At 40.8% G+C, this 144,179-nt stretch overlaps 5 protein-coding genes and 1 pseudogene across 12 annotated transcripts; 3 read left to right on the top strand and 3 right to left on the bottom strand.

Moving 5' to 3' along the window:
- Positions 1 to 34,288: 34,288 nt before the first annotated feature.
- Positions 34,289 to 74,097, bottom strand: LOC119516907 (solute carrier family 4 member 1 adaptor protein). The gene is made up of 14 exons (XM_037813429.1): positions 73,281 to 74,097; positions 72,890 to 73,085; positions 71,298 to 71,420; positions 70,242 to 70,302; positions 69,746 to 69,885; positions 57,705 to 57,865; positions 56,869 to 56,938; positions 56,229 to 56,415; positions 51,817 to 51,928; positions 49,826 to 50,072; positions 42,959 to 43,045; positions 42,187 to 42,254; positions 39,108 to 39,177; positions 34,289 to 34,637 (listed from the first exon to the last, which is right to left on the bottom strand). Exons 1-14 carry the CDS (start codon positions 73,941 to 73,943, stop codon positions 34,588 to 34,590), a joined length of 2,235 nt encoding a protein of 744 aa, XP_037669357.1. The 5' UTR covers positions 73,944 to 74,097; the 3' UTR covers positions 34,289 to 34,587.
- LOC119516913 lies at positions 45,804 to 46,851 on the top strand (annotated as a pseudogene).
- Position 74,098: 1 nt separating the features above from the next.
- SUPT7L (SPT7 like, STAGA complex subunit gamma) lies at positions 74,099 to 83,902 on the top strand. Of its 2 annotated transcripts, XM_037813438.1 has the most exons (6): positions 74,099 to 74,530; positions 75,264 to 75,363; positions 75,996 to 76,608; positions 80,396 to 80,720; positions 81,715 to 81,952; positions 83,213 to 83,902. In XM_037813438.1, the coding sequence occupies exons 3-6, from the start codon at positions 76,196 to 76,198 to the stop codon at positions 83,473 to 83,475; spliced, it is 1,239 nt and encodes a 412-aa protein (XP_037669366.1). In that variant the 5' UTR covers positions 74,099 to 74,530; positions 75,264 to 75,363; positions 75,996 to 76,195; the 3' UTR covers positions 83,476 to 83,902. The 2 variants fall into 2 exon arrangements, with proteins under 2 accessions (XP_037669366.1, XP_037669367.1); XM_037813439.1 differs by lacking the exon at positions 74,099 to 74,530 and having other exon boundaries at positions 74,608 to 75,363.
- A 2,475-nt stretch (positions 83,903 to 86,377) lies between these two features.
- On the bottom strand, positions 86,378 to 105,358 carry GPN1 (GPN-loop GTPase 1). Of its 2 annotated transcripts, none has more exons than XM_037813440.1 (14): positions 105,202 to 105,358; positions 104,442 to 104,535; positions 103,019 to 103,058; positions 101,668 to 101,734; positions 100,924 to 100,961; positions 97,349 to 97,427; positions 97,045 to 97,139; positions 96,054 to 96,099; positions 95,249 to 95,395; positions 93,227 to 93,309; positions 91,960 to 91,999; positions 91,216 to 91,306; positions 88,338 to 88,460; positions 86,378 to 87,089 (listed from the first exon to the last, which is right to left on the bottom strand). In XM_037813440.1, the coding sequence occupies exons 1-14, from the start codon at positions 105,310 to 105,312 to the stop codon at positions 87,004 to 87,006; spliced, it is 1,140 nt and encodes a 379-aa protein (XP_037669368.1). In that variant the 5' UTR covers positions 105,313 to 105,358; the 3' UTR covers positions 86,378 to 87,003. The 2 variants fall into 2 exon arrangements, with proteins under 2 accessions (XP_037669368.1, XP_037669369.1); XM_037813441.1 differs by having other exon boundaries at positions 88,338 to 88,445.
- On the top strand, positions 98,661 to 108,978 carry CCDC121 (coiled-coil domain containing 121). 2 transcript variants are annotated; one of them, XM_037813437.1, is made up of 2 exons: positions 98,661 to 98,670; positions 106,373 to 108,978. In XM_037813437.1, exon 2 carries the CDS (start codon positions 106,464 to 106,466, stop codon positions 107,292 to 107,294), a length of 831 nt encoding a protein of 276 aa, XP_037669365.1. In that variant the 5' UTR covers positions 98,661 to 98,670; positions 106,373 to 106,463; the 3' UTR covers positions 107,295 to 108,978. The 2 variants fall into 2 exon arrangements, with proteins under 2 accessions (XP_037669365.1, XP_037669364.1); XM_037813436.1 differs by lacking the exon at positions 98,661 to 98,670 and adding an exon at positions 105,390 to 105,948.
- A 2,060-nt stretch (positions 108,979 to 111,038) lies between these two features.
- On the bottom strand, positions 111,039 to 142,105 carry ZNF512 (zinc finger protein 512). Of its 5 annotated transcripts, none has more exons than XM_037813430.1 (14): positions 141,953 to 142,105; positions 141,353 to 141,411; positions 132,280 to 132,467; positions 131,493 to 131,588; positions 131,113 to 131,208; positions 130,366 to 130,490; positions 129,768 to 129,854; positions 128,745 to 128,843; positions 127,966 to 128,133; positions 124,776 to 124,967; positions 120,516 to 120,617; positions 116,995 to 117,057; positions 115,777 to 115,875; positions 111,039 to 112,996 (listed from the first exon to the last, which is right to left on the bottom strand). In XM_037813430.1, the coding sequence occupies exons 1-14, from the start codon at positions 141,980 to 141,982 to the stop codon at positions 112,688 to 112,690; spliced, it is 1,713 nt and encodes a 570-aa protein (XP_037669358.1). In that variant the 5' UTR covers positions 141,983 to 142,105; the 3' UTR covers positions 111,039 to 112,687. The 5 variants fall into 5 exon arrangements, with proteins under 5 accessions (XP_037669358.1, XP_037669359.1, XP_037669360.1 ...); XM_037813431.1 differs by having other exon boundaries at positions 132,280 to 132,464; XM_037813432.1 differs by lacking the exon at positions 116,995 to 117,057.
- Positions 142,106 to 144,179: the final 2,074 nt, after the last annotated feature.

The raw sequence follows: 144,179 nt of genomic DNA, 5'->3' as shown, positions 1-144,179 counted from the left end.
TGAAATGCATCTGTCCAGACGTCAGATAAACCTAAACCGAGGAGCATTTTACAAGGGAAAGACAAAAAGGGCTGAGGATCTGTTCTAGTCTGCAGCAGCCTGCATGGACATGATAACTAAATGTGGCACCTGATCCCAGATTGGATCTGAGATCAGGGGAAGAATTGCCATAAAGGATACTATTGGCAAAATTAGAATAAGGCAAAAATTTGCATTAGATAATAATATTGTACCAATGTTAAATTTCCTGAATTTGTTCATTGAAATGTTGTTATGAAAAAGCATGTCCTGGATTTGTTTTCTCTGAAGCATTTAGGGATAAGTTGGGATGAGGTCTGCAATTTACTCTCACTCAAATGGTTTGGAAATAATAAGAATATGTGTACGTGGACAGAGAGAGTGAGGGAAAGTGAGTGATAAAGCAAATGTGGCAAAATGTTAAGGACTGTTGGATCTGAAAGAAAGAAGTACATTGTATTATTCTTGCTTCTCTTCTCTAAGTTTGACATTATTTCAAAATAAAAAGCTGATTTTTTAAAAAAGAGAGAAATTCCATCTACCCTTCTATCTGGAGGCAGGCTGCAGAGAGGTACAGTACAGGCTCCGGGGTCCGACAACCTGGACCCCAAGCTCCATTCCACTATTTGCTAACACTCACCTTGGGCCAGTTACTTGACTTCTCTGGGCCTCAGTTTCCTCATCTGTAAAATGGAGATGTTGCTAATAGTCCTTACCACGTAGGATTGGTGGGAGGATTAGAGATAGTGCAAACAAAGTTCTGAGTTGTTTCATGTGGCCGGTCTTCAGTAAATATTAACTATTACTATTCATTCCAAAGCAATTTTAAAATAATTTATTGGTCCCTTTCTTATTTAAAACTAATACATGTTCATTATGGAAATTTAGGAAAAGGCAGATATAGGAGCAAGGAAATTAGAATCACCTGTAACCCTCAAATTCTGCAAAAATCACTGTTAACGTTTCAGGATGTATCCTCTGGACTGTGATATATTTACAGTATGCGTAAAGCATTATTTAGCATCTGTACATATTATTTTGTAATATGCTTCATTCCCTTTACATAATAGATATCTGCTGAGTATTTACCATTTATCAGGTGCTGTGGTCAGTGCTGGAGATTTTGAAATGAACAAGACAGACACCCAACCCTTAAGAGTGAAATCTAGTAGTGAGAGAGACTTATCAGCATTAAACTAGAAGAGAACTTGATGATGCCAAACCCAGCTCAGGGATGTTGGGAGAGCTCAGCAGATAAAGAGATGTTTCAGGTGAGAAATGGACATGTGCTAGCTGGGCAGACCAGCTGGGCATGTTCATGGACTGTTTGGATGGGTGGTTTGTGGTAGAGGGCAGTGGGAGAAAGGGACAGCAGTGTGACTGGGACCAGATCGTAAGAGGTCTTAAATGTCTGGATTACAGCACTGTCTTCAGAGGTTAGAATAGGCTCTTTGGAGCCTGACTGGCTGGGTTCAAATCCTGGTTGTGCCACTTCCCAGCTGCGTGACTTGGGCAAGTTACTAACCTGTCTGTTCCTTGGTTTCTTGTATGGAAAATGGAAATAATAATAGAACCTGTCTCCCTGGTTGTTGTGAGGATTAGATGAAATTATAGTACATGGCAAGTGCTTACGGCAATGTCTGGCATGTGGGAAGCCCTAAGTTTTTGCTGTTATTTTTCACCTACCATCAGATCCTCAACCTTCTCTTCTAGCAGCTGAATCTTCAGCAGTTTAACTCCAAGGAATTATAATCAAGAGCACGGGGGAGAGATTCTGACAGCCCAAGGGATTTCAGGCACAGGCTGTTTGCTAGAGCTGGAGCTGGAAGCCCCCTCAACCAAGTCCTGAGTGGAAAGAGGTCAAGAAAGGAGCCTCCTATCTTTGGGAACTTGTGTTAGACATTATACCCAAAGCACAAGTAACAAAAGAAAATATAGATAAATGGGACCTTGTCAACATTTAAAATTTTGTGCATCAAAAAGGACTTTATCATGAAAGTGAAAAGACAACCTACTCAATGGGAGAAAATTTTTGGAAACCACATATCCGATATGGATTTAATATCAAGACTATGTAAAGAAATCCTAAAACTCAACAATAAAAAGACAACCCACTTTAAAATGGGCAAAATACTTGAATAGACATCTCTCCTATATGCAATGGATATACAAATGGCCAAAAAGCACATGAAAAGATGCTCAACATCACTAGCTATTAGGGAAATGCAAATCAAAACTGCAATGAGATACCATTTCACACCTGCTAGAATGGTTATATTTAAAAAATGGAAAATTACAAGTGCTGGAGAGGATATGGAGAAATAGGAATACTTGTTCATTTGCTGGTGGGAAGATAAAATGGTGCAAAACAGTTTGGCAGTTCCTCAGAAAGTTTGGTATAGAAAATATGATCCAGCAATCCCACTTCTAAGTATATACCCAAAAGATTTGAAAGCAGACTTGAACAGATATTTGCACACCAATGTTCATAGCAGCATTATTCACAATTGCCAAAAGGTGGAAGCAACCCAGTATCCATCAACCAATGAACGGATAAATAAAATGTGGTATTTATACCCAATGGAATATTATTCAGCAGTAAAAAAGAATGAAGTTCTGATTCATGCAACAACATGGATGAACCTTGAAGACAACATGTTGAGTGAAATAAGCCAAACACCAAAGGATCAATATTGTATGACCTCACTGATATGAAATAATTAGAATAAGCAAATTCATAGAGTCAGAATTCAGAATACAGGTTACCAGGGAATGGGGTAGGGGTAGGAAATGGGGAGTTAATGCTTACATTGTACAGAGTTTCTATTTGGGCTGATCGTAAAGTTTTAGTGATGGATGGTGGTGGTGATAGCACCACATTGTGGATATGGTTAACAGCACTGAATTCTGTGTTTGAATGTGGTTGGAAGAGGAAATTTTGGTTTGTATATATGTGACTAAAATTAAAAAATAATAGAACCATACAACCCTATTGTATACAATGGACTATAGTTAATAATGCAATTCTAAAAATGTTCTTTCATGAGTTGTAGCAAATGTACCACACTAAGGGGGGTATATGGGAACTCTGTATTTTATGCAAAATTTTTCTGTAAACTTTCAACAAGAAAGAATAAAGGAGGGAGGGAAGGAAGGAAGGGAGGGAGGGAGGAAAGAAGGAGGGAAGAAAGGAAGGGAGAAAGAAGCCCCCTTACTGACTACTTCCCTGGAGCCTTGCTGACATCTGGGGAAGCCCCAGACAGTTCTGTCCTCCCTGTGATGGGAACACTTTTCTCAAGGGAGGAAATGGGCAGGGAATGCCATTTGTATCCCCACCAGTATGCAAATAATCTTTTGAGACAAGTGATTTCGCAGGAAAACACATCCTGTTTCCTCCAGAACATTTCCCTTGACGTCTGGGGGGAACCAGCTGGGGAAGGCAGGGTCAGGACAACTGTTGAGGGAGGTCCCAACCACAGGCCCATCCCCAAGGAGCCAAAGATGGAGAAGGAAGGCCTGTGGGCTTGGCAGCCCTAGCAGGTCCACTGAAAAGGGAGCTGGCCTCAACCACTCACCCTCCCCAGCAAACTTCTCCCAGGCCCCGAGGGAGGGAGCAGAGGCCAGGTAGAGCACCATCGGGGAGCCAGGAGTCCTGGCTTCCGGGGCTAGCTCAGCCCTTCCCTCACTGTGTGACTTCAGACAAGTCACTTCTGTCTCTAGGTCTGATGTTTCCTGATCCATGGTATGAGAGGGTTCAATGAGATCAAGTGTTTGCAACTTGGGGTACAAAGACTCCTAAGTCATAAATGGTCTTTAGGGGATGATGCAACCTCTCAATTGTCTGCAAAATTCTGTGCATATGTGTACTTTTCTGGGAATGTATGCAAAGCCGCCATCAGTTCACAGAAGGGTCTACTAACCCAGACAAAGGGGAGGTGGTCTCTGGTTGCTTGAGCTAGTGTTGGGTGGATGGAAGCTTCTGGAGGGAAAGAATGTGTTTCATACCATCAGTATAGCAGTGTCTGGCTCACAGTAAGCTCAACAACTGTTTGTTGAGTGAATGAATTACACTGTTCAGTGCTGATCAATGACCACAGCAAGGGGTGGAAGTGCATACTGGCTGCAAGAGCTCAGCTGTGGGGGTGAAGTGGGTGGGTGAGGGTCAGAGGGGTGGGGAGAGGAAGAACATCTGAGAATGCATCCTGGAACCTGCTCAGATCGAGGGCTGTCTGGCTTGGGTTTCTCCTCTCTGGCAGGTACACACACACCCTGGCTCTCCTTGGTTCCTTTCTGGCATGGAAGACTTGGCCAAGCCAAGTCAAGCCCCAGGATTCTGCAAGTGAATCCATTTGGTTGCAGCAATTAAAATGCTTGATTTTTTTCCAACTAGAAAATCCATCAAACCTGAAGAATGTGGACTCACTGCCTGGTCTCTGGTTGGGGAGGGGGCTCCACGGAGCTGGTGCAGGAGGGAGAGTCAAACGCAGGGGCAGTCTGCCTCCTGGTCCAGGACACTCGCCACCCCACCCCCCCCCACCCATGAGGGGTCCTTTCTGGCTCTGGCTCTGCCTGGCCTCTGGGCTGAGCCCTATCACCCTCTAGCATCTTTGAGCTCCTTGTCTTCATTCATACCTTCTTTACTTACAAATATACACTGGTGTCTACACTGGTCTCTCCGGTTCTTAGGGGAAAATGCTTGTGATTTGGTTGATCTGGTGTTCTGTGAAAAACAAAAAAGGAGGGGGATACAAAGTTATATAACTATGGTATAGCCTCAATTCCCAAGCACACATCATATAGAATGATACAAATATTTATATGTATTAATAGATAATATTTTAATGTTTGCACTGTCTTAAGACCCTTCTATTTTTCTCCTCTGCAAGGAAGGAAGTTTGCTCAGGTGAGGGCATTCTGGGAACTCAACAGCAGAGGAGCCTGGCTGGGGTGGCACAGGGACTGGGGGTGTCTGCATGCAGGGGCATAACCGCTTGGTCCAAGACACAGAGGCCTTGGGGCAGGCACACTCTGGATCTGGCCAGAGGAAGCTCACCTGCTACCAGTGCCCTGGGAAGGCCATGCTTGGGAAGGAAGTTTCCAGCATGTTAGGGCCCTTCCAGGTGGGACCTCAGCCCCTGGGAGGTGCTGGACCCAGCAGGATCCAGTTCCCAAGAAGAAGAGGTGTCAGGAGCTGGGGTCAGGCCTGGGAAATCTGACAACCTTCCATGCCTGGAGAGCTGTGTCCCCAGACAGAGGCCAGCACATGGGAGGGGGGTGGGAAAGAGGGTGAGGATTGTCCCAGTCAGTCTTCCCAGGGCTCCCCCAGTGGGCTGGATACAGCTGGGGAAGTCAAGGATGGGGGAACTGCCTTCTCTCACTTCTCAAGGGCTACAGGCTGTCCTCTAGCCTCCCGTTTTCTGGGACCACTGTCTCTCCAAAGCTCCCAGGGCCTCCTCTCAGTCTACACCCAAAAGCTTCTCTCCATCTGCTTCCTTCATGATGGCTGTTCCCCTGCCTCCTGGGACCCTCTGCTCACTTGACTTTCCTGGCCTTGAGCTCCTGTGGTTCTCCTTCCTCCTTCACTGTCCCCTTCACAAGCCCTTCCTTCCCGAGGTGCAGTCCTGGGGAATCAGCTCCTTTCTCCATGCTGGGCTCCCTCAGAATAATTAGCCTCTCAGGGTTCTGACTGATGCCTCTCTGCCTACAACATAATGGATAGTAAAACGATGTGCTCATTGCCAGGTGGTGGAGAGATTTTTATTATATTATCCTCACTTAGCAGTCCAGGAAAGGATTCAGATGAGCTAGGTGGTTCACCCCAGGGCCACACAGCAAGGAAGGGGCAAGGACAGTTCTCCCTACCTTGGACCATCCGGCCCCATCCACCAGTTTCTCTTCCACGTGGTCTCGCCTCCCACAGCTGATCTGTGTGCCTGTCACCTGGGGTTGGCAGCATTTGCAAACTCACAATGTCCAGGAAAGGAAGTGCCTTATCCATGAGAGGATGCGAGTGTCCAGGCTGGAGGACTCCTCTGCCCACCCCCAGGCCTTGTCCAGGACACTGTCAAGCTGCCCCAGGGACATGTTACTCCCTGACCTGGCTGGAGCACTGCCAGGAAGGCCTTGGGAGGGGCACTGAGCCAACCGGGGTTTGACTTCCCCCCCTTTCTCCCCTCTGTCCCTGCTGAGAGCACTGAGGGAGAAGTTGCCTTTCTCAGCTCTGACCATTTGCATGTCAGTATTACAATAACCAGGAACTATGTAGTAAGTGAATACTGAGTGTCTCCATTCACTAATCACTACTATGCTGAGCAGCTATGATTAACAAGGAATGTCCCTGGGTTGTAGAGATATAGCAGTGAACAGAAGAAAATCCTTGCTCTATATTGTAATAGAAATATAATGAATATAGTATTTCAGCCTTGGATGACACATATGTAAAACCCATGAAGACAGTGCAGGCCCAAATGCTTTCACTGTAGAGAAGGTTTATTATTTTGTCTGCCCAGAACAGCACCACCTCCCTCCTTGGCGGGAACTGTTCTTCCAAACTCCCGCAGGTGAGGACGGAAGGAGCTGCCAATCCCGTACATTGCTCCAGTGTTTACAGGACACGGAACCCCGGGGTGGGCCAACCATAGAACCCCGATCCCTGACCGCAGTGATTGGTTGAGGAATAGGCACATGATCCAAGCTGAACCAATCAGAATCCTTCTGTAACTTTTTCCTTTGAACTTTAAAAATTAATTTGAAATACATAAATGATATGTGAATCCATTAGTATTGAAAAAATTTTCAAACCTGACAGTCTCCCTCAATCTCTACCTCCAATCCTCGAGTCCCTCACCAGGGGTAACCAAGGTAATTTAGTGTGAATCCAGACTTTTCTATGTATTTGCATATATTTAGAAATATATGTTACAAACATACACATAGAAGTATCTATTATTATTTCAAGGTTTTGTTTTTGTTTTTGTTTATGCTTGAATGATACCATATTGGATGTATGATACTGCAAATTACTTTTTTCATTTACCAAGATGTCATAAGGATTCATGTCAGTACCTATTTAATAGTTGTTAACAATTCCCACATTTTCAAGATATAAATGTACCGTGTTTTAAAGATGGACATTTAAGTTATTCCTAGTTCTGTGCCACAAGTGATGCTACAAATAACATCCTTGTTATTTGTATCCTTATGCACAAATAAATGCACAAATGAGGGCTAATGGTCTGGATTTTGACAAGTAGTATGATTAGATCAATAATTTCCACATTTAAAATCATAACAGAAAAAAGAAAAGGGAAAACATGCAAAAAACAAAATAGCAGAAAAGCATAAAAAATGAAAAAAACTAAAAAAAAATATTTAATAAGTAAAATCATAATAGATTGTGCCAAATCTCTCTCCAAAGTGCTTGAGCCAATTTATACTCTCTCTAGTAGTCTATCAGAACATCTAAGGGTACCCATTTTCCCATTCCTTCACCAATACTTAACAGTATCGATGTTTAACATTTTTGAAATCTGAGGACTAGAAAACGGTATGTTGCTATTTGCTGGAATCTTCTAACTGGAGCTGGTGGTGTCGGCTGCTCTCCCCCTGGGCCGGGGGGCTGTGAGGATAGGAGCAGGGGGCCAACACGCCTGCTCTCAACACTGTCAGCTTTTATGAGCCAGCATGTTCCTCTTTGGGGCTCAAACTAATTAGAGTTGTGTTTCTGTTACTTTCAACCAAAAGATTGAACTCCTGATTAAAACTTGCAAATGACTTACACCATTATTTCCATCAGCCTTGTGCCTGAGTTCACAAAATTTACACTGATTATCTAGTGTCCCTCATTGTTCTTTACTCTCTCTCACATCTCTTTCCTTACTCTCCACTTTCACACTTTCCTCAGCCCGGCACTGAGGCCTGGCATCCTATGCCGGGAGGGAAGGGGACCGATGGAAGGAGCATTTGCCTGGCTCCCTGGTGGGGTCTTCACCGAGTGAGCACAGACGCTCTTAGAACCCACTTTCTCTGCCTTGGCCATGTCAGAGACGGCCTTAGGTGAACTTTGTTTCAAGGGACAGACACACACACACACACACACACACACACACACACAAGAAAGAAAGAAAGAAAAGGAAGAGGAAGACAACAAGAATGAAAAGACACAGCAAGAGACCTCCCTCCCTTTTTGCTTTCAATCATCGTAACCCCCAACACTGCGTAAAAACTTTTGTTAAAAATCAGCAGTGCATTTACAGCTTCATAGAGAGACACAACATAAACATGTAAACACAGGCTGCCAAAGTTCTTTTGATGGTAGTGTGTGTTGTTTCATTTTATTAACAAGAGTGAGAACAAGGTGCTAAATTATATCCCATCCAGAATAAAAGGGGAGCAGTTCAATGTTTATTCCTCTAGTGACATTTTCTCCCCCTTTGGAGAACACTGGGGCCCGGTCTTGCCCAGTTGCTGGAATGCTGAGAGCAAGAGGCTGGCGAGCGATGTCTCTGGTTGACGTGAGACATGGTGCTAGGAGTTCTGAGAATAACCCTTTTCCAGATTCGCTCTCATTTCTCCCTGGAATAATTCTGACAAGTAGATACAGGATAAGGACAACCTTGTCATCAGAGAAAGAGGCTGTGTCCTTCGAGGCCAAACAGTGAGACAGAAAGAAGCTATGTCTTCCCTCCCAGGACTGGATGTCTGAAAGAAAGTTGCTGGGAAAGGGCAGAGGGAGGAGATAGGCTGGCGGCTGGGGGGAGGTGCGGCCCCAGGATTGCCGCCTGGCCAGAGGGGGGCTTGGCCAAGGGACTTGTGCAGGGAGGATTTAGAGTGAGAGGCTGTGAGATGAGCGACACGACCTCCTGTGACCCAGTGAACCTTCAGTAAAATTAATGTAAATGTTTGGTGGGAATGGTTTTTTTTCCAGAAGCTGGTAAAGGGGCTGAATTTTGTGGTACATTTGCTGGGGTCAAAACAGTCAGCTCATATCAGTGAGCTCATACAACATTTGTCCTATTGTGTCTCGTATGAAATAATTAGAATAAGCAAATTCATAGAGTCAAACACCAGAAAACAGGCTACCAGGGCCGGGTGGGGGTAGGGAATGGTGAGTTAATGCTTAAATTATAGTTTCTCCTTGGGGTGATGGAAGAGTTTTGGTCATGGATATTGGTGATGTTTGCACAACATTGTGAACATAATTAGCACCACTGAATTATATATTCAAATGTGGTTAGAAGGGGTAATTTTAGGTTGTATATATGTTAGTAGAATAAAAAAATAAAAAAAAACACATAGGATTATACAACACAAACAGGGATCCTTAATATAAACAACAGACTATAGTTAAAAGTTAAATTATAATAATATTCTCTCATCAACGGTATAACAAATGTACCACACTAATGTAAGGTGTTAACAATGGGAGGTGGTGGGGGCTCTGTATTTTCTGCATGATTTTTCTGTTAACCTACAACTTCTGTAACAAAAAAAAAGTCAACTCACAAGCAAGAGAGTCTTTGAGACTGTCCCATGAGGCATCTATATGTGTGCATCTGTTTTATTCATGCTATATTCCCAGTATCTAGAATCGGGCATATAAGAGATGTTGGGCATACAGGAGATGCTCTGAAAATATTTATGAAATAAATATATACCATTCTGCACACATGAAGTTTCTGCCATTCTCATCTCTGTGTCGTTCTCCTTCAAAGTCTGGTCCGACATTCACAGAAACACTGCTGTGGTTGACCTACTCGCATTCCCGCACCAACACCCTTGGCTCCCACTGCAGGCCGGGAGGTCCCCTGACATTTCGGAGCCTTCCTCTGGGTTCCCACAGGTTCCCTCCCCAAGGCACCCTGTTCTCATTACAGCTCCTGGTCCGGGAAGGGCTGGAGCTAAGATGCATCCTGCCAGAGCCCTAAAGCCAGCCCTTTGGCTTTGGCCTAGAGCCCATGCAAGGCTGTGGACTTTTCTGCCTGATTCTAAAAGCAATGCCTCAGGCCTGCCCCTGCTACTGCTGGAGTAGAGAAATTCACTGGGCACATTAAACCCCTGCATCCTTGGACTTACAGCGTCACTGATCCCTTTTCAAACCTCTGTCTCCTTGGAGCTGGCACCAAGAGGCAAGGCCTGGAGCCCCAGCTCGCAAGTTTGTTAGGATATGCGACTGTGGTCATCAGATGAGCTCAGGCAGGTGAAAGCTGCCCAGGCAATGTGTGGTGTCACTGGTTTCTACGAGAGGGCCTTTGATAATTCAAACACTGCTGCCTTCCTTCTCTAGGCCCAGAACAGGCCCTCTAGCCGGGGCCCCTCAGTGCAAGCTGCTGGCTGACTGCTCGAGGCCTGCAGGGTCCTGGGCCAGCTAACAGGCCTGGGCACCACTGACCAGAGGCGGAGAGCCACGGTCCCTCATTTGTTGAGTCACACGCTCAGAGGCAGCAGGACACCCCCCCAGGTGGGGAGCCATTGCATGCTGGAGGGCTGAGCCGGAAGCAGGAAGGCCATCAGGGACAGGGTTTGTCTCCCCATGAGACACTGAGCCCCCTGTGACATCCCAGGGCAGGCCCTGGGATGCAGACGCTGGTCCTCACCGTGGTCTCAGACTAAGGAAAATCCCCAAGGCCCAGGTATGCAGGGATGGGAAGGCGTGTCCCCTCTGGGTTGCTAAACGAAGCAAATAAAGATGCAAGACAGGACATCCTATTAAATTTGAATTTCCAATAAGCATCAAAACCTTTTTAGTAGAAGTATGTCCCATGAATGTTTTGGGACATAGTTCTCTTAGAAAGTTATTTGTTGTTTATCTGAAATGCAAATTTAACTGGGCATCCTGTATTTTATCTGGCAACCCTTCCCCCTCCCCAACCCTCCCCAGAGCCAGCAACCACACCCCACTGGAGGTTCCCGGAACTCTCCCGGGATGCCACTTCTCGGCTGCCTGCCTGGGCTGGGTCCTCAGTTTCCTGGGGAAGGGATTATGACAGAGGGAAGGGCCAGGGGACCCCACAGGCCGTTCACCCTCAAGCTTCTGGGAGGAGAGAGGGCCTTGTCTGGATCAAGGGAGGGCGTGGTGGGAAGGTGCTCCAATGTTACAAAACGCCCTCCCCTGTGAAGGGTTGTCGCAGGGGCCTCACTGCCTGTGCCCAGCTTTTCTGTGTCCCTCATCTTCCCCTTCTCTCCCGAATCACCTCACCCTCTGCCGGACTCCAACCCCCGACTATAGTGAATGGCGTCCCAGGAGGAGCTCCGGCCTCCTTACTGTGGAATAAGACATACAAGCCACTTAGGGATTACAGTCGCAGACCCACTGCCACCCACTGCCCACGTTCCAGGGGCCTTCCTGGATGTCTCTGGGCACTGCCCCTTCCTCTGCCGCCCTCACAGTGAGACCAGCTCTTACCTGGTCCAGCCCGCGCCCCACGGTTGCCCTGCCCGGCTCGGCCCTCTCCGCAGGCCCGTGCCCCCACGCGCCCCTCACTAATGCCCTTGCTACTTCCTTCCCTCTTTGAGCTTCCGTGTCCTTCCTGGTAGAACAGCTAGTGTCCCTGCCCTGCAGGCTTCCTCATCAGAGAAAATCGAATGATGAACGGGATGTGAAACTATTCTGTAAACCGGACAGTTCTGTGAGAGCGAAGGAGAATGAGGCAGGCAGCCCGGGAGCTGTTTAGCCTCCTGCTAAGGCCACGCTGACCTGGGAAACCCCCAGGAAGAACAGGGGACACGAGGCGAAGGCTCAGTTTGCACAGGTGGGAGGAGGACGGAGGTGCGGGTAGGGGCCGCAGTGAAGGGAGGTCTGTTCTACACGGGAAGCCCGGGGAGGCAGGCGGCCATGCTGGTGCAGGACAGTGGGCCTCGGGCCCCTTCCTTCCAGCTCTGCCTCGTGAGTCATCCGGAGGTGCCGACTCCTCCACTCGAGGCTGAGCCGAAATGGTCCAGAGGATGGAGGCAGCCAGGCAGTGGTGAGTCACAGGGCTGAGTCAGAGCCCACTCACCCCATTAGGGCTCTGAGGAAGGCTGTGCCAGCAGAGGCGTTCTTCAGCCACACCCCTTCCTTACCAACCCCACGACACCCCTCCTGATCAATGCATGCTTCCCCTGACTGCTAGCCTCATAGGTTCAGTGAAACCCCACTGCATCTTCCGTGTGGCCAGGCTTTCTTCATGCTCACATGCATCATTCATTCATTCAGTCAGTGGTACTGGGGATGAAAAACCCAGTCCTTCTACTAATTTAGAAGGCCGAGCCCTCGATCTTGGGGCTTGCCCTTATGAAGCTTGTGGTTGCAAAGGAGAGGCTAAGCCTACTTAGGATTGTGCCTAAGCGTCTCCCCCAAAGAAACTCTTTCGTTGCTCAGATGTGGCCTCTCTCTCTCTAAGCCCACTCGGCAGGTGGGCTCACTGTCCTCCCCTCTATGTGAGACATGACTCCCAGGGGTGTAAGTCCCCCTGGTAACGTGGGACATGACTCCTGGGGATGAGCCTGGACCCGGCATTGTGGGATTGAGAAAGCCTTCTTGACCAAATGAGGGAAGAGAAATAAAACAAAATAAAGTTTCAGTAGCTGAGAGATTTCAAATGGAGTCAAGAGTTCATTCTGGAGGTTATTCTTAGGCACTATATGGCTATCCCTTTTTAGTTTTTAGTGTATTGGAACAGCTAGAAGGAAATACCCAAAACTGTTGAACTGCAACAGTTCAACAGTTCAAGCCTTGATTCTTGATGACGATTATATAACTATGTAGCTTAGATGGTGTGACTGTGTGATTGTGAAAACCTTGTGGCTCACACTCTCTTTATCCTGTGTATGGACAGATGAGTAGAAAAATGGGGACAAAAATTAAATGGACAATGGGGCGATGAGGGAGATGGGATGTTTCGGGTGTTCTTTTTTACTTTTATTCTTACTTTTATTTTTATTTTTTGGAGTAATGAAAATGTTCAAAAATTGATGGTGGGGATGAATGCACAACTATAAGATGGTACTGTGAACAACTGATTGTATACTGTGGATGACTATATGGTATGTGAATGTATCTCAGTAAAACTGAGTATAAAACAAAACAGAACAAAAACCCAGTCCCGGCCTTCAAGGAGCTCTCCACCCAACTTCCACTCATGCCCGGCCTCTGCCGAGGAGTGGGCCAGACCCCGCCTTGGGAGAGCCTCACACACCCACACTGTCCCAGCGCCTGGGGAGGGCGATGAGGAGGCTGGCCCGGGACAGGGCCCCTCCAAGCTGGATGAGCTGAGTAGTCTCTGCTCCAAACTCCCAGCCTGGAATTCTCTACTTCCAGGGGAAGACTGAGCCTAAAGGTTGTGTCTACAAAGATTCAAACAACATTCTTTTCTTCCTTCTTCTCCTCCTCCTCTTCTTCCTCCTCCTCCTTCTTCTTCAAATGAAGGTGGGTACTTTGACACATGGAGGCATAGCCTGAATAAAGACTTCAGGACAAGTTCTAGTCCGATTGCTCCATTTTCAGTGTGAGGAATGAATTTCGGCTCTGAACCAACAACTGAAAGAGCCACCTAAGTCAGAGAACAGACAAAGGCAGCACGGGAGGGACTTAGAAGTCATCTTATTCTAGAAAAACTGTTCATTTTATAGAAGTAGAAACTCAAATCCAGAGAGGGGAAAGGAAGCAGAGTCCTTTGAAAATTCTCATCTATTTCTCAGTTCTTACACAAAAATAATTTTTACTAAAAAGTAAACCACATTAAAGAAAGGATGAAAAAGGAAAAAAACACCCTAAACCCAACTCTCTAACATATCATTGATAGCATTTTGCTACTATTTCTTTTGGTTTTTCTACCCAATTATAATCACACAGTATAATTTTGTATTTCACTTTTTTCACTTGACTCCATGTTCTAAGTATTTCCCCCAAGTCATGACAGTCTTCATAGCCATCATTTTAAATGACTGCATAGTACTTCAAGGAGAGAGTCATTTTTTTTCATGACTTACTTAACCATTCCCTTATTAAAAGACATTTAAATCATGCCCAAATTTTGGCTATTATAAACAATGCTAAATGTTGATTTTTCATTTATTTATTTCCTTGGGAAATGGACTCCCATAAGTGGAATTGCTAATGGGTGTGAATATTTTGAAAGTTCTTGATATATGTTAACAAACTGCTTTCTTAACATTGTACTACTTCATCCTTACCTATCATTATATACCACAGCCTAATAACATATCCATTTTAACATGTGACCAAATGTAAATGTCTCTACCGTCTGATCATCAAGGCCACTCCAGCATCCAAGGATACCCACTGAAGGCTGTGATTGCTTGATGCCAGGTATCATAAAGAATGTGTGTGTGTTTTGAAGTCCTATAAGAGGGGATTATGGGAACAATTTCTATGTTCTACTTGAAACCCTACTGGGTTGTTTAAATTCTACTGTAATTCTTACTTTTATAATTAGCAAAACAACAAAGATACTTCCATTAAAAGACAAACAAAACAAAACACTTGCAAAAACCAGCACCCCTTTTCATTTGTAGTTGGCATGTAAGTTATGTCATTAGAATCCCGGCCTGAGCCTGACATGTCCTGGGGTTTTCTCATCTGTCAAATGGCGATGATAGTATTAATGCCATCGGGTTATTCTGTCACTTAAATGAGATAATTCCTGTAAAACACTGAGCATGGAGTCTTGCATTTAATAAGTGTTAATAAATATTAACCACATTGTTATTTTATTCTCACTGACATTTCTTTTAGCCTGTAGACATCCCTACTCCCCTACCAGCAGCCTCAGCCATTATTTCTCATCACTTATTCCAATAAACCCCAGCCCCCAAGGAACAAAGCCGGTGCCTCCCCCCCACCACAAACTATTAACCCCAGAGAAAGGGAGGTGGGAGGCGGGGGAGGGGGCAGGGGGTGGGGGGCTCAGAGCACATATGTGTGTGGGCAGAGTGCTTCGGCACCAACGAATGCCCATTCCCTTCCAGATGGTAAAGAGGACGCACAGCATTTCAAACTGGCAAAACGAGAGGGCGTGTTTTCCGTAGAGCAACAGCTGGGGAAAAACATCCAGAGAAGTAAAAATAAGACTATCTGATTTCTTAAAAACTGAAATCTCCAAGCACCCATAATGCTCAGTATTGCATGCTTATTTTCAGATATAGGAAAAAAAAAAAAGTTTTTTTTAAATTACTTTTCAAAAAGAAAAGCTGAATGGAAGGGCACCGAGCTGAGAGGCAGCGCATGTTAAGCTTGGTTATGGGCAGAGGTTTGTAATCAGAGCCTGGGGACTCAGTCCTGCCTCCTCCAGGGAAAGCAGACTAGCTCCGTGATCAAGGTCAAGCTAATGAATCTTTTTGTCTCAGTTTCATCGTCTGTAAAATGAGGCTAGTAAAGTACCTACCTTAAGGGATGGCTGTGAGGATTAAATGAGTTAGTAGTATTTGCAGGTAAATGAGATGCTCTGTAAATGCCATTGGCCCTTAGGGTGCTGGTGTTCCTGGTCTGAACGTCACAGCCAGTCAGGGCTCCCCTGGGAGGGCTCCCCTGCGGCATGGCCAGGCAGGAGGACCAGTCCAGGGCCACAGGCAAAGCTTTGCTCATTGCAACCCCTTTGCTCAGGCAGCAGGCTCTGGCGGGTTGGCAAAGGTACTCTAGGCCCGGCCTAGGCCAGCAAGCGGTGGGGAAGGGGCGGAGGTCCGGGGTGGTGGAGGGGTTACTGCAGTCGGGCAGAGGGAGGCCGGCCTTGGGTGGTTTCTGCTTCCAGAATGGCCTTGACTGGATTGCCTGCCAGGCACCAAGGGCGGCCTGGCAGCGTCCTGTCCGGAGGCCAAGGCCATTGCAATCGGAGGGAGGCTCAAGGCAGAGGGGGGCAGGGCTGGTGAAGGAGAAGCTGGCGGGGGGGGGGGGGGGCCGTCAGGGACGAGGTGGGGGGGCGTGGGGGGCGGGAGGGGGAGGGGCGGGCTGTGGATGGGGGAGGGAGGAGGCCTGGGGAGGGGAGGGCAGGGGCAAGGTGGAGGTGGGGGGGGCGGGCAGGGGAGGGGGAGGGAGGAGGCCTGGGGAGGGGAGGGCAGGGGCAAGGTGGAGGTGGGGGGGGCGGGCAGTGGAGGGGGAGGGAGGAGGCCTGGGGAGGGGAGGGCAGGGGCAAGGTGGAGGTGGGGGGGGCGGGCAGTGGAGGGGGAGAGAGGAGGCCTGGGGAGGGGAGGGCAGGGGCAAGGTGGAGGTGTGGGGGGGGCAGTGGAGGGGGAGAGAGGAGGCCTGGGGAGGGGAGGGCAGGGGCAAGGTGGAGGTGTGGGGGGGGGCGGGCAGTGGAGGGGGAGGGTCTGGGCGGGGAGGAGGCTGCGGCCGACGGCCCGCGAGGCTGGGAGGGCCCCTGGGCGGTCGCCCCCGGGTGCTGGCGGGACACGGGCACCCCCTTTCCCCTCCGAGCAGAGACGCGGCCCGGCCTCCCGGGCCTTCGCTGGCCGGGGTGACACCCCCACGCCCCCGACGCGCTCGTCAGGCCGCCGCGGGGCGGACTCTGCAGAAGCCTAGACCCCGCCGCCTCCCGGCCTCTTTCCCGGCCGAGGCTTCTATTTTAGGCACCACATTATTTCCTGCTGTGATTTTTTCAGCCTTCTAATTCGGGCTCTGAGGTAAGCTATGACATCCGCTCCCGCCGCCCGCACCCGGGCGCAGGCACCCCCTGAGACGCTCACGCTGCACCCCTGGGACTTCAAGGATCCACTCAGCGAGGCACGCCTAAGAATAGTCTGTTAGGAGGAGGGATTTTTCTCTCCCTGTGTTGGGTGACTGAGTAGCTAGAATTTGTTTCTCGCAAGAATTTAGAAAAAAACGTCAGGGACCGGATATAAAATTATACCATTGTGTTCCGGATCCAGAAAGGGGACTGCAGATGCTTGCAAATCAGTGGTTCTCAACGGTCATTTGGGACCAGGGCCCCTTTGAGAATCCGATGAATCCTATGCACCCTCTCCCCAGAAAGTGGCCGCGTGCAAACCCACGTAAGATACTGCAGTTCCGCTTACAATTGGGGGGTAGGGGGGCAGCATGCACCTCCTGAAGTGTCCGTGGAAGCTTGGGGGCCTGGGGACCCCAGATTAAAACTTCAGCTTAAAGGTCTTGAGGATTGGGTAGATAGATCTGTCTCCTCTTGTCACTTTCATCCCAATCACACACACCACCCCGCACCCCCCAGGGGTGGACCTTGTTACATTTAAGCAATTTCTTTGTATGTGCAAGGATTTCACTCCCAGCTGGTGGTTGCATTGTAAACTGCTTCCTGGGGGTAGTGGTGGAGCCTCTAGTTCCCCTCAAGCATCTGGCAACGGGAAGACACTGGATTCAGAGGGACTTGAGTTCTGATCAATGCCAAGTAGCTTTGACACCTTGACAACACCCCCCACCCAGAGCCTCCACTTCCTCATTTGTACAATGGGAACTCTATTTAATACTCAAGTTTTCCTCACAGGGCTACAAGAGGCAGTGCAAGCAGCTTTCAAAGGTTCTTCTCTGCCAATGGGGTGGGGGGTGGGGGGGCTAGTTGACATCTTCTGAATCACTCAGACCTTCTCTGTTGTCCTTTAGAGTGGGCAACATCCAATGAAGTTTTGTTTGTTTGTTTGTTTTTACTGTAGATAACTGAGTCCAGAATAAGGAAGTGATGTGAGATGAGACATCTCTAGAATCATGATTGAGAAATCAAGAGTCCCACCCCAGGCAAATACAGAGCAGCTAACACTGGAAATCAGCCTTTGAAATCTAATCCTTGAGTCAGGATCTCCCCTTTTTCTGCAGTCATTAAAAGGGGATTCTCAATCTCTTCCCCTCCGTTGACTCTTTCCCTACCACGTACAAATGTGCCTCCCTCCATCTTTATAAGAGCTTTTCTTTTCTCTAGGGTGCCCTCTGGCTATTGTCCTAATTTTCTCTCCTGGCCCTGTGAGATGTCTCTATCATGGGGAGTTACCTCAACTTCCTAAATATGCATTTTGATCCAGTTTGCTTGCCCCTCTTCCCAAACTGGTACTCAGCATGATGACCTCCTCATTGTCCAGTTCGGGGACCTTTTCTCAGCCCTCACTCTCCCTGACTCCGCGGACACACTTTCTGGCCTTCATGGAGGGCTCTCCTTTTCAAATCCCTTCTCATCTGTTCCTACAGTAGTGCCCCAACTTGGTTCTCTTCCTACCTCTCTGATCCCTGCTTCTCTGTTGTTGCCTCCTCTTCCTCTTCTGCGCTTCTTCAAGGGTGGCTGCTGTCCCAAGGTTCATCATCCTGCCCTCAGTTTCCCTCCTCTGCCCTTTGGGAGAGGGGTCTCATTGATTTTATGGCTTCAGTTATCTTTTTTATGTCAACAGCTCTGACCTCTTTTGAGATGCAGTCAAAATTTCACTTGCCCACTGGACAACTCTCCACGTAACCTCTATTGTAATCTCAGACTCAACATACCTAAAAATGAAATCCTCACCTTCCCCCAACCCAGCTTTCCTTCTAGACTTCTCCTTCCTGTCTGAGGCCTGACCAGTCCCCTGGTCACCGAGACACAAAGTCCATCAACTTTGACTCTTCTCTTTCCCTCTTCTCCTACATTCCTGCAGGCACCAAATCCTGCCCCTCTCTCCTTTGGGATCTGTTATGGATTGAGTGATGTCCCCCCAAAAGATATGTTGAAGTCCTAACCCCTGGTACCTTGACTGTGCCCTTATTAGTGTCTTTGCAGATGTAGTCAAGTTAAGGTGAGGTTGTACCAAATTAGGATGGGCCTGAATCCAATGTGACTATGTCCTTATAAGAAGAGGACACCCAGGAGGGGGACACCATGTGGCGACTGAGGCAGAGACTGCAGCCTTGCAGCTGCAAGTGAAGGAATGTCAAGGATTGCTGGCAAACCACCAAAAGCTAGAAGAGGCAAGGAAAGTTTCTCCTCTCAGGTTTCTGAGGGAGAATAGCCCTGCCGAGACCTTGACTTCAGATTTCTAGCCTTCAGAACTGTGATCCTATAAATACCTTGTTAGAAGCCCCCTTGTTTGTGGTACTTTATTACAGCAACTGTGGGAAATAATACCGGATCTCTCTCTGGCATCCATCTCTTCCTTCCCTTTCCTACCTCCACTCATCCAATCCTTCCCCTCAGGTCATAGCTGCAGTTGCTTCCTGGCTGGTTTTTCTGCTTTGGTCTCTCCATCCTTTAAACTGGGTTGACTCCCAAGTCCAGATCCACCTCCATTTTAAATTCCCCCAACTACCTGAACTGCTTTACCACATCTCGTCAGTTCCTCCTGTCTGACCCAGTGACATCTCTCCCACCGTTATTTACTTTTCACATTTTCCACAGGTGTTGTGCTCTTTCCCAGCCCCCGATCTCAGCTTGCCCAAGGCCAGAGGGACCCCTGGCACTGCACCCTGGCATGTAACGCAGGTGCTTCTGATTGCTCTGTCTCCCCTATTTTTCAGTCTGGCTCACTTTAGCCCTCTTTCTTTTTTAACTGAGGATTGCACTGCACCAGAAAGCGGAGGGCCTTGACGCCATGGCCTAGACGTCCCAGGCAGGTAGAGATGGGTGAGGCAGGCCAGGTGTGTGGCGGCAGGTCACATGGGATTGGGCATCTAGATCCCATGCAGGAGCCCAGGCTAGGGGGGTTGATTGCTATGGGCCCAGAGTGGCCACATTTTTCAGTTTTTCAAAATAAACACCATATTTGAATTTTTACATGAAATTTCTCAATTTTTTTAAGCACTGTGCAATCCAAACAAAATACAGCTGCAGGCTAAGTTCAGCCACAGGCAGCCCTGGCCATAAAGGTTTCCTGCTTTGCAGTCATTCTTGATGCAGTGGAAAGCATTTTGGACTGGGAGTTTTCCAGTTCCCATTATGTCAAAATGAGCTGTGTAACCTTGGGAAAGTTACAGTCTCTCTCTGGGCCTCAGTTTCCTCACCTGTACAATGAAGGATCCAGTTAAATGACCCAATAGCCTTTTCAGTTTGGCAATACTGTGGCTTGATGGCTTATCCTAAATGATGGTGGGGACATCCTGTTTAACTGAATCAGCTGGCTGATGAGGCTTCCTGTGCACACACACTGTACATGGATGACCACATTGCAAAGAACTGAAGACAGTAAGCCTTTGGTTAATTGAAATTCTCCTGCATTAACTGGAAAAGCCCCTTTTACCAAGCTTATTGTTGAAACAATCTCTGAAATGCCAGCATTCTGTTTCCTGCCTTTCTAAGCACCAGAGATACTGGGCAACGGGAACTGACGGTGATGTCGGGGGCTCCACCGCTGGGGCTGAAGGGGGCAGCAGAAGGCAGGGATGGGAGATCCTTGCAGGCCACTCCAGCTGGGGGCTCTTCATAGAGCAGAGCTTTCTCCAAGCCCAGGACCACCTGGCTGGGGCCGTAAGATAACTACACTGGGGCCTTATCAGACTCTTGGCAGGACTCTGACCCCCCCCCCCCCCCCCCCCCGTGTTTAACATCCACTTTTGGAGCATACCTCATTCCCAAGCAAACGGGCATGGCCTGGAATGTGTATCCAGGCTGGCAGCCAGGACACACCCAAGTTCCTTTCCCTGAAAGGCTCTGGAGCCCCACAGATCTTGGTTTGAAGCCAGACTCTTCCTAACTTCCAAGTGTCCTAAACTTTCTGAGTCTCAGTTTACTCATCTGCAAATTAGAGATAACAATGCACCCTCACAGAGCTGTTATGAGGCCCAAATGAGATGATGCCTGCTAAATGGCTCTTATGGTGTTTGGGATTTAATAAGTGCTGGATAAATGGAAATCTCGTTATTCCATTAGGAATGAACATCTTTTATCATTTAAAGTCCAGTCTGATTCTCCAGCCGTAAGTTAGTAGGGTTAGAAAGTCAACACCAGCCACCTTCCACCTCAATAGACATTTGTGAAGCCAACTGTCTGTGGAGTGACAGGTCTCCTGCTGCTCCCCAGCCTATAATCCTAGAGTAGAGAGACCAGCCTTAAAATCAGAACAAGGATCTCGATTTTGCAACCTTCATATTAATATGATTGTCAAGAATCATCAGTGGATGCAGAAGTTTGATGAGGACAAGATATTCACAGGCTCAGAGTATCACTCCCCCCAAATTACTTATTACAAAGAGAAAAAGAGTACCTTTGAGTGGCCAAACCTGGCAGACACCACCTTAATCAAGTTAACATCAACTAATCCTGGGACACCCCGACACGGTGTGCCTCCTGAAATGACACCCTGAGAACACAGCAACCCCTCTGGGGGATTCCTGACCTGAGTAACTGTGAGCACACATCAGGCTAGCCCAAAGTGAGGGACATTCTACAAAACAACTGGCATGCACTCTTGGAAAATATCAGTGTCATAACAGACAAAGAAAGGCTGAGGAACTGTTCTAAATTTAAAACTAAAGACCTGTGACAAGTAAGTGGAATGTGTGATTCTGGATTTGCTCCTAGACCAAAGGAAAACATTACCATAAAGGACATTATTGGGACAATTGGACATATTTTGATATGGATTCTAGATTAAATAATAGTATTATATCAACATTAAATTTCTGATTTTTTATATTATGTAAAAGGATGTCCTTGTTCTTGAGAAATTCACCCTGAAGTAGTTATAGTATAATGCTTGCAACTTACTCCCAGAGGGTTCAAAAAATAAAACAATAAGTATAAATATGTATATACATACTCCGAAGGGGGAGGGGATGACAAATACAGTGAAATATTAACATTTGGTGAACCCAAGTGAAAACTACAGGCATATCTCAGAGACATTGCAAGTTCAGTTCCAGATCATCACAATAAAGCACATATTGCAATAAAGCAAGTCAGCAAAAAATTTTTTGGTTTCCCAGTGCATATAAAAGTTATGTTTGCTCTATACTGTAGTCTATTAAATGTGCAATAGCATTATGTCTAAAAAAAACAGTGTATATACCTTAATTAAAAGATACTTTATTGCTACAAAATGTTAACCATCATCGGAGCCTTGGGCAAGTTGTAATCTTTGTGCTGGTGCAGGGTCTTGCCTCGATGTGGACGGCTGCTGACTGATCAGGGTGGTGGTTCTGAAGGTTGGGGTGGCTGTGGTGATTTCTTAAAACAAGACAACAAAAAAGTTTGCCTCATCAGCTGACTCTTCTTTAACAAGAGATTTCTCTGTAGCATGTGATGCTGTTGGATAGCATTTTACCCACAGGAGAACTTCCAAAATCAGAGTCAATCCTCTCAAACCCTGCTGCTGCATCAACTAAGTTTATGTAATATTCTAAATCCTTTGCTGTCATTTCAAAACTTTTCACATCATCTTCACCAGGAATAAATTCCATCTCAAGAAACCACTCTCAAGCACCTCCTCATGCGTTCAAGTTTTATGATGTGATTGCAGCAATTCAGCCACATCATCAGGCTTGACGCAGGGTTGCCACAAACCTTCAATTTGTAAAAAACCCAGTATCTGCAGAGCGCAATATTGCAAAACACAATAAAACAAGGTATTCCTGTATATGGGAATTCTTGGTATTGGTCTTACAGCTTTTCTATAACTTGAATTTATTTCAAAATTTAAAAAAATATGTATATACAAAAAATTAGAGCCAGGGGTGCTACATGACAGAGCCTCGGGTCACCTGCCCTGGCACCGTGAAGTAGAAAGGACCCTTGCCTTGAGACAGTGCTTAAACTGCAAGATACTTGACATCCCCAGGCTTGTCTCCTCACTCTAAAATAGAGATGAGAATAATGCCTCTCTCTTCGACTTGTTAAGAAGACTAAATGAGGGTCATCCATGTAAAAACACCTGGCACCTAGACACAGGCCCAAATAGTAGTCACAAATTCTGCAGGTACATGCTAAGGATCCAGAAGTGATCAATGCAACGCCAGTTCTTGCCCTAGTCAGAAAGATAGAAACCAGATGAATAAACAAACAGGCAGATCTATAATTCTATGAGGGTAATCGGGTGTGGCAGTAGAGGTGGGGAGAGATGGGGAACCCTACATTATACAGGGTGGTCAGGAAGAGCCTTATTGGGAAATGACATTTAGGATGAGACTGAAGAATGAGAAGATGACAACTACTGGAGTGGGGGTGAAGGGAGGGAGGGGTCAGCAACTGAGGGGGTGAGAGCAGGGGGGCCAAGGCTCCCAGTGGACAAATGCTTGGTGTGTGCAAGGAGCTGTCACCTTCTCTCGGACACGAGACCGCTTTATTGCTCCTTGTATGCTCCCTGAGGGAAGGGGCAGCACAGTGCCCATCACAGGTTAGACACTAAGTGTTTGATGAGTGAACCAACAGGTGTCCTTTGGTTTCCATGTTTGCCCACAAGGAGCTCTACCCTCTCTCAGTCCTCAGCTTCATGATATAGGGAGAAGGAAGGAGGCTTCTGAACTGGCAGCTCTAGTTTTCCCCCTTTAAATATGATTTGGTCTGTGGGCAACTTTCTTTGGTCACAGAGCTGGAAGTGACCCCAAAAATCCCATGGTCCCACCCCTGCCTGCTAGAGAGGAAGATGCGCAGGCCCAGATTCAGGACAGACTTGCCAAAACCCATGGACCTGGTTGGGGGGCCCATGTCTGGTTCCTTCCCCAGCCCTGCAGCCTGCCTTGTTTATTTGTTCAGCAGGTTTGTTTCAGCCATGGCACAGCTTGTTCTGACTCTGGAACATTTCTGATATGAGCCAATTTTTTGAAATCATAGAAAATAAGTGGCTTACTCTTGGAGCTAAGGGGTGGGGCAGCCAGGGTCGGAAACAGGTTTCACGCCAGCTTTGGGGCAGAGTTTTGGCTTATCCTTTGCTGTCTTCTTTTCCCCTCCTGCCCTTGGGAACCAAAGACGGACTCCATCCAACAGGATATCCTGCCTCAGTTTCTCCAGGACCAGGATGTGGAAAGACTGGAATATGCAACCATAAGATTTCTGGTTCTCATCTCCACCCTCAGCAGCTTCATTCCACTCCTCCTAGTTTCCACCCATCCAAGATCAAGCCCCAGCTTGGTCCAGTTGGCCAGCCTGGGGTGGGGGTGTTGGGAGTAGCGCCTGGCTATTCTGTCCCCTCTGCCTGCAGTGTCCTCTCTGCTCTCTGCCTACAAACTCTTACTTATCCTTCAGAACCCAAGATTTTTTACCTCTAAAATCTTTAACTGACTCCCAGGGTGTCTACCAGCTACTTCTTAAATTTTAAAAAATCCAAGCAGGATAAATAGGGCAGCTAAAGTATTGAATTTCTTTGTTTTTGACATACTGGGTACTAAGTCAATGCAGTAATGCTAGTTATTATCTCATGTTGCTCCAAAGCACTTATTTGCAGTTATGTAACTATTTGATTAATAAAAACTTGGAAATGAATAATTAATAAATGCACTGTTTGGCTGAGAAAATAATTTATTTAATGCAATAAGTCTAGGGTGGTAGCGGGGGTGAAATGAGGATGACAAAAGGAATCCTGATGGTGAAAAGACTGTGATTCTGCATTCCTGTCTAGCCTGTTGATACACATGGCTTCCTCATTCCCCCACAAGGCCTGATACACAGTAGGAGCTCAGCAAGTATTCACTGCATGTATGAGTGAGTGAGGGGGAGGACCACTCTCTGGCTCTGGGGTCACTGAAGCCTCTGTCAACCCCAATTGGCTGTCCCATGGGGACCAGCCTAAGAACGTATTCAGGAGCTGTCCTAGCCTTGGGCTCCTTCCTAGCTGGGCAAGATGCCCTATTCTTAGCACTCACCCCTGGTAGCACTAAGGCTGGTAACCTGGGGATAGGGCCCTCTGTTCTGAAACCCCTTCTGCCCCTTTGCACGAGGCAGCTCCCCAAGAAGCAGAGTCTGGCCGGCTGTGGGAGGTGCTGTTCTTCACTTCCAAGATTAGCTCAGACCTTAAAAATCACCGCCTGGCACCCGCTCCTCTTGTGCCAAGGAAAACAGTAGATGTCAGAATCCTCCTTAGGTATCTGGAAGAGAACAGCTCCTTCTGCTCCCTCCCTAATATGAGGTCATTGGATCAGGATGACAAAGCAAACAGTGACATGTGTTGGGACTTGTTCCCAGACTGATTCCAGGATTTCTCCACGCCTCCCTCCTCCCCACCCTCAGAGTGGCAGACCCAGGTGTGGAGAGCAGTCTGAACTGGATTTAGTGATGGGGTGATAGAATCAGGATTCTGGGAAACGGCAGCCTTTTGGGAGGCCCCCTGTGTGACCGGGAAGGAGGAGGTCCTGGAGAGAGTACCTTGGTAAAAGAGGGAAGCAGGGAATTAGCACCCCTGGACATTTGCACAGAGCTTTCCAGCCTTCACAGCATGTTCACATATTCTAAATTGAGATAAGGAGGGCAGGAATTCTTTTTCCCACTTCATAGATGAGGCAGCTGAGGCTCATTTAAGGTCAGCAACTTAATTAGGGTTACATGGCTTAAACATGACAGAGCCAGACTTGAAGGGAGTTTTGGGACTCTAGTTACATCATCCCACCACGTCACTGTGGCTGACTTCAGACATTGGTACACCTGCTTCATGGTTTTTGCCTTGTCACATACCACCCTTAGTATTATTTACTTAATGCCTTTCTTTAAATAAAATCCTTTAAAAAATTGACCTCGTTCTAAGCAACAATGTATGTATGTAGTGAATGTTTTTATATGTGTAGTAATTAAAATTGAAGTTTCATCCTCGTGCCCTGAAGTCAACTCTCGTGACTAGTGAGATACTAATGGCACACTTTTAGGAACTGTCCTACTCACACTTCGTGTTACTAAGGATGTTGAAATGCACAGCTCAGGCTGTGCCTCAGAATCACAGAATTATTGAATCATGGATGATAGGAGATAGGTCATGGAATCCAGCTCCTAAGGGGCAGGACCCCATGTAACATGCCAGTAACATCCTAAAGATGAATGGGGCACCGTTCAGAGATACAAAGATGAATCAGCCACAGTCCTTGCTCTTCAAAGCTCACAAAGCTCACAAACAACTGAAAGCCAGAGGAATAAGCAAAAGATCTGGAATCAGAGCAACTCAGATCTAGACTTGGATTCCCACACTCTGTCTGAGCAAATCACTTCATGTATCTAAGCCTTGGTTTCCTTATTTCTGAAACTTATATCTCCTCTTTCTACCTTTTAAGATGGATAGGAGATACAGATTTAAAATGGGTGTGAACAATCTTCTAATCTATAAAGCTATAAAAAGTGTGTAAATAACAGACAAACCAAACTTCTCCATAAAGTATTGACACAAAGTATTGACTCCATAAAGAATGACTGTCTCAAGGTCACCAGAACCTATTGGTAAGAGATTTGAGGAGCACTATTTTGGGCCTTACCAGTTCCTACCTTGCTGCTTCGGGGTCTTGGGCCCAGGAAGATGTTGGTTAGCTGAATGGGCTTAACCCTTAACCCTTTTGTCATCCTGCTGTTCTCTGATTGTTTCTTTCTTTTGCTTTAAAACCTTTCTGTTCTAACCTTCCGCCCCATGCGCAGGTTGGCTGCATGATGGTGTGTCTCTACTGCCCCCTTGTGGTCATTCCTTGCCACTGTCGCACTGAGTTCGGCAGGGGTGTGCATGACAAAGGAGAAACCCAGGCCAGCCCTCAGGATGTTCCAGAGCCAGCAGAGGACTTAAACCCAAATTAAAGCCAGCTGCTGGAATTCAGAGCTCCTTGACGGGAAGGGGTAGTTTCTGCCTGGGTTTACCCCAAGTAAGGCAGGAATCCAGACCTCTGTCTGGAGCAAGGGCCTGGAAATGAAGGCAGCTGTGAGGTGCCTCTTCTCTGCCAGGAAGACCCAAGGGTAGGAAGGGCCAGGGCTAGAACCTGCCCTCCGATCCCCCACCCATTTAAATCAAGTTAACTGAGCACCTATTTCTGTGAAGTGGTAGGTGTCAAAGAGAGGACGGGGGAGGTACAAAAATAAATATGTAGTTACTGTCCTCAAGAATTCACAAAGCTTACAACATAAATTAACCCAGGAAACACATAGAATGAGTTGACACCAGGCCACTGGAGTCAGGGCTATGACGGAAGTAGAAGTAAAGTGCTGGGACTGGTGGGGAGGGGGGGTTAGGGCCAACCCTGAGGATCAGGGAGGCTTGTCCAAGGTCATGTGACTCGACCTTTAGAAACGAACAGGGCCTGCCCTGGAGGACATGAGTGAGGACGACCACAACGATACCAGGATAATTATATTTTTTGGTGCCAATTATGTGTCACGCATGGCTAAGGGTTTTATAGATATCTCAGTTATTTAATCTCCACAGCAATACTATGAGGTGGGTATTATTTTCTCTACTTAAAAAAACAAGGAAACAGGCTCAAAAGCAAAGCTTGATAGAAAATATAGGGAGATGAAAAAGCCAAGGATGTGTTTGGGGGGAAGTAATTCGTTGTCACTACAGTATCAGGCACATGTGGTTGGGCGGCAGGAAGGGAGGGTCAAGGGCATTTGGTGGGGGAGGTCATGGTGATCAAAAACTATAGGAACCCTACAATGAGGAATTTTAAAACCTCAAACTTGTGCCTTACCCTAGAAATAGTGGAAAACCTTTTGAGATTTCAGAGCAAGGAATTCTGCTCAGGGTTGTGTTTTAGGATAATTCAGGAGATATGGGGAGGACGAGGCAGACACAAGGAGACCTGTGTGGGGTCATGAGGTGAGGGAGCAGGGGTTAGGGCAGGGGCAGTGGGCAATGCAAAGGGATGAATCCAAAAATCTCAATGTGGAGAAATTGTTAAGATAGACCAGCGGGTGGAGAAGGCAGAGCTACCTTTAGGGGGGAACCACTGTCTGTCCCCCCAAGTGCCGTGTTTCCCCACCTGCCCCTCAGGGCCATGTACTATGTAGGGGGAGAAAAACCTGTGGTCTCCTTTGGAACAGAAGTCTCAGTACCCCTGGATTATGGTTGTGGCAAACCTCTAAAACCAAGGCAGAGATTGTATGGTGGGTGAATAAAGCTGCTTTATTAAAAAAACAAGCAAACAAAAAACCGAAGCAGAGCAGGATCTGCTCTTAGGCTGGAGAAGAAATCTTGAAAACTGCCCTTGATGCCCACATCAAGGGATGAATCTGAGGATCAGAAAGTGGCCTGTCACCAGGAAAGACCACATCAGTTTGATGTCATGACCCACACCCCAGAGGTCAAGGAGAGTTTTATGTCATTTCCCAGCAGTCTAGCATCTGGTTGTACCAAATCCTGTAGAGGAACTCAGCACCACCACCCCCAACGCCCCCACCCCTGCCCCCGTGGGCTTTGACTCCTGCTGATTGCCACAGGGCTGGCAGGCTTCCCGCTGGCTCCCTCTCTCAGGAAGCTGTGCACAGCTGCTGGCCTCTTGTCACACCCTATCCGGGAGGTGGCAGCATTTCAATGGTAGAGCAACAGATTCCCAGACTGTGGCTAATGGCTTCAAAGTTTGTTGGGAAGTATATCATCTTTCTCAACAGGGCTAATTCCAGCCAGTTCCACTGAAGTAGTGATGGGTAGGCTGTGGTTCTGGCTACAAGGAGAAACTTGGGCTTCATGTCTCCTATCCTGCATTGGGACAATTCTAGGGGAAGTATTTATAAAGCACTCAACAAACATTTACTGAATGTGCCAGGCATTACACAAAATCATGGCAAGAGTGGTTCCTGTTCTCGAATTCTGAGGTGGTGCCTGCCCACCTCAACATTTTGTTTTGTTTTGTTTTATGCCATTAGACAATCTTGCCCGGAAGTCACCCAAAGCCACTTCTACCTGTTGAGCTCTGTGTCCAAGGAAACAAAACAGCTTGGAATCCTAAAACGATGCACCAAATAGTAACCCTTTTTAGGGAACTTAGATATTTCTAAAAGAATGCCACATAAGAAGTCTCTTCTTAGATCTCTTTAGAACAACAACAATAAAACAACCGTTGGAAGTGTGATCTAATCAAGAGCCAAACCACACACTGGAACCTGGGAGACCTCAGGATACCTGCAGTAACCCTGAATCCACACCTGGAGGAGAGGGGAGAGAAGGTACTCGGAAAATTACTTCAGCCCCACAGGGGAAGGGACATAAAGTAAGATAAGGTAGGGAAAGAAAACAAACAAACAGCAAAGGGAATAGACAACACCTCAATAACTGTATAGCAAATAATGGGGACAAAGTTACCCTTCCTGAGTTACTCAGCTGGTTAAGTGGCAGAGCCACGCAATGCAGGTCCCTGATTTGGAGTCAATGTTCTTTCCTTTACAACATGACAAAGTCTGTGCTTATGATACAGTGATCAGATTTTTTAGCTGACGCACATCCAGAATGCAGTCCCAACTTTCAACTGAAATAAACAGAAAACTAACAGTTGTGTTATGGTGATGGTAAGATTTTTAGGTACTTAATTTTTTTTAGCCATGCTTCATTTCTTCCCTCTTCTGTATCCTAAAAATGATTACACTGCTTCAAATAATATTTTCCTTTTCTCTATCCTTAATGTGACTAAAATAGGATAATCAGTTTCACAGGCTACCATGTGGTCTTGAACAAGAGTTTTAATCTCCAAGTCCTCAGTTTTCTAAACCAGATACCTAAAGGAAAAGCTAGGACCTACCTCATTGAGTTTATCCTCAAGATTAAATGAGAATCCATGCAAAGCACTTAGCACAGTGCCTGGCACACTGGAGGCTCTAAATAAATTTTAGCTATATTAATTATTGGAAATTTTAAATAAAAAAGTGGTTAAGACTGTTAAGAAAGCTGAAGAGTCCAGACTTTAACTAGAGATATGAACAAAGCAGATATGGTTAGGACTAGGGCAAACTGGGCCAAAGGCTAAAGGACGATACTGACTGCATTTTAAAACTTCAAATTCCATGTGAAACCAAGGGAAGAGATGTTCAGTTGCTACAAGATCTGTATTTCCTAAACAATTTAACTCATACAGTTTGTTCAAATACCATAATTACACGGATCTTTTAATAGGAAGTGAGAATTGGTAGGTTTGCATAGGTTAGTGTGAAATAGTGACACATCCCAAAGTAATTTGGACAGAGAATAAAAATATATATGCAGGGCCCCCCTGAGCAGCTGGGGGAAAATGCAGAGATGTTGGGCTTCCTCACCTGGATTGTTGCTGATGTTCTCAGAAACACTGAGGACTGATGGGTTTCATGTGCCAAGCCCTCTATCACAGGACTTGCCCTTATGAAGCGCATTACTGCAAAGGAGAGGCTAAACCTGCTTATAATTGTGCCTAAGAGTCTCCCCCTGAGTGCCTCTTTGTTGCTCAGATGTGGCCCTCTCTCCATAGCTAAGCCAACTCGGCAGGTGAACTCACTGCCTAACCCCCTACAAGGGACCTGACTCCCAGGGGTGTACATCTCCCTGGCAACACAGGATATGACTCCCGGGGATGAATCTGAACCCAGCATTGTGGGATTGAGAGTATCTTCTTGACCAAAAGGGGATGCGAAATGGAATGAAATAAAGTTTCAAGGGCTGAGGGATTCCAAATGGAGTCAAGAGTTCACCTGATGGGCATTCTTATGCACTATATAGATAACCCTTTTTAGGTTTTAATGCGTTGGAATAGCTAGAAATAAATACCTGAAACTATCAAACTCCAACCCAGTAGCCTTGACTCTTGAAGATGATTGTATAACAATGTAGATTACAAGGGGTGACAGTGTGATGTGAAAACCTTGTGGATGACACTCCGTTTATCCAGTGTATGGATGGATGAGTAGAAAAAGGGGGACAAAAAGCTAAATGAAAAATAGGGTGGGGAGGGATGATTTGGGTGTTCTTTTTTACCCGTTTCTCCTAATAAATGAGTAGTCATAGCCAGAAAAAAATTTGTTCCTGGTAACAAAAATAGGGAGATCAGCTAACCAAGACTGGGCCACCTGCAAAATTCCTGCCACCTGGTCTTGAACCTGGCCTTTTGGTACCCCCTGATCTTAATTAGGTTCATTTGGTGGAAGACTGCAATTGTTCTCCAGTTCTCTCTTCTAACAATAAGACTTAGGTACCCTACTGCTTACTTGATATATTTACTTTGATGTAAGGGACCTCAACTTGTCCAAAATTGGACTTATGTTCTCCTCCAGCTTTCCCCTTATCTCTATGAACAACTGTATCACCCAGATGTACAAGCCAGCAATCTAGAAATCCTCTTCCACCCTTCCCACCTAGACAATCCAACACCTCATCTTAGCCATTCTACTTTTTAAAATATTGCTAGGATCCACTGACCTCTTCCCATCTTGACCTCCAGTTAGTTCAAGCCACCATGATCCTCACCTGAACTTCTGCAGACTTCTAACTGCTCCTCCTACATGCCCTCTTCCATCCTTCCTCCATACCGCAGCTTGAGTGTTCTTTTAAAAGCCCAGATCTGATCATTTCACTGTCACTAGTACTCCAAAGGCTTCCCATTGTTCTTTAAATACAGAGGCAGATGATGGCACAGAACTCCTGGGAAGGCCAGGACAGCTGACCAGGGACACCAGGTTAGAGTTACCCCACTGTATTCCTTCTGTAACAAAATTTCTTTTTCATGAAACTTAACTTGTGTTTCAGTGAAAAGGAGGTTGGATTACCCTGATTTCTGGCAACAATAAAACTGCAACCCATAGAGTCAGGAGGGGATAATGAGCCTTTTGAATATTTAAACAGAAACTTTTTGAATGTTTAAAGAACTGGGGACAAGCATTGACTCTTAAAGATGCTGTAAGGAACATCTTGAGAGAGATGAGACATTGAAGTTCAACAAGTCCAGAGCAAGGGTTGGCCAACCACAGCCCAGGAGCCAAACCTGGCCTGCCCCTTGTTTTTATAAGTAAATAGTTACTAGAACACAGCCAAACACATTCATTTATGGATTGTCTGTGGCTACTTTCATGCTACAGGGCAGAGTTGAGTAGTTGTGCCTGAGACTGCATGGCCGGCATACTGGCTCTTAGAAGAAAAAGTTTGCCTGCCAATTCTCTAGAGGTTCTCCAAGGGATGCACATTAGGGTCACCTGAGGTGATTTGAAGGGCACTGCCTCAGAGACTCTGATTTAAATGATCTGGAGTGGAACCCAGGTGATTTTAACATGCAACCAGGGCTGAGAACCACTGATGTAATCCAGGCTCTTTCACAGAGGAAGAAAGTCAGGCCCAGATGTTATGATTTGTCCTCTTTTTGCAGTTTTGAATAACTACTACTAACATCCACATAGTCCTGTAAAGCACACCCACCCACATGATCTCATATCTCATACCTTATAACAAGTCTAAGGTTCCAAGAGCAAGAAGCACCACTCTCTTTGCTTCAAGGTTCAAGGAATTTATATAGTGTGCTCAAAGTCTCCTATTTGGTAAAAGGGAGCTAAGACTTTTGTGCAGGTCTTTTGAGTCAAGTCTACTGACCACTGATATAAACTGTACAAGTTACATATTTGTATTTTGACACAGAGTCTTATTTGCCCCAGACATGGGACAATACCATCCGTTTTCAGAATGTTTAGAAATCTGCTTTCCTAAAGCAGTGGCTTGTTGTTGTTCTTTGAGGGAAGGAGGAGCACCTTGTTTTGATGCCAGCCAGGGGTATCTTTCTTTTTTCTTTTTTAATTTTTATTCTAGTACCATATATACAACCTAAAATTTCCCCTTTTAACTGCATCAAATATATTATTCAGTGCTGTTAATTATGTTCACAATGCTGTGCTGCTATTACCAAAACTTGCCATCACTCAAACAAGAAATTCTGTGCCAATTAAGCATTAACTCTCCATTCCCTACCCCCATCATGGTCCCTGGTAACCTGTAATCCAGTTTCTGATTCTATGAATTTGCTTTTTCTAATTGTTTCTTATCAGTGAGATCATACAATATTTGTCCTTTTGTGCCTATTTTGCTCACCATGATGTCTTCAAGGTTCACCCATATTGTCACACGTATCAGAACTTCAGTCTTTCTATGTCCAAATAATATTCCATTGTATGTAAATACCACATTTTATTTATCCACTCATCAGCTGATGGACACTTGGGTTGCTTCCACCTTTGGCAATTGTGAATAATGCTGCTATGAACATCATTGTGCAAATATCTGTTTGAGTCCCTGCTTTCAACCCTTTTGTGTATATCCCTAGAAGTGGGATTGCCAGGCCATATGGTACTTCTATACTTAACTGTCTGAGGAACCACCAGACTGTCTTCCACCGCGGCTAAAGCAGTGGTTTTCAAACTATGCTCTGTGGAGCCCATATGGTTCCTCGGCAGTGGTGAAGGTAGTGAATAAGGTGTGTGTGTGTGTGTGCGCGCACGCATGTGTATGTGCGTGGCTCTAATCCCCATGCCCTCATTTTACCCAGAGCATTTCTATTTTTCCCTCTTCTAAATATTAAGAAGCCCGACATACCGTTTTGTTTGAATGACGAGTTTCACCTTTGAAGACCACTGACCTGGCTCAGACCTTTGTTCTGATCTCCCCTCTTGATCCAAGATGGCCTGGGCACTCCGCCCCCAAGTTCTCATCACTTCTCACATCAACCAGTTCTTCCTTGTTGGTTTGAATGATGTCCAAAATAATAGTTTCTCATAATACCTATCTATGTTCCGTTTTGAGAGATGAAGGACTTACCGCTTTTAGCAGACCAGACTTCCTGCCTCTGCAGGGGTAACTGAAGCTTCTCGTTAGTGCTTCCTGCCGCCCTCTGTGCAGACCGTGTTCTCTGCATTAGGAAAGCCTCAGCCTCATCCGCTCTCCAGATGGGCCACAACTTCTTTCCTCCCTGCAGCCTAATCCAAGTGTTCTTCACCTTGCTCCCGCTCTTAGGCTTCCCTGTCCTGTAAAAGTGAGGCAGTGATGAGGAGCGGAGTGGCAAGAGTAGGACACTTTCTTCGTGTTTCCAGAGAGGCAGGAACTTTTATTCCCCTCTCCACAAAGGGGAGAAGCCCCAGGCGGGTAGAACACATCCAGCTTTTCTTTCCTTTAGGCTCATCTGCCCCCTCCCACATGAGGAGGAAAGACTCATCCGACTGGTTGGAGTGGGGGCCATTCCACAGGCTGTTCTGAGCAGAACTGGTGCCCGAGTGCATGAGGTGCTGTGGCCTCAACTGTGTTAGGGTCAGTTCTCAAATCTGGCGAGAGGATTGCAATGGGAGGCAGAAGGAATTTTTAGTTCCAAGAACGAACAGGGATACCTCAGGTCACACCATGGTATGACTTCATGTTTCAACACTTATTTGAGGTAATAACATCAGCGAATTCTAGAGCCTAATGGCCAGAAGCCCCCTACTGCTTGGGAAAAGCACAGTCTCTAAGGCTTAAGGAAAGAGGCTGTGACCATCAATCGATATTAGAGACATCTTTGCCTTCTCATTTTAATAGTCACCTCTCTCATTAGAGTGATTCTCAAAATACATGGTTCCCTTTTTACATACACACACAAACACTTTTAAACATAAATACCAAACTCAGGAGAATAAAATGAGTGGGTAGATTTAGGAAGCCAAGAGCACAGAAGAAAAGACCAGTCACAAGACTTCACAAATGATCTTCTGAACTCCTCTGGCCATTCAGCTTGATAATGTGTGCCCAAATATCCCCATCACATGGTCCATGAGGTCTTCCTTTGGGATTCTGCAGTGATCAATAGCCATACTTGTCATTAAGATGGGTTCTGCCATCACCACTTTGGCCTAGATAAAAAAAAAAAAAAAAGCACATTCACTTTTCCCAAGTCAGGGAGGAAAAAAAGATACCCAGATATCAGTAGGCAAAAAGTAAAACAGATGAAGAGGTTTTTTTCCTATGATAGAAATTTTCCTTTTTGTATACAATTTCAAAATAGTCTTCTTTTCACTTCTTAGTGCTCACCGGCAAGAGAAAAAGCAAACATTTCTAGTAGCTAAATTTCTGTTCATTCATTACAAATATATTAGAAACATAATCCATAGAAAAAGCAACCTGTGATGGGCATATGGAGAAACAAGCATCTCAAACATTGTTTAAGACCATATGTATCAGTGTAACTGGTCCAATCTCTCTAGAATGCAATTTGACAATATTTTTTTAAAGTTCATAGCCTTTGTTCCAGCAAGTTAACACTTATGAACTGTTCTACAAATGCACTTCTACAATTGCAAAATTGTATCTTAGAGGTTTTATTGCAGAGTTGTTTGTAATGGCAAAAGATCGGAAATACAGGGAATATCCATCCAGGGAACTGGTTAAATAAAGGTATATCCATACAATAAAAAACAATGATGCTGCCATAAAAAAAGAACAAGAAATACATAAACAGCTAGGGAAGGATCTCCAAGATATAGTGTTATGTGCACCAAAGTAAGGTGCAGAACATGCTCCCGTTTGTATAAAAAAGGGGGAGTGAAAATATTACATATTTAATTACCTATAAGGTCATTTTATATAACACATAAATTTTTTGAATATTTGGTTGCCTTCAGAGAAAAAAACTTGATAGCAGAGGCGCAGCCAGAAAAAAACATTTTTTTAAATGTATAAAGACTACTTAAAAATATGCAAGAGTAAAGAGAAAAATATAATCACCCTACCCCACCCTACCCTGTGAATGCATCACTCAGTTTTAACAATAAGAGGTGGAGACGGTTTGGATGTATTATGTCCCCCGAAATGCCATGTTCTTTAATGCAATTTTGTAAGGGCAGATATATTAGTTTAGTTTTGATTAGCTTGGAATCCTTTGATTGTTTCCATGGAGGTGTGACTCAATCAAATGTGGGCAGGACCTTTGGATAACTTCCGTGGAGCTGTTACCCCTCCCATTCAGGGTGGGTGTTAAATAAGTCACTGGAGTCATATGAAAGAGTTCACAAACAAGGACTTCAGAGCAGCTAAAAGTGACATTTTGGAGCTGCAGCACAAGAGAGACATTTTGGAGATGGCCGCCGAAAGCAGACTTTTGCTGACACCTTGGGGATGCTAGCCCAGTGTTTGCTCTGGAGAAGCTAAGAGAGGACAAAACGCCCCAAGAGCAATATTTTGAAGCACAGGAGCTGAGAGAGGAGGTGGAATACAACCTGGGATCAGCAGGCTCCAGCGACATGCCCCCACAGCTAACAGAGGTTTTCTGGATGCCATTGGCCCTCCTTCACTGAAGGTATACTCATGGTGATACCTTAATCTGGACACTTTATGGCCTTAAGACTGTAACTTCGTAACAAAATAACCTCCCTTTATAAAAGCCAACCCATTGCTAACATGACCACAGACACAGGGGACTGGTGGTTTGATGGGTTCAGCCCTCTACCACAGGTTTTACCATTGGGAAGACGGTTGCTGCAAAGGAGAGGCTAGGCCTCCCTATGGTTGTGCCTAAGAGCCTCCTCCCGAATGCCTCTTTGTTGCTCAGATGTGGCCCTGTCTCTCTAGCTAAGCCAACTTGAAAGGTGAAATCACTGCCCTCCCCTCTACGTGGGATCAGACACCCAGGGGAGTGAATCTCCCTGGCAACGTGGAATATGACTCCCGGGGAGGAATGTAGACCCGGCATCGTGGGACGGAGAATATCTTCTTGACCAAAAGGGGGATGTGAAAGGAAATGAAATAAGCTTCAGTGGCAGAGAGAATCCAAAAGGAGCCGAGAGGTCACTCTGGTGGGCACTCTTACGCACACTTTAGACAACCCTTTTTAGGTTCTAAAGAATTGGGGTAGCTGGTGGTGGATACCTGAAACTATCAAACTACAACCCAGAACCCATGAATCTCGAAGACAGTTGTATAAAAATGTAGCTTATGAGGGGTGACAAGGGGATTGGGAAAGCCATAAGGACCACACTCCACTTTGTCTAGTTTATGGATGGATGAGTAGAAAAATAGGGGAAGGAAACAAACAGACAAAGGTACCCAGTGTTCTTTTTTACTTCAATTGCTCTTTTTCACTCTAATTATTATTCTTGTTATTCTTGTGTGTGTGCTAATGAAGGTGTCAGGGATTGATTTGGGTGATGAATGTACAACTATGTAATGGTACTGTGAACAATCAAAAGTACGATTTGTTTTGTATGACTGCGTGGTATACGAATATATCTCAATAAAATGAAGATTAAAAAAAAAAAAAAAAAAAAAGACATAATGCTGAGCAAAATAAGCCAGGCACAAAAAGAGAGATATTGTATGTTACCACTAATGTGAATTCTGTGAAAAATGTACAATGTTTTATACTGTAGAATGTAGGGGACCTAGAGATACCAATTAGTGGAGGGGGAATGATAATCTAATAAGAACAGATAAACTATGGAGGGTAATCTCAATGTTATGGGAATGCTCAGGAATGATTATGGTTTGTAAACTTTCTTGGATATAGTAAGATCAAGTTGGAAGCAATAGAGTTATTTTAGGTTTTTTTTTCTCTTATTCCTTTGTTTTCTTAGGGGTTGTTAATTTTCTTGGGGTATGGAAGGAACATGTTGGAAGCAATGTAGTTATTTTAGATTATTTGTTTTTCTTACTCCTCTGTTTGGACATGGTTTATTAATTTTCTTGGGGTATGGTAGGAACATATTGGAAGCAAAGTAGTTATTTTAGGTTATTTGTTTTCCTTAATCCATTGCTTTGTTTGAAATGTTGTGGGGTTTTTTTGGTTGTTGTTTGCCTGTTTGTTTTTAATTTTTTGATAAACAAAGTTAAAAAATTGAAAAAAAATCAGTAGAAAAATGGGAGTAAAAACTAAATGACAAATAGGGTGGGATGGGGGGATGGTTTGGGTATTCTTTTTTCACTTTTATTTTTTATTCTTATTCTGATTCTTTCTGATGTAAGGAAAATGTTCAGAAATAGATTGTGGTGATGAACGCATAACTATATGATCATACTGTGAACAGTTGATTGTATACCATGGATGACTGTATGGTTTGTGAATATATTTCAATAAAACTGAATTACAAAAAAAAAAAAAAAAAAGCCAACCCATTGTGACAGTGTGACTGTGAAAACCTTGTGGATCACACTCCCTTTATCTAGTGTATGGATGGATGAGTAGAAAAATGGGGATAAAAACTAAATGACAAATAGGGTGGGATGGGGGGGATGGTTTGGGTGTTCTTTTTTCCCTTTTATTTTTTATTCTTATGCTGATTCTTTCTGATGTAAGGAAAATGTTCAGAAATAGATTGTAGTGCTGAACGCATAACTATATGATCGTACTGTGAACAGTTGATTGTATACCATGGATGACTGTATGGTATGTGAATATATTTCAATAAAACTGAATTTTAAAAAAAAAATGATATAGTTGAATAATTCTTTTTTATCCAGCTTGACAATTTCGGCCTTATATTTGGAGTGTTTAGATTATGGTATTTAATATAATTTTGATATATTTCAGTTTATATCCCCAATCATTGTATGCATGTCTCATTTACTCTTTTTTTTTATTTTTGTAAATTCTTTTGGATAAATTTTAATATTTTTGTTTTTATTGTTTGTTTTCTACCTTATTTGCACTATTGTTCTATTAGATAAAACTCTGTTTTACATTATCAGTTGTTGCTTTAGGATTATAAAATGTATGTTTTCCTTATAACCTATTGTATCTACCTTCAAATTTGTGTATTTCACTTCATGTACTAAGAATCTTATAATAATAAATTTCTTTGCCCTCCTCCAAAAAAAAAAAAAAAAGCCAACCCATTTCTGGTGTTTTGCAAAATGGCAGCATTAGCAAACCAGAACATGGTCAATCCTGTTTTAATCTATCCCCTCGCTCTACCAATGAATTATTTTAAGATAAATCTCAGCTATCATTCCATCTGTGAATATTTCTGTACATATTTCTAGAAGATAAGGGCTTTTTTTAAAGAACATCAACCAAAAAACCAACATCATTATCGCACTTTAAAATAACTAATAATAATTTCTTAGTATCATCAAATATCCATCCAGTATTCATATATATCAGACTAGCTCCTGACATTTGTTTAAAATAGTTGCTTGTTTGAATAAGTATCCAAACAGGGTCCATGAATGACATTTGGTTGTTATATCTCTAAGGTCTTTTAATCTACCTGGTCCCTAGGAAGGAGACTTTTCACTACTGTTGTACCTTTATTTTGAACCTTAAATATGTATCACCTATACAAAAATATAAATAAAGAAAACAAAGGAAAAGAAAAATGAAAACAATTTACCTTCAGGTGGGACCCACACACAGTAGTCTGGGTCATCTTCTGGATATCTGGAGGAAAGTGTTGGTAGAAGCTGCAGAGAAAAGATGGGTTATTGTATTCAAAATAATTTTAACTCTAAGCATTATTATCTCTATGGCTGTCGGCAAACAAAAACCAAAAGAGAAGTTTCCATTAAAGATCCTGACATAAGTAATATACGGGGGGAGCATTCTTTCTCTGAACCTTGATTTTTTCCCTGAAGCCTCAACAAGCTGATTTTCAGCCATGGAGAATGATGTGGTACCTTTACCGGGATAACACACTGCTGCCATGAGTGTTAAATGGACTGCATAGAGGGCAATTCAGCATAGGCCTTTCCACCTACCAGTCCCACTTCTGGAAATTTACTATACATACAAAATGATGAATACACAAGGTTATTCATTATAGCACTATTGTAATAAAAAGACTGGAAACAACTCAAATATTCATCTATAGGGAACTGATTAACTAGGATACATCCATACGATAAGAAGGTCTTGATGTTCTGATACAGAATGATTTCCATGGTAGGTGAAAACGCAAGACAAGCTTCAACAAACGGTGCTGAGAAAAACTGGATATCCACAAGCAAAAGAATGAAAGTGAAGCCCTATCTCACACTATATACAAAAATTAACTCAAAACAAATCAAAGCCCTAAATATAAAGACTAAAATTATAAAACTCCTAGAAAAAACCATAGGGGAACATCATTGTGCCGGATTGGATGTATTATGTCCCCCAAGCTCCATGTTCTTCAATGCAGTCTTGTGGGGGCAGATGTATTAGTGTTGATTAGGTTGGAATCTTTGGATTAGGTTGTTTCCACGGAGATGTGACCCAACCAACTGTGGGTAATATCTTTGATTAGATTATTTCCATGGAGGTGTGGCCCCACACATTCAGTATGGGTCTTAATTAAATCACTGGAGTCCTATAAGAGCACACAGACAGAAGGAGCTTGCTGCTGCAGCCAAGAGAGACATTTTGGAGACAGCCATTGAAAGCAGACCTTTGCTGACACTTTGCTCCAGAGAAGCTAAGAGAGGACAAAACGCCCCAAGAGCAACATTTTGAAGAACGCACAGGAGCTAAGAGAGGAGCTGGAACACAAACCGGGATCAGCAGACACCAGCCATGTGCCTTCCTAGCTAACAAAGGTTTTCCAGTCACCATTGACCTTCCTTCAGTAAAGGAATACTTGTGTTGATGCCTTAATTTGGACATTTTCATGGCCTTCAGACTGTAAATTTGTAACCAAATAAACCCCCTTTTAAAAAGCCAATCCATTTCTGGTATTTTGCATAATGGCAGCATCAGCAAACCGGAATAATCATCAAGACCTTGTATTGGGCAATGGATTCTTAGACTTTATACCAAAAGCACAAGCAAAAAAGAAAAAATACATAAATTTGGCTTTACCAAAATTAAAAACTTGTGCAGCAAAGGACATTATCAAGAAAATGAAAAGACAACCTACAGAACGTGAAAAATATTTGGAAACCATATATCTGATAAGGATTTAATAAGGAGAATATATAAAGAACTCCTACAATTCCCAAACAAAAAGACAAACAGCCCAAAGAATGGGCAAAGGACTAGAACAGACATTTCTTCAAAGAAGATATACAAATGACCAATAAGCATATGAAAAGATACTCAATTATCATAGCCATCAAGTAAATGCAAATCAAAACCACAATGAAATATAACTTCACTTCCATTTTAAAAAATGGAAAATAAGGGTTGGTGAGGGTGTGGAGAAATAAGAATCATCATACATTGTTGGTGGGAATGTAAAATAGTACAGCCACTGTGGAAGACAGTTTCGTGGTTCCTCATAAAGTTAAACATAGAACTACCATATGACCTGGCAATCCCACTTGTAGGTATACACCCTAAGGAATTGAAAGCAGGGACTTGAACAGATATTTGCACACTGATGTTCATGGCGGCAATATTCACAATAGCCTAAAGGTGGAAGCAACCCAAGTATTCATCAACAGAGTAATAAACAAAATGTGGTATATACACACAATGGAATATTATTCAGCCATAAAAGGAATGACAGGCTGATATATGCTACAACATGAATGAACCTTGAAGAGATCATTTTGAGTGGAATAAGCCACACACAAAAGGACAAATGTTGTATGATCTCACTTACATGAAAAAACTGGGATATGCAAATTCACCCCATAAATTAGAACAGGGTGGAGAATGGGGAGTTAATGCTTAATTAGCAGAGTTGTGTTTGGGAGTAACAGAAAAGTTTTGGTAATGGAGAGTGGGGACAGCAACACAACATTATGAATGTAATTAATACCATTGAATTGTATACTTGAAAGTGATTAAAATGGGGAATTTAATGTTTGACATATGTTAACAGAAAAAAAATTGTTTAAAAATCATAGAACTCTACAACCATAATGTATATCATATTAACTATGGACTATAGTTAACACTATAATTCTAATATTAGTTCATCAAATGTATCAAAGGTACCACACTAATGCAAAGTGTTACTAATAGGGAAAATTGCCTGTGTGTTGGGAGGTTGTATAACTGTATTCACTACATGATTTTTCCATAAACCTACAACTGCTCTAAAATAAAAAATAAAAGGGGGGGGGGGGCTGGTTTTTTGATACCACTGGGGCCAATTTAAAAACAACAGCAACAACAAGATGTAGAATGGAGTACATTACATTCTATCTTTTGTGTACTAAAAGGAGGAGAATAAGAATATATTATTCAGATGCCCTTGTATAGCATACTATGATATGAAGGAAGACACACAAAGTAATAAAAGAGGTACCTTCCACATGAGGGGTTTATAGGAAACAGGACGGATGGGAGCTAGGGTTAACAGCAGAAATAGAGAATCCAAAGACTAAAAATTCAAAAACAAAAGAGCCTACATATCTAGGAGGGATGAAATAATGCAGTTGGCAATTCTGTTACAATCAATCTACAAAGAGTCACTCTTCTGATGCGGTCCATGACAAGGCAATTGGTTTTCACTTTCAGAGAAGGGAAAATTATGATTAAGTACTTACTTTGTTTGGAACTGGAACTTTCTTTTTTCTCAATTCATCTCTATTTTTCTCATATTCGTTCTTTGATGCTAATTAAGGAAAAAAAAAAAAGAGAGAAGCAGTAGCTATTTTCAGAATACGTAATACAGAAAGGAAAAAACCCCTCATAAGAGAACATTATAACTACTGAACAAAACATATCAGTGACAATGCGATTCTCAAAAACTCCTTCTACTACAGTAAAAACTCTATGAAGAAAAGAGAATTTTCCCTCAATAATATCCCTCATTTTCAAATCCTAAACTATTCTACAAACTTAAATATAACCACACTGTCTGAAAAAGTAAAGGAAAATGAGACAGATTTTGGTATTCTACAGTTTAACTATTACAGGTAAAACCAAAGAAAAGTAGTCCTTTTGGTCAGCTAACCTTTCAACTATTTTAATCATTTTGGAATCACTCCCATGGTAGCATGTATTTAACTTTAGGGGATGTAAAACTGTGGAGGGCTTTGCTCAACCAGAGAAAAGCAATGAAGGCATCAGGTCCTTTCTGGGTCAGGGACAGGGAGTCCCAGGAAGCAGAAGAGTCGTAAATAAAGGCAAAAGGGGATTACACCAAGCAGAAACCTCTCAAATATTCCAATTTTATCCAGGGCCTTGGCAGCAGCACCTACCCAGAGTCTATTTGGTCACTCTCTGTGCTGCCTTTAAGTCAGTTCCAACCCTTTCTCTAGAAAACTAGTTGGCTGCATGTGTGCACAGCGGCGTGAAGTTTGCTGTACTACTTGCCTGAGGGTTCCTTGAGTGAAGCAACTGTTTCTCTAATCTCTTGATAATCTTCATTCTGTTTCATCTGGCTGAGTTGAGACATGTTTTCTAAAAAAAGTACCAAAACATTGTTATTACCTAAGTCATGGGAGATAGCCAAGAAAACAAAAAATAGGTAAGCATGTACATATTCATCTAGTTTTACTACCATCAGCATCTACCAACCTTAATTAGGTTTTTAATAAATGTGCTTCCTGGTGTCTAACAGAGAATCATCAATTTTCCACTTTAAAAACTTGTAAATTCAAGTAAAATGTTTTGACAACTTACCAAAAGCCTTAAAAAGGTCTACTCTCTTTAGCCTACAAATTCTAGGTCCAAGAACACAATTCAAAGAAAACAGAGTTGACACCAACACTTATTATATATATGTTTATATTTTTTTACAACAAAAAATTTAAAAATAACCCAGATATCTAACAATAGGGAGTTCATTAAATAAATTATGGCATGTTCATGTGAGAGGCCACCAAACCCCTTATTAAAATCTACATTTTAGAAGAATATTTTAAAACATAAGAAAAACATTACAAAACAGCATGTATACTATAATCTCAATGTTAAAAAAAAAAGGATAAACAGGAAAAAAAGGACTGGAGTAATCCCTTATCAGTTGCACATCTGCTAATTATTTTGCCTCGCAAATTGAATTTTTAAAAATATGTTACTTTTACACATGCATATTTGTTTCAGTCCTCTTAAACAAAAAATACACAACAATTATTGCTCCCATGCCTGCTTTTCACTTGGGTGACGGTAAGAAATCTGTTTATATAACACCTTCTCAATGTGTGGTTCAAAGACTAGACTCAGAAAAAAGTATATACAAGTTCCTCAATATTTTTTAAAAGGCCAGGCATTCTGCCAATAATTAAACAAAGGAGAATGCAAATACAAAAGGTTTACCTCACACAGATGAAGAAACAGTATCTTTCATGTTTCCCAAACAATCAACAGTGGGCTACACACCAGGCCTGGTGTTTTTACATAGCCAGGCCTGGTTTGCTTTGGAAATAAACAGGCATGCACTCCCAGACAATTTAATGCCAAGTTTTATTGTTTCTCTTCATGTTCCCTATTTTCTCTGAGACTTAATCTTGCTGACAAGTTTGGCCAACCTTGGTATTTCTCAGGAAAATAAGCCCTGCAATTGACAAGGGATAAGAGTTGACTGAAAAGATAAACAATGATCTCTGGGAGTAGGATTATGGGAGATTTCTCTTTTTTTCTTTGGACTTTTATGTATTATCTAAAATGAGCATATATATTCCTTTAATAATCAGAAAAAAACCTGTATTTAAAAATCAGTGTCCCTGCTGATCCCTTAATGTATAACCTGATTGGTCTCTGGAACATTGGGTATCTGTGTGACACTCGAAACTCAGAGCTAGAGCTCGGCAGATATGAATGTCAGTATTAACACATACAGCAACTGTTAAAAAAAAAAAAAAAAAAAGCTGAAAAAGAGCCCAGACTTCAATTAGTGATATGAATGAAGCAGATCTGGTTAACTAGGGCAAATGAAACAGATCTGGTTAACTACGGCAAACGGGGCCAAAGCGTAAAGGTCAAAACTGCCTGTGTTTTAACACTCAACTTCCATGTGAGACCAAGGCAAGAGATGTCTATTTGGTGCAGAATCTATATTCTCTAAACAGTATAACTCTATAGTCAGTTTGTTCAAACACCACAATTACATGGTACTTTGAATAGGAAGTGAGATATGGTAGGTTTGTATAGGTTAGAGTGAAATAGTGACATCCCAAAGTAATTTGGGCAGAGAATAAAAATATATTTGCAGGGCCCCCCTGAGGAGCTGGGGGAAAATGTGGAAGTGTTGGACTTCCTCACCTGTACTGATGCTGATGTTATCACGAGCATTGGGGACTGGCGGTTTGATGTGCCGAGCCCTCTATCATGGGACTTGCCCTTATGAAGCTCGTTACTGCAAAGGAGAGACTAAACTTGTATATAATTGTGCCTAAGAGTCTCCCCCTGAGTACCTCTTTGTTGCTCAGATGTGGCCCTCTCTCTCTCTAACTAAGCCACCTTGGCAGGTGAACTCACTGCCCTCCCCCCCTACATGGGGCCTGACTCTCAGGGGTGTAAATCTCCCTGGCAACACAGGATATGACTTCCAGGGATGAATCTGGACCCAGTATCATGGGATTGAGAACATCTTCTTGACCAAAAGGGGGATGCAAAATGGAACAAAATAAAGTTTCACTGGCTGAGAGATTCTAAATGGAGTGGAGAGGTCACTCTGGTGGACATTCTTACACACTATATAGATAACTCTTCTTAGGTTTTAATGTATTAGAATTGCTAGAAGTAAATACCTGAAACTATCAAACCCCAACCCAGTAGTCTGGACTTTTGAAGACGATTGTATAACAATGTAGCTTACAAGGGGTGACAGTGTGATCGTGAAAACCTTGTGGATCACACTCCCTTTATCTAGTGTATGGATGGATGAGTAATAAAATGGAGACAAAAACTAAATGAAAATTAGGGTGGGATGGGGGGATGATTTGGGTGTTCTTTTTTACTTTTATTTTGTATTCTTATTCTGAGTCTTTCTGATGTAAGGAAAATGTTCAAAAATAGATTGGGATGATGAATGCATAACTATATGATGGTACCATGAACATCTGATTGTACACAATGGATGACTGTATGGTTTGTGAATATATTTCAATAAAACTGAAATTAATTAAAAAAACAAAAACAAAAACAATGTCCTAGGTCTCAGCCTAGGTCGAGAGAGGAACCAGTGCCGAATCACAGACAGGCCTAGGTAGGGAAAATGATCCACGGTTGATTTCTCATAAACTGTTCTGGTAACATATTTCTAGAAAAGCAGTGGAAGAGTGCTGTAAGCCAGTCTGTCTGTGATTATTTCTTTGAAGCTTGGGAGAAAGCTGCTGATGTTGAAAATATACCACCCATAATTCCAACACATCTGTATCTACCGGGACAAGCTCTTCTTTGTTTCTGTCATACAGCCTAAAGTGCCACCTCTCTTTGTAACTGAGTTCCTACATCGAATTGCTGACACTTTTCAGGACTACTTTGGTGAGTGTTCAGAGGCTGCAATTAAGGATAATGTGGTCATAGTATATGAGCTCTCAGAGGAAATGTCAGACAATGGATTTTCACTGGCTACTGAATCTAACATTTTGAAAGAACTGGTTAAACCACCAACAATTCTACGTTCTGTTGTCAACTCTATTACAGGCAGTAGTAATGCTGGGGACACACTCCCCACTGGGCAACTATCCAACATCCCATGGCACCAGGTAAGGGTAAAACAAAACAACGAAGACTATTTTGATGTCATTGAAGAAACAGAAGCAATTATAGATAAATCAGGATCTACAGTCTTTGCAGAAATTCAGGGGGTCACTGAAGCTTGCATTAAACTGTCTGGAATGCCTGATCTTTCCCTTTCTTTCATGAACCCAAGGCTTCTGGATGATGTCAGCTTCCACCCCTCCATCAGGATTAAGCGTTGGGAGTCTGAAAGAGTTTTGTCATCTATTCCTCTAGAAGGAAATTTCCGACTCATATCGTACCGTGTCAGCTCACAAAATCTAGTGGCAATTCCAGTGTATGTGAAACAAAGCATCAGATTTAAGGAGAACAGTTCTTGTGGCAGATTTGATATTACCATTGGTCTAAAGCAGAATATGGGAAAAACTATTGAAGGAATCAACAGTGATAGTTCACATGCCAAAAGTTGTACTGAATATGAACCTGACACCAACACAAGGCAGATATACATTTGATCTAGTCACCAAGGTACCAACATGGGATGTGGGGAAAATTACTCCACAGAGGCTCCCAAGTCTTAAAGGACTGGTCAATTTACAGTCTGGAGCACCCAAGCCAGAAAATAATCCAAGCCTCAACAAACAGCTCAAGATCCAGCAACTTGCTATTTCAGGTTTGAAAGTAAACCACTTGGACATGTATGGGGAGCAATATAAGCCATTTAAAGGAGTCAAATATGTCACAAAAGCTGGAAAGTTCCAAGTGAGATCAGTTTGTTTTCCAAGTATCATTACAGTTTATTACTATTGGGTACCAAGTGGGTGGGAATACATATTCTAGTTAAAGCATCTGTCGAGCTACACACCCCTCACAAAGTAGCTTAGTAATCCATGTAGGATTCTTAAGAAGCTTTAAGCTAAGGAAACTTTTCTGTTGACTTAGCTTATTTTGTATTTTTTCACTAAGAAACATTTTGGAGGTGATTTCCTCGATGAGGGGTAGAAGCTGGGACATTGCACATTGTAAAAGCAAAGGCAGAAGGCTACAGTGATAACCTCTCTCCTAAAAACAAGTGAACTGCTATCAGCCAGCAGGAGCTGTCCCAATCTGTGATGTGACATGTCAGGTGCAGCCAAATGTCAGACCTTCTGATCTTCCCCATCCCAAATCAGCATCTGTCCTAACAGAGGAAGTCTCCCACCCCAAGAAGTTTACAGAAAACTGCCTCTTAAAGTGTTTGCCTTATTCAGCTTTTCACTTGTGCCATTAAGCAAGCACTGTGGAAAAGCGACCTCCACATGGCCCTGCCAGGGAGCACTGCTGCTTCATGCTCCATTCTCACTGTACTTGGTACTGTACTTTTTATAAATAAGATTTTTATGTAAAGCTCAGATTTTGATTTACAAGGACCTTGCTGCACTAAACACCATCTCAACTTTGTGCCACTTGCTCAGCTGTTAGATAACACATAAAAATTATTTGTTTCAAAGGGGCAAATTGTTTGTTAAGGTAATAAAAGGGAACACTACTTCTGCTTTTAGACAGTTTTGCAAGCACAAGAATTTGAGGTCTTAAGTAAATTACAGAGTAAAAGAGAAACAAGCTGAAACCTTTGCCATCTTCATATTTTTTTTTAAAGCTAATCAACACTACTTAACCCAGTAAGCCTAAATACCTTGCACCCCAGTTCAGCAAAAGAAGGAATATGTGCCTGCCTCACTATTATAATTTTTTTTAATCTCCTATCTTTTTCTTTGTTCTTAAGGGCTTGAATTTGCCTCCATCCCTTATCTGTAGGAGGGACTTCCTTTTCATATTGTGCTTCCCAAGGTTATAGTCAGTAGACTCCTGAAACTACTGTCATAATTGTCACTAGAGTACTAGAATGTCTTTTCTATACTGACCAAGTATGTGGAAGTCCATCATATTGAGGCATAAACAAAATCCTCAGTAACACTGATGATAGCACACTAATCATCGTGGTGGGCAAGTCAGTCTACATTTCACTCCACTTCAGTGGCTTGGAAGTCTTTGCCCGGTTATTTTTGCCTCATTAGACATGAAGAAATGGAGAAAAGCTGAAAGTCAAGAGATAAGTGCTGTTTCTTCATGTTTCCTTCTTGTTCTTATGTTATTAGCTTTCTTCTCATGGCTCCATTCTTTCCTTTTTTCACTCTTCTCAATTTTTAACTTCCTTTTCCTTAGGAAAGGGATAGTCCTTGTTATACTCATCTCATTTCTGCTGCAAAGGCTAGTGGTTGGTGCTGGGACAGGGAACCCACTCTACAGCATCATTCTTACCTTGGCCTGCCTAGGACACCCAACCCATCTTTCTTCTAGTAAGAAAGGGCCTTTTTTTGCAACTTCTAAATTTTCAGGGTACCCAATCTCAGATTGGCAGCTAAAATCAAGATGTTGTTAAGTATTCTCTTTGCCTAAGATTGGTTACCCAGTTCAACTGCGTCTTCATTTTTAATAAAGTTCTTACCTTGCTCTTCAGAGTTCTCACCTCAAAAGAGCAATCCAGAACATTTGCTTTTCTTTCTGCAGAATCCCTAATCTCAACCAGTTTTCCTCCTCTGCCATCTTTTATATACAAACAGATTGTATGCCAAGAGTCCCTTGCCTCTAGAAATTTCTGCTAAAACTTCCCAACTGTTTCCTTTTACATTTAAAGTATTGTATTTATTAAGTTGATAGACTCCAGCAAATCCTTTCTCTAGCTCTGGTCAGACTGTCATTAAAAAGATGAATACAACAACAACAACAACAAAATCAATGTCCTAGATAAGCAGAAAAATGGGAACAAAAATTAAATGAATAATACAGGGGATGGGATGTTTTGGGTGTTATTCTTTATGTGTATTTTTATTCTTTCTTTTTGGTGTAACGAAAATGTTCAAAAATTGATTTTGGAAATGAATGCACAACTATATGATGGCACTGGGAACAACTGACTGTACACTGTGGATGACTGTAGGATATGTGACTATATGTCAATAAAACTGAATTGGGAAAAAAAAAATCAATGTCCTCTTTCAACATTTTCCGTCACATTTGCTGAGGCAGGCGAATACAATGTGCCAGGTTCTCTGCTAGGTATGAGAGACAAAAAGATGAATAAGGCATGATGCTTCTCCTTGAGAAGCTTAGTCCAGTGAGTATAATTATGCTTATCTTCTGTTTTAGGGAGGAAAAAAAACGAGTAAGGGCAGGCTTATCGTAGACCACCTGGTCAGGTTCTAACACCCATCCTCTAACTCACAATGACATCTATCCTGCATCAGCTGTTGGTTCAGATTCCACAGCTTTAAATTTTCTCTCATTCTAGAATAGACTGGAAATACATGCCCTTAATTTGCAATAAGGGTAAATAATGACTGGCAATCAGAGGAAGAAGACCAATAAAATATATCTCCTTACTACAGAATCAATTTTATCACATATACAAGGTAAAAATGCACAAGCCAAGAACTTGCTTTCCTTTTTCAAATCTATCTATAATTAATGCAATTGAGCCAGTGAATAGCATAGGATGAAAAGGACAAATATTACCATGATTTTTTGTTTCTTTAGAACACATGAGATCCGTGGGGGCACTTGTTTCGTGCCCTGCTTCTTCTGGCTCTATCTCCTTCTGTAGTCTGTAGCTTCCATCCTCCACTTTTTCCTTCTCATGCTCCTCCTTTTTGTTCTCCTCCTCCTCTTCTTCCTCCTCTTCCTCTTCCTCCTCTTCTACTTCAGGCTCATCCTTCATTCTCATTAGAGTTGGAGAGAGTTCTGGACGCTTGGGGGGTAACTTCTATGAGGGAAACAAAACCATGAATGAGAAGTTCTACATAATGATAAAGAGAGACAAATCTCTTCAAGGAGGTTAAGCTAAGTGTAGAATGTCTAACTTTCTAGGTTGACAAACCCTGCAGAAATCTGCTGAAGTAGGGCTGTTGAAGAAATTTTACCCATCTATTATTACCATTAGCAAGTATCTATTAGTCCCTAGGGTCAAAAAAATATTAATTACAAAACACTTGAGCAGCTTTCAGAACTGTCGAGACAATAACTTTCTGTTGCCTTAAGCCAAAAAACAAAACAAAAAACAACAACAAAACACTTGGGCAGCTTGGAGGGAAGGAAAACATTTATCCCAGGTGAGTGCCAGTTGCAGGAATTCTGTCCTATTACCTCTCAGAGATTAAGGATCCTAATTTATTGCAAAATCTTCTAGGGAGTAAATCAGACAGCGTTCATAAGAAATTAATCATTTGTGCAGCTTTTTTTTTTTTTACCTGTTTTGTTTCCTTGAAATTGTGTTAAATACAATTTATCATAAAACTCCAGAGGCAGAAAACCTGGATTTGACTCCCAGCCTAGTTACTGATGGCGTGCTCTTATTTTTAACCTCTCAAACTCTGTTTCTCATCTGTGAGAGGTAATAATTCCCACACTTCATAAGGATGTAGGAAGGATTAAATGGTGTAAGGACAATCACATGGCAGAGCAGATGCATAGACTATGTTACATGTTAGTTGAATCTGAATATTACAACATCCATCCACCAGGAAAGAAGTATTTAACACAATTTCAAGGAAACAAAACAGGTAAATCGGTAAAACAGATCTTGAAGAAAAGGAAGACATTTCTTGAAGAATAAGATCATATATTCTAAACAAGGCCTTTCAATAATAGTAGTTATTAGAAAAAGCTGATGAAGTTAAGGAATGGCAAGAAGGTGCCAAGTTATACCCTAGATACATCACCTTTTAAATATGGGATTAGGAGAGAGTTTTTCTTCTGTTTAAAAACTACACACACAGGAAGCCTCCATCTCAGGCAAACCACACTCAAGTCAGGTCTAATGGCTGTGACTACAGATCTCTGCCACTAGAGGGCAGTTTACCCTAATTCAAGGTTTGGCTCCATGGAATGATGAAAACCTCTTAAAAGCTGAATCTTTAAATAGGACAATACATAAAGTGAAAACATACATCACTGAGGTGTTATAGGATAGTAGAAAGATCATAAAACTCCAGAGGCAGAAAACTTGGATTTGACTCCCAGCCTAGTTACTGATGGCGTGCTCTTATTTTTAACCTCCCAAACTGTTTCTCATCTGTGAGAGGTAATAATTTCCACACTTCATAAGGATGTAGGAAGGATTAAATGGTGTAAGGACAATCACAGACTATGTTACATGTTAGTTGAATCTGAATATTACAACATCCATCCACCAGGAAAGAAGTATTTAACACAGGAGACCCTTTCTTAAATGCAACATTAATCACAAATTAATAAACTGACATTCTGATTTATAAATCAGCTACTTGCAAAATGACTGGCATGAATCAATTTCCCAGTTCTTGATAATCCTAAAACGAACAGAAAAATCCAAAAACCGAATCCCGGGGAAGATGTGACCACACCAAAGCCCACCACAGCCCTTTTCCACACTACTCTGGAATGAGCCATTAGAGCTTTAAAAAGAAAAGAGAAAAAACACCTCAGAAATAACTCGAGCTAAAAGTTCAACACCTTGACCCACAACTCACCCCTACTGTTCCAGTTTTCAATTTGAATTTGCTTCCTCCTTTCATGGCACCAAAGAGAGGCAATGTAAGCTTTTTAGCTTTGTTTCCTGTATCTGTAGTCTGATTTTCAGTCCTAGGAAGAAATAATAATGTATACATATCTATTCCAATGAGACCAAGGTTATATCTAAAAATACTATGACACCAATGAAGAAACTTTTGGCAAAACAAAAACTAATATCTAAGTATACAATAATAAGAAAGGGATTCAGGCCAGCAGAGTATGAGTGGACAACACTGCTGACTGTCACGGATGCAAAGTATGTAAGGGCAAGTTGAGACAGCTACCTTAGTCTAGTAACTTGCAACACCTTCAAGACTTCACATTCACAAAATGAAGTTGATGGTACAAAGGTCACTGGCAAAAGAGAACACGTGGACATGACCCCATCTCTACTATGCAGCAGGAGGTAGGCCCATGTTATAAAGCCCGTTTTCCTACCAATCTCTGAAGACGACTCACAATGCCTCACTTATCTGGAGTGAGTCATAATCATTCATTTACACTTGTCATAATCATTCACAAAAGCCCTGAGCACCAGAGATTAAACAAACAAACAAACAAACAAAAAGCGTGTGGATGGAGGGGTGGCAGTGGGCTGGCGGGATACTCTGTGGTGAGTAACAACCACCACAAAGTGAGAGACCATGTAATCCTGAGCCTGTCAACATCCTCACTGGATGGAGGTAGTTATAAAAGCCAAGCCCTCTAAGGGAAAGCTGAGGAAGAACAAAAAGAAGAGATACAGAAATTAGAAAAAAGGACCATAGCAAAAACAAAAGCCATGGTGGCTGAGTTGACAAGAAGAGAGTACGCAGAGGCGACAACGAGAAGACAGCATGAGGACACGGAGGAAAACTCAGAACAGCCATGAGACCAGGGTTTTCTTACCATCGACCACAAGATGGCCCTGCAGTCTGGAGGAGCCTCCTGGAAAGACAGTACGGGCACTCCTAACTCACAAGAAAACGGCTACCCTACCTCACACTGGCACTACTTCCTTCTTTGACTTGAGTCTTATCCCCTCAGAGGGGCTTTTGGGCCTGACCTCACCTCCTTTCTCCCCACTACAGACAGAAGCCATTCCCTTGCTAAGGCCCCCAGGGCAATCCCGCCTGTCTGGCCCTGAAAGAACCTTCGCCAAGTCATTATCCTTCACCACCCTTCCCCACGGGCCTCGGGAAAGCTCCGGCATGGAAGGACAAAGGCAACAGCAACACAGGTATTTTCCAGCTCCATTAAATGGCTGGGCAGGTTTGGAGAATGTTCACAGACTGGCCCAAAGGAGACGGAAAAGCAGAAGGTGGAATCATAATCAAGAGTTGCTAGGGGGAAGGGAAGGTGGGCTGAGTCAGGTAGAAAGGGTGGAAGTTCAATCCTCAAGTGAGAAGAGGGAGCACGCACATTACATCTGAAGAGGAGAAGCTAGGCAGATACACCTGCCACCGGTGGGCGAGGCTCTGGAGGGGTCCAGTGTGTCTTCCAGCTCAGAACACTCCACAGGGGCTGATTTATCAAATTACAAGGATTACAAAGTTGGAACTCAAATGCACTGCTAATTTATTTACCCTGGACTATGCCTCCTGAGTTTTTACCTTTTCTCCACAAAAACAGTGCTACAAATAGTTGCTCGGTATAACAAAAATAAAAAATTCTGACAATGACAAAAATAATACATATATGCCAGCACTTTGTTAAGTGCTATTCATTTAATCTTTGCAACATCCTTATCTCCAATATACAGATAGGAAAGCAAGGATCAAAGAAGTTACACAACTTACCCCAAAATGCCAAAAAGTATTTGATAGAGCTGAGAATTAAAGCCAAGAAGTCTAACTCTAGTGCTAACCTACCTCCTATCAGAAAGGTAACTAAAAAACATCACATGGGTCAAATGGACGTTTTTGTGGGCTGATCTATGAATGACTGTATTAAATAGTCAATTTACACATTTTTTTTGCCTTCTTTTATTCATTTATTCATGCATTCATTCAACACAACTTTATGAGTCCTCACTATACTTAACTCTAGGCCCTTAAAATAAAGGTCAAAGAATGTGGTTCCTTACTTTGGTGGGAGAGAAGGGCAGATAACTATAATGCAGTGTGACCCATGCTAAAATAGAGTTCAGTTTGATGTACCAGGATAGATGAAGAAAGATGAGAAGCACCAAAATCTTCCAGAACGGTAACAGAAGACTGCTCAGAAGATGAGATGCTTGATCCGAGAATTCCAAGATAGGGAGGGTTTGGGGGTGGGGGATAAGAGATAAGCTCTTTCAGAAAAAAGAAAAGCCAACCATTGATGCACTGAGGTCTGTCTGAGCACAGACCATTCAGAGAACCATGAGCAGATGTCTGAAGTATCATGTGAAAGAGGAACCATGATGAGAGATGAGACTAGACAGGAAAGAACCAAGGTCACGAAAAGGTTTATATGCCATGCAAAAAAGGGAAAATTGAATCCAGTAAGCAATAAGGAGTCAAGGATTTAAGCACATAGGGTAAGATATCCTATCTAAGTGTTAGAAAGATGACTCTGGCATCATGCAGAGGATGTATTGTAGAGGATTTAAGCTGGAGGCAGGAAAACCAGGTAGAGGACATTTGCAAAATTCCAGGCAAGGGAAACTGAGAGCAGTGGTATGCAATGGTGATGGGAAGGAGTCATTCAATGATTTGAGAAATTTGGGATAGGTACACTCAACTAGACTTAAGTTTTAAACAAAGGGGAGCATTAGCATGGTTCTTGGCTTTCTGACTTGGACAAACAAGGGTTAGCAGTTCCTTCCTCGGAGAAAGGGAGATCAGGAATGAGAGCCGCTGGGAGAGGTAAGACGGTCAGAGAATTTTCTGACATGCTGGGTCTGAGACGCTCATGGGAGGTCCAGGTGTAGATGTCCAGCAAGCAGCTGGCTCTGGGAGTGTGAACCCCGGAGAGGAGTCTGGACTGGGACTGTCATTTGGAAGTCATTAGCATATGAGTTGTGGTTAAAAATAAATAAAAAAGGGGTTGGTCCCCTGGCCTCAAGGCAGGACAAGCTCTGTGGGGCCATCCATGTTCTTTATCCAGCCTCTTCCTCTGCCCCATCTTGCTTCCCTTAATAAAGCACTTACAGGAGAATCCCTGTCTCAGGCTCTGTTTTAGGGATCGTGAACTAAACAGGATATCTTAAGCATACACAAGTAATGTATAGGTATTCTTTCTCCCACCTACCACTTTCACACAGACAGATAGTACCTGTTATATACATGGTATGCTTTCGTAATTAAACTATCTTGAAAATATTTCCATATCTTACATAAATAGTTGCCTCATTCTGTTTATTTAACCCACATCCTCTTTAATAAAAAAGTCAGTGGTTTCTAATCTTTTGCTATTATAAATAATGCTGCATTGTATACTCATCATTTCCTAAGTTAGTGAGTATACTTGTGAAATAGATTCCTAGAAATGAAATTGCCAGATCAAAGGACATGTGCATTTGTAATCTGGATAGATCCTGTCAATTTGCCTCCTACAGGGATTGTACTAATTTGTCCTTCTGTGAGCAATATAAGAAAGCACTTATTAGTAGCAGCTTCACCAGCACACTATATTATCACAGTTAAGAAACTTTATCAATTTCATTGACAAAAAATGGTATGTTGTAGTATTCATGTTTCTCTTATTATGAGCATCTTTTTATATAGTTAAGAGCTATTTGTATTTCTTTTTTTATGGCCTGTCAGTTGATATCCTTTGGCCATTTTTTTCTTTGGTGTTTGGTTGTCTAGTTAACATTCATAGGTTCTCTTTATTATTAGGGAAACTAGCCTTTTGTGTATGTTGCTTTTTTTTAAAATGCAATTTTATTAGATATATTCACACACCATACAATCCATCTAAAATATATAATCAATGGCTCACAGTATCATCATATAGTCGTGCATTCATCCCCACAATCAATTTTAGAACATTGTCATTCCTCCAAAATAAAGAAAAAAATAAAAATAAAAAAGAACAACCAAAACATCCCATACCCCATCCCCCTCCCATTATTTATATATATGTTTGTCTTTATTTTATTACTCTTCTGTGCATGTTGCTTTTTAAAGTTTATTCTGCACTAAAAATTAAGTAAAAAATCTCAAGAGCCTTCCAATGAACCAGAAATCAATACAGTTTTTTCTAATAATCCTCTAGCAGTCTATATCTCACAATGAAATGGGTTTTTGTTAATCTAAGAAACCACTGCCTTCTGGGCTTTAAAAGATTTCTCATATATCTCTATTAAATAATGATTATCTTAGAAGGTAACATATAATTCAAAGTATTATCTATGCTAACTTGAGCTTATTTTAAACACCAAATATAACTAAGACAGACTTACTTTTTTAGTTCTGGAATCTCCGCTGGCTTTACAATTTTTATCAACCCTTTAAGTCTCTGTTGTTCTTTCCTTAGTTCAAAAGTTCTCAAATGAAGTTTCTTCCGGGACACACCATCTAATGCACTCCCCGATTTCATTTCTGACATGAATGCATCTAAAGAATCCTGAGATGGTGACTCCGACAAAACTATCCAAGAAAGGAATAATACTTGTTTAAAAAGATGGCTCCACATACATATTTTTTAACTTTATGAGGGGAAAATCACATAATATAAAACTCCAAAATATTTAAAAATACCTAAAGTTTCCATAGAAAAGTCACTATAACAGAGCTGGACATAGAACACAGAACATATAGAGCATTACAAAGCCCAAACAAATCATAGCTGTGAGATCTTGGGAAGTTGCTTCACCTCTTTGGGCTTCATTCCCCTCATCTATTAAATAAAGGTTGGACCAAATGATTTATAATGTTCTTTCTAGCTCTAAAGTGCTGTAATTTGATGCTCTTTAGAGAAAGATTCTTTGGCTTCATGTTCTATATGGTCTGTCTTGTTAACCAATATAGCCCCAGAGCCTAGCACAGTGCCCTATTTATGGTAGGTGCTCAATAAATGTCTGTTCAGTGAATCATTCTTACCTTTGCTTGAGGCTTTCAACCTCTCAGAAATTTCAGAGAGTTCCTTTTCAGCATCATTTAACTTTGCAACCTGTAATGCCCAAATCAACAGGATTAGCACATATTTTTCTTCTTAAAAAACATGATAGTCTTCCTTATTTTCCTCCTCTCATTTTCACTACTGCAACTACTAGTTTTAAGAAAATTAATTAAGAAGTCCAGTTAAGTCCACTCCATGAAGAGTTAACCTTTTCATAGTTAATTCTAATTGAACTAATTTCTGAATTAAAGAACTCAGAATTAAATAGTATAAATGTACAAAATTCAGAACTTATTTTACTTAAAAGAGAGTTGAAGGCATTTGTTTTGATTGATGAATCAAAAGGATAGATAATGGGAATGTTTTAAGCCCTAGATAGTACTTCACATAGTTTAAGCACATGCTACCTTATGATAATTTCATGAAGAATATACTGTTGAAGACCATTACCACATTATCTCTTCAAAATGCCTTTGACTCTTCTTGACTGCCAGAAGCCTAAAAGTGAATTTTATCTCAGATTGTCCAAATTTGGAAAATTTCCTTTATTTTTTGAGTGTAGCATCCTATCCGAAGAGTGTTCATTAACGGATCAGTATCAACCTAGAGGAACATCTCTAGGAGCAAGTAAAATATTTTTCCAACTACTTAGATAAATCTAGGTGAATGTTGCCATCAAATTTACAGATCGTACCAAGTTGTAATTGAGATTTCAAAGCTATTTCTTCAAAAAGTATACTATCATAAGAGATTTAAATAATACATGACTTTATAAGAAGATTAAGCTACCACAACTACTTCTATCAATAAAACTTGCCAATGACTCAAAGGTCTCTGGCTTCTCATCAATCTTCCCAGCCTTCTTCATTCGGTTCAGACGCTTCTTCTCAACCAGGCCAGTCCGATCAAGAAATGTGTCATCATCACTATCATAAAAGTCTTCATCTTCCCAGTTCTTGGCTTTCCTTTTCCGAGATACTAGAGGGGGATAAAATAAAGATAATAAGATCTAATTTTTAAAAAAGAAGAAGAAAAAGAAAAGAAAGGAGGCAGGTAGGCAAGCAGATTAAAGTATGATCATCAATTATTGAAAGAGAGGAATCAAGGAGCTGCCAAATTACGTATAAAAACAAAGGGCTAATTATAAGGACCAAACTCCACTTTGTCTAGTTTATGGATGGATGTGTAGAAAAGTAGGGGAAGGAAACAAACAGACAAAGGTACCCAGTGTTCTTTTTTACTTCAATTGCTCTTTTTCACTCTAATTATTATTCTTGTTATTTTTGTGTGTGTGCTAATGAAGGTGTCAGGGATTGATTTAGGTGATGAATGTACAACTATGTAATGGTACTGTAAACAATCGAAAGTACAATTTGTTTTGTATGACTGCGTGGTATGTGAATATATCTCAATAAAATGATGATTAAAAAAAAAAATAAAATGGCAAGCGTTATGTTGTGTATATGTTACCACAATAAAAATTAAAAACAAAACAACAACAAAAAAAAACAAAAAAAAAAAAAAAAAAAAAGGGCTAATTTATTTAATGAAAAGGATCTTAAAAATTAATTAAAAAATTTAAATTTTTTAATAATTAAAGAAATACAAATGAAAACAGTAAGATTTAACTTTTCACCTATTAGACTAGAAAAAAAGTAAAAAGATTAATAATGCCTATTTTGGTAAGGATATGTGAAAATGGACCCTCAAACAGATGGTAGGAATGTACATTGTTACAATCTTTTTGAAAGTCAATCTTACAACATCTGCCAAGATTAAAAACATATATATCCATTGACCCAGGAGCTCTACTTCTAAAGAGGTATCCTATAAATATCTATGCAACATTGCTTATAACAGTGAAAATCTGGAAAGCTCATCAATAGTGGACTGTGGTAGCTATTATTTTTTTGTCTAACCAACACCTTCCTATTCCCTTGTTCTGGTAAAAGTGCCCCTTTTCTTCTCAGAAACTTCTCACCCATTCCCATCTGATTTAGGGGTAGGCATGTGACCAAAGCCAGATTAGTAAGAGTTCTTCCCTGATATTATATTTTTATCACAGCATAGGGAAAAAGAGGTTCTTTTTCCAGTGAGGTTATTAAAGTGAGAGGTTATAAATCCAGGGCTGCAAGCAGCTCACTTTTCTGCATGGGATAAGGATTATTTACAAAATAAAACCATGCATTCATGAGACAGTCTCACTCACAGACAGACAGATACACACACACATACATACACACACAGCTTATATGTGTCCTGGTGAAACTGAGTTTCAGTTCCAGAACTTGAGGCCCTAATTCATGCAAATCTTCCTTCAATTCTATGGGCCACCCTTTCCAGTTTTGGAGGCCAATAACCTTTCTCTCTAAGCTAGTGCAACCAAAATAGTCCTTATTAATCTAAGCCTGATGATTTCCAGGTTAAGATGGTACGTTAAAATACATAATTAGGGATGGGGCAAGATGGCAGAGTGGTGAGGTGTGTGTTTTAGTTACTCTTCCAGGGCAGTTGATAGAAAGCCAGGAACTGCGTGGACCAGACACTGCAGGGGAATTTGAGTTTGGGCATGCTTCACACAACACTCACAGATGCGCGGAGTGAAATCTGACAGAAAATTAGAGACTCAAGAAGTACAGCACACCCCAAACAGAACAGACCCCAATAGACCTACTCCAAGACACTTACCGATCAGATTGTCCAATGTCAAAGACAAAGAGAGAATTCTGAAAGCAGCAAGAGAAAAGCAATCCATCATATACAAGGGAAGCTCGGTAAGACTATGTACAGATTTCTCCACAGAAACCATGGAGGCAAGAAGACAGTGGTATGATACATTTAAGACACTGAAAGAGAAAAACTGCCAACCAAGAATTCCATATATCCGGCAAAACTGTTCTTCAAAAATGAGGGAGACCACCTCGATGGTTGCTAATGTGCTCACAGACATAGGGGACTGGTGGTTTGATGGGTTGAGCCCTCAGGACTTGCCCTTGGGAAGACTGTTGCTGCAAAGGAGAGGCTAGGCCTCCCTATAATTGTGCCTAAGAGCCTCCTCCCAAATGCCTCTTTGTTGCTTAGATGTGGCCCTCTCTCTCTACCTAAGCCAACTTGAAAGGTAAAATCACTGCCCTCCCCACTACCTGGGATCTGACACCCAGGGGACTGAATCTCCCTGGCAACGTGGACTATGACTCCCAGGGAAGAATGCAGACCCGGCATTGTGGGATGGAGAACACCTTCTTAACCAAAAGGGGGATGTGAAAGAAAATGAAATAAGCTACAGTGGCAGAGAGATTCCAAAAGGAGCCAAGAGGTCACTCTGGTGGGCACTCTTACGCACAATACAGACAACCATTTTTATGTTCTAGTGAATTAGAATAGCTAGCAGTAAATATCTGAAACTATCAAATTACAACCCAGAACCCATGAATCTTGAAAATGATTGTATAAAAATGTAGCTTATGAAGGGTGACAATGGGATTGGGAAAGCCATATGGACTACACTCCCCTTTGTCTAGTTTATGGATAGATGAGTAGAAAAATGGGGGAAGGAAAAAAAACAAAGGCACCCAGTGTTCTTTTTTACTTTAATTGCTCTTTTTCACTTTAATTATTATTCTTGTTATTTTTGTGTGTGTGGTAATGAAAGTGTCAGGGATTGATTTTGGTGATGAATGCGCAACTATGTAATGGTACTGTGAACAATAGAATGTACGCTTTGTTTTGTATAACTGCATGGTATGTGAATATATCTCAATAAAATGAATTTTTAAAAAAATGAGCGAGAGATTAAAATACTTTCAGACAAACAAACACTGAGCAAGTTTGTGACTAAGAGACCAGCACTACAAGAAATACTAAAGGGAGTGCCACAGGCTGATAGGAAAAGACAGGAGAAAGAGGTTTGGAAAAGAGTGTAGAAATGAAGATAATTAGGAGGGGTAAAAAGAGAGAGAAGAAAAAACAGGACATGACATATAAAATACAGAAGACAAAATAATAGAAGAAAGTACAGCCCTTACAGTAATAACACTAAATGTTAATGGATTAAACTCCCCACTAAAAAGACACAGACAGACAGAATGGATTAAAAAACAGGATCCATCTATATGCTGTCTACAAGAAACTCACTTTAGACAGAAGGACAATAATAGGCTGAAAGTGAAAGGTTAGAAAAAGATATTTCATATAAACAGCAACCAGGAAAAAGCAGGAGTAGCTATATTAATATCAGACAAAATAGACTTCAAAAGTGAAACAATTAAAAGAGACAAAGAAGGACACTATATATTAATAAAAGGGTCAATTCAGCAATAAAACATATCATAAATATTTATGCACCAAGCCAGAGTGCTCCAAAATTCATGAGGCAAACATTGAGAACACTGAAAGAAGAAGTAGATAACTCCACAATAATAGTTGGAGACTTCAATACACCGCTCTCATCAATGAGAACATCTAGACAGAGGATCAATAAGGAAAAGGAGGTGTTGAATTGTATGATAAATGAACTAGACTTTACAGACATTTATAGAACACTACACCCCACAATAGCAGTATACATGTTTTTCTCAAGTGCTCATGGAACATTCTCTAGGATAGACCACATGCTGGGTCACAAAGCAAGTCTCAACAAATTTAAAAATACTGACTTCCAGCTTCTGGCTGCTCCCCATGGCTTGTCTCTCCATGGCCTTCTCTATAAGGCCTCTAGTAATAGCACTAAGACCCATCCTGATTGAGTTGGGCCACACCTTAACTGAAGTAACTATCAAAAGGTTTTATTCACAGTGGGTTCACCCCTATTCTTACAAGTTTAATTGCAGAGTCATCTGGTAATTCTACATTTAACTTTTGGAGAAACACCAAATTGCTTTCCACAGCAGCAAGAGAATTTTATATTCCCTTAAAGAGTACAGGAGGGTTCCAAGTAATGAGCCTCTTTGCTGCTATGGATTGAAATATGTCCCCCAAAAAGTTGTGTTGAATTCCTCTCCCTAGTACCTTAGGGTATGATGTGAAATTTCCAGATTTCCTTCTGTTATTGATTTCCATCCTCATTCCTTTGTGGTCAGAGAAAATATTTTGTATGGCTTCAAACGTTTAAAACATACTGAGACCTATTTTGTGACCTAAAATACAGTCTATACTGATGAATGATCCATGTGCACTTGAGTAGAGCATGTATCCTGCTGCTATTGTTTGGGGTGTTCTATATTTTTCTGTTAAGTCTAGTTCTATACTGTTGGTCAAATCTATTTCCTTATTTACCTTCTGCTAGATGTTTATTCATTATTAATATTAAGTTATTGAAGCTTCCCTTAATTATTATAGAACTATTTTCCCCAATTCTGTCAATGATTGTTTCATATAGGTGAGGCCCTATTCATCCATTAATATATATTTACAGTTGTTATATAAACAATACACTCTTAGAAAACCAGTGGGTAAAGGAAGAAATTACAAGAGGAATTAGTAAATACCTTGAGGCAAATGACAATGAAAACACAACATATTGAAACTTATGGGATGCAGCAAAGGCAGTGCTGAGAGGGAAATTTATTGCCCTAAATGCCTATATTAAAAGAGAAGAGAGAGCAAAAATTGAGGAATTAGCTGTCCACCTGGAGGAACTAGAGAAAGAACAGCAAACTAACCCCAAAGCAAACAGAAGGAAAGAAATAACAAAGATTAGAGCAGAAATAAATGAAACTGAGAATAGAAAAACAATAGAGAGAACCAACAAAATCAGAAGCTGGTTCTTTGAGAAAATCAACAAAATTGATGGACCTCTAGCTAGGCTAACAACAAAAAAAGAGAGAGCGTGGATGCAAATAAATGCAATCAGAAATGGGAAAGGAAACAAAACTACTGACCCTGCAGTAATAAAGAAGATAATGAGAAGATACTATGAGCAACTATATGCTAATAAACTGGAGAACTTACAGGAAATGGATAACTTCCTAAAAAAGCATAAACAACCAACATTGACCCGAGAAGAAATAGACAAACTCAACAAACCAATCACAAGTAAAGAGACCGAGTCAGTCATCAAAAAGCTCCCCAAAAAGAAAAGATCGAAGATCAGGAACAAGACAGGGATGCCCACTGTCACCATTGTTATTCAACTTTGTGCTGGAAGTTCTAGCTAGAGCAATTAGGCAAAAAAAAGAAATAAAAGGCACCCAAATTGGAGAGGAAGAAATAAAACTTTCACTGTTTGCAAATGACATGATTCTATGTGTAGAAAATCCAGAAAAATCTACAGCAAAGCTATGAGAGCTAATCAATGAATACAGCAAAGTGGCAGGCTACAAGATCAACACTCAAAAATCTGTAGTGGAGAGACAACGAAGATGGTGGCATAGAGAGGAGTGGAAGACTGCTAGTCCCCCTGGAACAATTCATAAATGACCAAAAAACTAGCAAATAACCTGGAACAACTGCAAGGAGACAAACGTGACTGTCCACTCATCACACACCAACCTGAATTGGGAGGAGTGCCTGAGATCGCAGCATAAAATCTGTAAGTAAAAACTGCGGACCCGCACCAAGAGCCGAGAGCCCCTCCCTCACGGAAGCCTTACAGTGCTAGACAGCAGCACTCTCTCAGCCCAGCTCCAACTGGGGTTTTAATGTTAACTGCTTAATACAGACAGTGAATCACCAACAAGCAGACAGAGGCTTTTGATGACGACTGACCTTGGGAGAGCCAGGGAACATATATGTCTCAGAATGGGGAGCCCAGAGGATCGGGTGCTATCTTTGGCCAACGTGTAAATCTGGGAGCTTCCTGTCCCTTTCTCTCTGAGTCAACCTGGGCGACTCAGTGGAGAAGCCTTAGCCATTTTCAACCCACAGTGCTTGGCAGTAAAGCCTCAGCCATTTTAAAATCACAGCACTCTAACCAGCAGGATCAGAGAAACAAAGAATCTATTCATATGCAAATAACCTCTCTGGAGGGGGCATAGCTTCCCAAGAGGAAAGGGAGGGGCCCAGCCCTTCTTCCTGCTTACATTCCAAAACAGACCCCAGAGCCTGGGGGAGGAGAGCCGCGGGCCACACCCCCTTACACCAGCCCATGACAGGCATACCTGCCCGGCAGAAAAGCACAGGGTGTGTCAGTCCTCTAAGAAAAACATCAGGGAAATCGGATACTGAGTATTTCCTCCTCCTGTGACCTGAGCCTATTCTCGATCTGGAAAAACATGATTGTTTTCCTAGGAGGTCAGATGCCTAGGAGGTCAGATGCCTAGGCAACCTACACTAAGAAAAACAAAGTTATGGCCCAGTCAAAGGAACAAATTTACACTTCAACTGAGATACAGGAATTTAAACAACTAATGCTAAATCAATTCAAAAAGTTTAGAGAAGATATGGCAAAAGACATAAAGGCAGTGTTTATGAAAACACTGGGCATACACAAGGCAGAAGTCAAAAGTTCAAAAAAACAACTAGCAGAATCTATGGAAATGAAAGGCACAACACAAGAGATGAAAGACACAATGGAAACATACAACAGCAGATCTTAAGAGGCAGAAGAAAACACTCAGGAACTGGAGAACAAAACACCTGAAAGCCTACATGCAAAGGAGCAGATGGAGAAAAGAATGAAAAAATATGAGCAACGTCTCCAGAAACTTAAGGACGAATGGAAATATAAGAATATACATATATATCATTGGTATCCCAGAAGGAGAAGGGAAGGGAAAAGGGGAAGAAGCAATAATAGAGGAAATAACCAATGAAAATTTCCCATCTCTTATGAAAGACATAAATTACAGATCCAAGAAGCACAGCGTACTCCAAACAGAATAGATATGAATAGGCCTACACCAAGACACTTACTAATCAGATTATCAAACATCAAAGACAGAGAGAATTCTGAAAGCAGCAAGAGAAAAGCAATCCATCACATACAAAGGAAGCTTAGTAAGACTATGTGTGGATCTCTCAGCAGAAACCATGGAGGCAAGAAGGAAGTGGTGTGATATATTTAAGATACTGAAAGAGAAAAACCGCCAACCAAGAATCCTATATCCAGCAAAAGTGTCCTTCAAATATGAGGGAGAGCTCAAAATATTTCCCGACAAACAGACAATGAGAGACTTTGTGAACAAGACACCCGCCCTATAGGAAATACTAAAGGGAGCACTACAGACTGATAGGAGAAGACAGGAGTGAGTCTGGAACACAATTCTGGGAGATGGTAGCACAGCAATGTAAGTACACTGAACAAAGATAACTATGAATATGGTTGAGAGAGGAAGGTTGGGAGCATGTGAGACACCAGAAGAAAGGAGGAAAGCTAAAGACTGGGACTGTGTAACTCAGTGAAATCCAGAGTGTTCAACAATTGTGATAAAATGTACAAATACATTCTTTCACGAAGGAGAACAAGCAAATGTCAGCCTTGCAAGGTGTTAAAAATGGGGAGGCATTGGGGGAGGGATGCAACCAACATAAACTAGAGACTGTAACTAACAGAATCATTGTATTAAGCTCCTTTTAATGTAACAAAGGCGATATACCAAGGTAAATGCAGATAAGGGGGGAGGATAGGGGGGCGTGTGAGACACTTGACATTGGTGGTATTGTCTGACTCTTTATTCTACTTTGATTTAAAGTTATCTTTCCTTTTGCTGCTTCCTAGCTGTCATTTTTTTTTTCCTGTTTCTTTTCTTTTTCTTTTGCCTCTCTACCCTCTTTGACTCTTCCTCCTGCTTTGTGGAAGAAATGTAGATGCCCTTATATAGATAGTGGAGAGGGTGGTGAACACATAAATATGTGACTATACAGGATACCATCAATTGTTTACTTAGGATGCAATGTATGGCAGGTGAACAAAACCATCTTAAAAAAAAAAATGGGATGATGACAAAACCTTGAGGGCAATATACTGAGTCAAATAAGCCAGGCACATAAGGACAAATATTGCAGGGTCTCACAGATAGGAACTAATTATAATACTTAAACTCACAGACATGAAATAAAGGGTACCAAGATATAGGATGAGGCTAAAGAATGGGGAGTGGTTGCTTAGTATGAGTAGAATGTTCAACTAAGATGAACTTAAATGTTTGGAAATGAACAGAGGTGTCGGTAACAAGATGTGAGAATAACTAAGTGCTGAATGGTGCATGAATGAGGTGGAAAGGGGAAGCTCAGAGTTATATATGTAACCAGAAGGAATGTTGGAGGTCAAAAGATGGGAATGTATAAAACTGAATCCTATGGTGGGCAATGTCTGTGATTAATTGTATAAATATTAGAAATCTCTTTCATGAACCAGAACAAATGTATGAGAATACAACTAGAAGTTAATAATAGAGAGGCATATAGGGAAAAAATATATACCTATTGCAAACTATATACTACAGTTAGTAGTATTTCAACGTTCTTTCATAAACATAACAAATGTACTATACCAATACTATGAGTCACCAATGGAGGGGGGTTGGTTAGGGATATGGGAGGATTCGAGTTTCCTTTCCTTTTTTTTTTCTTCATCTTTCACTTTATTTCTTGTCTGGACTAATGAAAAGGCTCTAAAAATTGAACAAAAATTAAGTGTGGTGACGGACACACAGCTGTATGACGGTACCGGGGGCAACTGATTATACACTTTGGATCTTTGGATAATGGTATGGTATATGAACAATCTCAATGAAAAAGTAAAAAAAAAAAACAAAAAAAAAAAACCTGTAGTGTTCTTATACACAAGTAATGTGCAACAAGAGGAAGAAATAAAAAAAAAAAATTCCATTTACAATAGCAACCAAAAGAATCAAGTATTTAGGAATAAACTTAACCAAGGACACAAAAGACCTATTTAAAGAAAACTACAAGAAACTGCTAAAAGAAATTGAACAGGGATCTAAAAAAATGGAAGAACATACCATGTTCATGGATTGGAAGACTAAATATAATTAAGACATCAACTCTACCTGAACTGATTTATAGATTCAATGCAATACCAATTAAAATCCCAACAACTTACTTTGCAGAAATAGAAAAACCAATAACCAAATTTATTGGAAGGGCAAGGTGCCCTCAATGGCCAAAAATATCTTGAGAAAGAGGAATGAACTGGGAGGTCTCACACTACCTGACTTTGAAGCATATTACAAAGCTACAGTGCTCAAAACAGCATGGTACTGGCATTAGGACAGAGATACCAACCAATGGAATCGAATTGAGTGTTCAGAAATAGACTCTCACATCTAGGGACAACTGATCTTTGATCAGGCAGTCAAGCCAAAGCAACAGGGACAGAGTAGCCTCTTCAATAAATGGTGCTTGGAGAACTGGATATTCATTTCCAAAAGAATGAAAGAGGACTCCTACCTTACACCTTATACAAAAATTAACTCCAATTGGATCAAAGTCCTAAACATAAGCACTAAGACCATAAGACTCTTAGAAGAAAACGTAGGGCAATATCTTAAAGATCTTGTGATAGGAGGTGGTTTCCTAGACCTTATACCCAAAGCGCGAGCAACCAAAGAACAAATAGACAATTGGTATCTCCTCAAAATCAAACACTTTTGTACTTCAAAGGACTTTGTTAGAAAAGTAAAAAGGCAGCCTACACAATGGGAGACAATATTTGGAAACCACATATCAGATAAGGGTTTAATATCCTGAATATATAAAGCAATCCTACAACTCAACAACAGAAAGACAAACAATCCAATCAAAAAATGGGCAAAAGACATGGACAGACACTTTTCTGAAGAGGAAATACAAACGATTTGGGAGTTCTTTTTAACTTTTATTTCTTATTCTGATTCTGATTCTTTCTGGTGTAAGGAAAGGGGTCAAAAATAGACTGGGGTGATGAAGGCATAACTATATGATGGTACTGTGAACAGTTGATTGTATACCATAGATGATTGTATGGTATGTGAATATACCTCAATAAAATGGAATTTAATTTACAAAAATACATAATTAATTTCACTCTCTCCCCCAAATGCACTAAAACTACAGTAAAGAGATGAAAAGATTTATGTTGTACTATATAAATGTCTCCACAATTAAAAAAAAGGAGGGGGGTAACTAAAGAGATAATGGTAACTAAAGGCAATAAATGACACTAGATGAGATCTCGGAATGGAGGGAAAAGTTCAAAAGGACATTCTGGGGACATAAGGAAAAAATGGAATATAGAATGTTAGTTTTATATCGATGTTAAATTTCTTGAACTTGATAACTGCACTTAGGTTAATTGTATGGGTGAGTATCCTTGGACATAAGAAATGTGCATGGAGGTATCACGTGTTCAAGGAGTATGATGTGTGCAACCTGCTCACAAGTGTTCAGAAGGTGAATAGATAGATGGATAGATGATGGGTGGATAGATGGAATCATGCAGCAGGGGGCACAAAATGAAGTTGGTGTATCCAGGTATCCATTGGCAGGGGAGGCATGAAGGTAGGGTTTGTATTATTTGTGAACTATCCTGTAATATTGAAATTATTTTAAAACAGAAAGTTTTAAAAAAAGAGTGGAGTTAGAATATTAATTTTCAGACACAGACAACTTATTAAGTTTACCTACTGTACAGTCTTTCTTAGGAATCCACTAGATGATATCTACCAAAACAAGAAAATAGACCAAGAAAGTGAAAAACATGGAATCCATTGGAGACTATCATTAGTCATGCATTCTACTCTTACACCAGCTTTTTAACCTGCTACAACTATTGAAGGATGTGCCCATCAAAACAAGGGAATAAACCAAGAAATATGAGAATAAGGGAATTGAGAAACACAAAATTCAACCCAGGAAAAAAGTAAAGGAAATTTGAGGAGTCCCAAGATAACAGTTCTGCATCAGCTCTAGAGAGCAATAAGACTGAAAACTCGGAATATAGTGTTCTCCAGGAGAAATGCCTAAAAAAAAATTCAGAATTGACAAATTATTTATGTGACTGACCCTGTGGAAAAACATACTGAGAGACTATTGAAAGATGTGGAATGAAAAAGAGGTACAAAGAAAACCAAACACATGGAGGAAAAAAATGCAATAATTAGCTTTAGGAAAAACAAAAAGAAATACAATGGCTCACTTATGACTAATATTTGCATAAACATAATAAAGTAAATACTAAATACTAATTTAACAGGTAGTCAACAGATAATGTCTAAAATTAATGACTCAAAATATGCATACTTTTACTATAAAAATAAGGGTATTTGTAACTACTTGCAAGAGTTGAAAGCTGTGGCCTTAAGGGAAGAGTAATGAGCAGGGCAGGGCTGGAAAAGCTGTGTTTTGTTGTAAGTCTTTTGGTTGTTTTAAACTATACATAATTAACTTCACAAAAATTAAAATTAATTTTAGAATAAATAAATATATAATCTAGACCTTATTAACAAGTTATGGAATAGCCAGAGAGGTTTTTTTTTTAATGGAGTAAATCTAACATCTTTATACGGAGTTCCACGATACATTCTCATGGAAAAAAAAAAGTAAGTCACAAAAGAATATAAGTTACATGATTGCATTTGTGTGTGTATGAGTGTTTGTTTTTTGTTAAAAGAACTAGTTCTATTTTTTTGTAAGTGTAAAATCTTGCATTTGGCTTTAATTTTTTGTATTAAATGCTCTTAAGATTTATTGAAATTAAAAAAAAAACTAGTTCTAAATATAAATATTTATACATGTATAGAATATGTCCAGAAAAATATAAACAATGGCTACTTCAGAGTACTGAGATAGGGAATTTTTTTGTATTCACTCCATAGAATTCTGAACAATTTGCATTTCCCCCCATAGGGAGGTTTTATTACTTTTTATGTTAAATTTTTTCTTCCTTTTTTAAAGAAAAAAGTGCTCCCATAGACTCACCTGCCTCTTGACGCAGCAATCCCAAAGTATCGAGGATCCGACAAGCTTCCAAAGAGCACTGGATCATTGCTTCCTTTTTCTTTCCAGAGTGAATGGCCTCAGCCACCAGTTGTTTTCCAGTTGAATCATCCACAGGTAACCTACATTGGTTTAGACGGATTTATAACAGCATGAAGCTCCAGTTCGCATTAAAATAATTAATATGTTGTGATAATAATCATTTTTATTTTTGAAATGCTCAGTTCACCATTTTCAGTCTCTCAATTCATTTTGTTCTATCCTGCCAAGGCTGAATGAACTTTAAATCTTTCATTCCACCTCTTTACTGTCCTCTCTCTTCCCCAATAACATAAGTGTTACTCAAATACCAAGGCCCAAATTCAGGAATACCCTAAGATTAAGACTTAATTTACTTCTCGGACTGTGGCTTACACCAAGAATTAATCCTGAAATTTGCCATTTTCCAGAAGTGAACATTAATGGGAAAAGAACATACCTCACCCGGCAAAGCCAAGTGCTGTGCCCCTGTTCATCAAATTCATATTCTAATTCTTCTCCTGTGGAAGGGAGAAATATATAAGAATTTTTAAAGGATCTGAAAATTAATAGGTAATACAAAGGAAAAAGGGAGCAAAGGTTAAATAATAACATCAAGCTCCTATACCAGACTGCATACCAGATTTCAAAGCTTTTTACTTCTCACCCCTAGAGATTACCATTTAATAACAAAATTAAGATGACTTTAAGGCAGAGAACAGAAAACACACATCAAAAAAATCAATTCTCAATTCAAAGTTTTGTCCACTGTATAAGTAGTTACAACCTTTTTATAAGTTATAGAATATTATCAGTTAAGTTCCTAACTGATCCCCAGACTTTTTCCCAAAGGTCCAAATTAAATGTTTATAACCAAAGGCAGCTTTTCCTTCAGTGTTTCTTAATGATTTTTAAAGTCCCAGGTGTAGATAGCAGATACCTGAAAAACTAGTGACCTATGACTGACCATAACTGTTTGCTTTAAAGATCCCACTAAACATACAACGTTAATGGGTATTCTAAATAATTGTCACAGGTGCCTGGTTTTTGGAAGCATAAATATTAAATAGGGAAGGTAACCAGTTCATTTGTCCATTCATACACACACACACACACACACACACACACACACAGTCTCACAAAGTATCTCAGTCAAAATCCATGTTAAGAATTACAAAAGATCAGGTGAGTTAGGAACCAAAATTTACAAGAAGTTGGTACAATTGTCCCATCACCAAAGTTTGGAATCTTCTGAGAAGAATGAGACAAGTCAGAAAAAAATTACTTCCTTTATTTTCTGAGATGGGAAGAAAGACTACCAAATTTGTTTTGTTTTGTTTTGTTTTTCACCATTTTCAAAAGACTCCTGAAGCAACTGATGATAAGGACAAGAAGTGAACAAAGAGGAAGGCTGATAAAATAGAGCATTTCTAAGTACAGAACTCATCCACAAGCTCTAGAAAACAACACTGCTGTGGATACATTTTACTGCTAGGGTCAGAATCTGTTTACATACCTTCTCGGTCAAAAAAACCCTGAAGAGCCTTTTTTGGATCCTTTATATAAAAGGCCTCCCTTTCCTGCTGGAACTCTAAGACAATGGGGTTCTCTTCTGCCTCATCTTCTACAGCATCTTCTCCTGCAGGAAATGGGAAAGAAAAAATAACCACACATAAAAAGAGCTGATCTGAATGACAGCCAGTATCATAACAGGCTGCATGACGATACAGTTATCAGTAATGAAAAGAAAGGTGTTTCAGAGAGAGAGATAGAGGGGAAAAAAAAAATCACAAAACCATCATTAATCTAGTTAGGAACATCTTCAGGTTTTCTAAATTGTTGACCAGTCAAAACTTGTTTTCATGGAACCTTAATTTTTTTTCCACCCTTATATTTTAGAAGCAAAATGATCTATCACATTGTCTGCAGGAAAAAATATGAAGCTCCTCTCAGGTGGCATCCTTGTTCTCTCACATCCAATATAATTTCCTAATATACCCCTATCTGCCAACTATACCCAGTCTACTCATCACTCCCTTAAAATCATCAATGCCTGCCCTGAATACAACTCTCATTGCTCAGCTTCATCAGGGCCACTTTTTCTTTGTTTTGAGGCCCAGCTCAAGACACTTCTGCTTATAAACTTATAGTTTCCCAAAAATCTAAGTCAGTGCTGTCCAGTAGAAACATAAATGGAAGCCAAATGTGAAATCTTAAATTTTCTGAGGGAAACATGAAAAAAAAGTTAAAAAGAAATAGGTGAAATCATTTCAACATATAATCAACATAAAAATATTATAAAACAAATATTTTCTTCGCATTAAGTCTCTGAAATTCAGTGTGCATTTTACACTTACAGCACACGTTGATTTGGACTAGCCACATTTCAAAAGCTCAATAAACACATGTAGCTAGTGGCTACCATATTGAACAGCGCAGCCCTCAGTGACTGCTCCCTTCTCTGAACCCTTATGTTAACATCCATGTGGTTTCTAACTTTTGCCTAGCATTTAGCACAAGTAATTTCATAATATTTATTCTGTCTTCCCAACTACATGTTAAGACCACCTTAACTACCTCATAAGGACTGAATATCCATCCCCTAAAATGTCTGGTGTTCACATGGTGTCTGATGTTAATGAACATTTAATCTATTCCCTTGGCTAAGAAGCCAGCTTTTCCTGACTGGATACTCAAAATTTCAGGATATTTGCACAAAATACAAAAAACTCAAGGGAATATCCTATATTGAATAAAGTTCCATTTTATCTGACTGAATGTTGTTCCACCCTCACCAGTGATAATTATATAGCACAAAGTCAGAGCTTAGTATATTCTTAATGGTAAAATAGAAAATTAATTGTAGACAGAGGAAAAGTTCTGAACAAGGCAGTGCACTGTAAAACACATCATTAGAAATCTGAAGACATGGGTTCTAATTCATATTTTTGCCAATAATTCACCTTTCTGACAATAGAAAAACTAAACTCTCTGAGTTTTAGTTACCTTGTGTGCAAAATTTTTTTAACGATGCCACCTACCTGCCCTATCGCAAAGTCATGAAAAGCTATATGATCAAAAACATTTAAGAGTGCCATAAATTCTTACCCATTCCCCAGGAGCAACCCATTTCATCATCTTGACTACTAGTATTTGTCTTCCTTTCGCTGGTATCCATTTCCTCTTCTTCATCTGAGTCTTCACCTAACATCTTCTTCTCCAACCTCATTTGTTGCTGCTTGCGCAATTCCTTCAACTGCGTTACGGTCAACTCGGACTCGGCTTCTCGGTCTTCCTCTGGTCCCTGAGGAACCAAGCGAGAGAATTCTTTTAGTGTTCAGCACTGTGGAAGTCACTTGCAGAAATAAAATACGGCGATCTTTACAAAGGTCTGGAGATGAAGCGAGAGATTCCTTCGCTTTTGAAACAGCTGACGCGAAAAATCTCCCTCCCGTCTTGGTGCGCTCCTGAGATTTCGATTCTACATTTTTCTACTTACCTGCAGAATAAAGAGCCGGGTGCTGCCTCCAAAGCGAAGAACATGCCCAACGTGGACCCGACAGTAAGTGCGGGGTGGAATGCGGGTTTTGTTGAGAAAAGTGCCATGGGTGCTTCCCAGATCGTAGAGATAAAAGCCGGGCCCGTGGCCATCGCACTCTCCGTCCAGGCCGGACGCCCTGTGCTGCAGCACGGCGTGGTACCGAGACACCGAAGGATGCTCCAGGCACACGTCGCAGCTTAACAGCCGCCCGAAAAGGCAGCGACTCGTTCCTTTCAAGCTCCGGGTGCCTAGGATGGCACCGCCCTTCAGAGTCTCTAAGCTGTAAGGGGCCGTGGCCGGGCTGCCCCACGGAGGCTCCTGGTATGGGGGAGCCCGGGCCGGGCCTGCGGAGGAAGAGGCCACTGTGGGGGGACGCGGCTGCTCCTCTTGTGGTCCCCTCATCTCCCCGCTTTCCGGCCTGGCCGGCGGGACGTCGGACTCCGGGGAATCAGGATCCTGCAGCGCCGTGGGCCTTTCCTTCTTCACCTCCTCAGGGTTTGGGGGACTGGTGGCCGGGTCCTTCCCCCGTCCCGCTGGGGGCATCGGCAGAGCTGGCTTCTTGAAGTCGTCATTGGGTTCTTGCGAAGTCGGAGGCTCAGACTGAGAAGGGAAGTCAGCCATCCTGGACCCCGTCCAGTCTCGAAAGCTGTTCCTGGGAAACCTCACCCTTCTGTCCCTGCGTTCCTCTGCACGTCTCGCTCTCCCTGGTCTCCAGAAGCTTCTCTGGATAGAGATAGTGGGGCTGATCCTTCGTGACCGAGAGCGTTGTGAAACAGTGCGGTACCATCGGGACGGTCAGAATAAGAGAAAAACAGAAAAAGGCAGCTGGCCGCTGTGCCGAGTGGGGACCTTTTTAGAAGTTGCAACAGGATTGTGATAACTTCCTGTGGCCTAGCCTGCCAGAGAAGAAGCGCTTCCGGCAGCCTAGGACTACTAATTTATAAACCTGTCTATCCAGTCTTACGCGACCCTTGACGCAGGCCTCGGAGTCAGACAGACCCCAGCCCTGCTCCCCGAGGCGGCTGTGAACAGACGCCTCCTGGCCTCGGCCAGGTCCAGCCTCCCCGTCTCCGGGTTCTTCCGAGTATTGGGCCACCTCAGGACTCTGTGATTGGCGCCTGATGCTCAGACCCAGGAGCCCCGCGGAGGGACTCGGAATCTCTGGGCTCGGTGCCTGCCCTTCGCCTGCCTCTGGCTCTCACGGTGAAGTAAGGAAGGAGGGCGATATTTTCTGTTCATTCATTTTTCGTTCATTCATTTATTCTTTCATTCGTTTACTCTTTCTGTAACTAATTATTGAGACAGCATAGTTTTGTGGTTAAAGTGTGGACTCTGGAGCCCGGCTTGATATCCTCCTCGGCCACTTGCGACATTGGGCAAGTTTCTTAACTTCTCTGCGACTCAGTTTCCACATCTGAACAATGGTGATAATAGTAGCATTTACCTCATAGGATTGTTGGGAGAAATAATTAATGAAGGCAAAATCTGGCACATCGTAAGCACTCAAAAAAAAAAAAAAAATGCCAGCAATTATTGTGTGCCAGACACTATACAAGATCATGACTGTAAAGGGTAGATGGGAGAACAAAATGGATTGAGATAAGTCTTGGTTAAAATCCAGGTATAAATCCTGTGCTGAAGACATGCATAATACTGATATATAATGAAGGGAGATGTACTGGAGAAGTGATAAAGGATAACTTAAGCTGTACTTAAGAATGAATACAAGTCTGTGAAGGATATGAGGGGTGGCAGAGTGTTTCTTGCAGAAGGCTTTGCTTAAAGAGTCAACTGTAGAAGTGTATGCCATTCTCAAGAAGCTGAGTATACAATGTTGTTAGAACTAAGGTCATTTCCGTCAGGAATCTCCTCCTAACTGTCTCTAAAACAGTACTTCACATACTTGAAATGTTCTTTTTATGTTTTTCTCCCTCACCTCAGGACAAGGATCTCACATTATTGGTCTCTGTCTCCCCACATAATAGCATTTGGTAAATGTTTGTTGAACTTGAGGAGATATATGGAAGATGAATCTGGAAAGGTGAGTTAAAACCACATTGTGCATTTTGTTGAATGATAGACCAAAGAATTGTGATTGATTTTTTCCAATAGACAATGGGAAGCCATTAAATCTGAGTTTTAAAAAGTTAAGCCTAGCAGCAGTGGGGAGAATAGATTAGTCACAACAACAGACTGAGGAAGAGATACTAGTTAGGAGGCTACAGAAATCTCTTGTATTCTTCTTTAATGTATGTCAAAAGTTGAAAGCATGAGACCATTTGGATCAGTGGTATGTAAAATTTTCCACCAGGACCAGTTAAAACATTCCCATGCCTGAAATGTACAGAATAAGAACCATCTCTTCCTGTCTTTAACTTTATTCCCCTTTCTCCCACTGTTCCAGGACAAATGTGTCAAGAAACTCATTCAGTAATACTCCAGGCTTCATGTTTAAGCATCATCCTTATAAATTGTTCAGGATTGGGCATGATGGTAGTTTTAGTAATGAGTTAGTGAGGTGAGATGAAAACATGTGGGCACTAGAGCCCCAGATACCATTCTACTATTAGTCTACTATTGACCCAGATTCTACCTTGTGGTCCAGTAAAGTAGGAATAATGTGTGATTGTGATGACCAGTATCTAACAATTATATTTCTTTTAACTTCTTCAGGGAGAACATCTTTGGTCCTACAATTTTGTTGATACTGATATTTTTCTAAGTTGTCTTGAAGAGCCTGCTTTTTATGTAAACAGCTGACTAGACCTCATATTTTTCACTCCATAAGCCTAAAACCTACAGTTGCCAGAGATTTTTAAACGGTACTTTTGAATATATCCTTAATCTGAGAGCTCTTCCATTCTTATTCCAAAATGTTGAGATACTGGGGAGAGATACCAATCTCATCAAGCCAGACCAATAGAAGTTCTTTTGATTTGCTCCCACGAGAGTTCCGTCTTGTGGAAGTTCACGACCCACCACTGCACCAGCCCTCAGCCAATAAGCCCAGGCCCCCCACTATGCTGGACATCCCCTCCGAGCCATGTAGCCTCACCATCCATACTATTCAGCTGATCCAGCACAACAGACGGTTGCGCAGCCTCATTGCCACAGCTCAGGCCCAGAATCAGCAGCAGGCAGAAGGTGTAAAGACTGAAGAGAGTGAACCTCTTCCTTCGTGCCCTGGGTCACCTCCTCTCCCTGATGACCTCTTACCTTTAGATTGCAAGAATCCCAATACACCGTTCCAGATCCGGCACAGTGACCCGGAGAGTAACTTTTATCGGTAAGGCAAAGCTTTGCTGTATCCTACTTTTTCAAATAATCCTCCCAACAACCATGTGAAGCATGTTGTAATATTTTCATTTTCCACATGAGGAAACTGAGGATAAGAGATGGTAATTGACCTGGCCAAGGCTGCTCAGGTAATTAGTGGGAAGTCCAAGACTTGAACCCCGATCTTCGGAATCCAGAGTCTGTATTTTCTTATATTTGATGCAACAAATATTTATTGACTGCCTACTGTATGCTAAGCACTCTCCTAGAACCAGGGTAACAGTGGTATGTGAAACAGGCCATGGCCTCATGGCCCTTAGAGTCTAGTCTTTCTACTTGTTTTGGTATTAGGAATCCACAAGTTCTATACTAGAATTTGTAAATTGTGTTTTCGTTTTGATAACACAGTCTAAAATAATAGTAATATACAACTATCCCTGATCCTGGCGACTCAAAATCTGGTCCAAGAACAGCAGCATCAGCATCACCTGGGAACTTGTGGGAACTGCAGAATCTCAAGTCCTTCCCAGACCTGCTGAATCAGATTCTAAATTTTAACAAGATTGCCAGGAGATTCATATACTAAGTTTGAGAAGCTCTACTCCAGATCCTCTCAATGATGCCTTATAACTTAGTGTTACTACTAGAGCTCAGTGTGTAAGTTTGTATTTGGTGTTAAAGAATTACTTATTTTCATTTTGAAACCTTCCAAACCTACGGAATAGTTTAAATAATAGTACATGAACACCCAAATATCCTTCACCTGGATTCACCAATTGTTAACATTTTGCCATATTTATTTCTTTCACATACGTATGTAATGTTTATGTGCATGAATACCCACACATACACACACATATATACAGACATACTTATAAACACACATGCATACACACTTTTTATCTGGATCTTTTTAAATAGATTGCAGACATTATGACATTTCACCCCTAAATTCTTCAGCACACATTCCTAAGAATGTAGAAAAGTTTCTACATAAACAAGATTCCATTATCACACCAAAGAAAATGAACATTAATTCAATAATATCATATAAGCCCATATTCAAATTTCTCTAATTGTCCTCCAAATATCTTTTATAAATATTTTTTCCCCAATCCAGGATCTAATAAAGGTTAATGCATTGCATTAGGTTGTCATGCCTCTTTAGTGTCTTCTAAACTAAAACAGCTCCCTCTTTTTTTTCTTTTTTTTTTAATTCAATTTTTTTGAGATATATTCACAAACCATACAATCATCCACAGTGCACAGTCAGCTGTTCACAGTACCATGATATAGTTGTGCATTCGTCACCACAATCAATTCTCAAACATCTTCATCACCACACAAAAAAAGAATAAGAATAAAAATTAAAGAAAAAAGAACACTGAAAACATCCCATAGCCCCCATCCCTCCCCACTGTTCACCTACTTCCTGTCCCCACCCCTCCAATCATCTGTCCACACACTGGACAAAGGGAGTGGGAACCACGAGGCATTCACAATTACACAGTCACAAAGCACAAGCTACTTAGCTATACAATTGTCTTTAAGAATCAAGGCCACCGGATGCAGCTCACCAGTTTCAGGTATTTCCCTCCAACCATTCCAATACACTAAAAACTAAAACAGGATATCTATGTAATGAACAAGAATAACCTCCAGAATGACCCCCCAACTCCACTTGAAACCTCTCAGCCACTGAAACTCTGTTTTGCCTCATTTTTTCTCCCCTCTTTGGTGCAAGAAGGCTTTTTCAGTCCCACGATGCCGGGGCCAAGCTCATCCCCACAAGTCATGTCCCACATTGCCAGGGAGATCCACACCCCAGGAGTCATGTCCCATGAGCAGGGAAGGCAGTGAGTTTACCTGCCGAGTTGGCCAGGATAGAGAGGCCACATCCGAACAACGAAAGAGGATCTCTGGGGTTGACCCTCAGGCACAATTCTAAGTAGGCTTAGCCTCTCCCTTGCAGCAACAAACTTCACAAGGGCAAGCTCCAAGATTGAGGGCTTGGCCTTCCAATTTAGCTCCCTCTATTTAAAAATATATATTAATTTTTTTCAAAGTTCAGGTCACTTATCTTGTTGAGTGTCCCACTTGTTGGGGTTACTGATTATTTCCTCAATATTAGATTCAGGTTAAATATTTTTTTGGCAAGAATACTACATTAGGGATACTGTGTATCACTTATTGGTCTGCCCTGTTAATTAAAGAGTTAATATTTTAATCATCCCATACTAATAAGAGAAAAGAGAAATAGAGTTAATACGAAAGGGTTGCAGTTGGGCAAGACGAAGGCCAAATGATGTCAAGGTGCATTGTATAATCAAAGGTTTTGAAGTTGTTGGAATAGAGCGAAGGGGAGGGATATGGCACATGCTAGCATAGAGATGCCCAACTCAGAAAACTCGCCATCAGTAGCATATTCAGTACCAAATTTACATTTTGAGGGCAATTTACTTTCAACAAAATCATATTGTCCATCATATTAAATTGATGCTGTGAATTAGAGTTCTGTAGTTTTATGTCTAATTTTAAATTTTATGTAAGTCCATCAAAAGTTTATACCTAGTTTTGTTTTATATTTATTTGAGGAACTTTATAACAACAGTAGTTTACGTCAGCTATGGGAGTGCCGAAAGAATTATTTTCTTTTGAAAGAGGTCCATTTAGTATGCAAGTGAAGCAGTACCAGTTTAGCTCACTGTGTTTAGTAGGCATTTCTGAGGCCTTTAACCTTTGGCTCAAGGAGACTGGACATAGGAAATGAAAAATTACTTGGCAATTGAATGTCTTATTTTCCAATGATTATGTGAATTATAATAGTTGCTGCTGAACAGGTAATATTAAAGTGTGTGGCTAGCTCCTTGGGCAGTCTTGTACAGTGCGTGGTGACCAAGGGAAAAGTGATTTTCTGTGCTGTATTTTATTTTTATTTATTTGCTTCCTTTAGCTGGGGAGAAGTAGAGGACAGATAGGAATTTTCAGGAGGCAAGTAAATTATTGGAAACTTTTTAAAAGTTATTTTTAGGACATCAGACAACTTTTTGAAATCTTGGCTTGGAAGGATTTGGATTTCTACAGTAGTCATTAGGGGCAAATGTTGTGTTATAAACAACATGGGATCTGGAGTAGGAAGCTCCACCGCTTATTAGTAATACCTAAACAGCTTTTGACAGGTCAGCCCCTCTGAACCTCAATCTCTTCACCTGCCAAATAGGAATAATAATATGGACCCTACCCATTTCACATCATAGAAACGTTGAAATGCTTTGTAAGCGTGATATGTTTTATATTGCTTTTTTAAAATTGAGCCACTTTCCCAGTTAAAAAAAAAAAATCATCCCTTTTAGTTATATGAAGAATCTCCTAACTGGGACTGTGAATTTCTGAAAGTCCATATATTGTCCAGCATGTGAGGAAACAATGTGGTGGTGAATTAATTAGAGCACCATTGAGCAGTATCTGAGCTATATGGTTAAAATTAATCTGACCCTAAAAGTGATCAAATTGAGCAGTTGGTACAAGGCGTGATAGGGACACTTCCTTTCACTGAATACCCTTTTGTACTGGTTAAACTTCTTTATTATCTGCGCCTGTTCAAAGCTTCTGCATTTGAAGAGCTCAGAGAGATGACCTTGGCTTGCTGAGACATGCCCTGACAGCAGCAGGGGAAACCAGGCTATGTAACCTGGATAGAATTTCCCTGGTTCGACTAGAATTGTAAAATTCCTAGGGAGACAGGACAGGTCACCCCTTTGTGACAGCACTAATACAGTGCCGTATCTCACTTTCAGTGGGAAAGGAGAACCTGTGACCGAGCTCAGCTGGCACTCCTGTCGGCAGCTCCTCTACCAGGCGGTGGCCACAATCCTGGCCCATGCAGGCTTTGACTGTGCTAATGAAAGCGTCCTGGAGACTCTGACTGATGTGGCACATGAGTATTGCCTTAAGTTCACCAAGTTGCTGCGCTTTGCTGTGGACCGGGAGGCCCGACTGGGACAGACTCCGTTCCCCGATGTCATGGAACAGGTCTTCCATGAAGTGGGCATTGGCAGTGTGCTCTCTCTCCAGAAGTTCTGGCAGCACCGCATCAAGGACTACCACAGTTACATGCTACAGGTGAGGTGATCCTGTGGAGAAGTGGGCAAGGTTGTCCAATCTAAGGGTTCTTGGCAGGATCCCACAAAACTTGCCCTCAAGAGCAGAGCACAGGGTCTTGGAACAAAGTAGACTAAACCTACTTTTTCTTATGACCCTAGTTGTGTTCCATTGGGCCTGTTCACTGACCTGGCCAGCCCACAAGGGTCTCGTTTGGTCAACGAATGGCCCCATTCATTGATATTTCTTCCTCTGGAAGAAATTGTAGACGGGTATATGGAGTCTGAGAGAATGTGGTTAGTTAGCATGCTTTTATTCAACAAGTATTTATTGACTGCTTGTTGTGAGTCAGGCACTGTGGGATAGAGAGTTAATAAACCAAATTCCTAGAGCTTGTATTCTTGTTGAGGGGGAAACAAAAAAGTAAACAAATAATGATCAGAAATTTCAGATAGTGTTAAGTGCTATGGGGAAAAAAACAGTGAGGTGTGATATTGCTTGGAGGGGGAAGTGGGCACCATGATTGGTTGGATCTTGACTGTGAACCAAAAATATCTAATGTCCTTAACCTTTGGCCTTAAGTCATTTGATCACTGTTTTGGTTTCACCAAATCTAAAATGTGATTAGGATTTTTTAACACCCAACCAAAAAAATATTAAGTGATCCAGATTGCCCACACTGCCATTATACACGTAGGGTGGATATATCAAGCACTAGTTCTACAGCCAAAAATGTGGTCTTTTGTCCAAGTTCCAATTTATCTTTAATACAGTCTAACTTTATTTTTCACCTTTTTTATCAGTGACATATAAACTCTCTGCCAAACTTTCTTTATATATCTCTAGCACTTACAAACACAATACCTTTAACAAATTCCTTCCATTTACAGTGGATGTTTTAAAACTCAGAATTCAGTTATTCACATTCTATTGGTTTTTCCATGGGATGTGGCAAGCTGACTTTGCAACTTGCTTTTAACATTTCCTTGAAAAATTGACCCTTCCTTGCCAACAGATCAGTAAGCAACTCTCTGAGGAGTATGAAAGGATTGTCAATCCTGAGAAGGCCACAGAGGACACTAAACCTGTAAAGATCAAGGAGGAACCTGTGAGTGACATCACCTTCCCTGTCAGTGAGGAACTGGAGGCAGACCTTGCTTCAGGAGACCAGTCCCTGCCCATGGGGGTCCTCGGGGCTCACACTGAGCGCTTCCCATCCAACCTGGAGGTTGAAGCTTCACCACAGGCTTCAAGTAAGAGAAATCAGCTTACTTTGATTCTGGGAGAGTTGCTGATCTCAGTACTCTTTTGCTTTTTGGAATCAGGTTCTCAAGGTGGGAGAACAAAAGTGGGAGTGGGCAGGAGAATGGAAAGTTCTAAAAAATACATACCTTTGTGGATTTAAAGATACCAACATTCTTCTCTTTGTAGTTAGTGGAAGAATAGACTAGCACAGCTTTACAGGCATTCTTCAAAATAATTCCTGTTAGGATATAGATGCAATCTCTGTTAACCTGTTAATTATCAGGGTTGATTCAGCTGGTCCAGCTGGTTGAATAGATATCCCCTTCTTCCCTTAGTATTCTGTATTGGTCTTTCCTAATACTTGTATTTAATAAGACAACTGCTGATAGATGGAGCTCAAGGATTTTGAGTAGTGGGGCTTCCTTGCTAGAGTACTCCCACAAATTAGGGATCAAAGGGATTGAAATAAGACTACCTAGTTAGAGGCAGCTGTGCTCTTTCTTCTAGATAGACTTTGTGATTACCTTAGGAATCAGAACAATTGGTTATTTGAGTCAAATTTCAAATTAGTCTAGGCACTCAGTTGTTTACAAATATAAATTGTCATTTTATTGATGCAAAAATGATGCAAATAGCAAATCCTCAAGCATGGTCTAAATGGAATCAGGCCATACTTTAATAAGTATTGAGCAGACAGCCTTTCACCATGGAAGAAATAATAATCACAGCAGAATAACGTTGCTGGAATACATAGAGATAGGAGGTCCAAAGAGAAGTTGTTGCACACTCAGGTGCCACGTCTCTTTTTGGTCAGGAAACCGCTGCTGGTATTTATGTAGTGGTCGTTAACCTTTCATAATGTGAGAGGGAGGACCAGAGATTGAAACAAAAGACAGGAAAACAAGACAGCCCCATAAAGGACAGAAGGAAAGACTGGCAAACTAAACAACTGGACAAGATCCAGAGGCTGTGTCTGCCTTTGAGCTTGGAGATGGAATCTTTCTACCTGCATAGTTTGACTTTCCTGGTTCGGGGATTATGGGGGTGGGTGAGGTGGAGGAAGAAAGTAGAACGGAAGATATTCCAAGTTGGTTAACTTTTTGATGATAAAGCAGAGAATAGCAACTATATTCTCCAGCCATGTACCAGGGCTCAGAATGCAAACTGAACCCAAAGGATACCAGTCTGTCCTGGGTGGTATATTCACTCTACTTTGTTCTACCTTTGTCTTACCATTAGGTATATGTTCTTATTCCTTCTGTTTCTAGGTGCAGAGGTAAATGCTTCCCCTCTTTGGAACCTGGCCCATGTGAAAATGGAGCCTCAAGAGAATGAAGAAGGAAATGTCTCCGGGCACGGGGTGCTGGACAGTGATGTCTTCGAGGAGCCCATGTCAGGCATGAGTGAAGCTGGAGTCCCCCAGAGCCCGGAAGACTCAGACAGCAGCTATGGTTCCCACTCCACTGATAGCCTCATGGGCTCCTCCCCTGTCTTCAATCAGCGCTGCAAAAAGAGGTTGAGGAAAATATGAAAGGAGAAGAGGGAGACTTTCTGTCCAAACCTTGAAAGACCCAATAGAAAATCTTGATGTATTAGACTTTGTTTCTGTAGATGGTGATTTTGATTCTTTTATCCTTAAACACAGGGAATTTTTCTGATTTCAGTGGATCTGGATTGAACCAAATAAGGTTGTATTTTACTTTTGCATCCAGGTTTTGTAGTTTTCCAGAACCAAGCCACATTTCACAGACAAAATGTGATGCTAGGATGGTAATCAGACCAAAGCCCCATCCCCAACTCTTGTCTTTACTATGTAACTAGACAAGTTACTTCTCTAGAGCCATTTCCCTTGCAAAACTGAGAAGAAGCATACCTGCTTTGACCTACTTCCCAGAGATGTGAACACTGAGATGTTTGCTAAACTTCAAAGCTGTGCTTGAATACATGTTATATATATATTTTTTTCATTTAACTTGCTTTATTTTTAGTTTAAGTAATTGGGAATCCAGTAATAATACCTAAAAGAAAAGAGCTAAACACTACATAACTTGTCTATCAGTAGTCTTTAACTGTTCTTGATGCCTATGAAGAATCTCTTAGAAAATCAGAGGTCTGTGGTGACAGCTTTTTAGCTTCTTCAGACAGCCCTCTCCACTCTCGTTTCTCATCCACCTATTCTCTTCTTCCTTCTGGGCTCACTCCCTTTATCCTTAACCTCTTTGCCTTTCTTTTCTTATTTCTACTGACTCAGACTGTTTACTTTTTTATATTTTCCCCATGCACATTTCTTCCATTGTTTCTTTCACTTTTGTCCTTGTGAGGGAAGCAACAGGACCTGTCCAAGAACAGGCTTCTCCTTTGTTGCTTCTGCTTGGCCACACTGTGCTTCTGCTGCTGGGTGGGCAACCTTTTAAAGGTTAACCTTTCTCCTTTACGTCAGAATCTCAACACCTCCATGCGGTCGCAGTTGACTCGTCTGGGGGGGGGAGGTGGCGGCCGGTTACCAAATCCTAGGCTCTCAGGATTGCTTGGAGGGTACCGGCGGCGGGGGCTCTTTCCCGGAGGCGAGGGCGAGGCGGGGGACTGGGCCCGGTCCCCGGCGTAGGCGTGCAAAGTATGGAGGGCGGCGAGAAAGGAACAAGCGGGACACGGTTCTTTCAGGGTGAAGAAGCCAAGAGAGTTTATTAGGGGAGAGTACAAGCTTGTATCGGGCGTTTAGAGGGCGGGGTAGCTGTAGAGGTTAAAGGCTTGGATTGGTTCTGAGAGGGCGCGGAGGTTGATTGAAAAGGGGCGAGAGTTGCTCCGGTAACGGTGTCTGGCAACAATGTATGCGCACTGGTGGTAATGGGAGTTGCACTGGCAACGGGGAGTGTCCGGGCAAGATAAGGGGGTGGGGAAAAGGCGGTTCCCTCCGGCAAGCCTCCCCTAACAGTGTTATTTTGGGTGAGGAAATGGGGCCTGCCTCCGGCCTCACTTTCTCAGGCCCGGGGGGCTGCGGAGGGCGCTGTCACCCGTGCCCACCACCCTCCCCAGGGGCTGATCAGGTCCCCCAGCCCAGGCCCGCCAAGTTGAAGCACGTAATCAGTGTCCCGCACCTCCACTGTTGTTACTCATCAGTCCCAGTGCCTGCACTGCCTGCCACCTGAGCCTCCATAAATGTGTATTAAGTAGTAAACGACACAGCACTATGGTAATTAGGGATATTTAGCAAATGTGTACTTTATCCTTGATAATGGATAGCAGCATGTTAAATACTGCTTAGGTTTGGTTTTCTGAGGCAGAATACAAAGTCTTGGGGTATTTAGACTACTCCTTTAATAGAGACCAAAAGCCAAATTAGCTTCAATTAGCATACAACTGGGTACCTTAAATGTTCCAGGCATTGTGAATAAAGATGTGATAGCAACAAAATGAAGTTATAATTTAAACAGTTAACAGCTGATTTATAAATTCACTAATTAGGCCATATTACATCCTTAGCACACTTATCTAAACCCTTCCTGCCCCAGCCTTAGCTTCTTCACCCTCCCTTGTTTATTAATGAAGGTGGCTATCAGGCAGTCAGTTTCAATGAAGTAGCCATCTGAGTATGTATTCATTTGGCAAGCATTTACTGAGTCCCCGCTACGTGCTAGGCCCTAAGAGATACAAAGATGATCAAGACTTAGTCCCTGCCCTTATAGAGCTTATAGCATATGGGAGGAAAAAAAAAGTATGTTCCAAGTTTTGTCTTGTTTTGCAAATGATGTCCTCTTGAACAAGTTCAAATAATTAGACCAGTAGTTCCCACTAGGTGTAGAATACTTCATGGTAAGTTCTCGGTACCTCAATACTCTAGGAAAAGGATTGGTACCTGAGATTCACTTTGCCTAGAATTATGACAGAAGCTGTTCTGAGTTGGAGCAGTGGTTCTCAAACTTGGCATGCATGAGAATCACCTGGAGGGTTTACTAAAACAGATTGCTGGGCCCCACCCCCAGATTTCTGATTTAGTAGGTCTAGAGTGGGGCCTGGAAACCTGCATCTCTAACAAGTTCCCAGGAGATGCTGATGCTTCTGCTCCAGGGAATACACTCTGAGACCCACTGAGTTGGTAAAGCAGAGGCAAAGATCTCTGAGAGAATATATTAAAATGAAGAATGTGGAGGCAAGGAAGACTCTTCCCTCAGCTGTAAAGTCTGGAAAGTACACCTGAGCCAAATCCATGGCCTTTGAATAAATCACCAAGGATACTTTGTGTTAACCTCAAAGTGCAATACAGACTGGGCCTGGGCCTGGACCTGGTTACTAGGTATCTGTATTAAGGAAACTTTAGTAAACATCACCTTATTGAGACAATTTTGGACAGGTGACTTTAAGCCTCCCTGTTGAACAGAAGTGAATTTATTTGGGATATATAATTTTCTGTTTTGAAATCATGACAGACAAGCTTATGGAGTTAGAATTGAGAACTCTTTATCCAGGTCACCGTCAAAAGCACAACTCTTATTCATTAATAGTGTATTCTGCCCACTTTCTTCGACAGATGTCCACTTTGAGGTCCTATGATGAGCTACCCGGTGTGAGCCACATTTCATACCAAAAGTGACTGGTTGTCAAAGAGACTTCACCGCCACTATGTAGAAGTTTATGTTTTCCCTCTCCCTTTCTGCTAGAAGCAGGGGAATTCATAGTGTAGAATCAATAGCAAGATGTTGGGGAAGTAGAGTCTATAGATCCAGCCTAATAACAGATTCAAAATGATCACCAACAGAGTAAGTTCAGTCTCTCTCTTCCATCCATCAGCAGCAAAAGTACTTGAGTTCCAAATAACACTTGAAGGGACATTAACTTCCAAGAACAGTTAGTATATCCTTCCTTGCTTAAGACCACGGCAAAGGCCTAGAAGAATCAGCATCTACCTTCCAGGTCATGAGATTTCCCTGGTAAGAAAACTCTGCTACTCTGAAGAAAAATGTCCTTTATGGTAGGCCCCAATCAGAGGTAGGATAGCGTCTTCACAGAGAATTCCAAAACTCTGGACTTCCAGAAACAACTGAGGTTTCCTAAAGTCTCTCTCCTATTTACTGCTTCTCTTCCAATACTGTGCCATTGATTCTTGCATAAAATTCTGGAACGCTGGTTCTTCACGGCTTTCCTCAGTAACTGCAAGGAAAAAAGGACAATTCTTTGTAAATTCTCTCCCATTAGGGAGATTAGAGCTGCTATCAGCCACCTATCAGAAAGAGTATTTCTAAGAAACTAAGTGCTTGCTTCTCCCAATAAAGAAACATGTCCCAGAACCATGCTCTATTTATCATGTTGCCCAAAATGTATAATTTCTTTATGGGGAGAAATCTCCCTCATGGAGTAGTTAAAATGAGATCCTACTCCTAAGTATTTTCAATCCAAGAGAAATGAAAACATATGTCCACACAAATAGAATCTGTTTAAGAATGTTTACAGCATCTTTATTTTATAATAGCTAAAACCTGGAAACAACCCAAACGTCCATCAACAGGTAAATGGATAAACAAATTGTGGTATAGCCACACAATGGAATATTACTCAGCAATAAAAAAGAAAAAACCACTGATATATGCAACAACAATGACAAATCTCAAAAGCATTATGCTGAGTGAAAGTAGTTAAATGCTAAGGGCTAAATACTGTATGATTCCATTTATGTGACATTCTGGAAAAGGCAAAATCATAAGAACAGAAATCAGGTCAGTAGTTGCCAGAGGCTAAGTGTGTGGGGACATGAGGGAACTTTTAGGGGTGATGGAAATGTTCTTTATCTTAATGGTGGTGGATATATGACTGCATATATTTGTTAAAACTCATCAAACTATCAACTCAAAAAGGGCCAGTTTTACTGTTTGTAAATTATACCTCAATAAATCTCATTAAATGAGACAACTTACATGTTACCACCCAGCACAAACAAGTTAAGAGAGGTTCCTCCTGGTCAAAGGTAGACCCTAAATCCTGGGGCTGTTTCAAGAAACAGATTCTGCTCATAATCTATAAACTATAACAAGTGGAACCCTTCTGGGTTTCCAGAGCCATTCTGTCCTTGCTGTTACAGTCCTCTCTGAGTGATTTAGGTCTGCTGTTTCCTTATGCATTCTTAAAACAACAACAAACAAACACAATTCCTGGATTCCTCAAATCGAGTTGGTCCTCAAGATGAGAAGACACAAGACCAATAAAAGGCCTGTGATCAGCTCAGTGTTCACTCACTAGAATGAATGAACATTTATGTGAACTCCCAATATATGCAACTCTTTCCTGGTGCTGTATCCTTCACCAGGCCCTCTTCCTAGTACTGGCTGCATGCTTAAGGCCTTCTCTCAACAATAATAAGTTCCTAAGCAAACAATGCAAGAAGCCACCTTGGCCACCTCTCACCTCTGTGGTCGATATCATCAGTATCACTTTCTGCTTCCTCATCCTCTTCCTCCAAGGTTCCTCGAGTCAGGATCAGGTCAGAAGGGTCCATCACGGGAGAAGAGCTGTCTACAGAGAAAACACCTATCACTGGTATGACATGAGCACAGGCCTCCTTCAAAAAGTGATTCTGAATAAGTAAATAAGATTATAAACTGACAGGATGAAAGTGGTCATGAAAAATACAAATGCAGGTTCTTACCTCTTCTAACTATATGTTTATACCGCTTAAACATGTCCACAGCTCTTTAGTTGCAAAGTGCTTTCATTATCCTCCAAATCCAAGAAGGCTTTTTTTTTTTTTAGAAAAGTTGTAGGTTTACAGAAAAATAATGCTTAAAATACAGGATTCTCATATACCACCCTCTCCTGTTTTTTTTTTAATTCAATCTTATTGAGATATACTCACATACCATGCAGTCATACCAAGTGTACATTCAATTGTTCACAGTACCATTATACAGTTATGCATTCATCAACAAAATTAATTTTTGAACATTTGCATTACCACACACATAAAAATAATAAGAATAAAAATCAAAGTGAAAAAGAACAATTAACGTAAAAAAGAACACTGGGTGCCTTTTTTTTGCTCCCATTTTTCTACCATTTTTCTACTCATCCATCCATACACTGGACAAAGGGAGTGTGGTCCATATGGCTTTCCCAATCACATTGTCACCCCTCATAAGCTACATCTCTACACAATCGTCTTCAGGATTCAAGGGTTCTGGGTTGTAGTTTGATAGTTTCAGGTATCCACTGCTAGCTATTCCAATTCATTAGAACCTAAAAAGGGTTGTCTATATTGTGTGTCAGAGTGCCCACCAGAGTGACCTCTCGGCTCCTTTTAGAATCTCTCTGCCACTGAAGCCTATTTCATTTCCTTTCACATCCCCCTTTTGGTCAAGAAGATATTCTCAATCCCACAAGGATGGGTCTGGATTCCTCCCCAGGAGTCATATTCCACACTGCCAGGAAGATTCACTCCCCTGGGTGTCAGATCCCAGGTAGTAGGGAGGGCAGTGATTTCACCTGCCATGTTGGCTTAGCTAGAGAGAGAGGGCCACATCTGAGCAACAAAGAGGCCTTCAGGAGGAGACTCTTAGGCCCAATTATAGGCAGGCCTAGCCTCTCCTTTGCAGCAAGAGTCTTCCCAAGGGCAAGTCCCGTGGTAGAGGGCTCAGCCCAAGAAGGCTCATTTTTAAGATGAGGAAAATAATGCTCAAGTGGCTTGGCTTAGTATTCTTTTTTTATCAGCTCACAGCTGGAAAGAAGCTATGGTTTATCCTATGAGAGCTGAAAGACATTTGAGCAGATGCAGTGTGCTGGTGAGCCTCGGGTAAAAGTGTGGAGCACAGAGGAAGCTTTCTGGTAGAAATATAAGTTCAGAAGCTCTGAAGAGAATGCAAGGTGGAATGATACAGAATGGAGGAACCAGAATAATCAAGAAATAGAAGGGGAAAAGAACAGGAAACAGAATATACTATTAGAGGTTAAATTCCCTACTTACGGAAACTGAATGTCAAGTCCCAATAATCAGGAGAAAGTCTAATCAAGGAATCCCTGGGCAAGGAATTCAGCCTGATGGGGGATCTCTATGAGAACCTGAAATCATGTCAAGTCTCCTAAAGCCATGGAAGGCACATGATCACTCTCAATTTAGGAGCTTAAGAGGTTGCAACATATATCACAGAAAAATGGATGCTATCCATACTATATTAATGGCTATTAAAGCTAACTGGTGAGAATTTGAAAATTAAAAGGATGTTTACATAGTCTCAAAGCATCACCCCACAAAATCCTTATTACAAAGGAAAAATAATTACTATGCAAGAACATGGCAGATATCCCCTTAACCAATCAAAATTAGTATCGCCAGCAATGGGACAAATTAACATCATGTGCCTCCAGATACCATGCATTGAAAAAAAACTTCACTTCTGTCAAGTTATACCAAAAATGCATAACCTGAATCAACTCAAGAGGAAACATCAGATGAACCAAAATTGAGGGAAATTCTTTAAAATAATTGTCCTATATCCTTCAAAAATGCCAATGTCATGAAAGATAAAGAAAGAATAAGGAACTGTTTCAGAAGAAAGAAAACTAGAGACATGACAACCAAATGTAATGCCAATCTAGGATTTTCTCTTGCTCTAAAGGGCAACTGGCCACATCTAAATAGGATTATACATTAGTAGCAGTATTGTGTCAATGTTAATTTCCTCACTTTTGATAAATGCACTGAGATTATATAAGATAATATATGTCCTTGTGTTTAGGAAATACACTTAAGTATTCAAGGATGAAAAGGCATCATGTCTGCAACTTAGATGATTCAGAAGAAAGTTTTATACAGGTATATATAAATAACACAAATAAAAAAGAATATAAATGTAAAATATATACATGAGACCTGTAATCTGGTTGAAGGGTACATAGTTCTTTCTATTTGTGCAGCCTTTCTGTAAATCTGAAATTAGGTCAAAATAAACTGTAAAATAAAGGGCGGGGGACTTTTAAAAAGTGTTAAAAAAATAATAAAGTAGACATAAAGTATCTTGCCAAAGTAAAGCAAATATTAACTGAAGGAAGAACCCAAAGTATACAATTTTTAGGGGTTTGTCTTTCCAAATCACTCAGGTATGCATACATATGTATGTGTGTGTGTCTTTGTGTGTATAAAATACTACATTTACTTTCACTTTTATCTTTCTCTCGTGTATATAGGTATGTATGTAGTTACGTATGTGTATATACACGCACACATATTCCTGCTGATTGGAAATAACGGTACCTTCCTTTTAGTTCCTAACACCAAGAGACCCTGCAATACCTGTGGCGGTTCCCACGTCCAAGGCCACAGAGCCCATATCTTTCCGAAGGCGTTCCAGTTGTTCTTTCTGCTGCTGACTCTGTGCACTGGCCTATATATAGAGAAACAGAAAGAAGCCCTGAGTTACATGCTAGACTTCTAAGTGGAGATGAGCAACTATACAAATACCAGAGGCTACTTAGATATTGAGCAGATAAGGGATGGCTGACATGGGGCCAGAAACACTGAGCAGCGTGGGCCCAGACTGTAGCAAAAGTTCAGGGTACAGGGCTCTGCAGACCAAATTAGATTCATATATTGGAACCAGAAACATATCAAAAGAAACCTCCAGTAAACACAGCAGGAAGGCTCACAACAGAGAGCCCAATGTGGCCCAGGCAGGCAAGACACTTGATCATCTGGGTAAGAGTTGTGAACCACCTCTCTGTTCTTAAGAAACAAAAATTACACAACTAGCCTTTAAATGGACCTTGGGGTGGGGGTGGGCACAAGAAGATTTAGCATATAAAACAAGAAAAACAGAAAAATCAGATTGTTTAAAATTCAAATACAAAGAGAAGAAAAATAATTAAGTGGCCTTTCTGCATTCAGACAGCATATATACAAATTTACAAATACAAATTAACAAGTATCCAAAAGATACATTGATAACCAAAACAAAAACATTTACGTCATTAAGATTAGAACATTGTTTGTGGTTGTGTTTTAATGGCTCTAAAATATACAAACGACCTCCTTTCTTACCAGTGATTTCTTCAGACGTTCATATTCAGGACGATACTCCCTGGAAAGAGAAATACTTTCTAAATTCCTTTGCTTAATCATCTGTCCTTACCTCTCCCCAATCACCTCTCTTTTCCTAGGAACCCGATGATGACAAAAGAGCTCACTTCTCCGAACATCAAATGTAACGGGCCTTAGTTGGTCTACCCCTATGGACTCTCAAAGCCAAGGTGCCTACCCCATCCCGAAACCAGCAAATAGACCAAATCCTGACTGCAGGGCTCGAAAAATTCACACTGGAGAGACCATGATTGACGTGCTTCACCATCCATTGGGTTAAATGTTTGAGACGAGTAAAGCCCAATATATAATTCCTGGACATCAATGACAGGACACAGAAAATAGTCTCTCCTGAGGCCCTAATAACATTAATAAATCCTTCTCTGAGGAATCAAAATCAAGGTGTCTGAGAACCACATGTTTAGGATCTTGCTAAACGTGAAGCCCAAAGGAGCATGCTAATAAGCAGCCTATCAGTCCATGAGCCAAAGGAAAGTGTACAGGTCCCCTCACACCATGGTCCCTTAGGTAAACGGAATCCGATAATTAACCATGACAATATAGTTCTAAAAAACATTTACTATGAAAAGTGCTTATAATGTGTCAGGAATTGTGCTAGGTGCTTTAGATATTCTTTTATTTTCTCAAATAATCATCACAATGACCTTAGTGATAAATATTATTACCCCTGCTCTAAAAAGGAGGAAAACTTTCTAAGGTCACTCATATTTTAAATGGAGGAAACAGAGGTCCCATCCATGCCTTCTTGACTCCAAAGAATGCTCTTAAATCAGGGGTTGGCCAATATGGCCTATGGGTCAAATGCCATATCTCTGTTTTGCTAATAAAGTTTTATTAGCACACAGTCATGCCCATATGTTTACGTATTATCCACAAATGCTTTTGCCCTACAACACCAGTTGATTGGTTGTGACAGAGACTGTATGGCTGGCAAAGGTTACAATATTTACTATGGTCTCTTAACAGAAAAAGTCTGATGAGCCCTGCTCTTAATCATCCAGTATAGTGAAGATGTTATACTTTTATTTAAAACAAAAAAAGGAATAGGGACTTGTTACTCATACATGTAGTCAGATCCAGTACACATATGCATGGCAAATAGCATACATACACTATGTAAACCTAAATGCTTTGCCCAGCATAACTGCTACCATCAGAATTGTGAGTTACAAAGAATGTCATCAATCAGATTTTCATTTATCCTCACCTGTCGTATTCTTCTGCAGCACTGGTGACTTGCACAAAGAGTTCATCTAAGCCTGTTCCCAGAATAGCAGAGACACCTACCACCTGTCAAAAGTACCGCAAATGCCAATGAGGAAAACAACTGTATATTTTCGTATGGTGTACATTATTTGGTTCAAATGTCAAAAGTGAATCCCTGAGGAATCTACAGGATACCATCAAGCACACCAATATACACATTGTGGGAGTCCCAGGAGGAGAAGGGGCAGAGAAAATATTCAAAGAAATGGCTAAAAACTTCCCAAATTTACAAAAGACATGAATATACACATCAAAGACACTGAATGAACTGCAAATAGAATAAATCCAAACAGACTCACACCATACCATGTTAAAATCAAACTGTCAAATGCCAAAGATAAAGAATTCTGAAAGCCACAGGACAACATGTCACATAAAAGGGAACTTCAGTAAGATTAAGTGCCTATTTCTTATCAGAAACCATGGAGATAAGAAGGCAATAGGAACACATATTTAAAGTGCTGAAAGAAAAAAAATCACCAATCAAGAATTCCATATCCAGCAAGACTGTCTTTCAAAAATGAGGGAAAGATTTAGGTCATTTCCAGATAAACAAAAGTTGAGGGACTTCATCACTACTACAAGACATGCTAAAGGGAGTTCTGCAGGTTGAAAAGAAAGGACACTACAAATAAAATGAAGCCACATGAAAGATCTCAATAAAGGTAACGACACGGGTGAACATAAATGCCAGTACTATTGTATTTTTCGTTTGTAACTCCACTCTTTCTTACAGTATCTACAAAGCAAATGCACAAAATGTAACAATAAATCAACAGTTTTATACTTACATTGCATAAATATAATGTAACAAGACCTACATAAAGGTGGGGGGATAGGGGATAAAGGAAGATAGTTTGTGTATGCTATTAAAGTTAAGTAGGTATAAAACCAAATGAGACTGTTACAGATTTAAGATGTTAAACTTAAGTAATCACAAAGAAAATATTGGAGAATATGCAAACAAATAGAGACAAAAAGTAAGTACAGGTCACCAGGGGCAGGAGGCAGGGGGAATGGAGAGTTAATGCATTATGGGTTAGGGTTTCTGTTTGGAGTGAAGGGAAAGTTGTAGTAATGGACGGTGGTGAGGATGCTGCAAGACTGAATGTGATTAATCCCACTGAGTGGTATGCTTGGGAGGGGTTAAGGTGGGAAAGTTTACATTGCATATACATTTCCACAACTGAAATTAAAAAAGAACAACTAAAGAGACAGTGACAATTAAATACAATACAGGATCCTGGACTGGATCTAAGAATGGAGGAGAAAAGGCTCAAAAGGACATTATTGGGATATATTTTAAAAATTGAAATAAAGACTGTAAGCTTTATATAAATGTTAAACTTCTTGAACTAGAGAACTATCCTTAAGGTGCCTATGTAAGTGAATATCCTTGTTTTTAGGAAATGAACATGGAATATTAAGTGTTCAGGAAGCACGATGTATACAACCTACCCACAAGTTCAGAATCCACATACATGGATAAATGGAATGACTGACAGATAGACAAATAGAATATGGCAAACGTAGAAAAATGTTAAAATTGGTACTTGGTATCCGGGGGGTGGGGGTGGGAGTATGTTGGAATTCTCTGTATGGGTTTTGTATTATTTTTACAACTGTTGTTAAGTTTGAAATAATTTCAAAATAAAAAGTTTAAAGGACAAAAAAAAAAAAAAGGATCTGCACCCTCACCATCACACCGAACTTCTAATCTTTCTTAAGGTACTTACCACATATATCTTATGATTCAATTCTGTGTATAGCCTTCCCTCCTAACTAGACCATAAACTCTGAGGGCAGTGCCCCTATTTTTCTTTTAAACCTTCACAGTTTCTAAAAGCTTTAAAATGTTACTTTTCAGAAGGCAGCAAACTTCCTTTCTAAGCTAGGTTCAAAGCCAGCTGTAAGGATTAAGAGGTTATCTGGAGAGAATGTGTGAGTAGGAGAGAAAGTTTACCCTAAGTGAGCTGTAAAACTCATCCAATACCAGGCTCATAGAACGAGTCAGGTTACTGACGTATGTAGTCTCCTGATTCAAGGCATCTTGAAAAGTCTCAAAATCCTGCATCCATTCCACTGCAAAGCTGTGGTCAATGATGTCAGTCTAGACCAGAGAGAAGTCAACTATCAGTGACCAAAAATGAGGTAAAACAACAAACAAAAGCAAAAAAAAATTTTTTTTCATGAAGTGATGACAGCACACATCTATATTTTCTTCTTTCTTTGCTTCCCCTATTTTCTCCTCCATTGCACTGAGCTACAAAGAGCCAAGACTGTTGGGTAGTTTATGTAACTAAATAAAGATGTGTTCTCTTGGCTAGATCAGACCCTTCACTATCCAGTGCCAAATGACTATGGCCACAGGGGATGCCAGCACATCCCAGGCTTTTAAGTCAATTAGTCTCCTGCATCCTAGCCATTGCCCAACAAGAGGGAATTTTGTTTTTGTTTGTTTTATGGCCACATCCAATAGACTAGCAGTCCCTTCCCCATTTACACAGTCCTGATTCTGAGGGATAACCTATAAACTAGGGTTGCAGAGCTACTCTATCTAGTCTAAAACAACACTGGATGAGAGTCACAATAAATATTCATTCAATTTGACTGACTCCGTTTCCTAGACATACCCACGACCTTCTTTCAGTAAAACTTTAATTCGCTCTCTAGTAAATCTGAAATAATCCTCACTTGCCCAAACCTTCCAACAACCAAAAGGTTCTGATGACCAAGAAATGTTCTCACAACTGGAAGGATCCACTTACTTTATTCATGACCACGATGAAAGGCAGCTTGGTTTTATACAAGATGCTGAAAGGCAAACATCAAGACATTACTAATAAAAGCACTTAGGCTCCTGCTCTCCTGGTGTCAGTCTGTTAGGACTGAGTAAAGAAAAGGGGAATGGGTTCAACTCTAAATAGGTGTCCATTTTTAAATGCCACTCATGTATTTTCCTCTACCAGGAGGAAAACCACCACCACCATCAAGCAAACAATACACAGATATACACACACTCTCTCTCTCTCTCGGAGTAATAATGATGTGGTATTGGTCTTGTTTTTTAAGTAATGAATTGTCTTTTAAACAATTAATATGAAAATGAAATAATGCTGCCAGACATCAAATTTGTGTGGACCAGGATTTCTTGTATCTGACAAGAAGGGACACCCTAAAGTCATATCACAAGAAGCAAATGTTGGTAATGGCTTTTGTAAAGCCCCCAAACCAAACTTTCTCAGCCTGAATAACAATCTGGCTTGGTCCTAAATCCAATGCACTAATGTAGCCTAGTGATGCATGTCCTTCCTCTCCCAATGGCACCAGAGTTAGGGATAATCTGTGCATTTTAGAATTATGGATAAAGCATCTTATTCATGGTTTCTCCTCTTCTTATAACTTCATTCTACTTATCATAACATGCAAAAACAGCATTAGACCAGGGGGGCCCTATCCTATTTAGTTTTGGATTTTCAGCTGAGAGCAACTATCAGAAGGTTCTGATTCATATACCACCTATTTCTATAACAAGCAAGAGAGGATGATCAGAAGTTGCTGAGAGAGAATGCCAATGGCATTTGTGCCTCTTTTCTCTTCTGACCCCCCCCTTCCCCCAATTCACAGCCACCAAACTCAGTGGCAAATAAGAATGAGCACCAATCTAGGGGTAAGCACTCAGGTCAGAGCAAAAGGGATGAAGCAGAAAAGGTGGCTTCCTACCTCACTGGAATACCATGCCCACCAGCAACGAATTACCTGCATGCATACAGCATATTGGACATGAAGGTCACTGGGTTGGTACTTCGTGACGTGTCCATTACATAGATGACAACTGTTGGAAATGAGGATGCCTGAAGCCACAAAATAATCAAAGCCTTGATCAGAGGGCTCATGACCTATCCCCAAACTCTTTCTACCTTCTTCAGCAAGGGAAAACCACTTCAGACAGGCTGTGCAGAGCTTGTATGACTCCCTCCCATATAAAGTCCCAGACAATAAAAAGATGCTAATCCAGCCTAGCTCTCTAGTTATCCTCAGCAACAAGTCCTAGAACACTTACCAGCGCCTCAGTAATGATTGTCCCAGAAGCTGACCAGGTAAATACCTCTATCTGTCCAGGTGTGTCGATCAAGACATATCTGTGTCAAGAAAGACCACGACAGAACTATTACACTTGTGCAATGTTGAGAGATACAGTATTCCATCACATAATACACTGAACACTGGTTACCCAAGGTTGGAATAACCTCTGCATAGTGCTAAGTCCAACTTCCTCCTAATGCCCTTCAACTGCACACCATATTCTCCCAGACTTGTTCAATGTCCAATATTCATGCTAATGGGTAGGAAACTATGAGTGTTATAAAACTATAATGCATTAAAAATGAGAGAGAAGCAAAGCCAGGAGGTAAATCTCTTGGAAAACCATCCAGTAAGATTACCAATGACTCTGATGGCTGACTACTCTTGAAAATCTTAGATATATCATTGTATTCACTCAAGGGCCACATCCCATACTTTTTCAGCACCAAAAGTAGGGGGACATTCAGGTATGTAATCTAGACTGACAGGTGGTTCCACAGCCAAGGACAGTTACAGTCACACTGCAGAATCTAGAATGCTACCTTGATCAGAATCTTCTGATTAAATCTAAAAAAGTGTGAGACTATCAGGAAGAGTGTTTCCATTTTTCAGAATAAGAAACATAATAATTCAGACTGTAGGCTAAGTGCTAGGCATAAGATGGTTACTTTATCACAATTCTTCAAAGCAGTATTGTCTCTACTTGGCAGATGGGAAAATTAAGACTCAGAAAAGTTATGTGATTCACCCAAGATACACATAACTAGGATTCAAACCCAGTGCTATCTGGCTTCAAAATGTGTACTCTTTCCAGTATGCCAACCAACATCCTGAGGATAAACATTACCCATTAGATTTCATCATACTGACCACCTGGAGGTCATCAGTAACCACTTAGAGAGCCAGGGAAACTGGAGCTAGGTGTAAAACAGTGATTTAGCAACAACCCCCCCACTTCAATTACCACCAGCCCTGTCTCCCTTCTTTGACTCCTTTCTGTCACTTCCCCTTTAAAACTACTCTTCCCTGCGGTCACCTTGTCCTCTAGCAGCTTCTACCACCATTACAAATTCTTCCCTTCTCCTAAACTCAAATTCTAGAGACAGCTTATTAACTGAGAACCAGATCATTACAAAGGCTAAACAAAATTAAAACAACACTTGGAATGGGACAGACATCCTCACACTTTTTGAGATGAAGAAGAGAAGTCAAGATAAGAATTGGGTTGGAAGGAAGGACAAGGTACGGCAAATCCCGAGAAAAACCCAAATTGAGAAATTATGAAGTAAATCACTTTTTGTAAGTACATATTATTTGATTACCAAGATAGACCATTCCTCTTAGACTAAGAAAAAATAAAGACATCTAATATTTAGTTTAGTCTTCCAATGTTGTCAGAACAGAGATCAAACTTCTTTTATAGTGTTATAATGCCTGTATTCAGACTTGACTTCTCAATGAATCAAATTTTGAAATATTTCTTTTTAAGATTAATAATTGTCTTTGAAATTAGGTTAATAACAGTCCTTGAAATTGTTCACTGAGCAATTAAATATTTTTTTCCATACACATTCATATTTAATTACCTCTCTAAGTAAGCTGTTCATAATGTTTCCAGTTTCAGTCTAAACATTTAACTTGTAGTGACAAGATCTGGGTTCTAATACCAGATCATCTAATTAGTTGTATGACTTTAGACAAGTCATTTTAGATACTGGCCTTCACTCAGATCAAATAGGGATGGTAACAGCTTTTTAATCTACCTTATAGGTAAGCAGACATAAGATTTATATCACAACATCGATGTCAGTCTTGAGCCTCTGCACAATGTTAATTTCAACAGAACAACTCTTAGATTTTATGCTCTAGAATGGGAGCTGCACCAGGGCAGTAGGTATTTTCGTCTGTTTTGCTCACTGATATATTCTAGAATAGTGCCTGGCACATGAAAAATGCTTCATAAATATTTCTTCAATGTACGAAAAAAAAAAAAATAATGCTGAATTGTAAATCTCTGTTGTGGCAGAATGAGAATCTTATGAATAAAGTTTTCTCTGTCCTGAGCCAGAAAAGGAAATGAACAGGCTGTCACACTGCACAGCTCTAGGAGGCGCCACTCTCTCAAACAAGGTGGAAGTGGCCCAGCAGTTTACAGCAGTCCCTGAAGTAAGGGAATGGTTTTGAATACCACAGATTACCAACTACAAATGGAAAATATTTGTATCCTTATTTTTACTAAAAATAAATTTGTACAAGTTAATAAAGGAGTAGACAGTTTGTTCTTTGGAACTATAGTAAAACTAGGACTAATTGTAAGAAAGATCAGAACAAACTAGTGAAAAAAAATGTGAACTATAAGACAACTGAATTAGTTTCAAGTACATCATACAGTGTGATTCTTTTTACAAATATCTGGTGAGTACTATATTCGGCAGAAGACACTGTATTATGTCCATTCCCCAATAAAGAGCTGAACAAGATAAGGAATACCCTCAGGCAGTTCACCTTTTATCACCAAAAGACAGAACATATGCACAAATTAATGTGCTTGAACTAAAATGACTAATTTGCTATACAAGGATTCCTTTAAAATAATTAATATGTAAATTGTGATTAGGAAGAACTTCAGGCTTCCATTGTTCACTGGGTGTTTAATAACTATTGTGTGCCTTCTAGGTATAGAGAGCTTCAAAGTAATGTGTTCTCTCACATAACTTCAGTATTCTCCTTGTATTCTTACCTGGATTACTTAAACTTTCCAGAGCTACATGGTTTCAAATTTCAAATTAGAAAAGTTCAAATTAATGAAGTTGAATTGTACTACTTAAATAAAACCTACTAAACTTAAAAAAAAAGAAAAGCATCTCTCTAGTATGATCCCTTTCCTATATAAACACCTTTTCCATCCATATTTCTATCTATATATGCATAGAAACATGTGGAGGGCTAGCCACTTAACGTAAATGATAGTTATTTCTAGTGTGAATCAGAATGATAGTAAGACCTTTTAAATGTTATGCATGGTAACAATGAATTCTTTATGAGCATATACCCTTCATTACAAAAGCAATTGTCTTTCTTTTTAAAAAAAAAAAAAACAAATTTTAAGTTTCTTGTGGGTAATAAGAACAAATATTTTCTATTTTGATAATTTTTAAGTTAAAAAATAATTATTTCCTGTAAACCAGATAAATTATATTCATTTAAACAAGGGTTGAAAGGTATTTTAGAAGCTTTGATGCCAACATGCATGCCAAGAGAAGGCAGGTAAACAAATAACTGTATTTGGACAAAGTTTCAGAATACCTCCTATTGAGACATCCACTCATAAAAAGCAACGGGAGTATACCAAAGTAATTAGGGGATGTGATAACAGGAAATTTAGCTCACATTCCATAGCATCTTAGTGATTTTTTGCCCACCTTTTTTGACTCTTAATTGATTCATTTGTGTCTTAACCATTCAGAATTGGATGGTATACCAGAATCCTCCAAAAAGCCTAGGAACAAATTGATTAGAGTAGCAAACAACTGTTAAACTGAAATCACTCACTTCGACATGTTCTGGGCCTTCTCAATAAATTTCATCACCTAAAAGAAAAAGATGCAATAACAGGATCAGATTTCAACACAAAATCACAGAGCTCTTTCCAGGGTGGCACATCTCACAGGTACCATCAGCTACTGAACCTCTGTTCTCAATCTCAGGATCACTAATAAACTCACTGCTCTGAAGAAACACATTCATATCAGAGGCATTATAACAACACCCTGGGGCATGGTGAAAGGGACTGGAAAGCTAAAGACTTCATCTGTCACTGCCAAGTCATAGCTCTTGGCATTTCAGTACATGTTGTCATGGAGTAATATAAGGGTAACAATTTAATGATTAAAAAATACCTTTAGGGAAGTAGGTGACGGAGAAAGCCTAAAGGATGACAGATACTCGACACAAATAAAAAGCCCCATTATCTTTCCATTCTGTGCCTGTTAGTCTGTTCTACTCCCCTGTTACTCTATTCGCTATCAGGGTAACACAACAAGCCAGGAATAGATCAAGATGTGAACCTAGGTTTCTTGATTTTTTTGTTTTTCTTGCTGTCACACCTATTAGATGTGAAATGTCTCAAAAAATTGACCACCACTCATAGACCACTTATTTGCCTAACAAAATGCCCATTTATCATCTATATTTATGCTCGGGTTCACATTTCCTCTTTCCCAATGTGATCAAGCTAAGTCATTTAAGAGTCACAAGTTTTTACCATTGCATCCATATGAATAAAGACAGACATACCTGATCAAACCTGGTAGCAAAGAGATTGAGTGAGGTCACTATGCCACCGTTGGGCCCAAGTCCATACCTAGACACTAGGTTAAGGGTCCAAATTGTTTACAGATCAATTTAGATTATAAAGTCCATTCCCAGGGTATCAGTCATACAAACAGCAGTATGACATTAGTGTACCATTAATGGATATTGGCAACCCAATCCTGGACCAATAAATACCACACAACCTTAACCAGGCAGGGAATAATTCACTATCATGGTCTACCTCATTCATTTATCAGTTTTAGGGATGGCAAAGCAAAATGAAGAAACTAAAGTGACGAATATGTAATGGAAAGCATGTTGGCATTAGCCATTAAGATCACTGTGGTAGTCTGGAGCTGTTATGTACCCCAGAAAAGGTCATGTTCTCTTAATCCATTCCTGTGGGTGCAGACCTATTTTAGGTGGGACCTTTTGATTAGGCTATTTTAGTTGAGGCCTGCCCCAGGGTGGGTCTTAATCCTTTTACTGAAGCCCTTTTTGAGAGAATAAAAGACAGGAAAAACCCAGAGAGGCTAAGAGATGAAATCCAGAGAAGCCTACAGAAAAAGACACAGAAGCTGAGGAAAGAAGCCAAGTTGAAGGCAACAAAACCCAGAAGAGAAGGACCAGCAGAAGTCACCATGTGCCTTCTCATGTGACAGAGGTGTCCTGGATGCCAGCAACCTGCCTTCAGAGTCCAGGTGTCATCCTATTGATGCCTTAAGTTAGACATTTTCACAGCCTAAGAACTGTAAATTTTAAGTTAATAGATTCCCATTGTAAAAGCCAACCCATTTCCAGTATATTGCATTCCGGAAGCTTTAGCAAACCAAAACAATCATCTATATAACATTCCTTGCTCTGATTCTTACTAATCAAGCAACTTGCTGATTACAATTAGCCTTCTTACCTAGACTAACCTACAGGGAGAGAGAACATTTTACAAAGCAATATACTAAGAATTAATCTCACTAAGCCTACTGATTTCTCAATTTCCCAGTCAGAAGACGTGGTGATCAATGGGGTATATGTTCTAATGCAGTGCTACCTGGTGGGACCCAGGCCAAGCAGTCAGCCAGTCTCTCATTCTCACAGCTCTCTAATCACAGTGACCCACCTTCTGGAGAGATGGTAAGAAAACTGAAATCACAAGCTAAAATTATTATTTCTGATCTATAACACTTCTCCCACATCCATCATCCATCTCCTCCTAATAAAATTACTTGAAAGCAATCAAATGCTTTTGCTTGTATATCTTTACAAAGCCATAAAATACATAGACAGTAATGAACCAGGGATGAGTCAACATCAAAGTAGAAATGGAAAAGGATACTGTTTCATGACTTCTTTATACTTCACGGTGTCACGAATATCTGGGGAAGAAGGGGGGAGAATGAACTGGAATTTAACACATAAGAAACAATACAGTTTGAGACCCTCCACCTATAATGTCCTAAACCGACAGGCCTCTTGAGTCATCTATGAGGAAATATTAAGTATCTGAGTTACTTTTCACATCTATTTTCTACATTTTTAAGATAAGAGCATTGAATTGCAATGGGAAAAGAAGCAGAACCATGAGGAGAAAGAATTGAAGGGAAAAAGGTGCCCTGATAAAACCTTCCTTACCAGCAAGAAACTAAAACTAGCTTTCTAGGCTTTTCTTGTCAGCTTTCTCAAATTTCTTCACCTTCAAATTGGTTTCCTTCCATACAAAGGATAACTGCCAAGTAGCCTATGAAGAATGTTAGGACAGGAGCTCTCAAACTGTATGATACAGATGGTCTGAGACAAGGTGAAAAATTTTATATGAATTAAATACATTAGTGGCTATAGATAGGCACAGAAAAAAAGGTTGCTAAATCAAGAAAAAAAAAGTTTGTTTCTTTCTAATTGTCTGCCGGTGATAAAGGCAATGCAGACATGAATTTTTAGAAGGATTTAACCTGTCCAGTTATATCTAACTAAACCTACCCACCAGTCTGCAGACCTCCCCTATCAACTATTGGAACTTCATCTTTTAAGTGAGATAGGCAATGTTTTCCAAACCCCTCCCAAAATTATCTCTGCTTCTTAATGCAGTATTCCTTTAATTAGTATGTTTGGGGTACAAGAAGCTTACTCGGGATTAAGAAGAGACAGGGAGGAATAGGATTAGCACACAGCAATGGCCTGGAAATCACAAAGCCTAGAGCCTATCAAGAATCATGACACTGGGTCACATTCATTCTTAATCTTTCTTGTAGTCACAGACTCTTCTTGGAATCTGATGAAAATCAGGAAACTCTTCCCAGAGCTACAGACACACACACACATATATATATATACACACACACATTTTGGGGAGTGAACTAAAGCACAGGAACTCTTAAATTCCAATTAAACTTTGAGAAAATAAACTAAATGGAAAAGGTTTATGCATTAGAATCTGCTGAAAGGGTTATAATCTAGAAGTGAGAGGACTGACTTTACATCACTTCATTTTCCCCAATAAAAATAGCCTGGCACACTACGGTCAGAAAGAGGAGTAACAAAGGTTAAGTGGAAAGGAGGTAAAGAAATGTAGTAAAGGGAAGGAATAAACAAAGAGAAAATATGAATAAAGAAGAAGGCTGAATAGGGACTCTAGTAAATCCAAGGGAAATGAAAGTAGATAGTTTAGAGAAGATGAAAAATGAAGGCACTGAAGACTGCAAAGCTGAGGCTTTCCAGTCCCTTTGAGGCACTTCACATAAGCTCTCCCACAGCTGACTCACCAATATTGGCAGGAAAGGGGACTTCATGCACAGCTGGGTCCAGGTTGATCACATAGGGTGGAGAGCCTTGGCTATGCAGGTGTCCTGTGAGCCTCTGCAGACATTGGGAGGGGAGTAGGAAGAAGATAAAATAAGGGGACAAGAGGGAAATTCCACTCATTTATCGACCATGCCTGAAGGCATTTTTGCACTTGCATTTCCGTCTACATGAAACATCAGCCCCCATGCTCACTTCCAACATTCAGCTCTCAGTTCAAATGCTGTCATTCTTTGTCACCCATATAACAGAGTCTCCCTTACTCTCTAGCACTTTTTTGTGTGTACGTCAGTGGGCTTTTCTGACTCCCCCACCAAAACATAAACATATTAGTTCCATGATAGCAGGGACTTCGTCAATCTCATTTTCACTGTATCCCCAGTTCTTGGAACAAGGTAGATGAACAATAAATAACTCTTCAACAAATCTTCTCCGAGAACCTGTGTGCTAGCACTGTGTTAATCGCTGGAGTTGCTTCTAAATCTCTGCCTATGAAAAATTCGCAATTTTATCTGAGAGTGCACAGAGAGTCTTAACTGACCCAGGCTAAATTCCGAGAAGACTATGTCGAGGAAGTCACCTATGCTAATGGAAAGTCCTCCAAAGTCACGCGCCGGTCAACTTCCAACTCCCCAAAGACCTCCATCCCTTTCTCCCTGGACTTCCGCCCACCACAGAAAGCCTCTCGCACGCACCCTACTACGCCCAAGCCGTATATGTCACCTGTACAAAGGTGGTTTTTCCAGATCCCGCCATTCCCAGCACCAACAGACAGAGAGGGGACTGAGTACCACCCGAAGCCTGAGCTTCTGCTCCAGCTGCGGCGGCCGCCATCTTCCTTCTGGCTCCGCCTACCCGGTGATAGAGACGATGAGTGGCTAGAGAGACATCCGCGATGCTCTGGGCTGGGAATGAGCATAGAGACGAATGTGCCCGAAAGCGGAGGGGGTGAACCGGTGGGGCCCCCGTGCTTCTCCCGGTGCCGGCCTGGGGACCAACTGGTGACAGTGGCGGGGAAGTGGGGACGCTAGGCAACCAAGAGGAGTGCCGAAGGGAGCCAGGAAAAGGGGGAGAGTCCTGGTCCCCAGGAGGGCGAGAGGAGACGGGAGCACGAGGGCAAGGCTCCCGCAGTAGGAAAATGAGGAGAGTGAGTTTTACTTTCGGCCCCCAAGAAGCGGGGAGCAGAGCCGCGGGAGGACTGGCTGCCAGGGCTTTTTCGGGAGCCGAGGAGGTTAAAGAACTGAAGGCCGGACGGGCCCAGATTGGGGCGGGAAGCGACTCCTGGGGTCGCTGGGAAGCGCCGAGACGCGCTGAACACAGAACAGAGAAACTGCGAAAACTTTCCACACTTGGATGCTGTCCCGACCTGTCGCAAGCCCCTGACACTAGCGCTCGCCCCTCGGCAATCGCCGTCAGTGAAGTACACAATCGCCATCACCCTGGGGATGAGCGCTTGTATTCCTGGCACGAGTGAGTTCAGAAGGGGGCTCGGGAAAGGTAACGAAGGAGCCGAGAAAAATTATTCCTACTCCAGCCTTACCCAAGTCGATTTCTGCGGCTCTTTTTTAGTGTTCAGTAAGTCACAAGATCCGGGTGCCACATCCAGGCTCTGCCACTTGCTGGGCAAGTCACTTGAAGTATCCAAACCTGTTTTCTCATCTTTAAAATCAAGATAATACCTCCCAGGGTCGTAGTGAACGCATATTGTAAACCGTAAAATGCAAGTGCCTCATCTTTACCCCTAGCTGTATTCCCCATGCTTGCCTATTTCTAGAACACAAGAGGTGCTCAAAATTACTTCCTCTTATTTAAAAATGTGCATTTTTAAAAAATGATTTCCTACATGTTCCTTAAGAATTGATGGGAGAATGTCTCACTTGTGTTCCTCCTTCAGGTTTGCTGAGAGCCCCAGAAGGCCTTCTTCAAGACCTTATCTTGGTCTAATAAATGGTTTTTTCAAGGAAGAGAATGTAATAAAGCCCGAGATGACGCTTAAAGAGAAGACACTGGTGGCAGTGAAGGAGTTGAAGGAGCAAATGATACAGACTCAAATCCAGCAGGAACAGCTCCTGGAGGATAACATGCATCTACGCACTGAAAAGACAGTTGTCCAGGCTGAAAACAAATTCTTTCTGGAATACCTGGCCAACAAAACTGAAGAATTTAAAAGGCAACCTGAGAAGCTGTGGAACAACTTTTTACAAAAAAGCGGGGAGATTGAACAACGTAGGCAAGAATCAGCGTCCAAATATGCAAAACGAATTTCAGTGCTTAAAGCCGAGCTCTTGCAGAAGGAAAAGATCCAACTCAATCTGAAGCAGCAGTTGAAGGCAATGAGGAACATTTCGATAACAAAGGAAAAACAGCAGGCGGAAGTGCAGACATTGCAGAACGCAAAAAAGAAAGCCCAAACTGAGGCAGCAGCAAAGATAGAGGAAACAAAGACCCAGTTGCTCCAAGAAAAAGCATTACTGGACAAACAATTGAGTGAGCCAGACATGAGGGAGTTGGGAAAGAAAAATAAAAGGGAGATTAAGAGGAAAAGTCAGGCCTTGGAATGGACAACAAAGCAGTATACTCTTGAGTTCTACCGTGGCATTAACAGAGAGAATGACCAGTTACAGAAGGAAAGACTGCAGCTCCTTCATCAATGTCAGGAATTGGAGGCTTCTCAAAGCCAGTTAAAAAATACGAAGCAGCAGCTGCAGCAGGAACAGTGGTATCTGGAGGGTTTAATCCGGGGGAGGCAACGAATGCATAGAAGGCATAATTGGTGCCTAAATGGACAGGGTACTGCAAAGATTAACCCAAAATAATTCCTAAACTAACACTGATTAAATAAGCGCTGGAGCAAGTTCTTAGGTGTTAAACTAACCAGGCTGGGAAGGTTTTTGGATTTCATTCCTATGGTTAACATATCTATCCCTCGTGGTGTGTAGGTGTGAAGGATTGGGTGCTTATTTTTAGCAGTACTTCTTGATGTTTGTGTGACCAGTGTCCCTTAACTCCCTCTTCCTTTAATTAGCTCTTGCTAATGATGTTCCACAAACCTCCAGTTAACCTAATACCTGATCCTAACCTGATACCAGCCACTTGCTAAATACCCATACTTCAAACTAACTCAAGAAAGCCAACTTGAAGAGGCTAAGAGGAAAACAGATGTGTGATTCATTTCATTTAGCTAAGTTAAATTTCTTTCTTGAGCCTTAGCTGTAAGGATAGCATTTCTAATGGACTTTGAATAGTGCTTTCTGCTTTGCAAATAACCCAGTATCGATGTATTCTCATTCCTGTTGGCCAACTCACCAAAGACAAAGGTGTGCTTAAGCTCTTTTTTAAAGTTGGTGCCAGTGACCAGCTAGATCCTTCTAGTTTTCTCATGAAGTGAAAAGTACTCTGATAATAGCAATCCAGTAAGTGCTGGGCAGAATGACCTTGGACATTTTACCTTTGCATAAATTGAAAAGTTGAAGGGGACACATACTAGGTCAACTATTTCTTTTGAAAACATTTTGTGAAGAAACACCTGGAGCATCAGTGGGTTACTGAATGCCTCTGCTTGTTTCAGGAAAATGTATCAAAAGAAAGTTAAGTATTTGGACAACTTTTTTAGGAGCCTTGTGCCATCCACTGTCACCCTATTTTCTTAACAGCATTCTAAATTTCAGGATAAGTAAAATTATTTAATGTTAATGATAGCAAATACTTAGTTTTACGTCATTTATTACATTTTCTTACATGTGCACTTTATAATACATGAAAATACCTTTTGTAATCAATGTGTGCATATAGGTATGCCCATTGTGTAGAACTGGAAATAGTATTTTAAATTAGTTTAAGCTTTCAGGGTGGCTGTATTTTTTTAGCATTTATGACATTGATGGTTAACCAATGATTTACTTGAATGTTGAATCCTAGTTCAGGAATATAACCCATTTTAACATGACTCCTCTATGAGAAAATATAATCAACTTTGTTTTCCACAAATTGTAAGTCATGAAAAAATTCAAAAAGTTTTTCCCAAATTTTCAGTCTTTAATGTGTAAGATGAAGTCACTAAAAAAATTGGATTAAGGAAAAGGGCCTTCCCTCAATGTGCCGCTAGCTTAACAATTTTTCTTGCTAAATATGTACTTTTTTAATGCTATTAAAGTGTTATTAAACAATAAAAACCTACTTAGGATTGTAATTTATCCATTGATTTTTTACATTACTATTCCAATGTATTTTCTACTTCATCACACTTCTGTTACCACCTCTGCATATCTTGTAATAGTACACAAATAATAAAACTGCAGGACTTTAGAGCACATGCAGGTACCTTGACATAATTACCTCAATTCCTGAGCTGAAAATAAAGACTGAACTTAAACTGAAAAGTATGGTCTCTGTGCCAGTTTGAATGTATTGTGTCCCCCAAACACCATTATCTTTGATGTAATCTTGTGTGGGCAGATGTTACCATAGTGGATTAGATTTCTTTGGAATGTGCCCCACCCAGCTGTGGGTGATGACTCTGATTGGATAATTTCCAAGGAGGTATTGGTCCACCCATTCAGGGTGGGTCTAAATTGAGTCACCGGAGCCATATAAATGAGCTGATGGACAGAGGGAACTCAGTGCAGCTGTGAGTGATATTTTGAAGAGGAGCTACAGCCAAGAGGGACACTTTGAAGAAAGCACAGGAGCTGCAGATGAGAGACATTTTGAAGACAGTCATTGAAAGCAGACTCCTGCTCCAGAGAAGCTAAGAGAGGACAAATACCCCAAGTGCAACAGTGACATTTTTGAGGAACTGCAGCCCAGAGAGGAACATCCTGGGAGAAAATCATTTTGAAACCAGAACTTGGGAGCAGATGCCAGCCATGTGCCTTCCCAGCTAACAGAGGTTTTCCGGACACAATTGGCCATCCTTCAGTGAAGGTACCAGATTGCTGATGTGTTACCTTGGACACTTTATCGCCTTAAGACTGTAACTGTGTGACCAAATAAACCCCCTTTTGTAAAAGTCAGTCCATCTCTGGTGTTTTGCATTCCAGCAGCATTAGCGAACTAGAACAGTCTCCAAGGCGAATTTAAGGTCCTGCTCTCCGTGGCTGCAAGTTCCCTAGGCTATATATGTAACTAAGGCCAACAGAGCCGGGAAGGAGGAGTGATCCTGGACTGTTACTGTTCTGCTATAATTCCCCTCCCGCCATTGTGGGTCAGATTACGTAATTCAGGAGTGGTAATTTCTGTCTGATGTCAGTTTATTTTTACTTCCTGTCATCCCAGACCATGGATATGGTGGGCTGCTAGTCTCTGTTCCTTTCAGAATGAGTCCTCTGAAAGCTGAAGGACTCTAAAGAGTGAATTATATCTGATAATGTACTTTGAAATCCATACCTCCCAGTGAGCAGCAGGATGGCCAACTAAGATCTTCAGAACCTACTTTTTTGTCTGCCTTGGAGAATAAAAAGGGTGATGTTGTAGAAAGTGACATGAGATGGAAAAGACCTCTGAGGTGAAATTTATGCTGAGACCCAAAAAGCTGAAGCCCACAGGGCAAAAACAGGAAACCATTCCGGGCAGAGGTAACAGTGAGTACAAAGGCTCCAAGTGGGAATAACTTTCTCACCTTATAATAACAGAAAGGTCAAGATGGCAAAAAGTGTGATTGGGAAATGGTCAGACAACAGGGGTGGGGTCGAAATAAGGCTAGTCAAGTTGGCACAGAGGGCCTTGTTGGTAAAAGGTTTTAATTCTGAGTACAGTGGGAAGCCATTAAGCTTTTAGCTGCTGAATGAGGTCTGATTTACATTTTTAAAAACTCACTCTGGCCGCTATGTGGAGAATGTTCCTAAATCAATAAAAAGTAGAAGTTATTGCTATCGTCTAAGCAAGAGGTGATGATGTTCTGGACTAGGATGGAAGAAATAAACAGATTGGGGATCTAATTTATTTGGTGACAGACAGGATTTGCTGATGGATTCCTATGAGAACTGCTAGAGAGAGGTGTCAAGGAAATACGTTCGTGGCCCAAGCATCTGGATGAACAGTGGTGCTGTCTGCTGAAGAGGGGAATACATGGGGAAGAACAGGCTATAGGTTGAGGGAAAACCAAAGGTTAAGATCAAGCAGAAGTAAAATGTATAAAGTGTTCCCTTTAAAGAATTGTGTGAATTGCTTTTTAAAATGGGATATTTTTCAGACATAGAAAAAAAAACAGAAACTATAACAAACTCACTATCCACCTTAAGATAAATGAAATTTCAAATTCAGTTGAAATCCCTCTGGATACTCAAATCTGGTGTGTATCATTCCTGTGCATGTTTTCATGCTTTTACTTTATTATGTGTTTGTGTGTATGTACACTCAAATGTACATGTTTGTATCCATAAACAATATAGAGCATGAGCAAATTTCCTTCAAATTATTCATTTTAACCAGCACAGAGTCCAGGGAGCTACATTTGGAACTTATTTCAAACTCATACCCATCCCTAGCCATCTTCTTATCCCCGAGACACTGTGTCAACAAGGAGTCATTTGCAGGCCAGAGTCAATAAACAACTAGAAACATCATTCTAACCAAGAGTCATTTATTTCTTTTGTCACTGCCAAACATTCCCCAAGTCTTACCAGAAATTAACAAAGCTTCTTCATTTCTCTTCCCTGGCAATCCTTATCTACTGAAAGGACTTTAAGGTTGCAATTGCCTTTTTGAGAATGCAGTGTGAATATGCCATCTCCTCCACTTGTTTCAATCAAAACGACCTATACTGGCAGTATCCATATCAGGTTTTGTAGCTCCCTTGTATGAAAGTGGTCTTCAAAAAAGCCCACACTTTAAAGCTATTGGAGGAGCACAGAGAAGAACAGAGAGTTAGAGTTGAAATAGCCTTTCAGAATTTGAAAAGGTGATACCTGTCCACAACAGAGTTAAGGGTCCCTTACTTACTTCTACATAGCATATGCCACAAAAATAGGCAAGAATATATAAGACTAATATTTATGAAAAAGGGGGAAGAGAATCAGAAACACTACAACAGAGCCAACGCTCTAGAGAAAGCCAGCCTCAAAGAGAAACAGTCCATCTGACATGACCAGGTAGGGATAAAGAATGAATTAAGAATGAATTTTTCTTTCCAGCTCCAGACAAATATCTACATCTGGTGTCAAGGTCTCAAGATATAGAAAGGATAGAACTCCATGGAAGGGCAACACTCAGAAAATTCAGAGACAAGAGGATGGCTAGAGGGAGGGATGAGGACTCAGGCAGTGTAGACTAGCAAGGGAGGTCAAGTCCAGGGGAGAAGGAAAGTGACCTCGGCTGCCAATCTTGGTGGCATAACCAGGAGCAGGATACTGTGTCAAAACATCAAAACATTCTCAATCATTAAAACCAAGGGAGCAGAAGCAAGCTTCTGGATGGCACAGTTCAGAGCAACCGAGGTGGCCTCCAGCTCCAGTTAGGATAGTATTTATTGCTGCTTCTACTTTTTCTTTCCAGTCATTTTAATGTTTGGGACACATTACTCTAAAGCCTGCTTTTTCATGCCTGTGGGTCTAGTCACTGCTACTTAGTACAAACAAAACATTTCCCAGTATATAGAGAAGGGAGGTTCTAGCTCTTTCATCCTAAATCCATGTTCTTACTTTCAATCCTAAAATCATATTGAGAGGACAAACAGCCTCCATAAAGTCTGTTTCCCAAGGAGAGAGGGCAACCCTATTACATAAGTGACAACAGTTCTAGCTTCTAGCCTTCTTATATCACAAATACAAAATGATAAATCAGTTATGATTTAAAAAATTAGTTTGGAATTGTTTTTATAAGCTAGGTGATGGAGTGGCTACTAAATCAATGAAGCTTCCAAGAACATTCTACTCCCCAGGAAGGAAAACAGGTTTGTTAATCTTGTACAGGGCGAGAGGGGACCACAGTTGGCCTTAAGAGGGAGAACTTTGGAAAAGGTAAGAATCAGAAAAACAAGAGGGCACCATGAGGAACAGCAGGAAAACCTGCCAGAAAAGGGGAGAAAGTGAATAAGGAGGGAAAACAGGGACATTTACACAGGAGGAAGGAGCTGAGGAAGTCACAGCCTTAAACAAACAGCTGAAGGAGTAGACTTCTCTCCACTCAGCCCCATGACTCAGTCCCCCCAGCACAGGTTCCCGTGACAACGGCATCACAGCCACTCTCCTAGGAGTGCTCTCTCACTGCCTGCCTATTTCCTTCCTCGTTTATGATTAGTCTTTGGGGGCCTTACTTTCTGGAAATGTACGGTCACTGGCTCCTGCTCTGGTTCCTTAGAGGAGGTCGACACTGCCAGTTCCTCATTATTCTTCCTCTGATCCTTCCCTACTCTAAGACTCAGCTCTGACTCAGGAAGCTCAATGCCAGGCTGCTGCCGCCTTCTCAGAGTCCTTCTGCTCCTGTTCTGCTGCCTCCGCTTTTCTTCTTCTTGCTGCCGCTGCTTAATCTTCATCAGCTTTTCAAAGCTTTTGGTCGTCGTTGGGTTTACAACGAACCAATCCTAGAGAGGCAAAATAGAAATGTCCAAAGACATAGTAGAGAGTACAAGGCAGGGGTGTGGAAAGAATAAAAAAGGCACAGTTAAGGCAGAACACATTAAGGAAGAAACAGATATGGAACTACAGCTTAGACCTCTATTTCAAGTTGGAGAAATTCAGTAGAGAGCAGTTATTATAAGCATTTATTGTGTAACACATGATTCTGGATACTATATGGTCTAAAAATACTGTTTCCTTAGCATCATTCCACTCATTTATCTCCTTCTGAAGAAACCTCTTCATGAGATGTAAAACATTAAGCCATAGGAGATTTTTATTTCCTGACAGTGTAGCGGTTAAGAGCATGAATTTGTAGCCAAACTGCTTGGGTACAAATCCCACTCTGTTCCTAACTATGCGATCATGGGCAAATTACTTAACCTAAGCTGCAGTCTTAAAAAAACTAAGTGACAGGGAGCATGGAACCCAATTATGAAGTAGTCTTGACAAATAATAATAAAAGAAGTTGAATTTAACTAAGTGATTGATCTTCTAGATCTAGGCAATACCAGTGATAGAGGAACAATGCCATAGGGATGCAATCAGTGAAATCCAGAATGAGGGTAATGATGTGTCACTTATGACCCAGATTCCTCATCAAACAAATGGCAAAGAAAAAAAAGGGTGGGGGGGGCAGCTAACTTTTACGTCTGTGTTATCCAGTGAGATAGCCACTAGCCACATTTAGCCAATGAGCTCTTGAAATGTGGCTAGTACAAATTGAGATATGTTTTCAATGAAAACTACACATTAAATTTCAAAGACACTATGAAAAAAATCTAAAATAGCTCACTGATAATTTTCTGATTACATGTTTAAAGGAATATTTTGGATACACTGTACTAAATAAAATATATTATTAAAATTAATTTCACCTGTTTTCTATTTTTTAGTGTGGCTACTAGAAACATTTAAATTATATACATGGCTCATGTTACATTTCTATTGGATAACATGACTCGATTAAAACAAACACAATATGTAGATATTCTTTAAATCCTAACTTGAACTAACCACCTCTGAAAAAAATATGAGACAGAGAAATTTAAATAACAATATTACTGTTATTGTATTCACTGAATCAGTGAAATGAATCACTGTTCATTTCTTCAGGTGAAATGATGGCTGTGGTTGCATGTTTTTAAAAATTGTTAGTTTTTAGAGATACATACTGAAGCATTTACAGCTGAAATATGTGGTATTTGCTTTAAAATTAACCTGTACGGGAGAAGAAAAGTGAGTGGAGTTAACAGATGAAACAAAATTGGCCATATTCTGAAGACCGTTGAAGCTGGCTGACATGTACATTGGGTTCATTATACCAGCCTAGTTTCATGTGTTTGAAATTTTCAGTAATTAACAAAAAAAGAGCAGTGTGAGAAAATGTGAGGGAGGGAGGAAAAAATGGGTCTCCCCCTTGTTTTACCACCACCTAAAATCCATAAATATAGGTATAAATCATTGGACAAATGCTTGGGAGCTAGCCCCAAACTAAGAGAAATAATTTTGTTGGTTCCAATTTTTTCAGAAGAAACTAGAGAAACAAGTTAACTATAAAAAGGCCAGATTTTATCTGGAGACAGTTATCTTTCAAATATTCCTGAGGAATTAAAAGGTACACTGTATACAAAAGATATGACTGCTTTCCTTCCAGAGGAAAAAACCTAATTCTGGAAAAGAGATTTCCAAAGCTTAAACCACTAAAGCAACAGGAACCACATCTGATGAAACTATTAAAGCCGCATTGTTAAGAACTATTAAATTTGAGGGCAGAGAATAGCTGAAGGTACTCCCTGTATTTTCCTCTTCAGGCAATATACCCTTTTTGCAGTTAAGATATTCCAAAAGAATGCACACTCTACTCCTTGAGCTTTTGCCCTAAGAGTATTTAATTATATAATCAGCAATTTCCCTGTTCATCTGTATTACTAAAAAACTTTCCCTCAAGAGAAAACTTGACCTCCTGAGCTTCAAAAAATTGTTAGAGTATTTTTCCTTATTTTTTTAATTTTGAAAATTTATAAACCTTCAAAAATGCTGCAATAACTCAATCAACATCCATATATCCTTTACCTAGATTTATTATTATTAATCTCTCTCTTCTCTTTCTTTCTTTCCTTTATTCCTTCCTTCCACGTTTTGATGAACCATTTGCAAGTGAATTACAAATATCACAATACTTCATCCCTAAATACCTCAGCACATATCTGCCTAAGAACAAAGGCATTCTCCTGCATAACTACAAATTATCATGCTTGGGAATGTTAACATTGACGCAATAATGTTATTTAATACAGTCAATATTCAAACGTCCCCAATTGTCTAAATAATGTCCTTTATATCTGTTTTTATACAATATTTTAAACAGCACTAGAAACAGGATGCTGGGTAACATCAGAATGATTGAAAAGGTAGACACATAAAAATCACTGTGAAATAAGAATCCAAAGGTATAAACTCAACCTGGGTCCTGAATGCCTGATTTAACTGGATTTAAGAGAATTAGAAGAACTCAAGGATGCTCACAATCACAATGCTTTCAAATGATTTGGCAAAAAAATATAATTATACATCTAACTTTAGGAGCATTTTCTTTTAATTTCAGTGTCTCTGGGAACTGCTTTAGAGTTACTTTTCTGTTCAATCCTAGCCCACAAAGACAGGACAGAGCCCAGCTCTCTGGTGGGCGCACACACAGGGTCCACAGGATGGCAACTACCACAGGGGAGAGCAGGGGCCTCACCTCAGCGTGGACAGAATTGATGTGGTACTTGACACCGCTCTCCGACACAAACTCTTTCTGACACAGAAGACACTTGTATTTGCCAGCCACAAAGTTTCCCTATTTTGAAGAGAGAAAGAAAAGAGAATGTTGGTAAATTCAGGAACACATACCAGGGTCATGTGCAGGGACTGTTAAAGATGAAAAAAGGGGATTCTACCTCAGCAAAAGAAAGAAGGATAAAGATCCTAAAAGGCAATGTATTTAGGGGCACCACACTTGAACAGACTATCGACAACAGAAACCTATCCTAAAACAGTTCTGTACCAAACATTCACCCCACTTTCAACATGACCCAAAGTTCTCCTATTTTTAGTATTAGCACACCAGATTTCCCTACCTTTCTATGTCTCTTTCAGTTCACTTTTAGGTTCTCTTCATTCCTTCCCTAAAAGAATCAACTCCCCAAGTTCCCCAGAGGCACCAACGTGCAAGTCTTCCCACCATAATCCAGTGCTGCAAAGAGTGTCTTGGAAATCCAGAATTAGAAGAATATCATCCATGACACCTAGTTTAAGGACTCAGAACCCAGGATATAGATGAGAAAGTCCTAAGCATTCCTGGAAAGATACAGTTTGGATGCCTACAACTCTTTTATTGCCTTCTCTCCCCTCCAAAAGCTTCAGGATTCCAGGGTGCTCATTTTATGTGAGGAGATACTTCTGAGTGGGATTGGCAAGTGGCAGCAATTCCATGGCTGGTGGGTTTTTAAGACATCTGGGTCAACACGGAAATGACTCAGTGAGGTGAATGGCTACTAGCGTGACACCTTATCCCACTTTAAACCCCTCGAGGCCAGTATAGTTCTGAGGCGTTTACCAATCCAAGTAAGTGCACGGCAATTGATTCTAGAAAGTTTAAGGTCCAATTAAGTCAGAGCAGGCCCAATATAGGACAGGCTCAAGTAGAAGGAGCTAAATCTCTGGTTAGGATTCGGAACTGATATATTTTTCTCCAAACTCCTTTAATAAATTAAGATTTATGACCACGTGGGCCATTTCTGAGTCTGGATGTGCCCTGACATCCAATCCGATAATAGACCAAGGATCTATAGGACATAAAAAATTAAACCAGCCTCTGAAGAAAATAGTAAATAGCACAACTAGCTATTCACCTAAACTGAATTCTCAGACTATTTTAGAGCACATATTAAGATATTAAGTTCAGAAAGTTACAAACCAAAGGACAAGAGCCCAGGTGAGCTTTAAGGCCAGATACACTACTGTAGACAGCCTCACAACCCTGGAAAAGAGAAGGAGAAATAATGTGAAGACAATCATCATTCTCTTGGCAATCCGGCCATTTTCACTGACTAGCTGTAAATCTGGAGGAAGAAGACCAATAAATAACACAACAAACCATACATACTCAAAATCTACATTGTTTTGGTTTGCTAAAGCTGATGAAATACAACATACCAGAATGGGTCAGCTTTTACAATGAGAATTTATTAACTTACAAGCTTAAGGTTCTTAGGCTGTGAAAACATCCAAATCAAGGCATTAACAGGCAATGCTTTCCCCCTGAAAACCAGCTACCAGTGATCCTCAGCTCCTCTGTCACATGATCAGGCACACGGCAATGTCTGCTGGTTTCACCCTTCTCTCTCAGGTTTCACTGCTTCCACCTTCTGGCTTCAGTGGCTTCCTCCCTCAGCTTCTCTGGGGGCTTCCTTTCTCTTCCCTTTCCTTTTCTTCCCTCCCTCCTTCTCTCTCTCTCTCTTTTGGGGAGCGTCTGTCTGTCTTTTATCCTCTTATAAAGGACTCCAGCAATAGGATTAACACCCACTCTGAATGAGGTGGGTCACATCTCAGTTTAAGTTAAGATCCTACTCACCAAAAGATCCTACTTACAGGTCCACACCCACCAGAATAGATTAAATTTAAGAATATGATCTTTCTAGAGTATATACAGCTTCAAACCATAATACTCCACCCTCTGGATCCCATATGCAAAATACATTCATTCTATTACAGTATCTCAAAAGCCTTAAATCATTTGAGTAACAGCATTAAGTATAAAATCTCATCAAAATCAGTTACAGGTGTGGTCTGTCTTAGGGCAAAATTCCCCTCCTGCTGTGAACCTGTGAAACTTTGAAAGAGTTAGCTGCTTCCCATATAAAAAGGAGGGATGGTCATAGGATAAATGTTCCTGTTACCATAGGGAGAAATTGGAAACAAAACACGGATTACAGTTCCCAAACAGTTACCAAACAGTTCCAAAAACCTGAAGGGCAAATTCATTAGACTTCAAGGTCTGAGTCATCTATAGAACGGCAATCGGTACTTTATAGAGCCACAGCCCTACCCTTTCCAAGGGCTTGCACCCTGGCCCTGCTCTCTCCATACACTGGGGTGAGCGCTCCAACATCTCCAAGCATTGGGGTGATGGCAGAACTCTAGGGTTCACCCACCTCAAGCATCGGGGTGGTAGCCAAACTCGAGCCCCCCCCCCCCCCCAAGCATCATGGTGATGGCTGGACTCTGTGATCTCCAGGGTACAGGCTCAAACCCCTCAGAACAGGGGGTGATGGCCAGATTCTCCCCAATCTCTGGGGAATGTGCTCCACCCTCTCTGAAGCCTGGTGCAGCAGCACTCTTCCTGAACAACAGGAAGGAAGGCCCCCACCACCTACAAGCTCCAGAGCTTCTTGGCCCAAGAAGATGTCTTTGCTCCAGACCTCAGCTTCCATGGTCCTGCCTTTGAAGTCATTTTTCCTTCAATCTGTCCCTTTTCTGTCCCTTTGAGTCCAAGCAGCAGTGGTGAACTCTTTCATACAGAGTTCAAAAAAACTTGTCAGTTTCACATGCAGTACACAGGGGTCCCAACTGTCAGACAAAAGGACTTTTCACAAATCCTTTCTGGATAACTACATTTCCAATCCTGACTTGCACTGAAATGGCTGACTGGATCCATGTACAGTTAAATCCTCACATGGGGTACTATTCTCTGGGCACTCGCTTTCCAGAAGCTTAGAATTTTCTAAACCATCAATTTCTGGTTTCTTTGTACCCAAAAGCTCAGTTCTCAGCTTATCCCTTTCCTCTCACATTTTACTATAAGCTGAAAGGAGAAGCCAGGCTGAACTTTCCACTTTAGTTTGGAAATCTCCTCAGCTAAATGTCCAAGCCCATCATTTTCAAATTCTGCCTTCTATCTGACATTGGGACTCAATTTTGCCAAATTCTCTACCACTTTAAAAAGAGGATCAGATTTCTTCAGTTTGCAATGACACATTCATCATTTTTGTCTAAAGCTTCTCTACCAACAGTCTCTTCAAAGCAATCTACGCCTTGCCTATCAAACATCTATCAATTCTTCCAGAATCTTCTCCTTCCATTTATAAAGCCATTCCAGCATTTTTGGTATTTGCAATCTCAGCACCCCACTCTTCTGGTACCAAAATCTGTTTTGGTTTGCTAAAGCTGGTAAAATGCAACATACCAGGAATGTGTCAGCTTTTACAATGAGGTGTTACTAACTTAAAAGCTTAAGGTTCTTGGGCTGTGAAAACATCCAAATCAAGGCATCAATGGGCGATTGCTTCTCCCTGAAAACCAGTTACCAGTGATCCTCAGCTCCTCTGTCACATGACCAGGCACATGGTGACGACTGCTGGTCTCTTCCTTCTCTCCTGGGTTTTGCAGCTTCCACCTTCTGGCTTCAGTGGCTTCCTCCCACAGCTTCTCTGGGGCTTTTTGTGTATATGAGCTTCTGTCTGTCCTTTATCCTCTCTTATAAAGGACTCCAGTAAGAGGACTGACACCCACTCTGAATGAGGTGGGTCACATCTCAGTTTAAGTTAAGATCCTACTCACCAAAAGATCCTATTTACAATGAGTCCACACCCACAGGAATAGATTAAATTTAAGAGTACGATCTTTTCTGGGTACACACAACTTCAAACCATCACACATATATAACCCATGAAAGTAGGAAGGAAAAGTAAAGAAAAAGAAAAAGAAAAAAAAAAAAAAAAAAGACGAGCAAATGGTACAATTGCTTAGAAAACCTTAAACTATCCCCTCCCTGGTATTTCTCTGATGTTTAGAGAAATACAGAAAATTACACAGCTAGGGGAAAAAAAAGTCTGCTTTCTTTAAGTGCAAACGTGTCTCCTATTTTGTTTATAGCTACTCCTCACCAAAGCACTGCATATACAGCTGTGGTTGATCAAAGATGGCTGCAAATTCCCTGCCACTCTAAAGTGGAATTTATTATCCCTCCCCTTGAATCTGGGTTAGCCCTGTGACGTCTATGACCAACAGAATGCTATGGAAGTGAGTCTGTGTAATTTCTGAGGTTAGGCCTTAATGTATCTTTAGCTTCTGCTTTCACATGCTTGGACCACTCTCTTGTGGAAGTCAGCTGCCATGTACCCTGACAGAGAGCAAGGCCATGTGAAGAGTCAAGCTCCCAGCTGAATATAGCTGCAGAGAAGTCATCTTGGATATTCCAGTCCCATCTGAGCTCCCAGCTGAATTCATCCCCATGAGGTGTCCCAGCTGATGCCTTATAGAGCAGGACTGCCCTGCTGAGCTCTGACAAAATTATTCATCTACAGAATTATGAACAAATAAAGTAATTGTTGTTTTAAGCCACTAAGGTTTGAGGACTTGTCACAGAGCAATGAGTAACTGAAACAACAGCAGACACCTGATAAACATCTACTGAATAAAAGAGTAAGAAAGAATCACCTTGTTAGGACACTGAATGCGGTGGTACTTCTTGACCTCTGCCTTCCATTTGTGCAGCACTTCCTGGCTGAACGTAGGTAACCCAGGGCGAGTATACTTCAACTACAAGACAAAAAACATTTTATTAGAGGAATCCAATTCCCATCCAAAATCCCCAAAGCTTCATATCCAGTACTTCAGGCCATGTAATTCTGGAGTTCCATAAGTACGTTTTCACATATAAAAGAATTACAGGATGTCAGACCAGCTCAAGTTCCTGATCCTGGTTTTAAATATAATTATCTATTATTTAGTGTTGGAAGAGCTTGGTTCTTAACAGAGGACAGGAGACTTGCAGATAACACTTCATTTACAGTTTTTTAAAAAAAGTCAGTAACAGCATTATATACAGTATATAGAATTTTTTAAAATGAGAGACAAATATGCATTCATATTCATTCTAACCTTCTACTCACCTACATATATTTATATTGAACAAACACATAATCTTTGTTGATATTACAACAGTAGAATCATTCCTAGCATTTCCTCTTACATCCTTTGATGTTAGTCTCTCCTTATTACTACAATTGTATTTTCCAGAGAAGGGATAGCACCTGCGAGAGGCAGTTCTTGCAAAGTCCACCATGGTTAACAGCTATATTTCTGGTGAGTTAATAATCCTTCTGTTTCAACAATGGAAGTGTCTGAAGAGAAGCAGATTCTCTGAGACAGAGAAACAAAACCAAAGCCGGTAGAGATAATGGGAGAAGAGAGGCAGCTCAGAGAACCTCTGGTAAGTCTATAAAAGAAATCAAAGCACAGAGCTGGCCTTATTTATAAGCACTTACTCTCTTCTGAGACTGGTGTAAAAGGGTTCTTCTAAAACCCTTTCATAGTGATGGGGATTACTTATGTAAACTATTATGTTCATGCAATAAACAATTATATAAACTATGGTTATATCCATACAAGTACCACGCAGCCACAAAACAAGAATCAGAATCAGAATCATCTCCACGAACTCACATGAATTGATTTCCAGGGTTACCGTTAAGTGAAATAAAGGAGAGTGCAAAAAAGTATCTCCAGTAAGAAAGAAGGGGATATAAGAAAATACAGGAAGGATAACCCAGAAACTAATGAGTCTGGTTATCTTTGGGGCAGGGGGTGGGGGTGGAACAGGATAGAAAGAAAAGGGGAATGGGAATGGGGTCATTGGGCTAAGGGGGCAGTGACATTTCTCTGAATACTTTTTTGTATATGTTTGACTTTTAGAATCATGGTATTGCTACACACACACCCAAAAAAAAATGAATAATTTAAAGTAAATAGGATGTAGAGGGGACCCAAAATGTAAAAAGATTAGCAGATAAACTCAACTATTACAAATGAACAACACAATGAAAGAGGTGGGGGAAAAAACCCAACCTAAATCATTTTGGAAAACAGAGTTTTTACTATATACTCTAAGGTTAAAAACAAAAAAGAACTATACTCAAATATTGTACTCTCGTTAGCAAATTTGATTTTTACAGGCAAATGGGTTAGCAATCCAGAGACCACTTTATGTCGTGTATCCTAGGACTGAGCAAGTATGTAAATATATTATGGATAATGACAGTCAGGATTCTCATTTTTTAAAAAGCAGTTACAAATAAAGAGAAAGGCTGGAATCAACCTTGTGGTGTTGGAGTAGAATTGAAGATACCCATGGCCTTTACTATATAGAGAGAAGAGACATAAAATACAGATGTGTATGTATGCATGCATGAATAGACAAATGTGCTTATCCTAGCTCTATCCACCAAGAGGGCCTAGAAGCAATTACACTCCAGTATGACTTAGCACCCAGATCTTGGTTTCTAAATATATTCTCCAATGAAAGGAATCTGTTCTTAAGAGAAATGGCTGATTCCAGGGTTGGGCAGCAAAAGTCCAAAATAACGAGCCTATGATATCTTATGTTGACAAAATTAAAAGAAAATGCTCAAAAAAATGATAGGGACACACTGAAAGGACTCAAGAGTTCACTTGAAAGAGCTCTCAATAGCCAAATCTTGGACAATTTGAGCAAAAAAATTAAATAATAATAGCATTGGATGATAACCCATAGAATGAAATACTCATGAGTACATACTGATATAAGTAAGTGAATGAATAAATGAACAGAAGACAGCTCTTTTTCACAGAATTCCAATTCATATTTTTAGAAGAAATGATAGAAACAGAAAATCATCCTTAGATAAACACTACAATAATTACTGCAGGCAAGACTCATCAATGGAGGCTAAAATAAGTGGGTACAAGTATGATGAGAAACAGGATATGTTCATAGTCTCAAAGAATATCCCCACAAAATATTCACTAATTAAAAAGGGTAAAATTTAATTCTAACATGGAGAAACCTGGAAGACACACCCTAACCAAGTGATCAAAGTTATCATCATGAGTAAAAAGTCCTATCAACAACATATACACCTCCTGACATGCTGCATGAAGAAGGGCCAGTATTGCTTCAGTGAAATTCTGCCTCAAAACACATAACATTCATTCTCATCTTAAGAAAACAACAAACAATTCTACAAAATAACAGCCAGTCCTCTCCAAAAGCATCCAGGACATGAGAGACAAAGAAAGATAGGGGAATTGTAATAGATTAGAGGAAACTAAGGAGACACAATAACAAAATAAAATGTGGTCCTGTCAGAATCCAGAAACCCGGTGTTAGTAAGAAAACTGGAAAAATTCAAATAAGGTCTGTAGACTAGCTAATAATATTGTATCAAGATTAATTTCCTGGTTTCCATAAATGTATTGTGGTATAGATACATAAGATTTGACATCAGGGGAAGGTAGGTGAAGAATATATGGGAACTATACATTATTTTGGCACTGTATTGTTAAGTCTAAAATTATGTCAAAATAAGAAGCTAAAAATAAGCAGATATATTCATATTGCTTGTATTTGCATCAGGGAACACTGGAAGGGTACACAAGAAAATAGCAAGAATGGTGACCCATGGGGACAGGATAGAACAAGGACAGGATGAAAGTGAGATATCTCAATGTCTATCATTATTTTGATTTTTGAACCATGAGAATTATCTGTTTAAAAAAGTTAAAATTGGCTCATATACTGTCAAAAATATAATTTTGTTATGATTTTTAGGAAAGTCTCTACAAGATAAGACTATAAAATAGCCTTATCAGTGAGTTAGTAAATATTTATTTCCAATTCCCAACCATGTACCATGCACAGTGAAAGCAACCCAATGTAGTATCATAAGATACATATCAATATCCAACATTCAAATTAAAACTGCATTTAGATAGCCACGTACTTTAGCCTGCAGCAGGCAACAAGTGTCAAAATAAGTCTGAAACAAGAAAGGATGCTCTGATATTCAAAAATAGGATCCAACTCCTTTAACACCAGTAGGACCGATTTTTAGGTTGAAGAAGAGATTTAATGTTAACTTCTAGGATTTGACCTAATTTTCTTATAAGACTTAACTAACGTTCCTCTCACATGGGTCAAAGCCCCAAACAAAATCTAAACTATTCTTTTTGCCATCCCGGATGGTAATAGGTGGTTAGCTCTGATCTTGGCCCTTACCATAGAGCCCCCCACCCTCTTGCCATGACTACCCTGTGCCATAGGTCCTTTGGTTCCTGCTAGCCAAATAATGTCCCTTCCCTTGATCGATTCCAAAACAGTGGTTTTCATACAGAGTTCTGCACCCCTCAGAAGTACACTTGAGAGCACCTAGGGGAAAGGTAAGAGTATCAAGGACAAGACCAAGTAGACGAGGCTTGGGGCTCATTACCCCCAGTTATTCAGAGCAACTTCATTTTTACTGATTTTATATACTGGTATTTCACTTAAGCTCTTCTACAGGGGAAATAAATGTGGGTGAGCATGATTTCTGCTACTATAAAGAACAAATTGAAACCACTTATCTAAGCTAGACATAAACTACCACCTATGAACTAACAGTGGAAAAAACTGGGCAAAGACTAAGCAAACTAATCTGGGAATTTGGGTTCCCTCTGAAAGTAGTCCAGATATGAGAGGGCTCCTTAAGGAATTTCTGAAACTATCTTCCCAGGACCTACTTGAATCCAAACAATGAAGCTGGATTAGACAAAGTCCCTATCCAAGGATAAGGAAACAAAATATAGCTTATCATGTACTCACTCAAGTGCATTTACTTTTCTGTATACAGTAAGCACCAAATGGATATAACAGTTCAAAAATTAACACAGCTTCTATCTTACCTTGCGATCATCAGGTACCAGGTCCTGATGTACCTTCCTCTTAGGCCATTCTTTGGCCAGTTCAGCAGTGGCCAGCTCCTGCAGGTGGTATACAGCAATCTTCGCAGAACGCCGCTGAACTCGGCCCCCACTCTTTGGCTCCAGACTCATCTCCTTTAAGCACTCTGTCTGTCCTGACTCTGGAAAGAAGATCTGCAAGAATGAGACACAGCAAAAAAAACAGGCTTGGTAAGTGGCTTCAGTCAGAGCCAGCGATTAAAAGCTGTCCTTCCTGCTCTAAATGTCAAAAGAGCTATTTACTGGCTAGCTAACCACAAAAGGCAAACTCCACCATATTAATGCATATTTTACTGATTAAAAAAAAAAAAAAACCCTATTAGCAGGACAAAATCTGCTCTGTTCTAATAAGTGAAAGTGGTTAACAAGTCAAGACACCATCCATATGCAAAATAATGAACCTCAACCCACACTTCACACCATATATAAAAATTAAATCAAAATTACTATAACCCTAAATATAAAACCTAAAACTATAAAACTTCCAGAAGAAATCATGGGAGAAAATTTTTATGATCCTGGGTGTCACGGTTTTCTTATGCATCAACTTGGCTGGCTACAGTCACCAGTTATTCAAACACTAATTTAGGTGTTGCTGTGAAAGTATTTTGTAAATGTAATTCAAGTCTGTAATTGGTTGATTTAGGTAAGAAAGATGTGATGGAAGAAGCAGCAAGAGATATTCACAGCATTACAGAGACTCAGCCTGCCACTGACGATAAAGGGGGCCATGAGCCAGGGAATGCAGGCAGCCTCAGGCTGAAAGCTGAGAACAACCCCCAGCCTACAGTCAGCAAGGAAAGAAGATCTTACAACCGGCTGGGACTGAATTCTTCCAACAACCGGAATGAACCTGAAAAAAAATTCTCCCTTTGAAATTTCAGAAGGGAATGCAGCTCTGGTGACACTCTGATTTCAACCTGGTGAGACTCTAAACAGAGGAAACAGTTGAGCCATGCTGTACTTGGACTTCTGACCTAAACAACTGAGAGAAAATAAATCTGTCCTGTTTTAAAAAACGCCTCTAAGTTTGCATTGATTTGTTATAGCAGAAACAGATAGTAACACATTAGGTTAGCAAAGATTTCTTAGCTCTAACAACAAAATCATTATCCATAAAAGAAAAAAAAGATAAATTGAACTTTATCAAAATCTAAAAACTTCTGCTCTTTGAAAGACACTATAAAAAATATTTTAAAAGACAAGCCACAGACTGGGAAAAAATATGTGCAAAACAAACCAGATAAAAGTCTTGATCGAAAACATAAAAGAAAATGTTCAAAACTCAGTAACGAAGTCCTTGATACATGTGGTAACATGGACGAACCTTGAAGACACCATGTTGTATGAAATAAGCCAGACACTAAAGGACAAATATTGCATGATCTCACTGATTTGAAACAATTAGAACAAACAAATTCATAGAGTCAGAATTCAGAATATAGGTTACCAGGGGTTGGGGGGGTGGATAGAGAATGGGAAGTTAAGGCTCAAAATGTACTGGGGTCCTATTTGGAATGATGGAAATGTTTTGGTATGATGGTAGCACAACATTGTGAATGTAATTAAAAGCACCAAAATATATCTGAATGTGATTAAAAGGGAAATATTAGATTGTACATATGGTAACAGAATAAATTTTTTTTTTTAAATCCATGGAACTACACTATACAGTGAACTCTAAGTTAAACCATGGACCTGCGTTAACAGTACAATAATAAAAATGTGCTATCATCAATTTTAACAAAGGTTCCACACCAATGCAAGTGTTAATAAGGTGGGATATGCAAATCCTGTATTTTATACATGATTGTTCTGTAAACCCACCACTGTTCTAAGAAAAAAAAACCTCAATAATAAGACCACAACAAAGTTTTAAAAGAAATTTTTTTAATGAACAAAGGATTTGAACAGATACTTCACTAAAAAAGATATAGGAATGGCAATAAGCATATGAAAAGATGGGCAACATCATCAGTCATAGAGAAATGCAGACTAAAATTAAAATAAATTTTTCAAAATTAGAATGGCTTAAAAATTAAAAAAGAAAGAAAGAACAGAAAAGAAAAAAACCTGACAACACCAAGTGCCAGCAAGGATTCAGAACAACTGAAGTTCTCATACTTCGCTGGTGAAAATGCAAATTGGCACAGCTACTTTGGAAAACGGTTCAACAGTTTCTTATGAAGTTAAACATACATTTTCCATATGACCCAGCAATCCCATTCCTGACTTAAGTACTCAAGAGAAATAAAGACTTTTTTTTCTCACAAAAACCTTATATGAATGTTTATAGCAGTTTTATTCTTAATTGTCAAAAACTGGAAACAACCTAGACATTCTTCGACTGGTAAATGGATAAACAAACTAAACATCCACACAGTGGGATAATATTTAGATATAAAAAGGAATAAACTAATGATATACACAACACATGGATGACTCTCATATGCACTACGCTAAGAGAAAGAAGCCAGACTCAAAAAGCAACATACTGTATGATTCCATTTGTATGACAGTCTGGAAAAGGCAAAACTATAGGGATAGAAAATGTATCAGTAGTTGCCAGAGGCTGGAGGGAGGGAGAGGGGCTGACTCCAAAGGGACACAGGGGAATTTTGGGGGGTGATCAAATGGTTCTATATCTTGATTATGGTGGCGGTTGCAGGACTATATGTGGTTGTAAAAACTCTTATAATATTACTATATATAAATTATACCTTAATAAACTTGACTCTAAAAAACAACTGTATATTAAAACAAAACACAAGATGGGGGAGCCTGAAAATATAATCAGGGTAAAAAAGTCAAGACAAAAAAAAATTGGAATAAAGGAATAAATAGGTCTGGACCGACTCTCACAAAAATTTTAGCTAAGGAGGAATGCCTTTAGTTTTAAAAATATAATAACGAATTTACTTCTAGCCCAGACAATATTTTAAACTTTGATTTATATAACTTAACAATGTTTAAAAAGCAGAAATAAGAGAAGAACAAAGAAGAGAAAATAAAAGCATTCAAAGACTAAAAGGAGACACAAATAAGGAACCAAAGATGTATGGGAAGATATAGGGATAAGCAGTGACCAGAGAATACAACCCCAAACAGGGTCTGGAAAGTAATCAGTACTCACAGGCCCATGCTCTGACCTCAGGTGATAGGCAAGTCCAGCCTTCGATCTATATGGCTTTCCACAGTGATGACATTTCAGGGTCATTTTCTCCAGCTCTGCAGCCTCTTTGCCACATTTTCTGACATGGTACAGATATCCCATGATGCTGGTAAAGCTACTAGAGCAACTCTGAGCACAGGACAAAGGCATAACTATAATTTCACATCTTTTGGCATGATCCCTAAATTTCTAAACAGCCACAAAGCACCCACCACCACATCATATAAATAGACTCTCGGATGTCACTAGACCCTCCCCAACATTTCCCATTGGTACCATCTTTCTTTGTCCCTTGCCCAACAGCCGTTCTATCTACAGCCATTCCATCTATGTTCAAGCATGGATACAGATCACTTTAGTCATCATTCCATAAACTATAACTGTGTACCTGCTCTGAATCAGAGCTTCCTCCTTGGTCTGTGCTCCAACCCCACCCCAATATCAAACACCCTGTAATGATAAAGTTCATCACAGTCAGGTTACTGGGATCCTCTTTATCACACTAAAGAGAGTGGTATGAACAAAAGGGAGAAGAGAGGAAAATAACTTCTGGAGAGGAGAAAGAAATTAAAGAGCTATTAATGAATTCAGGAGACCTGGAAAAGCAGGAGCCAGCTTTCTGACCTAAGATACCATAGAATTAGGAGGCCTACAGGGGTGGAGGAAGAGAAATGGAAAGGAAGAACAGAAAGACATTGACCTGAGATTGCAGGGAGGAGATGCTGTCCTTGGGCTCTTACCTCACGCATGCACCTGAGCTTTCCCAGTCTCTTTAGAACTGTTCGGAGCTGCTCCCTCTCACTTGGCTCATGTAGTTCACCTCCGGCCTTCAAAATGGGCTAGAGGATACAAGATTAATGCACATAAGTCAGTAATGTCTCTATATGCTAGAAATGAACAAACTGAAGAAACACTCAAGAAAAAGATACCATTTTCAATAGCAACTAAAAAAATCAAGTACCTAGGAATAAACTTAACCAAAGATGTAAAAGACCTATACAAAGAAAACTACATAACTCTACTAAAAGAAATAGAAGGGGACCTTAAAAGATGGAAAAATATTCCATGTTCATGGATAGAAAGGCTAAATGTCATTAAGATGTCAATTCTACCCAAACTCATCTACAGATTCAATGCAATCCCAATCAAAATTCCAACAACCTACTTTGCAGACTTGGAAAAGCTAGTTATCAAATTTATTTGGAAAGGGAAGATGCCTCGAATTGCTAAAGACACTCTAAAAAAGAAAAACAAAGTGGGAGGACTTACACTCCCTGACTTTGAAGCTTATCATAAAGCCACAGTTGTCAAAATGGGCTAGAAAGCAAGAGAAGCAGACAAGCAGATAAATTATGGACAAGACAGATACAGAAAAAAAAAAAAATTGGATCATAGGAAGATCAAGGGCTGAGCAAACCAGTAAGCTGATATCCATAATGTCTACGTCATCTTGACTCCTAACTTTTTCTATCTTCTTCTTGACAGACAAGGAAGTAAATACAATGGAAATAAGAGTTTTGAGCCTCCACCTCCCAGGATATAACCTTTGGGGCCTAAGCACACAAACAATGTGGATTCTACTGCAGAGGTTTCAGTGTACATAACTCTTCTATTTAAAGAATCTTCTTACTATTAAAAGAATCTTTTTACTCAAACCTCTATAAAGTCCCAGAGGCTTACCTATCTCTACTGAGATATCTACACTTACCCAAGTAGAAGACATCCAAACACTAGGTAGACCCACAGGCAGAAGACACTCTTACCAAGCTATTATGGTTCGCCATGACGTGATACTTCATCCCTGCCAGTGAACGAAATTGTTTCCCACAATGATGACAAGTAAACATTTCCTAAAAGGAAAAAATACTGTTCAGGGTCAGGCTGTTCAGCAGAGAACCAGAATATCACAAAACCCTTTATTTCCCAAATCAATATTCAATTAACTCCAAAATCCCAAGAGCTCTGTGTCATGTCCTCAAGGGCAAAGAAGTAAAAGCATTTCATTTTTAAAATAATAAGAACTACCAATTACTGAGCTTGAGTATCTGCCAAGCAATGAGCTAGGAATCAGGCATATATTCTTTCTTTCTTATCCTCATCTGGACCATACAAGGTAATTATTTTTCCTCCATTTTACAAATAAGGAAAATGAAACCCATGGAAAAAAAAAAAAGTTAAATGACACAACTAGTAGGTGGCTAAGTAAGATTCAAAATCTAAGTTAGACTCCAAAATCTAAGTTTCTTCTATTACACAACGCTGTCTCTTATCCACTGTAATCAGCATATCTGACACCATACCGGAAGTCTAAAGATTTGGTAAAAGACCGTAACAGTTATGAAACACCACAAAATGTCTAACCTGTCTGCAGTTTTCCATGTGTTTCTTTAAACCCTCTATGGTTTTCCTCCCCACAGCCTGACAGGTAGGACAGGAAACACTGCCTTTATCCACGATTTCTAAGTACCATTGCTCCTCCAAACTGCCTACAAAGGAGAGAAAAGAAGACTTCATAATCTGCCATATTTGGCAGGAAAAAAAACATGATCCCAGAACTTAGGAAAAGTATCATAAAATGGTTTTTCCCTTTCCTGGTAGGCAAAAATGAACAGATTCTTGCTGTGTATGACTTCTAGAAATCAGTAATTTTTTTTTAGACAGTTTCAGTTTCTGAAACTTATTACCACACAATAAAAACCATCTGAGAACCACTCCAAAGCCCAATAGCTCAGAGAACTAGGCAACACCTTTCATATCAGGATATAACAATGGAATATTAGGATATGTAATAGCCCATTTGTTGAATATTTCCTATGTGCCTGAGGCTATGCTAAATGTTTTTATCCCATTTAATTTTCACAATAATCCAAACTGCCTTTATTAACCTATTTACAGACAGGAAACAGAGGCATGCAGAAGCTAAATAAAGAAAGGTCAGGAAGTTAATGAAGAGCCACAATTTGAACAAGGGTCTGTCTGACTCCAAACTCACGTCCTTAATAAATGCCTCCTTAAAGAAAGTCTTTAGTACGTCAGTCCTTTACAGACAACAAAAAAATGTGACTGGGAGAGAACTAGATCCCGCAAAGTTTCCAACAGAAAGCATACCTGCTGCATAAGCGGGTGGTTCCTTCCGAGAACGACGAGCCTGGGATTTGGGTGTGTTTGGCTGTGTTTTAGGTCGTTGCTTCCTCCCTGCCCTCCCTGATGCAAGAAAGATATATTGCCTATATTGCCTTTGCCTCTTTGGTACCAAGATCATTCCCTTCTCCTCCTCAACACCATATGCCCCACTCCCTCAACCAAACTGAATCAATCCTTTAAATCCTGACAGGAAAGTATAAATGAGACAGATGGAAGCCCTTCCTCCCAACAAAATTTCAAAGGGCTCACAAGTCCTTCAAGGGCCAAAAATCTAAAGTCTCTCTCCCTTTTCAAAGAAGAAAGCCAGTGACCCAAGCCAAAAAAGAGTGAAGTTACTCCCTTACCATAAAGTTTATGCTTCTTCTGAGGAAATTCTCGATAGTCTTCATCTTCTTCCTGCCTGGGTTTCCTTTTTCCTTTGGTTGATACTCCACCTGATCCTGAAATGAAATAGAAAAACAAAACAAAAATTCAGTACAGTCTATAAATGAATATCTGGGCCTGCCTTCCAAACATCATTCACAAGGTCATCAAAGGGAAAGGTTATCAGTGAATAGGGGCCTCCCAAAACTGTCACATTTTGAGGAAGGTTGGGATAACTTTTTATTAACTGACCCAACTTCCCCTTTTCCTTTTGTGTGGTTGGTTCTTCATCGCGAATAGCACCAGATGATCAGGTGTCCCTCATGAATAATAAGGGCCTTCAGGCTGTGTGCTTTGTTTGATCTTGACTGGCAGTTAACACTGAAGCAGAAGAATCAAATCTGCTCACAGTACAAAGAACCCTTGAGGCTATGCCCAGCAAGACTATTCCACTCAGAATAACCCTTACACCAGCCTCTAAATTCTGAAGAGAGAGGCAAATTAGAAGAACAATGGGAAAAGTTCAAATATATGAAGAAGAAAGGCTGAAACTAAGTATAAACTAGAAGAGTAAGATCAGAATATTCACACCCTGAGATAGCGGGGACAGTTCATAAGGCCAACAATACATAACGGCCTAACACCATAAAAAAAAATTAATAATGAGAAACACATACATGTCACTTAATACTTTAAGAGCCGTTTACAACAGCTACCTCAGGAGAAAACCCTAGAGAGTGCTCTATCTTTGGAATAAGACACTGATACCTTCAATATGCGAAGTAGCAGCAGGTTTGACTCTTCTCATCTTCATCCAGTAGGTAGATTTTCGGAAGGATGCTGGAACATCGCTCACATGTTCACATGAAGAGGCAGATGATGAGCCACTTAAGGAGTCATCATGAGGTATGGTGTACTGGAAACTATTATCCTTTATGGAGCACTGGGTCCTGCTACTAACACGACACAAAGATATATACCACAAAGGAGGATCTGGAGCAAAGTTCCTGATAAATATTTTATGTCACATGAAGTTAGCTAAGTTAGCTAGCTGGGCAAAAAATTAAGAAGCTTGACAATAAAAAAACAGAATTTCAGAATTTAGGTTGTAATCACTTAACAATTACAATGGTTGCTCCAAAACAGCATATACAATTATTATACTTTCTTGTAATCCAACAGAGTAATAAGAACTCCACGTTAAGTGGTCACTTGGCAGCCCAAGAAGGCATTCCTTCCAGGATTCAGCTAAGAAAAAAAAATTTGGCAAAGTAATAGGGTATTTTGTGACCCTTTGGAAGATTCCCTGGATCTGTAACAGGGTATGTTCAGGTCTCTCTATTTCTCTGACAGAAAAACAGTAACTAAAGGGTAACCCTGAGAACAGAGAAGGCCCTGGTCTGGTCCATCTTCCTTCTACCATAGCTTCTTCCCTAAATCCTGATGTCAAGGCTGCCCTGCCTTATTTTAGGCAACACGATACTTAGCTCCCATAGCTAAAAGACATGTGTACAGTTGGACCCAGATTCCTAAATCCAACAGCAGCCAGTATGTCAGTCAACAAACAACACTGAGTAATTACAAAGTATCGGACATTCCTCTAGGATGCTCAGGATCCAATAGAGCAGCAGTTCTCAAAGTTGGTCTAAGAACCCAAAGACCTCCTGTTTACAACTAAGTATCTGTATGAGGCCTGCTTTAGAATTCTGATTTAGAAAGATCACTTTGGCTACTGTGTGGAAGATGACCCATTGGGGAAAGGGTGAAAGAATGAAGAAGAGTTAGCAGGTTGTTAAGAGATGAAGAGGATTTGAACTAAGATTTTGTATGGAGAAGTTGATAGGCTGGCAGATTCAAGATAACATTTTAGAGTTCGAGCTGATAAGAATTACACAGAGAGAGGTCTGTTTGTGATAGCAGAGAGCTGGAGTAACACAGATGACCATCCTTAGGAAAATATATAAATAAAATCACTACATATTTTACAAGAATTCATATATAATTAAGGAAAACATCAAAATTGTTAACATGGTTGCCTACAAAAAGAGGGAATGGAATTGGGGATAGGAAAAACAAAAGATAAGAAGGATTGATGATGTCATCACGCTGTGAACAGGGAAGAAAGATTTTCAGCTCTCTGCATTTGAGGTCCAATATTACAAATTTAATACAAAGAAGTTCTGGTTCTAGTATGGTGGCATTGTAGAAAGGGCACTTCCCAAATCTGGGTTCATCACAGTGCAGCCAACAGAAGGCACACCGAACCAGTCTGAGAAGGAAAAAAAGGTTTATTTACACAGGTGGGAGAAAGGGAAAGCTTTCCCAAATCTACCTCCCCCAAGTGATTTTTCAATTGACTTTTATGCAGGTTCAGAGACAAAGAGAAATAATTATTTAATTAACATGAAAAAAAGTGATAGACAAAAAGTTTATCTATAATCTGGGAGGTTTGGGACAATCTCCCCCAAGTGATTCTTTAATCGGCTAAACCCACTAGAGCTGGACCAAGAGAGTGACTCATTTTAGTTAACATGTACAAAGGTTTGGAGAATTTCAGTAATTTAGTTATTTCCTATTTCCTTTAGGAACTAGGTGACACCTGTGAAAGGTGCAAACTTTACATTTACATATTGTTGCAGACTTTACATCTTGCTCTTTTGTGATAGTAAAGGTTTTCACCCCCTGCCTACTTCCCATTTTAAGATTACATTTAAAAGCTGCTGTAGGTTACATTTTAAGGTTAATTTACAATTTCCTGCTTGCTTACAATTTTAAGATTATATTTTAAAAGTCACTGTTACAACATAAACCCAGAACAGCCCATCCCTCCTGCTGATTACAACTAAAAATACAGTATCTGAAATAAAAACTCACTGGATGGGCTCCATAGCAGAACAGAAATGACAAAGGAAAGAGTCTGTGAACTTGAAGATAGAGCAACAGAAATTATCCAGTCTGAAGAACAGTGTGGTGGGGCTGAATAGTGTCATACAAAAAGATGTGTTCAAGTCCTAATCCCTAGTACCTGTGAATATGACCCTGTTTGGCAATAGGAGCTTGGCAGTTGTATTGTTAAAATGAGATCATACTGGATAAGGGTGGGCTCTACATCCCTTCTGACTGGTATCCTTATAAGAAAAGGGAAATCTGAACCACATACAAACAGAGGGAAGGCGGCAAAGCAGAGACAGGCAGACTGGAAGTAGCTCCCACAAGAATGGAATGCCCGAGGCCCCCAGAAGCTGGAGGGGGGATCCTCCCCAAGAGGCTTCCGAGGCCTGCCAACACCTTGATTTTGGACTTCTGGCCTCCAAAACTGAGAGACAATAACTTTCTGTTTATAGATTTGTTTATAAATGTCTGTGATAGGTCACCCTTTTTTTGGCAATTTGTTACAGACATCTTAGGGAACTATTACAGAGAGAAAAAAGATTGAAAAAGGGTCAACAGATTTGAGGGACTGAGAAAGTCTTTTTGACCAAAAGGGGGAAAAAGTAACAAAATAAGGTTTTAGTGGCTAAGAGAATTCAAATAGCCAAAAGGTTGTCCTGGAGGTCACTCCTACGCAAGCTTCACCTAGACAGGCCAAATGACGATGATCTAAGTCCAAGTCAACAGTAGTCCTGAAAACCTTTAAAGAGTGCCCAGATCCCTATTTGAGATTCTATAAAGTTTCACTAAGTTTATTCGTCAGCGACTTAAATCTTTCAGAATGCTCCTATGCCAGCTAAGTCTTGAAACCCAGAGGCAACAGACTCTTCAGGAACATCAACTGGATGTGTATCCTTTGCTCATAAAGTTGACACCCCTTTTCTACATGAACAGGTTAGGGTGGTCATCATCTACACCTCCCCGATGATTGGGAAAGTGATTAAAATGGGAAGCAACAGAGAAGACAGAATTTAACAAAGGATTATGAATACTGAATCTTTACATAATTTTCTTTTTCTTAGTTGCTACGTTATTAGAATAGTTAGAAGGAAAGAACTGAAATGGTGGAACTGTAACCCATAGCATCCTTTGAAATCTGTTCTATAGTTACTTGTTAAATTCTAATTTGAAAGCCATACCTTTTTGTATATGCTAGATTTCACAGTAAGGCAATAACTGAAATTATGGTACTATAACTCATAACAACTTTGGAAATTTCCTATATAGCTACTTGTTAAATCATACTTTGAATGATATTACCTTTTTGTATATATTTTATATTTCATAATAAAGGAATAACTGAAACTGTGGAATTGTAACCTATAATATTCTTGAAATTTGATCTCGAACTACTTGTTAAATTACACTTGGAAAGTTATCACTTTTATGTATGTATGTTATATCCTACAATAAAAAAATGATTTAAAAAAAAGTCAACAGGGTCCCGACAACCTGTAGGACATTAAAAGGGCAGTTGGAATCCAAAAAGAGGAAGAGAAAGAGACTGAGGCAGAAAAATACATTTGAGAAAAATAATGGCAGAAAATTCCCTAAATTTGGTGAAAAAAATAAATTTACAGATTCAAAGAGTTCAATGATCACTAAATAAAACAAATATAAAGAAAAGCATACCTAAACACATAATAATGAAACTGTTCAAAACCAAAGACAGAGAAAGAACTCTTGAAAGCAACTAGAGAAAAATGACTTATTATGTATACAGGAAACTGATTCGAATGACCATGGATTTCTCAGTATTAACTAAGGAGACTAGGAGACAGTAAAGCGTATTTAAAATGCTGAGAAGACAGAATTGTCAACCCAGAATTCTATAATCATGAAAACGTCCTTCAGGAATATTTCTTCAGATGAAGAAAAACTAAGAGGATTAATCATCAGCAGACTTGCTCTATAAGAAATGTTAAAGGAAGTTATACCAGCTGGAAGGAAATGATACAAGAGAGAAACCTGGACCTTTAAGAATAAAGAGAGAACAAGAGAAATAGTAAATAGTTGGATAAATATAAAAAATTACCTAAAGCAAAATTTATAACATTTGGTAGGGTTTTCATGGATGTAGATATAATACCTATGACAACTATCACATAATGGTCAGAGGATGGGGGGGGCAAGAGGGGAAAGGAACCTCTGTGGTTCCAAGGTTTCTACATTTAAATGAAGTAGTAGAATATAAATTCTAAGTAGACTGTGAAAAAAGGTATGCATATTATAATTCCTGGAGCAACTACTAACACACACACACACACACACACACACACACACACACACACACAGATAGCCCAAAATACCACAGATAAGTTAAAATTGGATACTAAAAATATTCAAAGAAGTTAGGAGAGGAGGAACAGAGGAACAAAAAATAGGGGCCAAACAAAAAACAATAATAAAATAATAGGCCTAAATTTCACCATATCAATAATTACATTAAATGTTTATGGTATAAACATTCTAGTAAAAAGTCAGAAATTAACAGAGTGAATGAAAAAGCAACACCCTACCATATGCCACCTACAAGAGAAACATTCTAAAAATAAAGAAATATATAAATTGAAAGTAAATGGATGGAAAAACAGCAAACATAAAAAGCCTGGAGTGGCTATTTTAATTTCAAATAAAACAGGCTTCAGACAAAGGGTACTGACAGAGAGGAAAAGAGACATGTCATCATGAATAAAAATCATTAGGAAGAAATGATAATTAATTACCGATTGTATGTACCTAATAATAGAGCCTCAAAAACACGAAGCAAAAACAGACAATTCCATGTTTCACTAGAAAAACTTCTCAGCAATTCATAGTCTATTATTTGCAAAAAGATAAGACATATAGATCAATGGAACAGAATACAGACCTACACATATAAGTTCAATTGATTTTTTGTTGTTGTTTCATTGATTTTTGACCAAGATGCCAAGGCAATTCCATAGGAAAAGAAATGTCTTTTCAACAACTGGATACACAAATGAAAAGAAGTTAACATTGACCCTACCTCACATCACCCACAAAAATTAACTCTAAATGAGTCACAGACCTAAATGTAAAATCTATAAGACTTCTAGAAGAAAACATAGGGGAACATTTTGGGGATTGGGGGGGCAAAGTTTCTCAAATAGAACACAAAAAGCATGAAACATGAAAGGAAAAAAATGATAAACTGGACTTTATTATAATTAAAAACTTCTGCTCTTCAAAGGACACTATTAAAAAAATCAAAAGCAAGTTACAGACTGAGAAAATATCTCCAACACATACATCAAAGTAATTGTGCCCAGAATATATATGTATATTTAAAATCTTACAACTCAATAATGACAAACAACCCAGTTTTTTAAAATGGGCAATAGATGTGGGGACACTTCACAAAAGCCATATAGATGGCCAATAATCACATGAATAGATGCTCAACATCATTATTCATTAAGAAAATGCAAATTAAAATCAAAATGAGACACCTGTACATACCCATTAGAAAATTTAAAAGATTGACTCTCACTCACCACCAGTGGGAATGGAAAATATCATGACTTTGGAAAACTGTTGGCATTTTCTTCAAAAGTTAAACATACAGTATTGCTACCATATGACCCAACCAACCCAGGATGGTAAATATCTAAGATGGTATTTACCAAGATAAACAAAAACATTTGTCCACGCAAATAAATGTTCACAGCAGCTTTATTTGTAACAGCAAAAAACTGAAATAACCCAAATGTCCATCAAAAGGTGAATGACTAAACAATCATGGGTACATCCATAATGGAATTCTACTTAGCAATAAAATAAAAAGGAACAGACTATTGTAACAGAGACTTTTTAAATATAATCTTTAAACTGTAAGCAATAGGAAACTGTAAAGTAGCCTTAAAATGTAACCTTCAAAAATGTTCAAAAAATAGATTGGGGTGATGAATGCACAACTATATGATGGTACTGTGAACAGTTGATTGTACACCACGGATGACTGTATGATATGTGAATGTATCTCAATTAAACTGAATTTTAAAAAAAATGTAACCTTCAAAGCTGGAAATAGGCTATAATGGAGGCTCTTATTCTTACAAAGGAAAAATTTGTAAATGTAAAGTCTAAAGCGGTATGTAAATGTAAAGTCTGCACCCAGATATGAATAAAGCCTTTTCATCTCCCTAGGCTCCTGGAGGCACCTTTCCCAGGTGTCACCTAGTTCCTGAAGAAAACAGGAAATAACTAAATCACTGAAGTTCTCCAAACATCTCTCTTATTTTTAAAGGACTCAACACAAACAATTCTCAAGTATTTTATTCACTATCTATCTATCACTGCAGGGCATTTGATTACTTGTTAAAAAATAAGATTTTACTACAATTGGATTATTTGTTAAAAATTAGATTACTATCAAACTTCTCTTTCCACAAATACAATAAGGAAAAACTTTTTGGTTAAAACAAACTCCTGGATATACACTCAAAAGAACTGAAAATAGGAACTCAAACAGATACTTAAACACCAGTGTTCATAGCAGCATTATTCACAATAGCCAGAAGGTGGAAACAACTCAAGTATTCCTCAACAGATGAATGGATAAACAAAAGTGGTATATACATACAATAGAATATTCAGCCATCAAAAGGAATAGTTTTATACATGCCACAACACGGATGAACCTCGAAAACATTAGGCTAAGTAAAATGAACCAGACACAAAAGGACGAATATTCCACTTATATGAAATATCTAGAATAAGCAAATCCATAGCGATGGAAAGCAGTTCAGAGGTTACTTGGAGCTGGGGGTGGTGGGAGGGAAGAGAGTTATTCCTTAATTCATACAGATTATCAGTTTGGAGCGATGAAGTAGTTTTGGTAATAGATGGTGGTGATGGTAGCACAACACTGTAAATATAATTAATATCACCGAATTGTACTCTTAAAAATGGTTAAAATGGCTAATTTTCTGTTACATATATGTTACCACACTAAAATTATTTTTTTAAATGACTTTTTAATTTGTTGTTACCACTGTGGCACCACCTTTCAGTGTCAGCTTCTGATTACAAATAACAGAAGTTTAACACCTCTTTTTCAATTCCTTTCTAACCTAGTACGAATTATTAGAAGTCCCCAGTTCATTCTCTAGGGTAAACTATTTAGATTCCATTAGAAAAGTATTTTAGTTCATCTCAATATCTTTTACAGACTCCTTTTATTCTACCTAATCCTTAAATGCTGGTGTTCTTCACGGTTTCATCATCTATTCTGGTCTCACTTTTCATCATTCACTTACAATCTCCTAGGAAGCTAGTTAAAAATAAGGATTCCCACACACCAACTCCAATGATTCTGATTCAGATTAATGAATGGTGGCCCATTAAATCTCTATATTTTTAACAATTAGCCCTTGGTGATTCTAAGGTACCCATAGAGAAACACTGTTTTAACCATTTTGCCTAAGAGATTTCATCAATGTTCTCATCTCTTGCATGAAAATATCCTGTTTTCAATTGCTCTATATAATTCTATATAATTTTATTGATTCCCAAGTCTCTATTTCAGACCAGATCTTCCTCTGAGATAGAACTAGACTAAGCCCAAATTCATTTATATTTGTTCCAAATGCTGTTCCTCGTTCAGAAATTCCTAGTTCAGTAAATGACACCAACATACATTTGGTTGCCAAAGCTGGGTGCCCATAGACATCCTATCTTCCTCCCTCTTGCTCCACTCTCATCCCTAGTCATCACAACTTGTCATACTGTTCCCTATATACTATATACTGTTCCCACCATAGGCACACCTTCTTCATTTCTCCCAGGTTCCAGAAATAACCTGTGAACTAGTTTCCTAGCACCCCTCCAAATCCATCCTTCACAATGCTGCCAGAATGACCTTTCTAAGATGAACAGATCAGTATCTGTCCATGACATTCCCTTGTTTAAAGCTCTTCTTGGATAAAATGCAAACACCATAGCATGCCATAAAAGGACTTTCATGATCTGGCCCCTGCTAACCTCTCTAACCCATCTCCCTGCAATCCCCTCAACCCCTACACGCCGCTTATATAAAAGTACTTGCTATCCCATTAACTACTCTTTACCTGTGCACATTCTCTTCTGAGAAAAAGTCTTCTCCTCTTCCAGCTACCTGCATTATTCCTCAGTTTTCATGTTTCTGCTTAGAAGTGACTGCTCTGATAACCCTTCCGTCCCAGACCTTCCCCTTCCCCAAAAGCTCTATTCAGTTCCCATTTAAAAACATTTACCTATTACACTGTATTGTGTTAATTTAGTTACCTATTTCCCCTTTTAGACTATTGGGTCTATGTTTTTTCTCTATATATTCCTAACCTATACATAGCTGGCACACAGGGGATATTCAGAAAATGTTACCTGAATGAATGAATCCTTTCCAAAAAAGAGTTTCTAGAAAACAAGGATCCTTCTTTTCTATTAACCATGGAAAAGCTTAGCACATTTAGTACACAAAATACACCAGCCATGCAGCCAAGTACTTTGAAATCACAAGAATTCTTACAGCCATTTTTTTAGCAGCCCATCCCATGTTCATCAGTGTCTTTACAAGCATGCATCTGATGTCCGAAGAAATACAGTACACCGCCACTGAATCATATGTTTCATTTTTATTATATTTTATACTTTCTGTGTAAGCTTGGTTTTTCTTCCCCTGCACTAGCCATAGGTGACTATTTAAATTTAAAACAATTACGATTAAATACATTTTAAAATTCAGTTCCTCCGTCGTACTAACCACATTTCAAGTGCTCGAAAGGCCACACGTGGCTAGTAACTACCGTACTGGACAGGGCAGATTCAGAATCTTTTCATCATCGCAGTAAGTTCTATCGGACAACGCGGGCGATACAATTATAAATGGATCTCACAGAACCTCACTTACTTCTTAGCGCCCACGATCCTCGTGCTCCTCTGCTGCTTAAAGGAGGTGGGTCCCGGAGTCTAGCAAATCACAAGCACACGAGTGAGTGCTGGGGACTTCGGAACCTTGACCACAAAACGACCAACCCCGTGCCCAGAAGAAATGAAGCGCTCTAGGAGCAACTATCTCAAACGGAAAAATGCCACACTTTTTAGGAAAAGTGCACCATTCTATCCAGCTACACAATAAAGACAAGTGATAATACCAGAGCCTTCATTCCCCTCCTCCTTTCCCGCCCCTAGACCCTCTCAAAGCCCTGTCCCACATAGAGGCTCTAACCGGGAGGCGAAAAGAGAATACAACGGATGTGAGCGACACTGGAGATCTAAAAGGACTAGAAACGAATAGCAATCTGGCGAAGAACTGGGTCCAGGGAGGTGGGGAACAGGCAGCGGAAAGTGAGAACAGAAAAAGGGGACAGGTGGGAATGACCTATAAGGGTGGGGCCTACGAAGGGCTGTGAAAAAACCACCTCTGAGCATGGGACAAAAGCGAGGGACCGCGTGTTCTGGGCTCGACAGCGCTACCCCTAAAGTGCAACGGCCAAACCAAGAAACTCACAGCGGGAACTGCACCGAGTCTGGAAGACATCACTCCCTCTCCACGCCTAACAAATTCACCCAAGGGCTCCGGCCAGACCAACGCCACTTCCGCTCTCTTCTTCTCTCCCGGATGTGGGCTCGGCACTACCGAGCCCCTTTCTGAAAATCTACTTCCGCCTAGCGGCTTCCGAGGGGCTGCGGCCTGAACGAGTCACGTGACAGTACCCTCCGCTTCCTCTGAGACCCCGCTCCCGGGATTGCGTCTAAGCCCCTCCCCCCTCCCCCCGGAACTGTGAGCGGGGCTGGGGGCAAAGGGGAGGAGTCTGGGCCTTAACCTGGCCTCAGAAGCCCTTCCGCTTGTTCTGTTTGCGCGACCCCTGCTGCCCCTCTTCTCTCCTTCTCCATCCACCCAGCACGACGGTGGTCTTTCTAAATGCACTTGGAGAGCAATGTTCCATTTAATTATTGCCCCTTTATTTATCTTAGAGAAATAGACTCATCCCCCCACCCCACCCCCCCGGTAGGGAGACAGAAGCTCTTTCGTTGCTGAGGGCTCAGGAATTGAAGCTGAGCGGGAAAGAAGCCAGGAAAGAGCAGCTGGATGATGAGTTGAGCGGGACGATAAATAATGGGGGTGGATCTCTCTCGTCATCTACTAGCTTTGGGTCTCCAAAGTTGCCCTCCTTCTGTGTTTGTTTGCGTGGTCCCTAGGAGACGTGTTTGGGTAATTCTTGGGATCTTTAAATAAACTGTCTGGGCCTCTCCCCGGGGGAATTATGTTTGATTCTCTCCGTATGGGGACAGTCTCGGGGTCTCTCAGAGTGACTACGTCGGCTCCTCTCAGAGCGAGTACGACCGCTTCTCACAGAGTGACTGCCTCGGCTCCTCTCGGAGTGACTGCGACGGCTTCTCTCAGAGTGACTGCCTCGGCTCCTCTCAGAGTGACTGCCTCGGCTTCCCTCAGAGGGGTTGCGGGGGCTCCTCTCAGAGTGACTGCCCCGGCTACTCTGAGGAAGACTGTGTAATCTCCTCTGGGAGGGACTACGATGGCCCCTCTCAGAGAACCTGTGACGGGTTCTCTGAGAGGGACTGTGCCCTCTCCTCTCAGAGCAACTGTGTCTTCTTCTCTCAGAGGGACTGCGATGGCTTCTCTCAGAGAGACTGTGCCGGGTTCTCTCGGAGGGACTGCTCCGAATTCTCTCAGGACTGCTGCGAGTTCTCTCAGAGGGACTGCTGTGGGTTCTCTCAGAGGGTCTGTGACGGGTTCTTTCAGAGAGTCGGGGGCACGGTCTCTTGGAAGGACTGCGTGGGGTTCTTTCCCTAAGGAAGCCTGGGTGCTTTAGCTCCTTGTGTGTGGGTTTCTCTTTAAGGTGACTGTGTGAGGTTCTCTTCATCGAGGAAACAGGTAGGGTTCTCTGTCGGGCCTGAATTCCGATTCCTGGTTTGGGCAGATTCTTGGGCTCCTGGCTGGAGATATCAGTTCTGTAGCTTTTCTTAGCCCTGCTGCTACTGTCATGTTGAACTATACCCAAAGAAGATCCGATTGACATGGTCTCAAAAGTGATTCCTCTTTGGGAACCTATGGACTTGGGCAGTTGGATTGATCTCAGTTGGAAAGAGCTACTTCTTTGGGGCTGTTGAGCTGATCTGAAATGGTCTGTTTTTGTCCACATTATGCCCTCCTGCTTAGCGGTTGGGCCTGTTGGGCTTAGCTTGACAACTGCCCTCCTGTCTTTTTTTATATTTCTTGGTAAGCAGTAGTCCCTGGCTGTTTGTTTTGGAGTATAGTGTTTGTGCCACCACAAGTGATCTGACCTTATTCCATCTTCAGGCTTTTTCCCAGCAAAAACCATACCTCTGTATGCTGTTTGGAATGCCTGCCTTAGGCCCTGAAAAAGCAGTTGTATGAACTTGGGTTGGGAGGAGTTCTTAGATTGTCTTCTTAAAGAGGCAGTAGTCGTCTGAGATGCTCTAATCCTCTTCCTTCTGAACCGAGCTGGTAATTCCCTAGAGGAACTTTGTTCTCTGTTTTGTGTTCTCACCCTCTTGGTGATTCTCTTCATTGGATATTTTTCATCCTGAATGCTTTCAGAATCACTCTCTGGTAGGGAGTGAACATGAGTGAATTCATAGTGCCCAGGCTCTCCAATTTCTGTCTTTCCTACTAGGTCAGGGCTGCCATGTTGCCTTCTCCTGATGTGGACTTGTATAGGAGCAGGAGCCTGAGAAGGCCTGGACCAGGAAGC

This window comes from Choloepus didactylus, chromosome 20 (genome assembly GCF_015220235.1).
Source record: "Choloepus didactylus isolate mChoDid1 chromosome 20, mChoDid1.pri, whole genome shotgun sequence".
NCBI classification, from domain to species: Eukaryota; Metazoa; Chordata; class Mammalia; order Pilosa; family Megalonychidae; genus Choloepus; species Choloepus didactylus.
This window is presented reverse-complemented; position numbering and strand designations above follow the sequence as displayed.

Bases quoted from the DNA above. Each gene is read 5' to 3' on its own strand.
- LOC119516907 (XM_037813429.1), bottom strand. From the start codon at position 73,943: ATGGCTGACTTCCCTTCTCAGTCTGAGCCTCCGACTTCGCAAGAACCC. The intron at 51,929-56,228 runs GTAAGTCTGTCT...ATTTCTTCCTAG, and splicing joins GAGATTCCAGAACTAAAAAA to GACTGAAAATCAGACTACAG. The intron at 50,073-51,816 runs GTGAGTTGTGGG...TTTCCCTCATAG, and splicing joins TGAAAACTGGAACAGTAGGG to AAGTTACCCCCCAAGCGTCC.
- SUPT7L (XM_037813438.1), top strand. From the start codon at position 76,196: ATGTTGAGATACTGGGGAGAGATACCAATCTCATCAAGCCAGACCAAT. The intron at 76,609-80,395 runs GTAAGGCAAAGC...TCTCACTTTCAG, and splicing joins CCGGAGAGTAACTTTTATCG to TGGGAAAGGAGAACCTGTGA. The intron at 81,953-83,212 runs GTAAGAGAAATC...TTCTGTTTCTAG, and splicing joins AGCTTCACCACAGGCTTCAA to GTGCAGAGGTAAATGCTTCC.
- ZNF512 (XM_037813430.1), bottom strand. From the start codon at position 141,982: ATGTCTTCCAGACTCGGTGCAGTTCCCGCT. The intron at 124,968-127,965 runs GTGAGTACTGAT...TCATTCTTGCAG, and splicing joins TGAGGTCAGAGCATGGGCCT to ATCTTCTTTCCAGAGTCAGG. The intron at 117,058-120,515 runs GTGATTCTTTCT...TCTCTTTTCCAG, and splicing joins GCATTCAGTGTCCTAACAAG to GGTTGTGAGGCTGTCTACAG.
- CCDC121 (XM_037813436.1), top strand. From the start codon at position 105,617: ATGAGGAGAGTGAGTTTTACTTTCGGCCCCCAAGAAGCGGGGAGCAGA. The intron at 105,949-106,372 runs GTGAGTTCAGAA...TTCCTCCTTCAG, and splicing joins CGCTTGTATTCCTGGCACGA to GTTTGCTGAGAGCCCCAGAA.
- GPN1 (XM_037813440.1), bottom strand. From the start codon at position 105,312: ATGGCGGCCGCCGCAGCTGGAGCAGAAGCTCAGGCTTCGGGTGGTACT. The intron at 95,396-96,053 runs GTAAGTGGATCC...TCTCTGGTCTAG, and splicing joins TCATCGTGGTCATGAATAAA to ACTGACATCATTGACCACAG. The intron at 93,310-95,248 runs GTAAACTTTCTC...TACTTTTGACAG, and splicing joins AGTTTTACAGCTCACTTAGG to GTGGTAGGTGTCTCTGCTAT.